We start from the raw sequence: 144,179 nt of genomic DNA, 5'->3' as shown, positions 1-144,179 counted from the left end.
CACCCGAATCTTTTATTATGCAAGCTGGTCCTGTGCTTGGCCTGCGCCATGTTGCCTATTCCTTTACTGTGCACATGGTAACGACAACAAAAAAAAGGAAGATGGAGCCTCCATAACGGATATGCCTAACCCCCAGGTAGCCCTTTTTTACTGACACAGCTGCCAGCATTCACCCGTGCAAGCTTCCAGTTTGCTTCTCCATGTTAGCAGCTTGAGTTTTCAGGCTGCTCTTTGTTAGAAACAAAAATAATTTCTAGGTCTGCTTTTTGTTAAAAGGGAAGCTCTTTAGAGGACTCTTTTACACTCACTGTCTGCCTGGTTTCTTTCTACCTCCTGTATCAGTATCATATTAACAAAAGCCAACATTATGGCTTCAAAGGACATGTCTTTTTGAAGAACATAACAAGAACACTATTTTCCATGAAACACAGATGACATCTAGACCTCAGATTGAGGGACTAAGTGGCTAAGTTGGCTGCACTTCCTGGGTCAACAGGGACTTCCCTAAGGGGACTCTCCCCTAAGCCAAAATGAGTCACAGCTGCAAACTAAGGGATTGAAACTTCAACCAATAATATAGGGAGTTTAAGCTCTAGCTGCAGGCTGAAGTTTTTAACCAATCAGGCACGCCAACCCACAAGGGGATAGAAAATAAGCTAATTCTACAGGACAGAAAAAGGAAGAGGGAAGGGGTCATGAAGTGATAGAAGCCTAAAACACTCAAGCCAGAAACGGCAACCCTTCCAGGTCCCCTTCCACCGCGTGGAAGCTTTACTTTCGCTTTTGCTTTAATAAATCTTGCCCCCGCACACTCAGGTTCCGCGTGTTTCTCTAATGGAACTGTAACACTGGCCACTGCGGTCACAACTTCATTCCTTGAAGCCCGTGAGACCACGAACCCTTGGATCAAGAAAAACCTTTGATCACGAGAAGACTTCTTGTCTCAAGATGACGATTGGATTTTACCTCTTTATCTAATACCAGTTGATTCGGAATGATGCCTGGAAAAATGTATTCAAGAATGTGTGACCTCCTTTGAGTTCAGTGGAAAAGAATGAGAACATTGATTACTGGTGTCCTTTATGGGTTGAAGGTGAAGGAGGGAGGAGGAGTTTTGGAATCAAGTCTTTGCCAACCTTACTGCAGACCATTAAACATTTACATTCTACATACCTTTCCCTCTCCACTTCCACCACCTTGTCTAGCTATAATAGCTTTCCTCATTCACATTTAATTTTTCACAATTCCTCCAAAATACCCTCTTCCAGCAAAGTAATGGTTATATTTGGTGAGTAAAATCACTTTCTTTTAGATTTGCAACAGACAGAGTGGCATTCCAGAGCTTCATAGCCATCATCCATCATTGGTATACTATTAATGAAGAGGAACTGAGAGGCCAATCCAAAGAACATCAATTTGGAAAAGAGAAACCAGGATGTAGATAACAACAGGGAGAAAAAAAACTGCGAATTCAGTGTCCCTCCTTGTGTCTGGGTCCTGTGCTGTCCCTTGACTCCTGCTGAGTCATGATTAAAATTCCCCTTGCTGCAGCCATCACCACAGCTGTGAACTCTGACGGCTGGCATCTGCCCCAAGGCTTTCCCTCAAGTCCTCCCAGAGCCATCCCCTCCTGGCAAAGATGATTCTGTTCATCCCAGTCATAGATGTCTCTTGTGGTGGATCTGTCAGTCAAAAGAGAACATGAGAAGCGTGATTCAGGAGCAAAAGGAACTTCACAGAAAGATTTAGCATGGTGCTTCTTAGATTCCTCTATTGCACTAAACATCTTTTTATTTACCAAATTCAAAATATACACAATTCCCAGGTAGTTTGCTTGACTGTAGTAATGTTTATATATATATATATGTATAAAAGCATCATGTTGCACATCTTAAGTATATACAATAAATAAATAAAAATAATAAATAAAATTATCTAACGTTGAATTCTCTACTCATCAGTATCTATTTACATATTTACATATAAGTTCCTTTTTCACATTAGAAATTTTATTTGTACTCCTTCAATACGTGCTTTTATTCCAAGTGCCTCATATAATATTATCCCAATGTGATACATTTTGTGCTTTTTTTAAATTATTATACTTTAAGTTCTAGGGTACATGTGCACAACATTCAGGTTTGTTACATAGGTATACATGTGCCATGTTGGTTTGCTGCACCCATCAACTCATCATTTACGTTAGTTATTTCTCCTAATGCTATCCCTCCCGCAGCCCTCCACCCACCCCCCAAAAGGCCCCAGTGTGTGATGCTCTCCTCCCTGTGTCCATGTGTTCTCATTGTTCAACTCCCACCTATGAGTGAGAACATGTGGTGTTTGGTTTTCTGTCCTTGTGATAGTTTGCTGAGAATGATGGTTTCCAGCTTCATCCATGTCCCTGCAAAGGACATGAACTCATCCTTTTTTATGGCTGCATAGTATTCCATGGTGTATATGTGCCACATTTTCTTAATCCAGTTTATCATTGATGGACATTTGGGTTGGTTCCAAGTCTTTGCTATTGTGAATAGTGCCACAATAAACATACATGTGCATGTGTCTTTATAGCAGCAAGATTCATAATCCTTCGGGTGTATACCCAGCAATGGGATTGCTGGGTCAAATGGTATTTCTAGTTCTAGATCCTTGAAGAATCGCCACACTGTCTTCCACAATGGTTGAACTAGTTTACAGTCCCACCAACAGTGTAAAAGCATTCCTATTTCTCCACATTCTCTCCAGCACCTGTTGTTTCCTGACTTTTTAATGATCGCCATTCTAACTGGTGTGAGATGGTATCTCATTGTGGTTTTGATTTGTGTTTCGCTGATGACCAGTGATGATGAGCATTTTTTCATCTGTCTGAGGCCAGTATAAATGTCTTTTTTTGAGAAGTGTCTGTTCATATCCATTGCCCACTTTTTGATGGTGTTGTTTGTTTTTTTCTTGTACATTTCTTTAAGTTCTTTTTAGATTTTGGATATTAGCCCTTTGTCAGGTGGGTAGATGGCAAAAATTTTCTCCCATTCTGTAGGTTGCCTGTTCACTCTGACGGTAGTTTCTTTTGCTGTGCAAAAGCTTTTTAGTTTAATTAGATCCCATTTGTCAATTTTGGCTTTTGTTGCCATTGCTTTTGGTGTTTTAATCATGAAGTCTTTGCCCATGCCTATGTCCTGAATGTTATTGCCTAGGTTTTCTTCTAGGGTTTTTATGGTTTTAGGTCTTACATTTAAGTCTTTAATCCATCTTGAGTTAATTTTTGTATAAGGTGTAAGGAAGAGATCCAGTTTCAGCTTTCTACATACAGCTAGCCAGTTTTCCCAGCACCATTTATTAAATAGGGAATCCTTTCCCCATTGCTTGTTTTTGTCAGGTTTGTCAAAGATCAGATGGTTGTAGATGTGTGGTGTTATTTCTGAGGCCTCTGTTCTGTTCCATTGGTCTATATCTCTGTTTTGGTACCATTATCATGCTGTTTTTGTTACTGTAGCCTTGTAGTATAGTTTAAAGTCAGGTAGTGTGATGCCTCCAGCTTTGTTCTTTTTGCTTAGGATTGTCTTGGCAATGCAGGCTCTTTTTTAGTTCCATATGAACTTTAAAGTAGTTTTTTCCAATTCTGTGAAGAAAGTCATTGGTAGCTTGATGGGGATGGCATTGAATGTATAAATTATCTTGGGCAGTATGGCCATTTTCATGATATTGATTCTTCCTATCCATGAGCATGGAATATTCTTCCATTTGTTTGTGTCCTCTCTTATTTCGTTGAGCAGTGGTTTGTAGTTCTCCTTGAAGAGGTCCTTCACATCCCTTGTAAGTTGGATTCCTAGGTATTTTATTCTCTTTGAAGCAATTGTGAATGGGAGTTCACTCATGATTTGGCTCTCTGTTTGTCTGTTATTGGCGTATAGGAATGCTTATGATTTTTGCACATTTATTTTGTATCCTGAGACTTTGTTGAATTTGCTTATCAGGTTAAGGATTTTTGGGCTGAGACGATGGGGTTTTCTAAATATACAATCATGTCATCTTCAAATAGGAACAATTTGACTTCCTCTTTTCCTAATTGAATACCCTTTATTTCTTTCTCTTCCCTGACTGCCCTGGCCAGAACTTCCAACACTATGTTGAATAGGTGTGGTGAGAGACGGCATCCTTGTCTTGTGCCAGTTTCAAAGGGAATGCTTCCAGTTTTTGCCCATTCAGTATGATATTGGCTATGGGTTTGTCATAAATAGCTCTTATTATTTTGAGATAAGTTCCATCAATACCCAGTTTATTGAGAGTTTTTAGCATGAAGGGCTGTTGAATTTTTTCAAAGGCCTTTTCTGCATCTATTGAGATAACCATGTGGTTTTTGTTGTTGGTTCTGTTTATGTGATGGATTACGTTTATTGATTTGCATATGTTGAGCCAGACTTGCATCCCAGGGATGAAACTGACTTGATTGTGGTGGACAACCTTTTTGATGTGCTGCTGGATTTGTTTTGCCAGTATTTTATTGAGGATTTTTGCATCCATGTTCATCAGGGATATTGGTCTAAAATTCTTGTTTTTTGTTGTGTCTCTTCCAGGCTTTGGTATCAGGATGATGGTGGCCTCATAAAATGAGTTAGGGAGGATTCCCTGTTTTTCTATAGATTGGAATAGTTTCAGAAGGAATGGTACCAGCTCCATTTTGTATTTCTGGTAGAATTCAGCTGTGAATCCATCTGGTCCTGGACTTTTTTTAGTTGGTAAGCTATTAATTATTGCCTCAATTTTAGAACCTTTTATCGGTCTATTCAGAGATTCAACTTCTTCCTGGTTTAGTCTTTGGAGGGTATATGTGTCCAGGAATTTATCCGTTTCTTCTAGATTTTCTAGTTTATTTGTGTAGAGGTGTTTATAGTATTCTCTGATGGTAGTTTATATTTCTGTGGGATCAGTGGTGATATCCCCTTTATCACTTTTTATTGTGTCTATTTGATTCTTCTCTCTTTTCTTCATTAGTCTTGCTAGTAGTCTTCTATTTTGTTGGTCTTTTCAAAAAGCCAGCTCCTAGATTCATTGATTTTTTTGAAGGGTTTTTTGTGTCTCTATCTTCTTCAGTTGTGCTCTGATTTTAGTTATTTCTTGCGTTCTGCTAGCTTTTGAATTTGTTTGCTCTTGCTTCTCTAGTTCTTTTAATTGTGATGTTAAGGTGTCGATTTTAGATCTTTCCTGCTTTCTTTTGTGGGCATTTAGTGCTATAAATTTCCCTCTACACACTGCTTTAAATGTGTCCCAGAGATTCTGGTACATTGTGTCTTTGTTCTCATTGGTTTCAAAGAACATCTTTATTTCTGCCTTCATTTCATTATTTACCTGGTAGTCGCTCAGGAGCAGGTTGTTCAGTTTCCATGTAGTTGAGCAGTTTTGTGTGAGTTTCTTAATCCTAAATTCTAATTTGATTGCACTGTGGTCTGAGAGACAGTTTGTTGTGATTTCTGTTCTTTTACATTTGCTGAGGAGTGTTTACTTCCAATTATGTGGTCAATTTTAGAATAAGTGTGATGTGGTGCTGAGAAGAATGTATATTCTGTTGATTTGGGGTGGAGAGTTCTGTAGATGTCTAATTAGGTCTGCTTGGTACAGAGCTGAGTTCAAGTCCTGAATATCCTTGTTAACCTTCTGTCTCATTGATCTGTCTGACAGTGGGGTGTTAAAGTCTCCCATTATTACTGTGTGGGAGTCTAAGTCTTTTTGTAGGTCTCTAAGCACTTGCTTTATGAATCTGGGTGCTCCTGTATTGGGTACATATATATTTAGGATAGTTAGCTCTTCTTGTTGAATTGATCCCTTTACCATTACGTAATGGCCTTCTTTGTCCCTTTTGATCTTTGTTGGCTTAAAGTCTGTTTTATCAGAGACTAGGATTGCAATCCCTGCTTTTTTTTTTTTCTTTCCATTTGCTTGGTAGATCTTCCTCCATCCCTTTATTTTGCGCCTATGTGTGTCTCTGCATGTGAGAGGGGTCTCCTGAACACAGCACACTGATGGGTCTTGACTCTTTATCCAATTTGCCAGTCTGTCTTTTAATTGGGGTATTTAGTCCATTTACTTTAAGATTCATATTGTTATGTGTGAATTTGATCCTGTCATTATGATGTTAGCTGGTTATTTTCCTCATTAGTTGATGCAGTTTTTTCCTAGCATCGATGGTCTTTACAATCCGGCATGTTTTTGCAGTGGCTGGTACCGGTTGTTTCTTTCCGTGTTTAGCACTTCCTTCAGGAGCTCTTGTAAGGCAGGCCTGGTGGTGACAAAAATCTCTTGGCATTTGCTTGTCTGTAAAGTATTTTATTTCTCCTTCACTTATGAAGCTTAGTTTGGCTGGATATGAAATTCTGGGTTAAAAAGTCTTTTCTTTAAGAATGTTGAATATTGGCCCCCACTCTCTTCTGGCTTGAAGGGTTTCTGCTGAGAGATCTGCTATTAGTCTGACAGGCTTCCCTTTGTGGGTAACCTGACCTTTCTCTCTGGCTGCCCTTAACATTTTTTCCTTCATTTCAACCTTGGTGCATCTGACAACTATGTGTCTTGGGGTTGCTATTCTCAAGGAGTATCTTTGTAGTGTTCTCTGTATTCCCTGAATTTGAATGTTGGCCTGCTTTGCTAGGTTGGGGAAGTTCTCCTGGATAATATCCTGAAGAGTGTTTTCTAACTTGGTTCCATTCTCCCCGTCACTTTCAGATACACCAATCAAACGTAGATTTGGTCTTTTCATTTAGTCCCATATTTCTTGCAGGCTTCATTTGTTTCTTTTCACTCTTTTTCCTCTAATCTCGTCTTCTTGCTTTATTTCATTAATTTGATCTTCAAACACTGATATCCTTTCTTCCACTTGATCAAATTGGCTATTGAAGGTTGGGCATGCGTCATGAAGTTCTTGTGCTGTGGTTTTCAGCTCTGTCAGGTCATTTAAGGTCTTCTCTACACTGGTTATTCTAGTTAGCCATTTGTCTAACCTTTTTTTCAAGGTTTTTAGCTTCCTTGTGATGGGTTAGAACATGCTCCTTTAGCTCAGAGAAGTTTGTTATTACCAACCTTCTGAAGCCTACTTCTGTCAAATTGTGAAACTCATTCTCCATCCAGTTTTGTTCCATTGCTGGCAAGGAGCTGTGATCCTTTGGAAGAGAAGAGGTGCTCTGGTCTTTGGAATTTTCAGTTTTTCTGCTCTGGTTTCCCCCCATCTTTGCGGTTTTATCTACCTTTGATCTTTGATGTTGGTGACATACATATGGGGTTTTGGTGTGGTTGTCCTTTTTGTTGATGTTGATGCTATTCCTTTCTGTTTTTTAGTTTTCCTTCTAACAGGCTCCTCTGCTGCAGTTCTGCTGAAATTTGCTGGAGGTCCACTCCAGATGCTGTTTGCCTGGGTATCACCAGCAGAGGCTGCACAACAGCAAATATTGCAGAACAGGAAATATTGCTGCCTGATCCTTCCTCTGGAAGCTTCATTCCAGAAGGGCACCTGGCTGTATGAGGTATCTGTTGGCCCCTACTGGGAGGTGTCTCCCAGTCCGGCTACACTGGGGTCAGGGACCCACTTGAGGAGGCAGTCTGTCCATTCTCAGAACTCGAACACCATGCTGGGAGAACCACTGCTCTCTTCAGAGCTATCAGACAGGGACGTTTAAGTCTGCAGAAGTTGTCTGCTGCCTTTTATTCAGCTATGCCCTGCCCACAGAGGTGGAGTCTAGAGAGGCAGTAGGCCTTGCTGAGCTGTGGTGGGCTCCACCCAGTTTGAGCTTCCCGGACACTTTGTTTACCTACTCAAGCCTCAGCAATGGCAGATGCCCCTCCCCACTCCAGCCTGCAGCCCTGCAGGCTGATCTCAGACTGCTGTGCTATCAGTAAGCAAGGCTCTATGGGCGTGGGACCCGCCGAGCCAGGCACGGGAGGAAAACTCCTGGTCTGCCAGTTGCTAAGACCATAGGAAAAGTGCAGTATTTGGGCAAGAGCGTACCTTTCCTCCAGGTACAGTCTGTCATGGCTTCCCTTGGCTAGGAAAGGAAAATTCCCTGACCCTCTGCGCTTCCCAGGTGAGGCGATGCCCCGCTCTGCTTCAGCTCACCTTCCATGGGCTGCACCCACTGTCCAACCAGTCCCAATGAGATGAACCAGGTACCTCAGTTGGAAATGCAGAAATCACCCATCTTCTGTGTTGATCTCGCCGGGAGCTACAGACCAGAGCTGTTCCTATTCGGCCATCTTGGAAGTGACCTCACCATTTTGTGCTTTTAAAAGACTTACTGATCATTGTACAATATTTCTATGCAACAACAATGTGATCATAATTTTTAGAAACTTCCCCACAATATTTTGTGGTAAAAAATGTCTTCCAAATTGAATTATTACAATTGTTATTGTCATATAATTGATCAAAACAACCTAACTAGTTCACATATTTTACTGGAAATCCATAATTTACCGAGATGAATTAATATTCTTATTGCTTGACTCAGTCAGGGTTTGTTATCAATTCCATTCCAATTTTTCGTTGTTGTTGGTTTTGGGTATAAGCATGATTTATACCCAAACCATGGTTATAAGTAGAGACAAAATTACAATATCATCCAAATTTAAATGCATTCCTAATTTACTTGTCCATTTTAATGTATGCAAATTTTACATCAAAAGGAAAATAATCAGATAGTAATGTATTGTCAAGATTTACTTTTAGTAAACAGAGCATCAGAGGAAAACTTATTTCAATTTGTTTGTTTGTTTGTTTTGAGACACAGCTTCTGTTGCTCAGGCTGGAGTAGAGTGGTACAATCACAGCTCATTGCAGCCTTGGCCTCTAGGCTCAAGTCATCCTCTCACCTCAGCTCCGCAGGTACCTGGGACTACAGGCATGTGCTACCAGGCCTTGCTAATTTTTTTCTTTTTTCTTTTCTTTTTTTTTTAAGAGATGGGATCTTGCTATGTTACCTAGGCTCGTCCTGAACTCCTGGGCTCAAGATATCCTCCCACCTTGGCCTCCCAAAGCATGGTTTTTCTTTAATTTTGTTAGAATCAAATAATTTCAAAGATAGTTTAGCAACCACTTGACTTAACAAAACTTTTGTTGAACAATCATTATAGTGATTTCCTTTCTCTTTACAAACACTAATAATTGAAAATGCTCTTTGACTAGCATCCAGAGGTTTTTAATACCACAGGGCAATGCACTACAGTGAGACTCAGAAGGGATGAGAAGTAGGTGTTTATTTTGTAAAATGGAAGAACAGCAATTGTGAAAAAAAAAAGAAAGAAAGAAAAGAAAGAAAGAAAAGAAAGAAAGAAAGAAAAAAAAGAGAAGAGAAAAGAAAAGAAATAAGGCTGGAAACATGGTATAGCACGTAAACCAAGTTCACTGGGGAAAGTGCAAAGGACATTGAGGATCAGAAAACTGATTGCCTTAACACTCTTTAGATCAGCCAGATTTTCCAGAAAGTCTCCATGTACCCTCAGAAGCGTAAGTTTACCAGTTGGAACTGCATTGCTACAAAGCCAATTCTAAGACATCGACATGAAACACTCCGAGAAAAGCCTTGGCCACAAGATGTCACCAAATTTCCACTTTCTACTTTAAGGTGCTATTATAAGCTTCCTTCCTTCAAAATGATCCGCAGCAGCATTTGGGTTTTGAATAAGAGGAGGACAGATAAAGTACTTTGATTCTTTCTTAATTTTAAAAGAAAAAAAAATCAATGGGTAAGAAGGGAGGATGAAGAAACATAAATTAGTTTTGCAGTATTATCACATGTTATCTGGGCCTTAACAAATTAGTTTCTAGTAAAATGTGATCCAATGAACACATTTAAATAAAATTAAAATTAAACAATTTAAAGTAGGTACTCTAAAGTGGAAAAAATTCTTGTGTTAATTTGCTTAGGAATCTATTTTGTTTTAAATAAAAAGTAAGCAAAATGAAAAAATATTGTAAAAATGAACATTTTATTAAAATCCTGAGAAAATTGATAACTTGTCAATAAAAATAAGCCTATCCCTCAGAGCAAATTTGCTTTAGAATAAAAGGCATCTGTTTATCCATATACATAGCTCTATGCAGCCCCTAAAACATTTTATTATTCAAGTTTACTTAGTGTTGAAAATGTTACCTATTGCTTAGTTATTCAAGACTGTTATATATTTATAGTATTTATTGTACTGTAGGTATGTTGAGAAGTTAATTATTGATATGCTAAACTTGTTATAGTTGAGAGTTAAGCTCATACAGATTAATATGGATTAAAAATCCAAATTTCTCAAAATTCTAGATTTTTAAAACATATAGACTTATTCAAATTACATGTCAAGTTGTGAGTATTAGCATATTCCTCAGTTTTCAGTGTGAATATTAGCATATTCCTCAGTTTTGAGATTATTGTTTCATAAATGTTTCAAACCACATTATTATGTATGTTAAGGGTATTTTAATTAACCATTCCAACTCTGGCATAAGTAGACAAACTACTTAGTAATGTCAAACTAAAATAATATTCTGGCAGTCTCTGTCTCATTTTACCTGAAACATGAACAAACTAATTTCTGTTGTTGTTTTTGATATTTTTCTTTCAACATTATAAAAATTTTCAAACATAAAGCAAAATTGAAAGAATTTTAAATGAGTACCTGTATATCTTCCACAAGATCCTACTATTAACAGTTTAGTATACTTGCTTTATCATATCCATCCATCAATCCATCCCCCATCCATTAAATCCCTTTTATTTATGTAAGCACTTAAGAGTTCAGTATTTGTGTGTGTTTATGTGAAATGTACATATACTACAATGTACAACTCTTAAGTGTATATTCAGAGTTCTGACAAATACGTACATCTGTACACAGCCAAACCCATATCACGATATAGAACCTGACCTTCCTGTAAGAAAGTTCTCATAACCTTCACAGTAAATTCCTACCCTAACAACCCTCCAGAGGCAACCAATGTTATTTTTTTCCAACTGCAGATTGGTTTTGTTTGTTCTAGGCTTTCTTATAAGTGGAGTCACAAAGTATGTACCCTTTTGTTTAAATCTTCTTTCACTAAGCCTTCATGTTGAATGCAATGTATAATTCATTTATTTGTATTATCGAGGAGTATTTCACTATATATGCCATAGTTTGTTTATCCAATCTCTAACTGAACATGTGAGCTATTTCCTTTTTGAGGCTATTCTGAACAAAGCTGCTATGAATATTCTTGGATATGTCTTTTTGTGAATATATGCTTTTATTTATCTTTAGTAGATGCTTCTTAGTGAAAATGCTGGGTCATAGTGTAGGGATATCTTTAGTTTTAGCATTTAGCATTTAGTTGTGGCATTATACAATCCTTAAAAAAATGTATGAAAGATCCAGTTTTTCTATAACATCACTAGCATTTCATAATGTTTATCTTTCTAAATTATAGTCATTCTGGTGGTAGTGTCTTGTCTCCTGGTTTTAATATGTATTTCCATAGTGACAGATGACGTTGTATACTCTTTAATGATTTTATTGGCAATTTGTACTTCTTTTTTTATAAATTGTCTATTCAAATACTTTGCCCAGTTTTAATTAGGTTATTTGACTTTCTATTGCTGAGTTGTAGGAGTACTCTATGTATTCTGCATACCCGTCCTTTGTCAGGTGTGAATATTTCTTCCAGTCTTAGCATTATTTGTGAATATTTCTTTCTGAATATTTCTTCTAGTCTTAGCTTACCTATTTATTTCTTAATGTGCATTTTAATTAGCAGAAACTTTTAATTTTGATGAAATATAATTTATCAATTTTTTCTTAAATGATTTTACTTTCTGTACCTGATGGTACCTTTGCTTATCCCCAAGTCATAAAAATATTCTATTTCCCTTTAAAGGTTTTATGGTTTTAGCTTTTATGTTTAGGTCTATGATCCAAAATTGATTTTTCTGTATAGTATGAGGTGTGAGTCAAGGGATTTTGTTAAAATATGGATATTTGGTATTCCAAGGGACTTTTCTTTCCTCATTGGCTTTGTTAAAAAGCAAATGTCTATGTAAGTGCAAGTGTATATCTAGGTTCTTTATTCTATTCCATTCATCTGTGGATCCTAATTTGTACCACACTGTCTGGATTACTACAGCTTGAGAGAAACTTTTGCCTCTAACTTTGTCTTTATTTATATACTTTTTGGAAAATAGCTACTGAAGATAGGTGCATATTTTAATATTATGTAAGTCTTATGAAAAATGACAACAAATTGCTTTTGGGGGCTTATGAGTTTCAGAGTCTTAATTTGGGACATACAGAAAAGGAAGCTTTTTGTTCTTATCAACAACATAAAAGCACTTGAAATTAGCCAGAGGATTGTCTAAATAATCCCCAAAATTTTCCTTTTAGATATTTAATTTAGATATTTAAGAATTTGTACCAAATTCATTTTACAAAATATAAGCAATATGCTTAGGGTGTCTAGCTAGAATATTTTAGGCTAAACACTGCAACATTGGCTCAGGCTTCCCACTTTATAGCCATACCTATTTGCCTTTTTACCTCATTTAAATGAAATGAGGCTTGCACACAGATTAAGTGAAGACCAAAATCCTTTACTCAGATTTCTACTTTATGCTCTCAACCAAATTCCTTTATCTTTACTCTTCCACTTGCTTTAAACCATCCTGCATGGTGTTCTTGGTTTTATTTTCAAGGTCGTACATTGTGTCAGCTGGCTATAAAGCCCACATTTGCATCTGGATCCTAATTTGTAGCAGTTTCATTCAACTTGACTCAGGATATTACCACAGAAGTCTATCTAAACAAAGAGGGAAGTTTTCCAAAATGTCAAAAATCAAGTCTTTGTTTTTGTTTACAGACGGATGTTTTGCATTGAATCCTTGGGAGTTATTGATGATTGTTATGGCACAGACTATTTTGACTTGAATAAATTTAGGCAGAACAAAATCTAATTTAACACCCTATGGCACAATAGCTAGATCCAACCAAGTGCCATGAAGAGATTCTATTTTATATATATATATATAATATATAAAATAATGTATGCCAGGGAGAAAATGTTTCCACTTTTTAAGCAATTTTCAACTATCTTCAACACAAATGTGTGGTGTGTGTGCACACATGTATAATTACAAACATAATAGGTAAAATATTCACTATTTTAATGGTTAGGGACTTTTTTTTTTTTTTTTTTTGAGACAGAGTCTTGCTCTGTTGCCCAGGCTGGAGTGAGGTGGTGTGATCGCAGTTCACTGCAACCTATGCCTCCTGGGTTCATGCGATTCTCCTGCCTCTCAGCCTCCTGACTACCTGGGATTACAGGCATGAGCCACCATGCCTGGCTAATTTTTGCATTTTTAGTAGAGATGGAGTTTTACCATGTTGGCCAGGATGGTGGCTCATGCCTGTAATCCCAGCACTTTGGGAGGCTGAGGCGGGCAAATCACTTGAGGTTAGATTAGGGACTTTTATGACCTGAATTATGCCTCTCCAAACTTCATGTATTATACCACTCAGAATGCGATGGTATTTAAAGTAAGGTCTTTAAGTGATAACTAAGGTGACATTAGGTCATTGGGGTGAGCTCCAATCCAATGTGACTAGTGTCCTTATAGGAAGAGGAGCTTAGGACACATGTGTGTGCACAGAGGAAAAACCATGTTAGGACAAAATGAAGACACAGCCTTCTGCAAGCTGAGGAGACAGGTATTTGAATGAAACCAACCCTGTCAACACTTTGATCTTGTTTTTGTTTGTTAGTTTGTTTTTAGAGATGGTCTCACTCTATAGGCCAGGCCACATCAAAGCTCACAACAACCTCAAATTCCTGGGCTTGGCCAGGCACAGTGGCTCACGCCTGTAATCCCAGCAGCTTGGGAGGCCAACGTGGGCGGATCACTTGAGGTCAGGAGTTCGAGACCAGCCTGGCCATTAGGTTGAAACCCCATCTCTACTAAATATACAGAAATTAGCCAGGTGTGCTGGCACGTGCCTGTAATCCCGGTTACTTGGGAGGCTAAGGCAGGAGAATTGCTTGATCCCAGGAAGTAGAGGTTGCAGTGAGCTGAGATCACGCCATTGCACTCCAGCCTGGACAAAGAAGTGAGACTCCGTCTCAAAAAAAGAAACAAAACAAAACAAAAAACAAAAAAAAACACAACAACAAAAACACAAAACCTCCTCGGCTCTAGCAACACTCCCACCTCAACCTTCTGAGTAGCTGGGACTACAGGCGTTACCACACCTGGCTAACACATTGATCTTGAACATCTACCCTTCAGAACTGTGAGAAATAAATGTCTGCTATTTAAGCCACCCAGTTTGTGGTACTTTATTATGGGAGCCCTAGCAAACTAATACAGGGGTACAGATCCCAGAGCTAAGCCACCTGGGTACAAACCAAAGCTATGCCACTTGCCTGCTGTGTGACTTTGAGTATGTCACTTGACATATCTATGCCTAAGTTTCTTTATCTATAAAATAAGTAAAATAAGAGTACCTACCTCATAGTTGTTATACAGAGTAAATGAGTTAGTACCGAAAAAGTACTTAAGCCAAAGTCTTGCACATATTATTTTACATCAATCTTAGCTATTATCATTTATATAGTAGTATGTCAAAGTATACTAGATTTTAAATAATTGAGATACATTTCAAAAACTGTATGTCTCAACATCTGATTTTTATGTTCTTCAATGAGTTTTATTAAGAGGCATAGTGGAATGCACTTTTATTTATTTATTTTTAAATTTTTTTAATTATAGTTTAAGTTCTGGGATACATGTGCAGAATGTGCAGGTTTGTTACATAGGTATACACATGCCATGGTGGTTTGCTGCACCCAGGAACCCATCATATTCATTAGGTATTTCTCGTAATGCTATCCCTCCTCTAGCCCCGCACCCCCTAACCGGCCATGGTGTGGGATGTTCCCCTCCCTGTGTCCATGTGTTCTCATTGTTCAACTCCCACTTATGAGTGAGAAATGCAGTGTTTGGTTTTCTGTTCTTGCGTTAGTTTGCTGAGAATGATGGTTTCCAGCTTCATCCATGTCCCTGCAAAGGACGTGAAGTCATCCTTTTTTATGGCTGCATAGTATTCCATGGTGTATATGTGCCACATTTTCTTTATCCAGTCTATCATTGATGGGCATTTGGGTTGGTTCCAAGTCTTTGCTATTGTGAGCAGCGCTGGAAGGAATGCACTTTTAGATTTAGATTTCGATTGACAGGGCTCAGTCTTATGCATTCATGTAAGATGTATGCTGCAGTGGTTTGGCATGAAGTGTATCATTGATAGTTTTTGCTCCACACTATGCCATAGGCTTGAAATAATTTTGACACATTCTTAAATATTTGTCTGGAGCCCTAAAATTGCTCATGATGAAAAGCTGCCTCCCAGTTACCAGAAGCTATGTTAATTTGCTTAAGCAATGAAACCACATCTAGTATAGCAGCTGCAATTGGAGTCACCACTTGGTTAAGCTTCCAATAATCCACTGTCATTCTCCATCTGTCTTCTGCACAGAATAAGAGAATTGAATGTTGATGTAATGAAAATCACCAACCCTGCCTCCTTCAAGTTCTTGATGATAACACCAATCTCTGCAGTCCCTCTGGGAATGCAGTATTGCTTTCGATTTTCTATTTTCCTAGGTAGAGACAGCTCTAATGGCTTCCATTTGGCCTCTCCCATCATAGTAGCCCTCCCTCCACAGGATAGAAAACCAATGTGAAGATTCTGCCAATTGCTAAGTACGTCTATTCCAATTATGCATTCCACAACAGGGAAATAACATAGGATGGATTTGGGGACTCAGTGGATTCACTGTGAGTTGGACCTGAGCTAAAACTCCACTGATCACCTGACCTCCATAAGACCCTACTCTGACTGGAGAGCCACAGTGATGCTTTTGGTCTCATGGAAAAAAGAAATAATCAGACCTTTCAGGAACTACTGGAACACTGGCCAGTAGTTCCTGAAAGGTCTGATTATTTCCTTTTTACCAATGCACAGTTACCTTGATAAAAGACCACAGGTCTCTTTGGGGAAGGGTGAAAGAAAGATTAAAATTATAAATTTTTGGTATTGTACTAGGGTCCTTCCTTAATGGGACCTGGCTTTCCCTCATTCAAGGAGTTCTGGGTCTGTAAATCTGCTCAAGACTGGGAACTGATTGAGGGGTTATGATGATATTTTTATGATTCAGGTTAAATGTTTGTTCATTTGACCTATAATTTTTCTCCTCATACAGATGAAGTAAGAATTTAGTAGGCTTATCTATTTCACTTCTAGGAACATCATGATCAAACAACCACTTTCATAGGTTGCATAAATCAGGTTATTCTGATTGCTGCTTTGATGCTACTGTATGTAACAGTACCACACCCATCTTGCTTTTCACAGTTGAGTGTCAGCATTTGGCCCTTGCCATCTGGGATCCAATGACTTCCATTGCATTTAGGTTTTCTAATTGAGTGGCTGCGACTCCCATTGTAAAGACTGGCCTGCAGAGAAGAACAATCACAGAGCTCTTCAAGGATGCTGGCACTCCCCTCACAAATCTATTTCTCAAAGTATTGGTGTGTTTTCCGGACCCTCCCAGTGTGGGTAAGTAGGTCTTAGGTGACCAATCCACTCTAGCATTCCAGTCTCCTAAGACTTTGAATTCCCTCCTCCGCATTAAGCCAAGGGAGATCAGGCATCTTCAATTTGCTCATGGTGAGCCACCTTTTGGATTAATGTTTCAGCCAACCAACCAACCAGTTTGTATGCTTTCTAACTCTCTTAAGCTGCAACATTAAATTCAGAATTACTATTTAGTGGGCCCATATTAATAAATTTGGCCTTATCAAACTTTATGTTCCTTCCACCATTATCCCATACACTTAATATTCATTCCCACACATGTTCCCTGGATTTCTGCTTATGCGAACTAGAAAATTCAAATAGTCAGACTTTGTACCTCACCTTTAGGAGCCTGCTGGGATTTGAGTCTAGTTATAAGCCTAAAAGCAAAAAAAGGTGATAGAAGTGGGTATGGGAAGAATCAGCATTGTCTTTCTTGGCAAATGCCTCAGGAGGGGCCATTATTATTTCCTCAGACAATTCAGGGTTAAGGGTAGAAAGGCCACTATCACTGTGGGTAAGAATGCCACTGCTTCTGGGGGTGGGAAGGCAACTTCTGCTTGCAAAAAAGCCTCATCAAAATTTAAGTGCTCAATGTCCCCAGCTTCATCATGTCTCCCCACATGTCTCCAAGTCAACTTACAGGATCCCATTCTTTCCCAATCAATGCCCTCACTTTAACAGTAGATGCCCTACGAGGCTGGGGATTCAACTTTCATTTAATTCAGCCAATCGCATGATGAGGACTTGTGTTTGATTTTTAGCAATTTTAGCCCTATGGCTCCAGTAGAGAAAATTTTTCCACAGGGTACATCTAGAAGCTCTGAGGTCATGTATGCATTGCTTCAGCTGGGAATTTGAATCCCTTAACTCATTTTTTTCTTTCATTACTTTGTGCAGTAACATTAGGAACAACCAAGAAATATCATTATATTCCTTAGCACTATGGTAAATATTTGTCTCCTCCAAACCTCATGTTGAAGTTTGATCCCCAATGTTGGAAGTAGATCCCAATGGGAGGTGTTTGGGTCCTGGGGGTGGATTCCCCCATGAGTAGATTAATGTCCTCAATGTGGGTGGAAAAGGGTAAGTGAGTTCTCACTCTATTAGTTCCCAAGAAATAGCTGTGGTTAAAAAAAAGCCCAGCACTGCCCCCCTTTCTCTTTTGTCATGTGAGGTATAGATGCTGGCTCCTCTTCACCTTCTGCCTTGAGTGGAAGCAACCTGAAGCCCTTAGATGCAGATGCTCAAAGCTGAACTTTCTAGCTCTCCAGAACTGTGAGCCAAATAAATCTTTTTTCTTTATAAATTACCCAGCCTCCGGTATTTCTTTATAGTAACACAACACAGACTAAGACATTCAGTTTTTCATAAACATTCAAAAGTATTATATACAGAGTCATTGATTTCCTGCCTCTTATAAGTGGTTGATTAGGAGTATCTAATGCAGATATCTTGATATCTGTATAACAGTTCATGCCACGGACAACCAGTGCTCTCTAGTACTATTGGAAACAGAGTCCTTAGCATTTTTAAATATAATCACACTAGAAAGCCAATTCCAGAAGTCCCAAAACCAATTTAGGAAGCTCATCCTTACAATTCTGTTCCTCTAGAATCACTCCTGGTATTAGGATTCTTCAGAGAAACAGGACCAATAGGATAGATAAATGATAGATAAATATGAGAGAGGATTTGTTAGAGGAATTAGCTTACATGATTATGGAGGCTGAGAAGTCCCAAGCTGGAGAATGAGGGAAGTTGGTAGCATGGCTTGGTTCAAATCCAAAAGGCCTGAGAACCAAGGGGCACTAGTGCACATCCTGATGCCAAAAGGCTGGAGACCTTGGAGTTCTGATGTCCAAGAGCAAGAGAAGCTGCGTATGTCAACTCCAGATGAGACAAAGTGAGCAAATTGCCTTTCTTCTGCCTTTTTGATCTATCCAGGCCCTCAGCCAGTTGGATGGTGCCTGCCCACATTAGATCAGGGTAGATCTTCCATACTCAGTCCACTGATTCAAATGCCAGTCTCTTCTGGAAACACCCTTACAAACATACCCAGAAATAATGCTTCACCAGCTATCTGGGTATCCCTGAATCCAGTCAAGTTGACTCCTAAAATTAAGCATCACAGGAATATAGGGCAGAGTCTAGCAGAGGTCCAATGTGGAGCTTCCAGTCCCTCTCCCATGGAGTCATAGATGGCTTTATCTCTTTCCAGTCACAATGTGGGACAACACTCATCCCAGCCTTTGGTGTTCAGAGTTTTTATCAGGGCTTGATAACCTATTTATTGTTTGTGTGGATGACCTTTAGTCCACAGTTCCTCCTAGAAGTTGGGCTAATAGCTTTGAACTCAAGTTCCTCTGGAGGTAGGTAAAAACGGATATGGCACAGCCCAAAACCTATCATAAATCACATTCTTAGATTGTCCCACAGCCAAAGCCCCGAGGAGTGACACTCTTATGTTGCAGAACATTACAAGAGCCTAGAGCTAGGGGCAAAGGTCAGACCTCTCATTGAGTAAGGTTGATTATACACTAACAACTGCCTTTATTATTTGTTTATACCTGTATCTGTTTTGACCAGATAATATATGCACATAGCACAAAATTCAAAATATATGTGTATGTGTGTGTACATGTGTAAATATATATGTACATTCTCACATCTGCAAATAGTAATTTTTTTTTTTTTTTTTTGAGATTGAGTCTCGCCCAGTCACCCAGGCTGGAGTTCACTGGCGCAATCTCAGCTCATTGCAACCTCCTCTTCCTGGGTTCAAGCAATTCTCCTGCCTCAGCCTCCCGAGTAGCTGGGATTACAGGCACCTGCCACCACGCCAGATACTTTTTTGTATCTTTAGTAGAGACGGGGTTTCACCATGTTGGCCAGGCTGGTCTCGAACTCCTGACCTCGTGATCCAGCCCCCTCAGCCTCCCAAAGTGCTGGGATTACAGGTGTGAGCCACCATGCCCGGCTACAGATAGTAATTTTTTAAACAGTCATAGTTATTATTAAAATTTGCACTATACAGAATTTTCTGAAAACACTCTGAATGCTCTTAAATATGAACTTATAAAAAGAAAAATACATTTAATGGAAAAACATGTTAATCTCTTTAACTTCACCATTACTCTGCGAAATCTAACAATGGAGTCCAGAAGGCTATTTTAAAGGGATTTGTGTACATCTCTTGGGACTTTCCTTAACTTGCAAGTCCAAGAGCTTCAAAAGTGTCAGCCTTAGAAAGACTAACCTATAAAATGAAGAAAGACATTGCAGCAAGCCATCTCAACTTAGGTACAGAAGAAATATAACATATTTATACATTTACTAATTATGATAGTGAATACAAAAAATACAAAAGTTATTTGATGAAAATCTCCCCTTCTCCCAAAATATATTGTGCAAAAACATGTCTTTACACACTTCTAGAAGACTGACCACTGACAGATGACATGGCATTTTAAAAATGTTAGCAATTATAATTCATAGAAAGTAAACAAAAGAAAATATTAAAAAAAATTTTTTTTATTCCAGTACTGAAAATGTTTCAAACTGATTTTTGGGTGGAAAGTAAAAGGAGACAGTAATCACTGACTAAATTGCCATAGCACAGTAGTGATGAAAAGACATAAAATATGGGGCACTGAATGGTTTCTTTTTTTTTTTTTTTTTTTGAGATGGAGTCTTATTCTGTCACCCAGGCTGGAATGCACTGGCGCGATCTTGGCTCACTGCAAGCTCCGCCTCCCAGATTCACACCATTCTCCTGCCTCAGCCTCCCAAGTAGCTGGGACTACAGGTGCCCGCCACCACACTCGGCTAATTTTTTTTGTATTTTTAGTACAAACATGGTTTCACCGTGTTAGCCAGGATGGTCTAGATCTCCTGACCTTGTGATCCACCCGCCTCAGCCTCCCAAAGTATTGGGATTACAGGCGTGAGCCACCGTGCCCGGCCGAATGGTTTCTAAAAAGCAGAAGTACACAATTCCAGTTCAATTGCTTGTGTAAAAAGGTGATTATTGTTTTTTTTTTTAAAGAAGTCGTATAAAATATAAAGTCAGGTCAGCATTAAGCTTTTAGTGTACAACTTGCTTGAACCTTTATAAAAATGGTAAACGAGCAGCTTTACTTTTCCTACAATGTCGTTCTATACTACAGTAATATATTCATAAAGAAAGGAAGTTTGCACCAGGCGCAGTGGCTCATGCCTGTAATCCTAGCACTTTGGGAGGCTGAGGCGAGTGGATCACCTGAGGTCAGGAGTTTGAGACCAGCCTGGTCAACATGGTGAAACCCCATTTCTACTAAAAATACAAAAAAAATATTAGCTGGGCATGGTGGCAGGTGCCTGTAATCCCAGCTATTTGGGAGGCTGAAGCAGGAATCACTTGAACCCACGGGGTGGAGGTTGCAGTGAGACGAGATTGCGCCCCTTCACTCCAGCCTGGGCAGAAGAGTGAGGCTCCGTCTCAAAACAACAACAACAAACAAACAAACAAACAAAAAAAGGAAGCTTGCCACTCTTCTGCTATTCTAAGAATATATGTGCTTTACATTCTTGTTTTCATTGATCCACCTGTACTTTTTTTGTTTTGTTTTGGTTACATACTTTCTCTCAAAATAATCTTTTTACTCAGGTCACCAAAAATCTACCTGTAGACGATGTTAAATGGGTTCCCAATCTGTCCTTTGCATTCAACTCAGGGAAGCATTCTTTCATGTTATTATATGTCTTTATGCTGTATTTAGATATGGTTTTAAATAAGCCCCCAAATACATTATGTTTCTGTGGTAAGCAAAAATAATGAGACAGTGGGGGAAAAAATGAAGCTCTATAAGACTGAGCCTTTGCACGAGAGTTGTGTAATCTTAAAATAATCTGATCTCTCTGCCACTAAAATTCACATAAGACTTGGAGTGATGGCTCTTCAAGACACTGGACTGGCTGATAGGCCACTTGAGCAAGGTATCTACAATCCAGGAAAAGCCCTTTACTAACACTAACACCGTCTCAAGGAAATGTTTTAAATTTATGTCCTTATCTCAAAAATTTCACGTGAATACTTTTCCTCTATATAGGCAGTATTGTAGGAAGTTTTGTAACTTCCTGCCCAGTTTTTCATATAGCATTATAAAACTGGACTCAAGATCAAAATTTGTGTTTTCTAGCCCCTTCAACACTAAATCACCATTAGAATGGTTTATGGTTGATAATTAACTGCTCTGTTTTAAGAAGGGGATGTGTTGATTGGCTTTCTTGTATAGTCCTTTTATTTACAATCACCTTCGCTACTGCTCAAATAGCTGGTGCTCCACCATTAAAAGTCACGATTCACCCTTTCTAGTCCACATCAAAACTTACTTCCCAGCATAGCCTCATTGTCTATATTCAAAGGTTTCCAGGGATAAACAGAATAAGTTGTTACGGACTTCTCACTGATATATGTAACATGCATCATATGATTCATACACTATACAGCAGTGGTTTTGTCTGAATAATACCATCTAGAAGGCAAATCATAGGAATTGCTCTTCCACACTGTCACTGAATTATGTAATTTTCTTTATCAACAATACTTTTCCAATAGCATTTGTTCCCCCCGATTATATTTGCTATTACTGTTAACACTTTTTACAAGCTTCTCAGCAACAATGTCTTATTTTGTACTTGGTTTAAAGGAATACAACTCTGGGTGATGTTTCTGTAATTTTGGATTCATCCATAATACTGCATAACAAATTTTAAACTGAGATGTGAAGTAATTACCTAACTAAATTCATTACCAGAGAAATTTTTAAATTACTTTAAAAATGATGTGATAACTTTGATGGTGACATGTAGATATTTGACAGGCAATGTACTGATCAATGGTGAATGGAATGCAGGCCAAAAAAAAAATAAGTTCAGATAGTCATTATCCTTCCTTATCCGTATCAGCTAATGTCTGAAAACATCATACACACAGAATCTCTTCTAAAGCACATACTTTTTTTTTTTCTTTGCGAGACGGAGTTTCACTCTGTCGCTCATGCTGGAGTGCAGTGGCACAATCCCTGTTCACTGCAATCTCCGCCCTCTGGGTTCAAGAGATTCTCCTGCCTCAGCATCCCCAATAGCTGGGACTACAGGAGACTGCCACCATGCCTGACTAATTTTCGTATATTTAGTAGAGATGGGTTTTCACCATATTGGCTAGGCTGATCTTGAACTCCTGACCTTAGGTGATCCACTCGCTTAGGCCTCCCCAAGTGCTGGGATTACAGGTGTGAGCCACTGTGCCCGGCCAAAAGCGCATACATTTTCTAATTCTGTATTCACACTGAAGTTATTTCCATTGGAGCATTTTTAAAAATGATATTTGTTACTATTTTCATCATTTTTCAATAAGCCAATTTTGTGAATTGGCAAAATGAGTATCAAATATAAAATGTAAATTTAACAAGCATTAAAATTAATACGAAAGAACATTAGTAAGGTGAACATCCAGTTAACCTCATGTTGGCTGAGGTTAAAACTGACCTACACAGTCTTCACTGTGTACATATGCACCTACAATAAACTAACACTTAAAAACTTAAGGGGATTATCATGCAAATCATCTTACATTTAAAATGTGCAAAATATGTGAATTATGTGCATAAGATTTGTAAAATATATGTTAAGTATGTGGAAAAAAGTTGCATTTTTTTTCTTTTTGAAATTGCAAATCTGTTGAACAGACTACCAACGATTATTATTTTGTAAGCAGCATTGCTCTCTAGTCCAAAGGTTAAGGTCTTACCCACAATTCAGACAGATGTCCAAAGATGACAATGGTTAAAATAGTAAGAAGGGCATCAATGAGAGATCAGAGAAGTATTTTCTAATAAAATATTTATTAAACAGTAAAAAGTACTTATACAAGTTAAGCAAAGTGCAAATGATATACGAACTAGAACAAGCTACTTTTCGTACCAGTGCCTCCTGTTGAAACGCCCAACACAAGTGCTCAATAAATGTCCACCATATTGAAACACATTTAAGAGAGAACACTGGCCTGGGCATGGAGGCTCATGCCTGTAATCACAGCACTCTGGGAGGCCAAGGCGGGTAGATCACAAGGTCAGGAGTTTGAGACCAGCCTGGCCAACATGGTGAAACCCTGTCTCTACTAAAAATACAAAAATTAGCCGGGCATGGTGGAGCATGCCTGTAATCCCAGCTACTCAGGAGGCTGAGGCAGGAGAATCGCTTGATCCTGGGAGGCGGAGGTTGCAGTGAGCCGAGCTTGTGCCACTGCACTCCAGCCTGGGTGACAGAACAAGAATCCATCTCAAAAAAACAAAGAGAGAGAGAGAGAGAGAGAGAGAACACCAATGCAATCTTAAAAATCAACTCTTTTTGCCCAATCCTAAACTTGTGCTCTAGCATAATGTTCCTAAAATGACAATTATGGCTTACATTCTGCAATTTCTCTTAATTCTTAGGAGTCTATTGATGCCCAGTAATTTTGTGGTTGCTCTGACAATTCCAGCATTAAAGTTCTTGACATGGTTAAATTTTCTATTGTTATCTTATTTCTGTATTCCGGGCTCTTTCTTTCATAAATCTGAACTAATACAATCACTGCAGTAAAAATAGCAAAATCCGTTGTCTTTGCTAAACAAACATTTCTATTAAACTTCCTGGAATAACTTTCAATGACTTTATGAGCAGCACTCATCCAGAACCACGCTTCCTACAGAAACAGCCTATCCTGAATTTGCCATTTGTCTCCAATGCCACTCTTAAATATTTGCCAACTCCTATTACTAAGTCTCTTCAAGGGATTACTAGCAGTCTTTAATTTCACTTTCTGTCAAGCCACTTTGTACTTTTCTTCACTAAAACATGGAAATATATTTTGAACATAAGCAACAAGACAAATTTTACTGAACAGTTTGAAACAACTACAGGACTTCCAGTGATTAGGACACAGAAAAATATTTTAAAGAATTCACACTTTTTTCCCTTTTATATTCTAGGTATGACAGAATAGTTTCATCATTTTATAATTTTATAGGCAGAAATACACATACTACTCATACATATACTTAAAAATGTATATGTATTTCTTTGAAAAAATGAGCATCACTTATGAGGAAGCAAAATAATAGAAAATTTTCCCAAAAAAGAACTACAGATTCCTTTAAAAGCAATATTCTTGAACTGCTGCGAAGACATACAACCACAATACTACATAACTTTAAAATCACAGCAGACCTTAGAAACCATCTAATCTAGATGGCCCATTTTTTCATGTGAAGAAATTGAGGATTCAAGTTTAAATTCTTTGAAATTAAGGAAATGGCAATAGTCAGACTGTAAACAAAGTGCAAGAAAAACACATGGGTTTTGCTGTTAAAAACAAAACAGGCCAGGTCACCACAACAAAACTATGTGACCTTCAGCATGTTACTTTTTTGGGGGTTGGGGGGTCAGGGGAGCACTTCAGCTTCTTTCTCTGCCATAAAAGTATAAGAACTAAGGGCCAGGCGTGGTGGCTCACGCCTGTGATCCCAGCACTTTGGGAAGCTGAGGCAGGCAGATCACGAGGTCAGGAGATCGAGACCATCCTGGCTAACATGGCGAAACCCCGTCTCTACTAAAAAATAGAAAAAATTAGCCAGGCATGGTGGCGGGCACCTGTAGTCCCAGCTGAGGCAAGAGAATGGCGTGAACCTGGGAGGCGGAGCTTGCAGTGAGCCAAGATCACACCACTGCACTCCAGCCTGAGTGACAGAGCAAGACTTGGTCTCAAAAAAAAAAAAAGTATAAGAACTAGGATGGGTGTGGTGGCTCACGCCTGTGATCCCAACACTTAGGGAGGCCGAGGCAGGTGGAACACCTGAGATCAGGAGTTCAAGACCAGCCTGGCCAATATGTTGAAACCCCATCTCTACTAAAAGACAAAAAATTAGCCAGGCGTTGTGGCAGGCGCCTGTAATCCCAGCTACTTGGGAGGCTGAGGCAGGAGAATCACTTGAACCCAGGAGGCGGGCATTGCAGTGAGCCGAGGTCGTGTCACTGCACTCCAGCCTGGGCAACAAGAGTGAAACTCCATCTCAACAACAAAATAAAGTATAAGAACTAAATAATTCTATCTACCAGGGTGTATTAGAGCTCATGTATTATGATTCCAGAAGATTAACTTTGGTTTTATTCATTAAACATATCTACTGAGCATCTAATATATGTTATATGCTAGGTCTTGTTTTTAACAGATAAGCAAAGGTCTAGGAATATATAAAGCTTTGAATACAAAGTAGCATCACTTCCTTATTTCTATCTTTAATAAATATTTAATATCTAGTCTCTGTGCAAAGCAATACAAATATAATGTGAGTAAAACAGTTACAGTTCCTGTTCTCAGCTTAAAATTTACTGGGGGAGATACATAATAAATTAGTAAATTACCAAATAATATCTAAAGTGCTAGACTCAAACAAACAAGGTGCTCTGATAAATACTGAGAATTTAGATAAGAGAATACATTTAATCCAAGATAAAAGGCAGGCAGCCTCAAAGGTGAAAATGAAGCAGCCATCCAAAAAGCTTGGGAAAGATTATTCTAGACAATGTACACAAAACTCCTGCAGAGGAAAAATGCTTGATTTATTGAAGAAATTTCATTATTAAACTGTTTGAATCATAGTTATTTTCTTTCTACAATATATTATCCAATTGCCTGTAATAAAAAATAGTCGTTTGTTTGTTTTGTTTTGTTTTGGGACTGAGCCTCACTCTGTAGCCCCGGCTGGAGTGCAATGGCACGATCTCAACCTCTGCCTCCTGGGTGCCGGTTCAAGCAATTCTCCTGCCTCAGCCTACCAAGTAGCTGGGACTTCAGGAACGTGCCACCACGCCCAGTTAATTTTTGTATTTTTTGTAGAGACGGGGTTTCACCATGTTGGCCAGGCTGGTCTTGAACTCCTGACCTTGTGATCCGCCCGCCTCGGCCTCCCAAAGTCCTGGGATTATAGGAGTTAGCCACCGCGCCTGGCCAAAAATTAAGTTCTATGATTTTGGATGCGTGGGCATAAAACAGAGGGATAAGTAAGTACAGGATAAAGAGAAAGCCTACTTAGTAGATGTTGATTGTACCAAACAATGTGTGAAAGTGAGTGGATCAAACTAGGTGGTGATGAAGGCAGATTATGAAATCTGGATTTTATTTTGGAGGTAATGCAACACCACTGAAAGTTCTGCACATGAAAGTTGTACTTTAAGAAAATTTTAATGTCACAAATAGGCAACAAATATTAAAGCAGAGAAATAAGATTAAAATTAGTGAAAGGTTAGGTAAAGAGGACCTAACAGCAGCAGCAGCTGAAACAGAAAACACCACAGATACGCTACATCCGGATGTGGCAAGAAACTGAACATATGAAACAAAGACTGTCTCTGACACTAAAAGCACAATGGTGTCATAAACAGGAGGGGAAAAAGACTAGAGATTGTGGTGAGTTCAAGATATTTGATATAAATTGTTACATATGTTATCCAATTATCTTTATGAAATATTGTTTTACATGAATATTCTGTATTTTTCTCCAAGATGTTATAAATCACTAAATAAGCAACTCGAGATATAATTACAAGTAGAATACAATATGAATTAATACTCCTACTCTGCATTTAGACAAGCAATATAGATTGAAGGAATCTTTGTTTTAGAAATAAATGCCAGCAAATGAAAACCTTCACATTGAAGATAATCGGTCAAAAAGTATTCCTCAAAACCCTACTACATATGAGGAAATATAGTGTACTCACAGTATTTATCACATACTTTGATAGCCTAGGAAGTTACTCAATCCTGTTTTCAGGTAAAAGAGGGATAATCGCATCTATCTCATGTAGCTGTTCACAAGACTGAATGAGTAAATACATGCAATGTATATGGAATAGTAACTGGCATGTAATAAGCACCCCAAATTTGACTTATCCTGTGCAAGGCACTGGGAAAAAGAAGACTGCAAAATAAGTAAGAATCACCGGTTCTAATAATTTACAATTTAGGGAGGCAAAGGTAACTTACATGTAACAAGTTGAGAATTAAGTGTAATACTAATGATTAGTATAGTAAAAGATGAGACATGGAAAAGATGAAAACTTATAAACTAAATGTTTTAAGGAAAAGGCTTTCCTGTTTTTTTTTTTTGTTCAGAAAACACTGAATCAGACAAGTAACAGCTGGCAGTGGGTGATTTTTCCTTTAATCCTTAAATAATTTATTAATTCAAGTATAATTGCATACCTGAGACTTAGGATATCTACAAACTGAAGATGAAAATTACTAATCAAGAGCCTCACCAAATGACTCACAAAAAAAAAAAAAAAAAAGAAGAATAAGATTTAGCAGTACTGGCAATAAAAGTTAGAAGCTACCAAACTCTAGGCCAGTGATTTCATGACTAACACGAGTAGTTCTGGAGTTTCTGGTTTTATATACCACAGTAAATATTACATTTAATTTCAATATTTACATCTTACTGAAAGGCTACTGGAAAGGTTCAGACTTAAAAGCATTTAGCACATTCAAACGATTTGGAAACTTTTGTTTCCAATTCCAAATAAAGTGTCCTGTCAAAATATCCTGTATTTTGTATTGATAAAATCTATATGGCGCCAGGCATGGTGGCTCACATCTGTAATCCCAGAAATCTGGGAGGCCAAGGCGGGCAGAACACGAGGTCAGGAAATCGAGACCACCCTGGCTAACACGGTGAAACCCCGTCTCTATTAAAAATACAAAAAAATTTAGCCGGGCGTGGTGGCACGCACCTCTAGACCCAGCTACTCGGGAGCCTGAGGCAGAAGAATCACTTGAACCCGGGAGACAGAGGTTGCAGTGAGCCGAGATCGTGCCACTGCACTCCAGCCTGGGTGACAGAGCGAGACTCCGTCTCAAAAAAAAAAAAAAATTACAGCGTGGTGGCTCACGACTGTAATCCCAGCACTTGTGGCTCACGACTGTAATCCCAGCACTTTGGGAGGCCGAGGCAGGCGGATCAGGAGGTCAGGAGGTTGAGACCATCCTGGCTAGCACGGTGAAACCCCGTCTCTACTAAAAAAAATACAAAAAATTAGCCGGGTGTGGTGGCGGGCGCCTGTAGTCCCAGCTACTCAGCAGGCTGAGGCAGGTGAATGGCGTGAATCCGGGAGGTGCAGCTTGCAGTGAGCAGAGATCGCGCCACTGCACTCCAGCCTGGGTGACAGCACGAGACTCCGTCTCAAAAAAAAAAAAAAAAATCTATACGGCTTAGGTAGAGTCATATGGTTATTTAAAATTTCAATTAAAAATTTTTCCAGACCATATAAAAGGATCTGAATCCTTTGACAAAGGGCCTAAAGAAGTTTCCACCTTAAGAAAACTTAAACCCAGAGACTGAGATCTGCATCCAATGTAAGTTTATGTAAATAACCTACTGATGTATTTTTGTCTTGCACTTGATTCAGTGACTTACCAATAGATGCTCAATAAATATATGTCAAATAAACTTGAAGAGAATCCCAATCCAGAAAGTGTTGTTTCCTAGCATGGACGCTGTGCTATCTGCATCAAAACTGGGTAAATAATGAAGGTTATGAATAAGATTTTGGGGGTGAGGGGAAAGGCAGGAAGAAGAGGTATAAGGTGAGATCACATACATAGATAGGCCCGGAAGAAGAAATGTTCCTGTTTTCAAAATCCTTCCTCAGAATTAGCAATATACAATTATTTCCAAATAATTTCTTAGGAAAAGTTTTTGTAAAGGTCTTTTCTTAGGAAAAGTTTTGTAAAGAAGAAATGTTCCTGTTTTCAAAATCCTTCATTAGAATTAGCAATATACAATTATTTCTAAATAATTTCTTAGGAAAAGTTTTTGTAAAGGTCTGGAGAATCATTTCTAAATTTTTTTTTCACGTTTTTATGACTTTCTCCAAAGCATGTTAATTATTCTTCGTTAAATGTATCTTGCCAAAATAAAATGAATTCTGAATTAATATTTTTACGTTCCACTTGACAGTATTTTGGTTGGTTTTGTCTCCATATTTTAAAACCAAAATTCACAAGTTACAACTATCATAAACTAACATTTCCTAGAGATTATCCTTTCATTCATAAAAAAGGTTTAGTCCTCTAACTTAAGGACTTAAAAATACCACAAAATCTTTTATACATATTTTCACTTTTTAACACAGTAGAGTAGTCATCTGGGGTAAATGTAATTATTATGGCAGGATTTTCCAAACATGGAGAATAAGACACACAGATGTTTTAGTGAAACCCACTGACTCAATGAAATATGTAAAAACTCTAAAAATTCATGCAAACATTTTTCCTGAGCAAGAACACAACACTCAACTTGTATGACCAACTTCTACAACCCAAATGAAGCAGTGAAGAAAAGGTCATCTAAGTTTGTAAAAACAGAGATATCCTAAGGATAACATTACAGTGGGATTTGCACTCATTTTTATGATCTACTTAGCCGTACAACCTATTTTGTTAAAACTCAGTTTTTACTTTTTTTTAAGCCACTGTTTTTTAATCTTTTTTCAGACACTATTACCATTTCTCTTTTTTTTTTTTTTTTTTTTTTTTTGAGACGGAGTCTTGCTCTGTCACCCAGGCTGCAGTACAGTGGTGCAATCTCAGCTCACTGCAATCTCTGCCTCCCGGGTTAACGCCATTCTCCTGCCTCAGCCTCCGAGTAGCTGGGACTACAGGCGCCCGCCACAGCTACAGGTGCCCGCCACCACACCTGGCTAATTTTTTGTATTTTTAGTAGAGACGGGGTTTCACCGTGTTAGCCAGGATGGTCTTGATCTCCTGACCTAGTGATCCGCCCGCCTCGGCCTCCCAAAGTGCTGGGATTACAGGTGTGAGCCACCGCGCCCAGCCCACTATTACAATTTCTTATTGGTACTAGGTAACTAACCTTCTTTTAGTATGTTACCTTTCTGAAAACCCAGGAATATTTCCTGATCTGCTAACTTGTTTGCCATTTTCAAGTTGATTTAATAAATTAAAGATGGCTTTTCCCCTTATCGTTGGTATTTTTGGTAAGAAGACACATGAAGTACGTTATTTCACATTCTAGATTCTAACAAAGTATCCTAACATAACTATTACAATTTTTTTAAAAATTTTAACAAAAAAGGATATTTACTATGTATGCCCTGTTATTAGGCTATGGCAAATTAGCCTACAGAAAGTAAAGGTCCAGATGGTCTCCCCAGTTTGACCACCCAATTATGATGAATTATGTGTATTGTATTCTTCTTTACGACTGACTCCAGACTTTCCAAATACCAGTTGGGTATATCAAAACAGAGAACTACAGCTGGTTTCTTTCTCTGCCATTCCCTGGCATAAAAAGACTAATGGGGTTCAATCCTGCACAAGTAGAGTTCAACCCTGGCACTGTGCTTTTGGCTGTTCTCACAAAAGGCTGATCAAGCTTCAAGCTTCACTAATAGACTTCAATTCCTCTAGGTCTTTCTACTCCAAATACTGTTTCTTCACACACTTCCCCTGTAATGCTTTCCAGGTAGCCTCAGGAATCTCAGGGTCTCTTACCGACCCTGGGCTTTTAAAGTCAGTATCCTTCTCCTCACAAATCTGAGTTATTTTGGGGGCCTAAAAGTTTCTGCATATTCAAGTATGAAATTCAAAGAAACTATGTGACTGAAAAAGTAACACTGATGAGAAGAACCAAAGATAAACTCTAGAAGCGGAAAAGCCTTTTGTATACAGTATATAAGTTGCTTTTTGCTCATTCGTTAATGCATTCACTCCAATATTAGGCTGTAGTGTGCCCACATCTAGGGATTCATGAAATAAACATGAAATAAAACAGCATTAGTCCTCAAGAATCTTAAGACTATCAAAAAGATTTTACATTTTTAAGGTTGATTCAAAACTATGTGCAGAAATTGCAGCCTTATTTGTGCTTCACACGAACTCAAAAGTTCAATACTAAAGGTACCTAGAGGAAATCCCTGCCCTTTTTGAGTATCTGTAGTAACAAGAATGCTTTTAATTTTATCCTTTACTTAGGATGTTTACCTATTACACTTCATAATGATATTTCAAACTTCAAACTAAGAAATAAAACGTAACCCAGTTTTCAAAACTCAAGCAGAGGTATAGGATGGATAAAGATGGACTTGTGACCTGATTGTGTACCTTTATAAAAATATGATAGGAAATTATTTTGCACACTATTTTCTTTATACTTAATTATATTACAATAATAGTGTAACTAGCAGTTATAAAATTTTCTTTGTTCTCGTTAAATGCCTAAAACTTCAAGAGCAACACAACTATAAATTAAATCTGAACGATATACTATTCTTACAGCAGACAAAAGGGATTTCCCTCCTTTATTAAGTTCTTATTTTAGGACATACCAATTCGTATTCCTCATAAGAGGCATAGCATTAAAAAAATAAAAAAAGATGAGTTTCCAGCCTCCCATTTCCAAAATTCTTATCAGTCTCCCTAGATGATTATAGCAAAGGAAAAAGTAACATATACAATATGTCATCACATTCTCCAATTGAGTTTTTTCCAAATGGTACTTTTATAAATTAAAAATCCATGATCAGCAAACAGTTGCTAGGTGATGACGAATTTAAACTTCAAAGCATGTAAATAATTTGGCAACTCAACCATGTAACTCAAACCTAGTAACAGGTAAAAAACTAAACATTCTAAGTTATAATGTGGGAGTATATGTATACTTATGTATATGTGTATACACACATTATAAATGCATGGGGTTGTTTTGGGGTTTTTTTGCACCTCTGCCAAGATCAGCCAAGAGGAAGAACAGCAATTCGTTTAAAAGTTAGGAACTGGGCATACCTTTAAAATTTCAACAGCATATTTCCTTTATATTGTATTATAGTAACTGCTCTATAAAACTGTTGGCTGAAGCCTAGGTAAGAATAAAGTCTTGTTTCGAGAACAGCATTTATCACTGCCCAAAAACAGTAAGGAAAATGTTGCAGATTACAAAAGATATTTAGCTTGGACTACAGCTGATAACTTTGAAAAATGTTTCTCAAATATTTAAAGAGGTAGTAAGTTTTTCTTCAACTGTTAAATTTTTGGACTTTTTGCAAAAAGAATGTTATTTAAATTTTCTAAAATGAGAACTTTGAGTTTACATTAAACATCTCTAAAATATTTAATAGTTTCAAAAAATATACTACAGTGAGATGTGCATTTGTAAAATACAATTATCCAGAGTTAGACAAAAGTAAACATGAAACTTAAAGAGGGGAAGCCTGGACCATTATTAATCCTTTCCCACATGAAAAGTGCAGATATTAGCAGAATATTCACTAAGTAAAAGGAAAATATTACCTGGTTTCTAAGGCACACAGTTAGCTGTAAGATCTAAAGTGGGATTTATTTGCATTAAGCTTTCAGAATACTTGCTGCAACTCGGGTAGAAATAGGTAAGTATTCACGATATGTAAGTCTGTAGTCCAGAAAGGTATTTCACCTAAAATATGTCAATTTTCACAACTGAAATCATTCAGACATTACTGATACAGTATTTGGAAGAGTTTCCGTATAGAAGATTTTTTTCAGGCTGACAGTACTTAGCGCTTTAGAGGGTCAGGTAAACCCCGTTCTCTTTTGTTCAGCTCATTTCCACTACATCAAACTTGGTCCCCAGTTCCACTATCCAAAGCCTGCTTTACATTATGTCGTACTTCGTTGGTACCACATAAAGTGATTACATTATAAAAGGCCTCTAGATCACTTTGTTCAAATTTAACAGCTGGTTTCGGTAATGTTCCAGGAGCAAGGGAACTCTCTCCCACAATTTTCAGGTTGATAAATTTGATTTTCCAAGTATTCTCCACAAAAGGGCAGCGGATGAGTCCAAAAATTTGTTCAAAAATGCCCAAACAAGTGTTTCCTCGATGGACAGTCCCAGCAACTCCAACCATAACCAGCCCATGAGGAGAAGATGCACATTTCAGTCCATGCGAATCTAGGTTGGGGCTGAGAAAAAGAAATTCTTCTTTCACTAGTGACAGCAAACGAAGGCTCACGATTTCTGCTCCATGGTAGTCCATAACATTCTGTTCTGATGTGTTGTAATAAAACCTAAGCTTCACATCATGCCAGAAGTGCTGTGGTCCCCATTCATCTTGAGGTGGTCCTAGAAAAGGATTCTGAGAATTAAGAAGTCCAAAGAACCAATGACAGAATTCTTCTCCTAGGCGACGAAAATCAACTTTTTCAGCTTTTTTATCTTCTTTCACCTGCTGATTGAAACAAATAAAATAAATACAAAATAACACTAAGGTTTAACTTTCTTATCTATTTTTCTATCTAGCCTATTAAGTTTGAATGAACCCATTACACCAGAGAGAAATGAACTATATGTGAACTTGCTGAACCCATTATGCATAGTAAAAATCTTTTTTCAAAAGGAGAAAAATCATTTTAGAAATTTCCAGCTTAAATTGCTGAAAATTCAGCTAAGAGAGTAAGGTTTAGTAAGGCCAATTTAAAAATCAGTATGAACTTGGCGGGCGTGGTGGCTCACGCCTGTAATCCCAGCACTTTGGGAGGAGGCCGAGGCAGGCGGATGGCGAGGTCAATACAGTGAAACTCCGTCTCTACTAAAAATACAAAAATTAGCCGGGCATGGTGGCGTGTGCCTGTGTTCCCAGCTACCTGGGAGGCTGAGGCAGGAGAATCACTTGAACTCGGGAGGTGGAGGTTGCCGTGAGCCAAGATAGCACCACTGCACTCCAGCCCGTGCAACAGAGCGAGACTCCATGTGAAAAAAAAAAAAAAATCAGTATGAATAGTCATATATATAAATATATAATATATAAAAATATATAAATTATATGATGATTTATGTAAGTGTTTCTTCAGATTGTGGCAGTGTTTTCACAGGTATATATGTATATCACAGGTATATATGTGAAAACCTTCAAAACGTTCTCTTTAAATGGATGCATTTTGCATATAAATGACATAAAGTTAATATAAGTAAACATTTTCATTGTCTTTAAATAGATACTCTTAACGGTGATTGAAACAGGTTATTTTCTATAACTGGGATTAATTTTATTCTATTATTTCTCTTTTTTCACAGAAAACGTTACTGTAAGCTGGGCGTGGTGGTTCATGCCTGTAATCCCGGCACTTTGGGAGGCTGAGGCAGGCAGATCACTTGAGGTTAGGAGTTCAAGACCAGCCTTGCCAACATGGTGAAACCCCGTCTCTACTAAAAATACAAAAATTAGCTGAGTGCAGTGGTGCATGCCTGTAATTCCAGCTACTTGGGAGGCTGAGGCAGGAGAAGTGCTTGAACCCAGAGGGCAGAGGCTGCAGTGAGCTGAGATCATGCCAACTGTACTCCAGCCTGGGTGACAGGGCAGACTTTTTCTCAAAAAAAAAAAAAAAAAAGTTACTGTAAAAATCTACCTGATAGACTAGATCTCATTCATCCATGTGTTCCACAACACAGTACTTTACTGAGATGTATGAGATCTTAGGTTTACTGAGCACCTGCTATTTAATATACTGGGCACTGTGTGTGGCACTTGTTATTTGCCTAAGTTAACACACCTAGCATATTGCAGACCCTAATTTGAAGTCGTATTTGTACGATTTCAAAGTCAATGCTCTCATCAGTACATAAAGTAAGAAAGCTCTTAAAAGATTCTTTCCTAATGTGAAGGCCAAGCTTTCTCACTGTGAAACCTCATTAATTCAAAAAATGTGGTTATGTAGTTTAAAAATCTGCAAATTACATAGAGGTTAATTCAAGCAACACTTAAATATTTGTGCAATATCTCAAATGTACAGTGGAGATAATATAAACAGAAACAGCCAATGTCCGCTGGAGAAAATTTCTACAATAGGACTTTTTCTAGTTAAAAAAAAAAAAAAGTATAAAAAATATTTAGGTTCCAATGTGGGGCGGAGGGGGGGGGAGCATCAAGAAAAATAGCTAACGCATGCTGGGCTTAATACCTAGGTGATAGGTTGATAGGTGCAGCAAATCACCATGGCACATGTTTACCTATCTAACAAACCTGCACACATACCACATACCCTGGAACTTAAAAGAAAAATTTTTTTTAAAGTAAAATTTTAGGTTCCTTTCATGACATTTTTGCAATACCAAAAACGTCTTACAAGTAAGAAAGAATTTGCAATAAAATTCTTCTAAAGTGAAAAAAATTACACAGAGCTAAAGTTAAAATTAACCTTGCAGTTTACTCTCTAAAAATCCAACAGTCCTCATTTGATGATGCTGATATTGAAAAATACTTTCTCACATATCAATAGATGATTATATATGCATCACTATATGTCAGAAATATTTTTGCTCTTAGTTGCTTTACTGGTCTCTTCCTTCCTTCAGGATTGATAGGATATGAAATAAAGTTAAAATTATAAAATCTAAAAACAATAGGCTGGGCATGGTGGCTCATGCCTGTAATACCAGCTGAGGCGGGAAGACCACTTGAGGCCAGGAGTTCAAGACCAGCCTGGGCAACATAGTTGGGACCCTATCCCTACCAAAAAATTTTAAAAATTAGCCAGGCATGGTGGTGCACGCCTGTAGCCCTAGCTACTCAGGAGGCAGAGGTAGGCGGAACACTTGAGCCCAGAAGTTCAAGGCTGCAGCGAGCTATGATTACACCACTGCACTCCAGCCTGGGCAACAGAGCGAGAATCTCTTAAAAAATAAAAATAAAAAAACCCCACAAACGTTATTAACCATGTTCCCCACGATCTAGGATTATCAACAAAGTTTCAGACAGAACAAAGTTTCAGAATATAACCATAAGATTTATTTTACCTGTTTAAATAGGTGGATGTCCTCTGTCTTTGTAACTGGCTCTGGCGTTTCCTTCAATTTCAGTTGTGGTTGCTTTTGCCAGTAATCTTTTGCATGCTGAATAAGATTGTGTTTTTCAGTAGCTGGAGGTATAATAATCCCCTGTGTTGCCAAGTACTTAAATATAACTTCTCGGTGGACTTTTCTACGCCTCAGAAGTTCTTCTGCACTTTGACTGTATACTAATATTGCATGAACAGCATCTAGAAAGAAATTGCAAAGATAAATAAAAAATCATGAGGCACTCGCAAATTTGTGCCAGGTCAGTAGAAACTCTATCAAATAATGTTTATAAACTCTTGTCGCAGCATTATTGCTGTTGCATGACAGTCTCATTTTTAAAAAACAGGAAGTCCGTTGTCAGTTTTCTTTTAATATCTTTATGCCTTAAACTTCCCTTAGGTAAAATCTCTTCTTTTCACTTCCCATAAGTGATAGTGAAAGTTCAGCATTTTCTCTTAAAGAATTGCATTTTAAGAAAACATTTAAGCCAGAAAAAATATTTTTTCTAATAAGGCCAACAGTCCTAAATTCATGTACAACCTCTAAAAATAGGGACAATTACAACAATATTTTAGATGTTAAGGAATTTTAGTCCTATCTCCTCGCTCTACAGATAATGAAAGTTGAGGCCATATTAGGTATCAATGATTGTATTTCTTTGTTTGTTTTTTTTTTGAGAAGGAGTCTCGCTCTTGTCGCCCAGGCTGGAGCGCAGTGGCGCTATCTCGGCTCACTGCAAGCTCCGCCTCCCGGGTTCACACTGTTCTCCTGCCTCAGCCTCCCAAGTAGCTGGGACTACAGGCGCCTGCCAAAACATCCAGCTAATTTTTTTAGTAGAGACGGGGTTTCACCATGTTAGCCAGGATGGTCTCGATCTCCTGACCTCATGATCCGCCCACCTAGGCCTCCCAAAGTGCTGGGATTACAAGTGTGAGCCACCGCGCCCAGCCCAATTATTGTATTTCTAGAAAGTGGCAGCACCAGGGCTTGTATCTTTATATTTTTTATTTTAATTTTTATTCTTTTGAGACAGAGTCTCACTCTGTCACCCAGGCTGGATTGCAGTGGCACGATCTCGGCTGACTGCAACCTCCATCTCCTGGGTTCAAGGGATTCTCCTGCCTCAGTCTCCCAAGGGGTTACAGGTGGGTGCCACCACACCCAGCTGATTTTTCTATTTTTAGTAGAGACAGGGTTTTACCATGTTGGCCAGGCTGGTCTCGAACTCCTGACCTCAGATGATCCGCTTGCCTCGGCCTCCCAAAGTGCTGGGATTACAGGTGTGAGCCACCACACCTGGCCTACTTGTATTTTAAAATACAAGACCAAAGAATATTTCTGACATGTGTGAGTCATACAGAATGGCAATAAAACGAACTCCCATTTGCATACCTCCTAGCTTAGGACATAAGAAATTATTATCTTTGAGGCCCCCATTTCATCTCTTCCCTAATGCTATTCCTCTTTCTTCTCATCCACTTCAGAGTAGCTACTATCCTAAATGTTGCTTTAAAATTCTCCCTTTTTTTTATAGTTGTACAGCATAAGTACGTATCCCTGAACTAAGTTTGGTATGTTTTAAATTGTGCTATAAATTCAATCCATCCATATACAGTATATAGTTTTCTGTAATCAGCTTTTCATTCAATATTTTCCGGATTAATCTGATATACATAGCTAACTCATTTTCACTGCTATATCATAATTAGTTATATGACTGTACACAAGGTTTCTAACTATTCTTCTGTTTACAGACTTCTATTCTGTGTCCAATTACAAACGCTGTTACTTTGAACATTCTCATACATATCTCCCAGTGCTCAAAGGGGCAACCAGTATGAGCATCAACCTGGAGCTTGTTAGAAGCAGAATTTCTGGGCCTCCCCTAAAACTAATGAGTCAGAACCTGCATTTTAACAAGATCCCTGAGAGATTCAAAAGTATATTCAAGTTTGAGAAGACTAGGTCTCGAGTATGTGTCTAATCTGCCATTTTAGGAGATGTCAAATTTGTTTTTTCAAAGTGGTAGTTTTAACTTAAACTCCTTCACTAGTTGTCAACGAGTTGCTTCACCTGATCATGAACACTTGACGTTTATAGTTTGTATTTTAATTTTTTTTTCCAATCTGGTACATAGAAAAGACAACTTCTGTTTCTGGTTTTCATTTCATTAGTTGCTAAAGATGCTGAGTATACTTTCATATGCTTAAGTGTTATTCCCCACCCCCCACCCCAAGAATGTTTCTTCAAGTCATTTAAACGTTTTTGAACTGGGAATTTTTTTATTTGCTTTTAGATACCCTATCAATTAAATGCAGCATTTTATCCATTATAATTTTAAATTCACACTCACCATGATTGTAAGAAGGTGAAAGCCATGTAAAATAAACGCTGAAGAACCATATAAGTCTAAAGCTATTTTCGGTCTTAATTCTTTGGAATTTCTTCTTTTAGTGTCCATGGTTCGAAGTGACAAATGACTTTCTTCGATGCCAAAAATGAAATCCGACTTAAGCAGAAAAACCCAGTTTTATAAGGGCAGAATCTTTTAAAGATAGTCATATACTAATATGGGAATCTGGAATTTTTCACGTTTTGAAGTGAAGTAAAATTTAGCAAATTTAAAATAAAACTAGGCACCCGACACACAAAATAAACAAACGCTTTACATTTTTATATGGACTAGTCACAATCAGACTTAGCACTTTAACCCCTTAAAAATCCACCGGAATATGTATTTAGCTCGCTTGTATGTATTCCTAGTACGAAAATCATCTCAGAAAAATTTTGCCTCCAAAAGGAGACATGGATTCAAGGTGTCCGCCATTTAATTACAGTAGTTGCTTTTTACCAGAGACACACAAAATGTTTGCCATCCTCCTGCCACTCAAACTTGAAGAAAAAAGCCCGAGCAGCAGCTGACTCTTCAGCTGATCGAAACTGAAAATGCAAAACATTCTGGCTCCCCAGAAAATTTTTAAAAATTTTTAAAAATTTAAATTACTTATTCCGAATCCTTGAATCAACCAGCGCTGTCCATAATATTCAATGGATAAAACCTGGAAGCCGTGCCATTATCACCGCCACCACCTCCCCCTCTTGACCCGGCAGCCCAAGTCGGCGTAGTGGTTCCAGAGCTGTGGATCTGCGGCTGCGGCCAACATTCCCGAGGATTCTGCCTAAGTGGGGTAGGCGCGAGGCCGGGGAAGGGTCGGCCCTTACCTTGGCGGTCCTGAGGCTGCACCAGGCGGTTGGTGACGGTGTCGCATAGGGCCATGATCTCGTCGTTGTCCAGTAGGCCAAGTAGGTTACGGCAGCCCTCCCTCTCTGAAAAGCTGAGTCCCGACATCTCCATCCCCGGGACTGGGGGGAAAGACGACGGCAACACTGTCGCCCCTACGGCCCACTGGGCCCGCGCCTGGCAACAGACACCGGAAGTGCCTTTCTTGTTGTTCTCCGTCGAAGGGCCTCCAGTATTCCAGGCCCCTGGGCGGAAGTAATCGCCAAAGAGGTCAATCAGGAAACGCAATGCTCCCACTTGTGGTTCCGGGCTGGGGACGGAGTGAAGTTCCACGTATCTCAATTAAGGGAAGTGCTGGGTTTATATGGAGAACATAGACTTTCCGCAAGGGAGCTGGTTACCGAAAGAGAAGTCCCTCCTCCAAAAGAGCGCCTTGGAGGGCTGCGCAGGTGCAGGTGCGTGGAAAGCAGCCCGCCACCCGGGCGCACCGCAAGCTCCCGTGATGCCGCGGGGCCGGCCAATGGAGGCGGCTCCTCCCCGCCCGCGGGCCGGGCCCCCGGGAGCGCTTGAATGTCTTCTGCGGCCACTTCTGAGTTGGGTGAGCCGATAGTTTGATTCCTTAAATTAAGTAAATTAAAATAATTTAGTTTTGTTTAACATTATAGTATGAAAAGTTAAAAATAGATAATCCACTGTGTCTGGCCGCCTTCCAGCGGACTTTCCTCTCAAACACGCCGGGACCGTCTCTTGCCTCCATTTCCCTTGTTGCCGGCTCGGCCTTAGAAGAGGCGATGTCGCGCGCAATTTAAGGTTGGAGGTTCTGGACGCCAGATTGCCAGGGTTTTACTCCGCCATTTACCCTGACTGTAAGCAAGCGCCTTAGCCTTTTCCCCTTCAGTTTCCAATGGAAGTGGATCTAGTGGAGATGCCTACCTCTTGGGGCTGTGGGGGCGGGGTGAACAGTGCATGGGGCTCTTACTAAAGAGCTCTTACTAAACTTTAGCTGTTATTACTATTGACATGGTAGCAACACACATTTACGAGAGAAATAGTCATGCTCTGCTAAATAGGAATCAGACCAAATGCACTGTCACTTGCCTTTTTCTGTTTCCATTTTTAAGTCCTATTTTTGATCAGTTGACATTTAAATGGGGTATTGCCATTTAGTAGCTGAAATGTACACGTCTGCAGATCCTGGTGAGCAAATTTAACTTTGTTTAAAATATAGCTTGGCCGGTCGCGGTGGCCCATGCCTGTAATCTCAGCACTTTGGGATGCTGAGGCGGGCAGATCACAAGAGGCCAGGAGTTCGAGACCAGCCCGGCCAACATAAAGAAGCCCCGTCTCCACTAAAAATACAAAAAATTAGCCTGGCATGGTGGTGGACGCCCGTAATCCCAGCTACTCGGAGGCTGAGGCAGGAGAATCGCTTGAACTCTGGAGGCAGAGGTTGCAGTTAGCCGAGATCGCGCCACACTCACTGCACCCCAACCTGGGAGACAGAGCGAGACCCTGTCTCAAAAATAAATAATAGCTAAATATCAGTCATATATTGTACATGTAGTCCTTAAAACAAGGCATTCAAAATATGGTGAAATTGTCAGTGGATGTTATTTGGGGTACCATTTACTCAACACAGCAATTCTTCATATTTTAAATTAAGTATTAATGAATGCCTGCTATGTTAGCTATTGAAGGTTCAGAGACATGACCCTGACCTTTCTTCAAGGAGCTTTTGGGAGTGTTGTTAGTAAAGAGATGACAAGATAAGTGCTAAAATATGTTGGTATGGGACCACGTGGAGGGCATGTCCAACTTATTTCATTCGTTCATTAAAAATGTATTATAATTGAGCACCTACTTGCCAGTTATTGTTCTTTGTACTGGGGAGAAAAAACAATGCTTGCATTTTGTTGGAAGGAAATAGACAGTAAACATGTAAGAAACTATATAGTCGGCCAGGAGATGCTATGGAAAAAAATAAATCCAGAAGACAGGGATGGGCGAGGATGTTAGTACTTTATACAGGTTGAAAGGAAAGCTTCTTCAAGTGACTGAAGATCAGAAGAAAGTGAGTGAACCGCAGGAGAAGCATGGTAGGAAGAAGCAACAGTACAGATTTTGAGGAAGGAGTCCAGGAGACTGGAGCCCGTTTGAGCAAGGAGGAGGCAATGAGCAATGTGGTTAGAGTTACAGTCGAGACTGATCTAATGCAGGGTTTCTTAATCATAGAACTGTTGACATTTTGGGCAGGATAATCTTTTGTCGAGGGGATTGTCCTGTGCATTGTAGGATGCTTAACGCATCCCCATCCTTTACCCACTAGGTGCCAGTAGCACCTCCTTCCCTCACTGTGCCAACCAAAATTACCTCCAGACATTGTTACATGTCCCCTGCATGGCAAAATCACCCACAATTAAGAGCCATGGATATAAAACCTGTCAAGATGCTTTTCGAGATGGTGAAAATGTTTTTTGCTGTCCAATACAGTAACTGTCAGACACATGTGGTTCTTGAGCTTGTACTGTTTAGTGCAACTAAGGAACTGAATTTTAAGTTTTATTTGAATTTAAATTTTAATAGCCACACATGGCTAGTTACTGCTGTCTTGGATAGTGTAGATATAGAACCTTGTAGACCATTATATGGACTTCAGCTTTCATTTTTTATCTCTGACTTCCTTATTATTCTGTCAATCTCTCCAGACTAGTCAGTGGTTCCCTTATCATCTGTTCCTTCAACTTGCCATAGGTTCTTGCCTCAAAGCCTTTGCTCTTGCCCCTGGCATATTCTTCCCTTGGATATCTGAATGGCTCTTTCCCATACTTTAGTCAGGTTCCTGCTCAAGTCACCTTATCAGAGAGGCCTTACCTCATCATCTTGCTTAAAATCACCACCAACACCATGCTTACTTATGCATTTCCTACCCACTTTATTTTTCTGCATAGCACTCACTGTATGTTGTCCCCCAATAGAATATGAGCTCTGTGAGGCCAGGATTTTTGTCTTTCATTGCCTGTTACAGAGGCCCACACATGGTAGGTATCCAATGAATATTTGTTGAATAAATGAGCTTTGAAGGCACTGGCAGGTTTTAAAACAGGTTTTAAACAGGAATGGCATTATCTGACTTGTCTCAGAACAGGATTACTTTCGTTGCTGGTGTGAAGATTGAAGGGAGGGTAACGGTAGAAGCAGGGAACCCAGTTAGGAGACTATTAAAATAGTCCAGGTTAGAGAAAATGTGGCTTGAATTAGAGTGAAGGGCATGATAGAGTCAGGGATGATTACAAGGTTTTGGTTTGGGCAACTAGTTGCCATTTATTGAGAGGAGGAATGCTGGGGGAGTAATCAAGAGATCTGGCTTTCTGACAAAGTGGTTATGCTTAGGAAGGATTAAATCAAAGAATGAGATGGGACAGACAAAAAGGTGAACAACCAGTAAAAAGGGAATAGTAGTGAAAAATGCATGGACTAAAATAACATGATGAGGGTAGGTGGGGGTTTTAAATGTGACTGGAGCCAAAGACAGGGTACGGGAGCCATACCTAACATGAAGAGAAATTTAGCAAAATTCTGTATCAATGGGATGTATAACTCTCCATAACGATAAAACTAGCATGCTAGAATTTGAGTGTAACTGATCCCCACACCTCTCTGCACTGTTTCCATCAAATTCTGTTCTGGTAGTTTCATTTACTGAATACAACTTGAGCAAAAAACAACAACAAAAAAACCCTCCCCATTAGAGCAGTTTAGGATATTAGATCTTACTACTAAAGTATCGATTCACCCAACAATTTAAGTACCTATTAATAGGGGACTTCTTTAAATGTCTTGGAAACTAATTTTTGAGAGGGTTCTATAAATTTAAGGGGAAACAGTTTATCTTCTAGGGAAATACAAAGAACCTTATTGCTTTAGATCTGTGATTTTCAAACCTTAGCTTGTATCAGAATCACCTGGAGGATTTGTTAAGCCAGATGGCCTCCAACCTGACCACAATTTAGCATTTCTAACAAATTTCCAGGTGATGCTGATTCTGCTGCTCTAGAGCCACACTTTAACAATCACTGCTAGAAGATAATACTACATCAACCAGATATATCTCTACCAGGCTTCATCCTTTGACTTTGAAATCACTGATCCTCAGGCAAATCTGACCCTATTTGGATTATTAGATCCACTCATGGTCTACATTTGTAGGGAAAAGTATGTGGCACAATGGAAACATGGTTTTAGGACACATCTGATTTTTCAGTCACCCTCTGCATTTATTAGCTGTGTGATTTTAATCAGGTTAACCTTTCTGAGCTTTGGTGTCTAAAGAGCAGTGTTCATATTTACCCTTGAGTTGTGACAATTAGAGGCAGCATATATAAACAAGCCATTTCTTCCCCCCAATGTGCAGTACCCATCAATAAGGCATGAAACTTTCTTTTACAATTTTTATTCCAAGTATTAGTGGATTGGACTCTATTTCAAATCTTGATGTACAGTTAAAACATCTGTCCCTATTTTATCAGTTGATTCTTGATATCAGTACAGATATTATGCTATGAAAATCAGCTTAATTTGGTTATCTTGGAAAACTATTTAGTAGTAGTTGCTTCCCAGAATTCTTCAAATTTCAGAAAAGGAAAATGAAAAGTTATCTAAACCGCAATAACTTTGTCCAAATACCTCAATACATTCATTATTTTGAATATGGAATATATTGAGTCTAAGAGCATATGACCATAAATCAGACTGATAATTTTAGATCTCAGCTCTAGAATGTTTCAATAACACTCTCATAGTGTTTCAAGGCATAATGTTTGTAACATGCACAAATCATTTTATCCCATTTATCTGTTTGCAGTGTGGTCTCATCACATCAAAGAAGTTTTTTTTCCTACTTAAGGCCCCATTTTTTCCAATTGCAAGTTATAGCAAATAGTTTGGAGGGTTTTCGTTTGTTAGTGAACCAAAAAAGTAAGAGCTCTCATGCTCAAAGACATCATTTTTGGTTACAGCTTACTGACTTCCACATTTCCCCAGTGAAATTCTTTCCTAGGAAGTAATTTTCATCATCATTTATATTGTAATATTTCAAAATGATTTCAGTCTTTGTTTTTTTAAGTTCCACCAGAAGCTCTTCATTTTTGAAGAATTACCAATGTAGACAAATTTATCTACTGTCTTGCCTTTGGAGAGTTCCGACACCTACTAAGTTTGCAGAAAGTACTATATCACACTGAACCCACTTACCTGAAGTGACTTTAGTAAAACAGAATTCTATCAACTTTTATTCCTCCATATAGGCATTCATTAAAATGTCCAAAAATGCCTATTTTGTGTAAAATTTTAGATATTTCTATTTTCTACATTATGTTTAAAAAAATCACTCAATCCAAATACGGTAATATACTAAAATATGCCATTCCTTTATGGGACATAATAGACATTTTCATTTAATATATACCTTATATAAGTCTAATTCCTTTTGAAAGCAATGTACTACATAAAATTGAACACTTGATTACCAACAAGGACGTTTTATTGAACAAATCTATGTACAGTACAAAAAATTTCTTGAAATGAGACACTATTGTTGATTTATTGCAGTTCAATGGCTCAGTTTTAATTTGTACTCTTATAAAATGCAAAGTAAAATAATTTAACATTCAACAAGGAAGCACAAATTTCCTTTCTTGCTGAATCTGTAATATCTTTCACATATTAACAACTCCAAAATGCATATGCAGCATTTACTCATTCTGAAAAGGTGTTTTACAGTACCAAATAAATTAAAAAATAAACACTATCATCCCTTTTAGGTTTTTCATCCATACAACAGTATTAAACCAAACATGAAAGGAGTACGGCTGAACCTTCAGTGTGATTTGAAAAGAATCACAAGTTCAATGATATAAATTATTTAAGTATTATATAATTGGTGGTTTTTAAAAAATGAATATGGCTAAAGCCCAAAGTACCAGTGTCCTTGTCCACGGGGATTCCCCTTTTTACCTCCTCCATAATATCTGAGCAGCAAAAATTCAGATTTGCTATTTTCTTGACCTTACTGACACACAGCAGAAATTTAACATTTAATTTTTTGAAGGAAATTTTTATTTAAAAACAAAGATTTGAAACTTGGTCCATGTAGGATGAATACATCCTCAAAACAGAAAAAAAGAAGAAGAATCTGAGGAATAAGAAGCAAGCTTCCTTTTCTTCTGAAGCTCAAATTAGAACTGTTGGAAGTTTATGCACCCTATAAAAGCAAAATGTGTAGGGTTTATGTTTTACAAGACAGACATAATAAAATGAACACATTCTTTCAATAGCTATTTGAGAAGTATATAAACCGAGGTTAAGACAGTGTGGTCAAACAGAATTTTATAAAACATTCCTTGATTTAGTTATATATAAACCAGTTTGATCTCAGTCTTTCAGAAATAATTTTAGCAACACAAAAGTAGAAATAAACCTCAAGTTGAAGACAGATTACAAATGGAATATATTTGAAACATCTTGGCATGAACAGTAAAAGCAATGAAAATGGAATACTTTGTGGGCATGGATTTATATCAATTGTTACAACTTATGGAAAATGTGATAAAATATTAAACTTCTGGAAAATGTACAAAGCAGAAATATTTCAAGACTTCACTGTCCAAATGAACCAGTTTCCAAACAGACTTTTTATTACAAGACATACTTATAGAATGAACTAAAATAAAAATCATTACATTTTTAGTATCAAGAAATACAGAAAACATTTTTTTTAGCTGACCTTAAAGATTTTAATTATGAGCTGTGTTTAGTTACCTAAATGTAAATTCCACAGCCTAATGTAGGCTACATAACAGAAACAAATTTAAATTTGGAATGGACTTATGACCATCATTGCATAGTAGTGAATGCTGATGATAAACCAATAAAACCGGGAAATTAAAAAAAAAATCATCTGATCTATCATGATCTGGAAATCCTAATTTAATAAAATATGGATGCTACCTGGAAGAAATTCTCCACTTCCATAATAGCCTCATTTAAGAAGCTCCAATAGGGTCTGATGAGATTATCTGCCTTGAACAAAGATTTTATTATTTAGAATAACTGGAATATTTGACATTGGGACATTATGAGATCCGTTTTGAAACACTTTGCCTTTTTGTTATTTTTGTCCCTGTTTTAGATTTACACACTATTAGGTAAAAGGAAGTCTTTAAGCATCCTCCCTTCAATAATGGACAAATGGAAAACATCTGAGAGGGTATTTTTAAAAATATTTATTGTTTTAACACTTTATTAAGTTAAAATCTTCTTAGGAAAATAACATCACTAAGGAAAACAATGCTTGAATGTATCTCTTACTGTGCTCTTGTGCAAATGTTTTGTGTAAATACTTCCTTTTACATATAAAAATTACTATTCAGACCAGAGTCATCACTAATGAATTAAAAAAACAGGAACAGTATGGCTTATTTTGGAATTACCTCTCCTAATAGAATAAAATGAATGAATTCTCAACCTGATTCTTAGCTGATTTTTTGAGCCAGTTATTTTAATAGGACTGTACTTAGATAACCCAAATTAATGTCTAAAGGACCTTACTATGAATCATCAAGCAATGTCCCAACATATATACAAACAGAAATATCCCAGTGTGCTTTTACCACTATTCACATTGAATAATTTGCAATTCAGTGTTTTCCTTCAACTACAAAGCCTGTAAAGTCTTAGATTCCTTTCATCTCTCCCCAGAGTTACTGATCGGTTTTTTTTCTATTTTATTGACACTGCTGCCCTTTAAATGTAACTAATTTGTACCACAAAAGTGGTTAGTGGGAGGTTCTATCAAGAGCTTATTAGCAAAGCACTGTGGTTTTTTTTGTTTTGTTTTTTAATTTTCAATGCTGGCGTGCCATTCATTGAACTTTGACCTAATTAATCATCTGGAAACCAGTTACAATCTTTAATTGATAGCACTGTGGTAAGTTAATGTATAAGTTTCTAAATCATATCACAAACCAAACAGCAGCGGTTCCTTAAACCATGTTTAACCAGAAGGGAGGGGACATAATCTGATTATGCATGACAAGAAAACAAACCCCATTTTTAGAATAAAACACTTTAAATGGTTTATTATTGTAAACCAGCCCCCCTCCCCACACACACTTTTTAATAATGGGTTAACTTTTCCCTTTCTGTAAGGCCATAGCTGGTTTTCTGACTAGTTGCCTAAACATGTTTCTCATATAAGCGAAACTGAACATGCTGCTGCTATTAATCATCATAAACTTTAAAATGTGGTTTTCTGAAAACTGGTACTTTGGGAGTTTTATAATAACCCTTTTGGAGTCAAAGCCAGCACATCTCTGTGAGTTCATTCTAGAAAATGTGCTTTGTCTTTACTTTAGTAATCCGAGACCACTCTAAAATTAAGGCCATCAGGGAAATAGCAAACTGATGATGCATTTTCTTATAGTGCTTTTTTCACACTACTGCTTGATTGACAGATCTTTCTGAAACATTTTCATCAGGCACCTGTAAAACAGAACACATCTGTTAATTCAAGTTTTATTGACGTTCGACCGGAATTCCAAGTCAGATTCCTGTTTAATTTATACCCTGTCATTTTAAAGGATATTGATCTAAGTAGAAAGACAAGCTCTTTTTCTGATTTTGTTTCTCAATTATTTTCTGTTCTTTTTCTACTTCTATTTTTGTAACAGAGACACACAGATTCACTTGATTTATATTCTGGAATGCATATGAAAAATAATTCCCATCAAAATTACAACTTTTATTATATGAAACTTGGAATGAAGAATAACCTTTGATACAGTGGAAGAAGTAAAATAAAAGAATATGAAAAACCTGTGTTCAGGTTCTGCCTTGCACAAGTTCATAGGCAAAGCCCTATGCAAATTACTTGTGAATTTCAGTTGCTTGATCTATAAAACAGGAATATTAGTATCATCTCATACTGGTTGTATGTATTAAAAGGAAATAACATATGGAGTAATGCTTCACTATCTGTGCTACACAAATATCAATTTTTTAAATCTCAAAGATCTACAGTAGTTTTATTTATGCCATTTTCTCTTTCTACAGATATCTCTACTAAGAAGATAGAAGACTTACTTTCATCATCTGAATCAAATCCAAAGAGTGTCTGACATTTCTTTTGTGCAAGATGAGCCTCAAGTGCTTCTGCATTACAGTAGGTGGTCAGGCATTTGCCACATCTTAATCTTTTCACTGATTTTTTATACACGTTATCTTGATCAGAACAGGCATCTACTCTATCAGTCAGAAATTTTCTGCGTTTTGGCATACTAAGATACCGTTCATCAAGGTAACTGGGAGGCAATGGTCTGACGTATGGTTTTGTTAAAATTAAGCCATATGAAGTATGTTCACTTGTCAGATTTGGTTTGGAAGGTGCCTGAGATACTGGCAAGGTATTGTGTTCTTGTGGTACAACACTGGGTAAAATGGAACCATTTTCTGTCCTGATTCTGTTTGTATCAATTTTCAAAGCAGGATCTGATGAAACTAAAGGTGTTTGCTCTATTTCACTGTGTCCATTGACTAAATCACTACTACTACAATTATTTTCAGAATTTGGCTCTATGTCAGGCATCTTTTGGTCTATCAAGCTTATGTTTGAAACAGTGTCATCAGAACATTCATTTCCATTCTGAACTAAACTGTCTGTTTTCTTTTCCATACTTTCTATACATGTCTTTGGTTCTGTAGACTCTTTCCTTGATTTGCTAGTAGAAACTGGCAGACTAATAGTTTGTTTCTCATTACTAGATGAGTCTTTTTCCTGATTAGGATTTGAGTCTGTCTGAACATCCCAAAGAATTGTTTCACTTGGTTGTGCAGATGATTCTGGTGTTTTACTTAAATAGTGTTGAGCTTCATGTTCATATAGCAGAGGAAGATCTTCAAAAAGCTCATGGCATTCTGGAAAACTACACTGAGCTTGAAATATCCTGTGACTTTTTGTGTGCTGGGCAAGCTGGAACGGCAGCTTAAACGACTCATTGCAATTAAAATGCAAACAAAAATACACATTTGGATAGCTATGTCTATTAAGGTGGTCTATAAAATGCTGAGAATCTTCAAATTGCCTTTGGCAAAATTTGCATTTTCCTTTGCTCCACTTCATTACTGTTTGTCGCACGTTTAAATCAGTTGGATGTACGGTCATTGCATGTTTATTTAGAAACCCAATTCTTTTAAATATCCGGACACAGCCAAGAGCAGGACACTTAAAGTTTCCTTCTTGATCTGTGGCATATATGTCTTTTGGTTGGCACACAGTTCCATTGATTTTATGAATTACTGAAGTTTCTTGATTCAGGTCATAATCATCTTCTTCATAATCACCTTCTTCATCTTCTTCCTCTTCATAATCATCCCCACATTCAGGTAAAGGCTTGAAGACATTTAAAGAAGTATTAGGACTGCCATTTTCAATAACGTTTTCAATAACATCTTCTGGTACACTTATGGGAATTTCAATGAATTCAGCCACATGCTCAGGGATGACTTCTTTGTTTCCTTCACTAGAAGCAGTAAGAGTCTCTACTTCCAAATCCTTACTATCAGAATTCCCATTTTCAAATGAAATGGAAGAACTAGAACAATTTATTTCTTCCAAAGCAGTGACTTCCTGATCATCCTGTTGAGCTGCAGCAATTTGCTGTCTCTGTATCTTCTTAACATGATTCTTCAAATGCTTCTGCATAAGTCCTCTGTTTCTAAATTTCCTACCACATATTACACATGCAAAACTGCCTTTTTTCTGATGAGCCTGGGCATGCCTTACAATGTGACCACCTAGAAATTCCTTGTTACATAACATACAACGATGCCTTGGGACATTGTGATCTACTTTGGAAGTATTAAGAGCTGTAAGGTTTTTCTTCGTATTAATATGACCTTTAGGCTGCACTCCAGATACATCATCAGGATCAGTCTCTCCAGTGCTCTGATCTGTAAGAGAGTCAAACCCTTCATCCAAACCTTGCTGTTCCTCCGTCCTTTTTAGATTACCTGCATTATTTTCCAGTGTGCTGTCATTTAGAAATCTAACTGCTGATTTATCACTCAATAATGCTACACAGTTTTTCTTAATCATTACAAAGTTCCAAAATTCAGGGTCAAAAAACAATCCCTTTTTCAAAATTGGAAGCAATTCAAAACGAACACGATTTTGAACACTACTTGTGCCTTCATTATATTCTTCATCTGGACGTTTGTAAAGCTCTTCAACAGTACGATACGCTTCTAAGGAGCGCTCCAGAAAAAATATTGAGAGTGCACAAATCCTGAGGATCTCCAAATCATTTGGCAAAAAATGTGCAATTGTTTTATAAATCAGACATTTAGTTTTGGGATCATCATGAAGGTCGAGTTGTAGAGCACAACCACATATTTCAACACAAATTTGCAAGCCTTCTTCTTCAACCTGTAAAAAGAAAAATATTAGTGCTAAATACTTTTTTTTTTCCAAAAAATGGTTATACTAGTCTATCTTTAAAAAACACAGCTCTTAAAATGAAAGCTGAATAAACATAGTATTCCAATGTGCAATTTTCCATATTTAGTAGCCTTGTTTAACTCTTTTAAATATATACCTTTCTCTTTTTTTTAAACTTGAGAATAATCTGGAATAGATAGCATTTTAGTTTCTAATTTATTTAATTTTCACATTTGACAAGCCCCACTATCCATAATACAAAATGGACTCGTGGTGATTCATAAACTTATGGTGATTAAGATTTCTTACAATTCTAGACCCCCATTTATTATTTTAGGTACAAATCTCATATTCTTTGAGAGAAGGGTCAAAATTATGTGTATTTTAACAGATTTATCAATTTTCCACATCAAGAAATAAAACTAGGCTTAAAAAAAACTGCTTATGGGAACTTTTATTATAGTGCTATATGAAAAAAAATTACTTATTTTGCTTATTATGTAATGTTATTTATCCAAATAAGGGGGGAAATGTGGCACACATAAAGAAGGCAGTTATAATCTTTCCAAATCTAATAAGGTATATAAGGCTCAGAATAATGAGCCCCCTGGAAGTTATCTGAATAGTACTCAAGCTTTGAAACGTTCACTGATGACTCAAGGATAATTGCATCAGCTTTTACTTGGGAATCTATTGTCGACCCATCTTAGTTATAATAGTGTCTCCAGTGGTTTGGAATAATCTAAAGGCTTATTTTGATTGGAGGAGATACCATAATAATGTCTTTAACATTATATATATGTATATATATATCATACTGCCTACATATGGTATAGTATAGATTACAGGGAGGAATACTACCTTGCCAGCCTCACGTTTTCTTAGTCCTTTACATGCTGTGTAACCCTGAAGAACTACTTACAGTTCCCACAGGCAGACTTTAACTTAGCACATTCCATTTACACTTTATCCAGCTAGTAAATTCCTACTGATCCTCCTATTCATTCTTTGAGAATCAGTTCTAATCTGAAGGTTTTTCTCCCCACTTATCCTGGTTTCTGCCCTGAGGTGCAGTTAAAATTCCCCATTCTTTCCACCAAGAATAACTTATCTTTAAAAAACATTTCAATTTTGTTTTATAAATATCTGTGTATGTGTATGTCCTCACCCCCCAACTTTGAATTCCTAAATTACAGGGGACAGTGTCTCATTTTTTATGTCTCCCTAAATTACAGGGGACAGTGTCTCATTTTTATGTTTTATAAATATCTGTGTATGTGTATGTCCTCACCCCCCAACTTTGAATTCCTAAATTACAGGGGACAGTGTCTCATTTTTTATGCCTCCCAACTTTTAGCATAAAAGTTGGTACATAGTAACCTCTGAATAAGTGTTTGCAGAATGAGTGAAAATCAGACCTATTCCATTTACTTAGTTTGCTCCTATAAATCCATCATTTACAACTTGGAATCCTTTCTGAATTCCAACTACTAATTTCTAAATTAGTAGTTAAATTATAATTAGACTTTACTACCTAGATTTTTCAGATACAGCAATTCAAAATCCATTCATTTGAAACAGAATTACTTTTCTTTCTCCATACGTCTATCTACATCCTTTTTTTTTTTTGAGACAGAGTCTCGCACTGTCACCCAGGCTGGAGTGCAATGGCACGATCTCAGCTCACTGCAACCTCTGCCTCCCGGGTTCAAGCAATTCTCCTGCCTCAGCCTCCCCAGTAGCTGGGACTACAGGCATGAGCCACCATACCTGGCTAATTTTTGTATTTTTAGTAGAGATGGGGTTTCACCATGTTGGCCAGACTGGTCTCGAACTTCTGGCATCAAGTGATCTGCCCACCTTGGCATCCCAAAGTACTGGGATTACTGGTGTAAGCCATCGCGCCTGGCCTACATCCTCTATCTTGGCTCATAAAATTATAACGTATACAGATGCTCAAGTTTAAAAATGTTAAGATCATCAAAAAAGAGAACAGGCTACTTCCTTACCTGAAATCTTTTGATGGTTCCAGGATATTTATGAATTTTCAATTTGTGCAATGAAATGAATGAACTGTTACATTCAAATTCCTTTAAGTATCTCCAACAACCACTCCTCCTACCACACACAGTCTCTGCCATTAGTCTCATCCCCCACCCACTTCCCCATATTTCTCTGCTACCCTTTAATGTCACCAGATGGTTGTGAAAAACAAATAAAGAAATGAGGAAAACATGCTCTGTAAACTATAAAATTCTCTACAAATGTTAGTACTACCCTCATGTCATTGAACACTCAGCTGGAAGTATTTCCTCTGTGAACCCTTTTTAGATACGCCATCTATGTCTCCTAAACTCACAGTGTTTATGACTCCTCACAGTACTGAGGTAACTGAATGATTTATTCCAACAAATAAAAGTCTTTTTAGTAGAGTATAAACTATTAAGCATCATATTTTTAATACTTATTTCATCTTTGAATTTTCCTTTTATAATATATTAGTAGGTTTACCCCACATATGAAAATAAGAAAGCTCTGTGATGACTGGCAAAACCTCACTTACACCATAAACTTTCTATAATAATATATCTCAATTTTTGGTACCAATAAGAATCATATGTACAAAAATATGGATACATCTTTATTGTTTAAAATTAAGTTTTACAGGTGATTCTGATGCACATCAAATGTTAAGATGTGTTCTGTAACATAGTTTTCGTCTTTTGCTGGAAGGAGAAGTTTACTTTGAGAATGCATTTGAATGATATTTCACTATTTAATAAGCATACCATGAATGCAGTTAGCAAAATTATCATGGGAATATGATCACTACATGATGATACATCTAATGAGTGATGTGATAATGAATGTAATAAATGCATAAATACATAAAAAAATTAAAATGTATTATTTAATAGATGCCTCCTTATATATTTAAAAGTAATCAACATAGAGATTCAGTTTAATGGTGCTACCTAAAATGTAAAGTGGCTTTATCTTTATACTCAAAGTCCTATTGATATTTTGGGGGAAAAACTAAAAGGTCTGCAGGATCCACTTTCATGTCTACGTAAGACTCATGTAGGATTGTACTCACTTGCAAGTGGCCCAAGAAAAACTTGACTCAGGACTATTTTTAGAAAGAGGTAACACATTTTTACAATTACTTCAAATAAACAATTTAAAAACTTTGTCCTTAAGTTTCAAAAACATCTCAGGATTCATTGTTCCTTTACACGTAAACAGCAGACCTAAAACTGGAACTAAGTTTCTCTGTGACAGTGAACTGGTATTATCGATAGATACACCAAGTTTATTTGCAAATTAGTTAAGATTCTATAAATGGGATTTAGGCTAATATGAAAGTAACAAATATTTAATTATAAGAAAAAAGGTTGTAATGGAAGCGATTGCTTCCATGTTAAATTTTAAGTAACAATAAATCAGCCTCCCATGTTGAGAGTTTGGAGTTAGGGCAGAGGAGAATGTAATGTACGGAGAATGTGGCCTTAAAATCCTCCTTTCCTTCAATTTTAAAATCAAATAAATTTTATCAAAAAAGATTGAAGTTTCAGTGAACTGTCACTGAATTTTAAATTTAAGGGACAAATATATCCTATTTACCTCATCTTTGATGATTTTCATGAAAGGAAATATGACTCTCACATTAGTTGCTGTTCTTAAAAGCTGGTAGCATTGATCTACAAAAACTTGTTTTGAAGGATTAGATTTAAGCTGTAGTTTACTCCATATGAAAATCAACTCCCTGTAAATGAGAAAAAAGAGAATTATCAAAAATACAGTTTATTCAAATACAGACATTAGCTATCTTTCCCTGATTCTATAGTGCCCTGGCTGGGATGTATATGAGTGTAAATATGTATTACGTTCACCCCCAAGCTGCTACTTCTACCTGTATGAGACTAAAAGAAGTTGGGAGAGGAAGAAATATCAGAAATCACAAATGTACAGTGGTAAGGAATGAATTCCAACAATATGTTGGCATACCTAAGATGTCTCTAGTATTGGATCAAAACAGAAATTCTAATCCTAATGTGCCAATACTGATATTACTTAAAAATAATAAACTTTGGCCTTTAATTAATATTTTACTTGTAAATTTAGAAACCAATGTTGTAGACTCTGTATAAAGAAATGGTTCATACTTTTCATTTTCAATTTATTAAGATATCAAAAGTACTAACGATTAAAACTGTAAGTATGTTATAGTATTGATTCTGAAATAGTATGTTTCAGATATCGTACTTTTAAAACAGACAGGCTATGGACCATTTGAACTACTTCATAGGTAGATTCTTTTCTCAAATACGGCCACTGTTATTTGATGCACAAGGCTAGGAGCAGTGGGTTTTTAGGCAAAGGCAAATCATATGATAGAGCTGATATATTTGGATGTCACATTTTAGCAAATTAGAATTCTTTAAAACATGTCATAAAAGTGTACAAAGCATCAATCTAAAAGCATTAAAATAATTAATGAAAATATTTTTTAAAAGTGATGAGCATATACTTTGAGCTCAGCACATACAGGTATTAAATCTAAGGACAGCTTGATTACCATCATGAGGGTACGCATAGTCTACTCAGACAATACAGAAAACACAAAACAGAAAATGACATCAAGCAACATATGAGAAGTAAAACCAAAATTCCAATTCCATTTCCATTTTATTAAGTTTCAGTCCACTACTTCCCCCCCCCCCTTTTTTTTTTTTAACTCATACCCTTTTAGAACTCTCACAAGGTTTCATACCTTCCTACCACATCTCTAGCTTTTACTGCTTTCCAGTTTTCATGCCTGGGTGTTTCAATTTATATTGCTTTCCATCACCTTAACCCACTCAGAACTAATCGTATTCCTGCAAAATTGATAATCTTTTCCTAGATTAGGCAGTGACACTAAACATTCCTCTATTCTGGTCTGGTTCTAACCTGTTTATCTTGCAGTGTCTTTACATTTCAAGTACACTTTTGCTCTCAGCTCTATCATTCTTTCTCAATGTTACCCTTTTAGGCCCTTTAATTTTACACATGTATTTCTACAGTGGTTTCTAACCTGATGTGTTTTCAGCCTCCCTGATCACATTTCATTTAGTGCTTATGCTATAAAGTTAACAGCAATAGAAATGTGGGTTGTAGAGTTAGGAGTTTCAGGATTTGAATCTTAGAAACTCCTAATTTTCAGCTAAACTGCTTCATTTATTCTTACTTTTGTTTATGCTGACTGCTGTATTTGGAAAGTACTTCATTCCTAAGATGAGCTTATCTTTCAAAGGCCCTATCAAGTATCTCTTCAGGAAAGCCTTCATGAATACCCCAAACTAAAGTGATACCTACACTTCAGAAGAGATCCCTCTTACTGATTTCATGCCTATCATATGCTTCCTTGTTATATTTTATCGATCCTACCTATTTACCCAACCATTAATATATTGTAAATATACACAATGACACATTGTTTAGTGGATGCAGTGGCAAGAACATGGAATTGGAAGTAAGAGAGACCTAAATCTCAATACAGCATTATACACTGATTGGAGTGGCACACCCAGTTCAATGAGCCATGCTTTTCTAGGAAAAGCCCTAAAACACAAAGGTAGAAAACCAGTGGCCATGTCTCCTATGTGACCCTCCTCTGCATTCCCCTTCAGATATTAATTCAGGGGTGGGAAAGTGATCCCAGTCAGGCTAGTCAGAATTTCTGGAATGTTCTCAACTCTAAACTATTAAGCTTGGGGTTTGTTGATGTTCATGTTGGTCTACAGAAAGAGAGACTGCAGCCAAATGACAGAAAAGAAAGAGATTTTGAAAAACATTAGCAATATCAGTGTCCCTGGTAGCAGTTATCTTTGAGAACTACCTGTGGCCTTCCATGTAGCTTTCATGTAGCTCATACTGCACCCTAAATATTTTCCTATTTAGGCACAGATGCTATCACTTGCAAACTAACTAGTACAAATTCCAACTCCATTTCTTACTACCTGTATGACTGGTATCTCTTTTACATACAGTTTTCTTATACATAAAGGTTGGGATTATTCCTATTCAGCATCTTTATTAAAAGAATTAAGAGAGACAACTGAAACACCTAGGGGAAATGTCTGGCATATACTTCCCCTAAATGTTGAAAGCCTGTAATAGGTACACTGCAATATCCTAATAAGTTTGCCAAGAGAAGGCTACCACTATGGATTTTTGCTTTAAAGCAGGCAAAGCAGAAATCTTAGGATAGTGTTATGAATCTCCATTTTGATTGGATTTAAAACATGGGATCTGAGGTTTTAGTTGTACAGTGGATTCTGAAGGAAAACAAAAACCAACAACAAAAAAATCCTGAAAACCATTGACAGTCTTCTTTTAGAAGACCAAAAGGGCAGGTTTAATGAAGCTTATACACGTTTTCCTTTATTCAATATGTGCATTAGAAAACACAGCACTCATTCAGTGTACAAACACATTTCCCAGGTAACTAGCTAATAAAAGACCCTATTAACTACTAATATTACCATTAAGTCATCTACTTTCTGAAAAAAGCCTATATAATGACGTCGGTCATGCTTACAATAGAGATTTTTTTTTTTTTTCCAAACTTGACCCATTTATTTTAAGTAATTTTAATATAGCAGAGGCTGGAAGACTGCCTAAGTTTGAATCCTGGCTTCACTACTTACTAGCTGAATGGCTTGAACACAGTACTGAATGGCTTGAACACAGTATTATTTCCATAAGCTTGTTGGGTTAAATGACATATGCATATATACAGCAAAGAATATAGGAAGCACTCAGCAAATATTTGCAGCTACTATTATTATTAATGATTGTGAAGGAGAAATGGGCTTAGCAACTTGCCCCATTGGCTTGGGATACAGCAAAACCGTGGATCTGGTTCTATTCACACAGAGGGGAGATAAATGACAAGCTGACTCATAGGCTAGGCCAGGATGAAACGGACAGCACAGACTTTGGAGGCTGAGAAAAAATCCTGCTCATCAAATTACAGTAAAAATTAACTTTTAGAAGGAAGAAAAGGGATCTTAACATTCAGAAATATAGAAAACAGGTAGAAGAAATAAGAGGGTAGGCCATCAGAACCCACGCTATTTAGAAGGAAGGGACAAAAAGAAGGCTAAAGATTCGTTTTTGGTTAGGCAGCTGGAGACACTGAGCCTCTATTCTTAGAAGGTTTCTGTGGCCAGGAGCCGGAAGACAGGCATTATAATATTTAGGTCCTTCCCTAAAGAGTAGAAATGGGTTACCAAGAGAATAAGAAAATAAAATGTGTTTTTCTGTTGTTTTGTGTGTGTGTGTGTGTGTGTGTGTGTATACTTGTTTCTAGTTTATTTATGAGTATATTACAATGAAAGAACTAAAGACACCCTGTTTAAATAGTGTGATATAGCTCAGGGCAGAGAACATTCCTATTCCCATAGGAAAAGATCTATTATAACTGTCATGACTATTTTCAGTTTCCAAATAACCACATATCAAAAAATGATAATACTTCAAAAACTACAGTTATATGCAGTGTAACCACATTTCAGTGAACAGCAGACTGCGTATACAACAGTGGTCACATAAGATTATAACATCATTTTTACTGTATTTTTTCTATATTTAGATATGTCTGCATAGACAAATACTTACCATTGTGTTATAATTGCCTACAGCATTCAGTACAGTAACACTGCCGTACAGGTTTGTAGCCTAGGAGCAATAGGCTACGTCGTATAGCCTAGATGTGCAGTAGGATATACCATCTAGGTTTGTACCTCTACAATATTCACGCAAGGAAACTGCCTATTGACATATTACTTAGAATATATCCCCATCATTAAGTGCTGCATAACTGTATATGAAGGTGTGTGTATGTCTTACCACTACCTCCTAATCCCTTTCTCTATTTGAAATTCCAGTTTACATGGTATAATTTTAAATAAAAATTAGCATAATCTAACTAAAGGTATACTGTAATCCCTAGAAAACAAATTTACCTGTTTCCAGATCCAGGTCTCCTGCTAACTAGCTATTTGACTCTTATCTCTGAGTTTGAAGATTTTAATCTATAAAACAAGAATAGGGCCAGGCACAGTGGCTCATGCCTGTAATCCCAGCACTTTGGGAGGCTGAGGAGGGCAGATTTACTTGAGCCCAAGGAGTTCCAAACCAGCCTGGGCAAAATGGTGAATCCCCATTTCTACCAAAAAAAAAAAAAAAAAAAAAAAATTAGCTGGGCGTGGTTGCACACATTTGTAGTCCCAGCTACTGAGGAAGCTGAGGTGGGAAAATCACTTGAGCCCAGGAAGTTGAGGCTGCAGTGAGCCGTGATCGCACCACTGTATTCTAGCCTGAGAGACAGAGTGAAACCCTGTCTCCAAAAAACAAAAACAAAAACAAAAAATAACCAAGAATATTGAAGTATTATGATTTGCAGCTATATGCCTTCAAGCTATTGTTTTAATTGAGAATTTTAAAAAATGTTTATAGCCCATGATCATTTCAGATTATGTTTAGCAAATAAAACCTAGTTTTCTGTTAAGAATTAATGAAATAGCAAAGTGGTAAGAGTTTTGTGTGTGTATGTGTGTATATGGGTGTACTGGAGCTGAGGAAACAGAAATTCTTAATAGCCCCTGAAGAGTGTTTTTATTTTAGGTACCTAGAAACACTCATATTACATTTTAAATTACATGATTGCTAGGTAAACCTGCTGCTTCATATATTCTACTAGCAACTTTTAAATGTTTTAAAAACTCAGATTCCAAATTAAAATTTAATTTCAAACCACTGTTTCATTATAGTACATCCCTTAAACATTTACACTATCAGTTTAGTGGCACATTATCATTTCTTTTTAAAGTCTCTAGTTCTTAGAATCTACTATTGTTCCTTGCACAATCAATTTTTTTTTTAAAAGCAGCTTGACATTTTCACACAATGTAAAAAAGTTCAAACTGCAATTTCCTTTCTGTTGCCCATCTTACCATTTCAATGTCTTTATTTACGAACACTCACCAGATACAGTACATATCCCCATTCTGGAGCTGTGGAATAAGAAAGGATTCACAGAGTTGCAAGGCTAACATAGTTTTGCCTTCTTTTTCAGCATTACAGATGATATCAATTCCACTCTTACAATCAGTTTTCAATAAATGCTGTAAGAGGAAAAGAGAAATCAGTTCATATAATTAAAAATATCTAAGAAGCTAGTTGCAATAAATGTTTAAACATTCAAAAGAAATTGCTTAGATTTCTAGTTTTCTTCTACAAAGACAATGATGACTTGTACAGAAATATTTTCATGGTTTCATAGTTTCACTGTACAGCACCTACATTTTACAATGACTACTTTTAATCTCATTAATGTCCACAACCTATAGGTACATACGATCCATATTAGGAAGAGATTAATTTCTTCACCTTAACACAAAATAAACATGAGCATTTTACCTCTAGTACTTTATTTTAAAGGCAAGATCATAATGCTGCTTGGGTTTTTTTTTTTTTTTTTTTTTTTTTTTTTTACTCCTGGCAAGCTGTGAGCTTGTTGACTTTTATTTGACCTCTTCTCCATCACATCAAAAGTGCAATGTGAATAATACTTATTAATGAGTATATTTTATTGATTTCATCATTTGTTAATATCAGATTTTGACTAATTCAACATGACCTTAAGTTATGGTGCCAAAAGAAAACACATCCAGATAATGTAATCCTTAAATCTTTGGCATTACTGTAAAAGGAATTTAACAACAACAGTGGGCTACTTTTTTTTTTGGTTTTTTTTTTTTTGGTAGGGTTAAAATGGTAATAGGCAAAAATAGTCTCAAACAATACCTCCCGGAATAGCTGATCTTCTACAGGTGACATAAACAGACATGTGAAGAGTGCTTGATGGAAGTATAAGTCTTTACTGATTTCTGGGTGATTTATACAAGATTTAATAAGAGCCATTGCTTCGGGTATGCGTTCACAAGCAATTAGGTATCTGGCACGTAGTTCAAAGAACAGTGGATTTTCAGAACTTAAATATTTGTTCACTATATTAAAAAGAAAACAGACTCTATTACTCTCAAGAAAAGATTCTCTCAAACTTTGTTCTTTGAAACTTTACCACTAAAATATGGTTTCTAATTAGATTTAACTACTTAAATAGCATTTTCCTTAGTAGGAGTTTATTTGTGAAAATATTCAGTTATATGGTTGGAAAAAGGAAAATAAGAGTGACACCAAAACAGTGCTCAAGAAATATTTGTTGATTTCTTCTCAGTCTAAAAAGTAAATAACAGAAACAAAATTTTAAAAGAAAAAAAATTTTCTTCTTTCAGTTCATTAATATGTTAAAATATGTTCCAAGTAGGTCTATGTCTTTTTAGTCTAAGATTACATACTTTATCTTCTTACTGCTCAATATTTTCTTTAAGATTAAAAGGCTGAATCCTAATCTGTCACATTAAAACCATGTTAGTTCACATTAATTATAGAGATGTAATCTGAATTAATGAAAAAGTTAAATCACAAGAAAAATATATTTTATTTAAAGATAAAATTAATCCAAAAGTAGTGCCAAATAGGACTGCTTATTAATATACATTTATGTATCACTAAGGATAATTACTAATTAATACTTTACACAATTTTAAAATATATAAACACCATTAGCTACATAAATTTATTTAGACCTAACAACAACCTTATGATGGGTATTATGATACTAGCTTTATAGACTGCAAAACTGAGTCTCAGAGAGGTCAAATGACTTGCCCAAGGACAAATAATTAAGTGGCAGAGCAGGAACTGGAACCCGTATTTTTATGATTTTGAATCCAGAAGTATTTTAATTACTTATATTTAATCAGTAGCTTCTAAAGTGCTTACAAATGTTTTATTTTGGCTTAAAAATTTGTCTTGCAATTCTGTTTACAATATATGATATGCAAACACTGATTTGTATAGTTAATGCAAAGATAACTTCACTCTGATCTTTCCCCTAATGATCACCAACTAGAGAAAACTCATCCATATCAGTGAGGCTCTAGAGCAGCTTTTCCCAAAGTGTGAGGTATGCTAGTATAGGTATCAAAGGAGTATTTATTATTTTAATGTAATTCCCAGCCTAAAAGGCCATCAGCCCTCAGACGAACCAACAACAGGTTTATTCTAGATCCTACGAGTGAAGCCTACGAGTGAAGCCTAAATCTATCCCTTAAAAGCTCAAACTTTCTTCTCCTCTGCCCTCACTTCTCTTGAAACTCTGTCTTTGTCTAGCTTCTTCCCCTCTGGGCACATGCAGTCTCCTCATAATTTCCTCCAGTCTGTCACCCTTGCCTTCCCTATATTTGACGCTTCATACTTCTTCAGTAATCCAACTCTTCCTCCTCAGCTCCAACTCTCTCCCTTTTCAGTTTTTTTTTTTTAACTCCCTTTCCAAGATCCACACATCAAACACCAGTGTCCTTTTTACCCCTTGGGTTCTTCATAACACTGTCACATATACCTTAGCCCTATCCTCCTAGTCTTGTCCCACCTCCCATCCCTTCACAGCTCCTCCTCCACTTAACTGCATTCACAACCCACCCTAACCCCTTAGCCTGTGACTAACAGAAATAACCTGCTCAACAAAATTTGTGGTATGAAATGTCTTTTTCACAAAACCAAGGTCTAACTGGTTCCAGGGTTGGGAGGTCTTGTTTTTTTCCCGTTGGCTGTCTCATAACTAAACTCCATTGGCTTTCGCCACACTTTTAAATGTTTTCTACACTTTTGTGCTTATTCACTGTTACTGAGCTTACATTCTACAGTTTTGGTGATCCAAAATGTTCTGGGGTTCAGGAATAATATGGGGAACATTTTAAAAAAGAATTAACAGCAGCTGACAAAGCCTCCTGCCTTGAAAGGAAATTTTGGCCTACAAAGTACCACTGTTAAATCAGATTGGACAGGAGGTGATATCAAAGAAATATGCAGGTAGTAAGGGTATAAGACAAAACTTCTAATGAATGAAGTTTGGGAAATACTGCTCTAGAATTCAAATTTATTCATTCAGTTAGTCACTTATTCACTCACACATTCATCATGTGGTCATTCATTCAATCAACAAATACTTATATTAAGCATCTACTCTGTACCAAGCACTGGGTTAGCTATAGGATATGCAGTAGTAGTGACAAAAATTCAGAGTTCCAGCCCTCATTAAGTTTCCTGTGTAAGGGAAGTGAGATTCCATGTGCTTTCATGAAAAGGAGACTTTTTGTTTCTTTAAAAAAAAAAAAAAAAATTGTTCCTACTTAAGCAAATTTTAATATAACTGAAGTGACAAAAATACACTCTCTGTAAATAATAAATAAATAGCATCTTGTAGATGTGTTACCACTGAGAATTTCCATTACGAGAAATAAATGTACCGATCCGGGTGTCAGAAGTCACTTTGGGCCAGGTTAGAAAAACAAACACTTTTCATGTGAAAATACATCACTCCCATTATTCAGTATTATAAAATGAAGAAAAATTACTATTACTGCTCTAGTTAGTAAATGAAAGTGTATTTGCTTCTCACAAATGTTGGTTTGATTTTGAATCTCCTGAAGTACCTATCTCCTGAGATGCTGGCTGAGCTTTAAGGACAGCTTGCAACACTGGATCTTCCCATGGGCCACCATCTCTAATGATTCGAGTCACCAGTTCCAGATTCACATTTCCATATCTGCGGAGGTGATTCTGGCATTCCTAGGAGAGAAAAATCATTTTGGCTCTGTGAATTTAAAGGGGTTAAAAACTAAACTTGATCATCATTGTCAATAAAATGACTGATGGCCAGTGAGGCAGCTATTAAATTATAAAAGAGAAAGGGTTACTACTGTAACCTAAGGAGGGTGTCGAAACCCCATGAACACAAATAGGCCTTAATGCCAAAGGTTATACAGCAGTATCTGTATAACTGGACTTGGAAAATCCCAAATAGGGATGACGTGTAACCTAAAGGACACATCATTTCTAGGAAAAGAACCAGGTTGCAAAAAACTGAAACTTAAATGTTCAGTTAAATTTATATAAAGGTTCATAAAATTCCTCTAACAATGGCAGGCAAGAGCCTGACAAGAAAAAGAAAGTGTGGTAGCGCAGGGGGCGTGGGGTGCCTGCTAAATGTAAAGTCTCTCTCTGGCTGGCAGGTAGACAAAAGTCTCCTGTCCTGATCCCAAATATATAATCTAAGTCATGGTAGAAGGCTGGAAGATGGAGATTCTGTTTCCCTTTGTTGGATAATTAGATTTGCAGTTCTGGGATTAAAAAAAAGACAGGTTAAAGAAATAAATCTATAAATAAGTAAATCCAACCTCTACTTTGCTTTAGATTTAAGATAAAGATGTATTGTTAAGTTGGGCAATAGTTGTGAATTTGTCCATACATTTTCTGGGTTTTTAAAAAAAGATATTTGAAATGTTTTTCAGAGAATCTGCTTGGACTTGTCATTATAACATGAAATTTGTAACAAGTTTGTAAGCAATGAATTTTAGTTTACTGAATATATAAATCTCATTTATTAGATCTAGATTTATAAGATCTGTTTAGTTTGATTATGCTTTTTGATTCATTACATACTTTGTTAAGATATTGGGTTTTTTTTTGTTTTTTTTTTTGTTTTTTTTTTTTTGAGATGGAGTCTCACTTTGATGCCCAGGCTGGAGTGCAGTGGCGTGATCTTGGCTTACTGCAACCTCTGCCTCCCGGGTTCAAGCGATTCTCCTGCCTCGGCCTCCCGAGTAGCTGGGACTACAGGCGCGTGTCACCATGCCCAGCTAATTTTTTGTATTTTTAGTAGAGACAGGGTTTCACCGTGTTAGCCAGGATAGTCTCAATCTCTTGACCTCATGATCCACCTGCCTCGGCCTCCCAAAGTGCTGGGATTACAGGTGTAAGCCACCGTGTCCGGCCAAGGTATTGTTTTTTAAAATGGTTCAGAGAATCAAATTTGACAATTTAAAAAGATTAACTGAATATCTAGTAAAAGTATTATTTTCAAAAATGCATAAATAGAGCTTAAAGCGTTAAGAAAAAAACTAGATGTAGAAACTGGCAATGTTTAAAAAAAAAGAAACTGAGTATTGTACATCAATCAAAACACAAGCAATTGCCAGAATTTAATTCTGTGCTCACAAAATCTCTCAGATATTAAAAACTTAGTAGCAGTTATAAAGCAAAGCTTCAGAATTTAAAAAACATATCTTCAGAAATGTTACTTATTAGATGAATCAAGGCTACATATTCAAAGTGGCTACAAACACTTTGCTTTTATTAAACTGTCATATTCTTTCATAATTTGCTGAGATTATAAAGTGATTTATATATGCCACATTACATTCCTGGTTAAAATATACAAAAGAGGTTTTACTTGTTTTATGAGAGAAGAAAGTAGTAGAAGAAACCAAGTTTTAAAATAAAGAATCATTCAGTCCAGTCAAAACATCACTTATAAGTAGTCAAACATTATGAAAATAAATATCTTCTAAGTTATTTAAGGTTGGTCCTAAATTAAGCAATCAAGCAAACAAAAATCCTACCAACAATGGGCAAGTTACTTAACCTCTCTGCTCTATCAGTCAATTCCTCTGTAAAATGGATACTAAAACACCTACTTCATAGGATTGTTGTGAGGATGAAGTAATAATACACAGTACTAGAAAGTGCTTGGAACAGTGCCTAGCACCTAGTAAGCGCTCAAAAGACATTAGCTATTATTTCTTCTAGTATTTTAGCAGTTTGAATAAATATTTTATTTTAGGGCATCTAATTTCCTTGGCATGAAATTTCTGCATTTCCTCATGTCAGCATGTTAAAGCATTTATTAAATATGAGGTAAATATAAGGGTATTGATCAGCCATGAATTTAACATACATGGAACACTGTAATGATTCTTGGCAACAGCTTCATGGGTAAAAACTATGATCAACTGAAACCTCCCAAGGTAAGCAAGGTAGCAAGCTCCCAAATTACTCTAGACATACAGATTACTGCCCCGAAAATTCAACTACTCTAAGCTAGCTTTTGGTCCAATCAAAGCACGAGAAATAAGGTTAAGTTGGACACTAGTCCCTGAGTCACTGATGAGCTTAGTTCTGCTGCTCAGTCCTGAGACAATCCATCTTTCTAGTTGTCTAAGGATAGGTGAGGCATCAGTCAGTACTATGGGACTTAGAACTGGACTTAGGACTAAGTCAAGATGTATTTCCAACTTCCTGAAGTTGGCTGAAAATAAGAAACACTTGGAGCTCTTTTTAAAAAACAGATTCCTAGGACCTAATTTAGACCTACTGAATCAGAATTTCTAGGGGAAAGCCCTGGTAATTTGAATATTTAACAACTCCCACCCATAGGCAACTTTGGGACACTTTTAAAATTACACCTCCCACATTTAGTGTCTACTCCCATAAATGATTACATTATGAACTATATACTTGACTCTTGCTGATCTTTGTTAAAAATTAGTAAACTAGCTTCCATTCATTTTTCTAAGATAAAAATTAATTATAAATGGTGTTTTTGTGTATGTACACTTCGTGGGTCAAAAATACCATATTTTGGAGACCCTCTTATGGAAAACAGCTCAGGATAGGAAACAGATGAAATAAAGATTTCATTTTGGTCTATTTAAAAAGACAAAGGAAGAAAGAACAATAAGCTTACAAGTATTTTTTGGCTGCTCGTTCCTTAAATAGAATAGTGGCTTTTTTGGATGATATTCAATTTAACACCTCCAAAGTGAATAAGGAAGCACTTAAATTACTGTAGAATTCACAGCTTATTCTCTCCTAGGGTATATATACACATTGTATTTTTCTTTCTTTCTTTTCTTTTCTTTTCTTTTTTTTTTTTTTTTTTTTTTGAGACTCAGAGCCTTACTCTGTCACCCAGGCTGGGGTGCAATGGTGCGGCCTTGGCTCACTGCAACCTCGGCCTCCAAGGTTCAAGTGTTTCTCCAGCCTCACCCTCCCGAGTAGCTGAGATTACAGGCACCTACCACCACGCCTAGCTAATTTTTGTATTATTAGTAGAGACAAGGTTTCACCATGCTGGCCAGGCTGGCATCGAACTCCTCACCTCAGGTGATCTGCCCACCTCGGTTTCCCAAAGTGCTGGGATTACAGGTGTGAGCCACCATACCCAGCTATACATATTGTATTTTTCTAGAATATTTACTTAAATAATAAATTGCGCCTCTATATTAACTTAATCCTTTATTAAGTCATCAGTCTACTATTATTTATACCCACATTACACTGTGCTAAATATAATCCCCTTAATTACTTCCATTCAACTTTGTGTCTTGGCCAAAGGTAGAGAGAAAATACAACTCCCTCACTTCTTTCAGAATACATTTCTTAATATTTTACTCCAAAAGGAAGATTCTTTTCCCTGAACTGGTTGCCATTTTAGAGAAGGCACCTACAACGTGTCTGTGAAGCTATGGATCAGTGTTCTGGCCATTCTACATAATTGGTCTGGATCCGTCAGCAGTTTATCAAAGGATGAAAGTCTTACCACTTTAATCTCAAATTTAAGGACTTCTGGACTTACCTGCCTACTCATTCACCTATTGCACATCATGAATCCTTTTCTTCAGTCTGGTCTCTTCCACATCTCCCAAAATTCACCTGGTCTTTTCTTACCTATGCCATTTCTCATGTCATTCTCCTACAACTTCCATAAACGTATCTAAATCCTATCTTTACACAATCCCACTTTCCCCAAGAAGCTTCTACTAGCTACCTTAATCCATAATAAACTTAATTTCTTCTCCTGCCATATTGAACATTTGTGCTACATTATTAATGTAAGAGGAAGGCCTTGCATTACTATCTTAAGTGTTGACATCTTCTTAGGTGGTTAAAAGTTTTTTCAAACAGAGACAGGAAAGGAAAGGTGTGCCAGAGAAGATACATTCTCAATAATAAGTAACTTTTTAATCAAAATAGGGTTTTATGGAAATCTGTGTAAATGGAAGCACTATGGAGTCTGAACGAAATGAAGATTCCAGAATAAAGCTACAGAACACCACCTATCCAGTTCACTCATAAGTAAGTTACTGCAGCAAATTAAGACAAAAATGTAAAAGGTCTTCAATATGGTTAATATTATAAAAACGTAATCTTTGAAATACAGTAGTCTTTATAATACTTTGAAATGAGATGAGAATAATCATAAATCTTATTACACGTTCACTGGTTATCTCATAGCAAAGCACTTCATAAAGTTATAAAATTTAAGGATGTTATGCATTTTTCCTTTACAGAAAGGAAATCATGTTTAATTTGCCATTCTTTTTTTATGATAGGTTCCTGAGGAATATTTACCTGGTATTTTCAAAAATTAATCATTCTGAGCTTGCCCATATAAAATAAAGGGGACAGTTATAACAATGAAAGAAGTTACTGTTTTTCAATAGAAAGTTTTTACAAAGAAAATGATTTAAAATGAACGCTTGGAAGTATTTGCATTTATTACATGATTGCTGTTGCCAAAAATCAGTATGTCACCTATAATGCTTCTGTTATGCCATTAAAAAACTTAAGAATTTTCTGTTGAAAAAATTTTCAACTGGAACATTTTAATGAGTTTTTAATTCATTGTTAACAGTGGTTAGTATTAAAGAAAACATGGATTGACTTTAGGAATACAAATTTGGTAGTCAAATTTTGCATAATTCACAGAAGGCATTTTAAACCGAGCATCATGATTCAGAAAAGAAAATTTTCTTTTTTTTTATTTTGCTCATCTTTGTTTGGATTTATTATTTATTTTACTTTAAGTTCTGGGATACATGTGCTGAATATACAGGTTTGTTACATAGGTATACATGTACCATGGTGGTTTTCTGCACCTATCATCCCATCACCTACGTTTTAAGCACCACATGCATTAGGTACTTGTCCTAATGCTCAGACAAGAAAATTTTCTATCAAAAGTATCCTTTTAACTTATGACCAAACATCAAAGTAAACTGAATCTAAAATCAGACTTTGAATTACTATATCACTGTGATACAGTAATTTTGAAAATTTTTCAAAAATACGCCATAATCACACTAATGTCACTGACTTTATACTGTTGAATTTAAAACATTATTTTAGTTTTATCCTTTTTAAATGTACTTTTGTTTTATAATGTATATAGTATGAGTACATGTGCGTAAGTAATATACGCATAAAGGGGATATGTGCTCAAACTGTATTTTAAAAACTGTATAGTATATGTGAAGTCTGGAGACCCTTGTCTTAGGTATTATTTGTTTTTATATTTGTGTTTGGGGCTGAATATAAAACTCATGTTTGTCTTCTATTGATTGTCATGTCAATTTTCTTCACCGTCTCCTGATTTGCTTCTTCCTTGCCCTTTCTACAATTACCATTCTAGTCTAGGCCTCTATCGACTACCACTCAGATCACCAAACTAAAGTTTCTTCACCCCTCCCCATTCCTAATAAGGCAGTCTTTAGAAGGTTTTAAAAGCTTAGACAATAAAGCTCTCAAGAGAGCAGTATAAATAAAACATTTAAACCTGTTCTTTTGCCATATACATTACTGTAAACATATAAGCATATCTTTATAATAGATTAAGGAATATGGCATAGAAAGAATTAGAATGCTGGGTTACGAGTAGGACTTAGGCCCTCATTCTGCTTCCATAAACCTCAACTCTGTTGCGACTTAATTTTCAGATATGTAAAATAAGGGAATTGGATTAATCATTTTTAAGATGACTCTCAGTCTCAAAATTATAAAAATGTATGAATGCCTGTAAGTTACATTATTTGATTTTTTTTTAACAAGTAGAATTATGTATTTATTGAGCTATTTAAAGATATCCTTTTTGGGACTTGAAAAAAGAATATTTAAAATATGAATAATTATTCCTTGTTTAATAAGTAAAAAGTAATAAATGTACATGCTACTTTTAATTAGCAGAGTTTTATCTGAAGAGGAAGCCGATCATAACTACAGTAAAACCATCAACTAACAGCATAGTCATATTTCAAAATTAGTTGGTAGTTGCCATGCTAATAGAAGTACAACCCTATCATCAGCATTTTAAAATAAGTAATGAATTAATATGGCTACCATATTAATTGTCACTGTTCTAACTACTGTCATCATCCTAACACAGGCCTTGAAGCAGAATTAAGGTGCATGCAGGATTTTTTGAGCACAGGTTTGCATACAAAGAAATAAATATAAAATTTGATTTAGCGGAAACACTGGAGTCAGTCAAGGGAACAGGTCACAGTGCTGCCTAAGCTACAAAGTGGGCTAGTTAGTCTCCAATAATTATTGTTTAAAGGATGAATGAATGAATCTCTCTGGTCCTTAGTTTCATCACTTATTTAAAAATGAGATTGAACTTAATGCCCTGTGCAGTTCCTTACAGCTTAAATTTTCTATAATATATTTTATCTGGGAAAATATAAATTGCTTCAAGCACTAATATGCTGAGAATTCTAGTTATTATGTATTAGGACACTCTACATGATCTTTCAGTGAACAATGAATGCTTTAATGATGTGTTCTCAGAGCTAGTTTCAAAGTGTTAATCCTATCACTGATTTTAAAAGCACTTACATGCCTACTCTTGACAACACTAGACTGCAAGATGCTCACAATCTGCTTATGGTTGGATGCTATGTGTGAATAACTACCAATACACAATGCTTAGTACCCTCTCCTGAAATGACTGTTCTATGTCATTATTCCCATGTCAAGGAATACTGACTGGCCTTTCCTGAAATATATTCAATTTATTGACACTGACAGTCCTATCTTTTGGAAGCTTGATCTTGATCCCTTTGGCTTAACCTGTCTGAAGTTTATGTATTGCAAATTTTGTTTTAAATAACTCTGGCTCTTGTTCCTCTTCAAAATAATTATACAAGTTCAACAGTTGAATTGAAGTAAGGTGTTTCTTTCTTAAACAGAAGATTATTTTGAAAAACCACAAAGTGAAAATCTTTTTGACATAGTGATACATGAATTATTAAACAGGATTAACTATTTCAAATAGATAAAAACCAATGGAAAAATATCAAGGCTTATCTAAGAAAAATTATGTAAGAAATACAATCTTCACAAAATGATTTCAGAATCTGAAACTTTAACATCAGTCCTCTCCCCTCCCAATGATAAATGTATGGTACATTTGTCAAATATGTTTCTTTCATAGATAGTGAAATCTTTTCCCTTATACTTTTTCTCACAGTTGAGCATATTTCAACTTTCATATTTTCTGCATGTTGTCAAAGTAGACTCCACAAATAAATATTTGATGTTTTCGTCCCACCAATACATTTACTGATTCATCCTCCACCTGACTTTGCAAGGTGGTAACCAATGGACTATGAAATAAACGGTTTTAGACAATACACCTATTTTTTTGTGCGTGTGGGGGGTACTGTTTTTTAAAAGGTGGTTAGGGAAGGATGTTACAACAAAAAGGATCATTTTTTCTTTAAAAAAATTAACCTAATTAATTTTCTTTAAAAAATCCATTACTGTGGATTATATACACTCATTCCTAATTCTGGTTTTTAGGAATTTTCCTGTCCCTTACCCTAAATTGAAACTTGCCAGCCAACAATTCCATTGATGTACACAGTGGCCCCTATTGCTTCAATCTTTTTTATTTCTAATTGACAAATAAGAATTGTATGTATTTACAGTGTACATACAATGTGATGTTTTGATATAAGTATACACTGTAAAATAATTACCTCAACCAAGCTAATTAACATATTCATCACCTCACATAACTTATTTTTTTTTTGTAGTGAGAACACTTAAGATTTATTACCAGAGTAGTTTTCCAGTGTACAATACATTACTATTAACCATAATAACCTTGCTGTACAATAGATCCCCAGAATTTATTCATGCTGTCTAACTAAAACTTTGTCCTCTTTGACCAATATCTCTCCATCCACTGCCTCCTTCAGTCCCTGGTAACCACCATTCTACTCTTGCTTCTGTGAGTTCAACATTTTTACACTCTACATATAAGTGAGATCATACAGTACTTGTCTTTCTGTGCCCGGATTATTTCACTTAGCATAATATCCTCCAGCTTATCCACGTTGTTGTAAATGACAAGATTGCCTTAAGATGAAACAGTATTTCACTCTGTGTCTGTGTATGTGTGTACACACACACACACTCATCTCATACCAGATTTTTAAATATCTATTCATTTATTGATGGACACAGATTGATTCCAATGCTGCAACAGACACAGGAATGCAGGTTATCTCTTTGACACACTGATTTCCTCTTTTTTGAATATATACCCACTAGTAGGATTGCTGGATTATATGGTAGCTCTATTTTTAATTTTTTTGAAGAAACCCCATACTATTTTCCATAGTAGCTCTACTAACTTACATTCCCATCAACAGTGTAGAAGAGTTCCCTTTTCTCCACACCTCACCAATACTTGTTATATCTTCTGTTTTTTATAATAGCCATTCTGTTTTTTTTTTTTTCAGACAGAGTCTCGCTCTGTCACCCAAGCTGGAGTGCTGTGATGCCATCTTGGCTCGTTGCAACCTCTGCCTCCTGGGTTCAAGCGATTCTCCTGCCTCAGCCTCCTGAGTGGCTGGGATTACAGGTGTGCGCCACCACGCCTGGCTAATTTTTGTTATTTTTAGTAAAGACAGGGTTTCACCATGTTGGTCTGGCTGGTCTCGAACTCCTGACCTTGTGATCTGCCCGCCTCGCCCTCCCAAAGTGCTGGAATTACAGGCATGAGCTACCGCACCCAGCCTTTTATAATAGCCATTCTAACAGATGTGAGATGACATCTCACTGTAGTTTTTATTTGAATTTTTCTGATGATTAGTAATCATGAGCATTTTTTCATATACCTGTAGCCATTTATATGTCTTTTTTTTTTTTTTTTTTTTTTACTTTAAGTTCTGGGACATTTATGCGGCCAACAAACATATGAAAAAAATCTCAACATCACTGATCATTAGAGAAATGCAAATCAAAACCACAGTAAGATACCATTTCACGCCAGTCAGAATGGTGATTATTAGAAAGTCAAGAAACAACAGGTGCTGGCAAGGCTGTGGAGAAATAGGAAAGCTTTTACACTGTTGGTGGGAATGTAAACTAGTTCAACCATTGTGGAAGACAGTGTGGCGATTCCTCAAGGATCTAGAACCAGAAATATCAATTGACCCAACAATCCCATTACTGGGTATATACCCCAATGAATATAAATCATTCTACTATAAAGACACATGCACATGTATGTTTACTGCAGCACTATTTACACTAGCAAAGACATGGAACCAACCCAAATGCCCATCAATGATAGACTGGATAAAGAAAATGTGGTACATCTATACCAAGGAATACTATGCAGCCATAAAAAGGAATGAGATCATGTCCTTTGCAGGGACATGGATGAAGCTGGAAGCCATCATCCTCAGCAAACTAACACAGGGACAAAAAACCAAACACCACATGTTCTCATTCATAAGTGGGAGCTGAATAATGTGAACACATGGACACACAGAGAGGGGAACAACACACACCACGGCCAGTCGGGGGTTATGGGGGTGAGGGGAGAGATAGCATTAGGAAAAATAGCTAATGTATGCAAGGCTTAAAACCTAGATGACAGGTTGATAGGTGCAGAAAACCACCATGGCACATGTATACCTATGTAACATGTACATGTTTTGCACTTGTATCCCGGAACTTAAAGTATTTTTGTTTTTTTAAGTTCAGAAAGGATGATATATCACTAAAAGAAATTTTTAAAAAACAGAGGAATGCCTAAACTTGAGAAATGACTGTGGATTTATTTATCTTTCATTTGTTTGGCAAACATTTATATCGTACTAAGGGATTAAGACTACCAGTATTGGAGACACAAGGATGAAATTCAGTTTTCGACCACTGGATCTAATGTTGTAGTGAAAGAGACATCTAACCACAAATAGAATACATGAGGATTAGTGCTTTGTAAGTAATGGTGGAAAAACTTAGGGGGGGAAAGTCACACACAGTCAAAGTGCAGTTGAGTAGACCCAGGAGACAACTATTTGAGCAGAAAATATGGTAGCACAGTTTTGAAAATTCGCCTCAAAAAATGCTTTGCTATTAAGCTGATATGGTTGTTTTCTTTTAAAGCCTTTTAGCTAGCACTACAAAGGTTGTTGTGACTACCAAGATTAGGACCTACCCACATTAAGTCTTTGGGAAACTTATTCCAAGTACTCTAGAGAAGGGCCATGGTCCAGGTTTTGAGGTTTTAGTGCAAAGTCAGTAGTTCTAAACGTCTTCATCTTAGCTAAAAATAATAAAATCTGGGAGGTTTGCTGGTTTATGATGACTATACACTCTTATTTCTTAGGGGAGATCAACACTTGCCCCACAAAGCAGGGTGGGCTTTTCAACTCCTTTCATGTGGCTGGCTCTTTTACCTTTGATGATTTTTTCCACTTCTCCTATGGTATATTACGCAGTGAGATAGCCTTGAGCCTCCTGCTTGGGACATGATATCCCATACCACCTCCTAACTCCCTTTCCTGACTGACCCAAAGGACAAGCGAATAAAAAACAGGTTGTGTCTCAGGGAAAGAAGGCTTAATTAAGGCCTACTTCTAGCCTGAACAAAAAAGATCTTTGCGACTTATATACTGGCTCCACGGGATAAGGATAGAGTTTTCTCTAAGGTCAGGGCAGGCTCATTAAAACACTTGTAGAGCTTTGGTAGTAAGACTTATAGATTACTGGTTTAGTTGGCATTTCAGTTACTACCCCACAGTTGCTTTTTTCACTTATTATTAAAACAACAACAACAACAACTAAAACATCTATGTTTCTCTTAATTCATAAAAGTAGTAAATGTTCTTGGTTTTTTTTTTTTAAACCAACCATCTATTGGGCAACAGTACTTATAAGTTCCAGACATTTAAAACTCAGTGTGTCTAGAATGAAACTTAACATCTTTCTATATGCTGCTCTTCCCCTTATATAATCACTGCTCCCTTAACAAATGTCACCACCCTGTAGTTATTTCCGCATAGATGCCCAAAAATACATTTGATTCTTCTCTATCTTCCTTATCTCCATCCAATCAATACCATAATCTGAGATTTTAGTTCCAGATTATTGTGTGTGCTTTTTACAATTTATATTTTCCTTTTCTGGAATCATTAGACATTAATGGATTCTTCATGATAACCATAATAAAAATGCCTTATTTTTTCCTCAGGTCAGTCCTATTTCTTTTATTCTGTAATGACCCCATTTGTAAATTCTTTATTTTGATCACCTGGCATGCTACTTTGTTGTCCTGATAAAAGACCTGTCATTGGTTTCCAAGTATTTAGACTATTTATTTCTGTTGCTCTATCTTATAAACTATAGGGCTTGACAACTATATTATTAAATCATATTTTTCCCCTTAAAAAAATCCAGACATTATTTATGCTAGCATTTGTTACTATGGAGAATTTTATTGCCAGCCTGATTTGATTTTTTCCTTTGTGGGAATCCTGTTTGTTCTACATGAGTCCTACATTTTCAGGAACTTTCCTTTATCCCCAAAATTAAAAAGTAGAATCAAGTTATGTCTGCAAGTAATTATGAGTTGAAAATTAAATTACATTTTAGATATTATTTCCTTCATTAATTTGGTTTTTGCTGGAGTTAATCTCCTAATTGCCTTCATTGTACTTTCAATTTAATAGTTCCATCTCTATATCATATTTTACCTCTGTATGTTCTTTCGGGTTGTCCCTTCTTTGCAATTTCACTTATATTCATGGAAGATATTATAAAGTCAACCTCGGCAAAAATGTAACAGATCCTTTAAAAAAAAATTTTTTTAAACTGTCTTATCTTTCCAGTTAACTGATGATAACTGAGGTATTTACCCTCTTTAGTCATCTTTATATATATATATACACACACACAACATATATACATACGTATATATAATATATGTATATATTATATATACGTACGTATATATGTATATATTATATATACGTACGTATATATGTATATATTATATATACGTACGTATATATATGTATATATTATATATACGTACGTATATATAAAATATATACGTATGTATTTTTTTTTCTTTTGAGACAGTTTTGCTCTTGTTGCGCCGGCTGGAGTGCGATGGTGTGATCTTGGCTCACTGCAACCTCTGCCTCCCAGGTTCAAGCGGTTCTCCTGCCTCAGCCTCCCAAGTAGCTGGGATTACAGGCATGAGCCACCACAACCTGCTAATTTTGTATTTTTAGTAGGGATGAGATTTTTCCATGTTGGTCAGGATGGTCTCGAGTTCCCATCCTCAGGTGATCTGCCCGCCTCGGCCTCCCAAAGTGCTGGGATTACAGGGGTGAACCACCGCGCCTGGCCCATATATCTTATTTTTAATGTGGGTATAAAAGTCACTCAGGATTTCTGTCCTTTAGGCTCTGCTGCATGCCTGATGCACTTCTGAGAAGCAGCAACAAGAATAAGATTGACCACACCCCAAATCCCTACCACCTGCTATTTCCTCCAGCCCTTGTTGTTACAAGCAGGGGATAGAGGGAGACATGACTGGATACCACTGGAAGTTCTCTCTTTCTCTCTATATTATCTTTTCCTCTCTCACACATTTCCCTGTTTCATCGTATTCAGTCAATCAAGTATCGTTTGGCCCATCTGTCAATCTGGCTTCATCCCTGAGCAACTGACATAAAGCTCCCATCCTAATTTCCAGCATTTATCATTATTATTTTCCCTCATTTTACATTATTTTTGTCACTTCACTGGGAATCTCGAAAACTGCTAGATATAATGATGATGATGATGCAGATGCATCGTATGAGAAACATAAACAAAAACTACTGGAAGTAAAAGGCTAAGAAGACTTTCGGAAGCCAGTAAATGGAACATTTGGCTCTAAGAATTCTAGAAATAACAGAGAGGAAAAATTATAGGTAAGAAGAGTTAAAAATTTCTACTTGAACAACTCAGATTTTAGGAGATCAGAAATTCATGGAAGAAAATAATAAATCTAATAGTTTGGTTTTGGTATTATTGTAAAAATAAAAATTCAGGTAGTAAGACTTGAGAACCCATACCCTTCACCAGACAGGCTCTACTGCCTACCTTAAAAACAGTGACATGATCATTTTGCCAGGAATTATGCCAAGCACTTTACTCATTTAACCCATAAAGTGACTATGCAGCAAGTATAGTTATTGCCTCCATTTTACAAATAAAGAAACTGATACAGAAATTATGAAACTTGCCCAGGATGACACAGTGTAAGCAGCAAACCTGGTAAACTCACAGTTGAAATACAGCAGGGGAAAGAGAAGTTAACTGAAATCCAACAAAGAATACCTTGGTATTCAAAGTGTGGTTCAGGGACTAGCAGCATTAATATCACCTTGCAGCTTATCAGAAATGCAGACTATCAGGCCCCCTCCCACAACTACTGATTCATAATCTAAATTTTAACAAGATCCCCAGGTGATCTTTATGTACATTAAAACATGAGTAGGACTGTGTTTGTCCTACTTATGGAAGACAAGAAAGAACATCCTCTTATGGTGGTATGAATCTGTATGAAAGATGTATGGAGATGAACCACTTGGGGAGCTAGGGTTTGCACTTACTTGCACAGTACAATTTATTAAAAATATTTCAAAAAGTGACATTTGGGGTTGTCACTGAATTAGTCACTTATCACTATTGGTCACTATTATCAGTGTCAGTCAGAAGCCTGGAGAATTCATAAGCTTGGAAAATACAAGGTTTTAGGGAGGTATACATGATGGACTACATGTTGGCCCTTCCTGAGTTCCTAAGGGCACAGGCCTGGGAAGCACCTACAGCATAAGCTTAGGTCAGCAAATGAAGGATGTTTCTCTAGGTAAAGATAACATGAGAGCAAAAGGTGAAACCTATCCTAGAAGATAGGAGTTAGAGGCTCAAGGAAATTCAGAGTAGGAAGAAGCCACAGTAACAAAAGTGGCAGAAATGGCAGAGATTTTTAAAAGGTTGGGGGAGGGGGGTAGTATATGGGCTTTAGAATCAGCCAGGATTAGAGAGTGTCAAAGGATCAGAGCAGGAGATAGAAAAGTATGCAAAACTGTTAACTTTTCCTTGAGAAATTTATTATTTTGATAACTGAATGGGCACCCTGCTTACAAGGGAAAAAATAAAGGATATATCCCTTCACAAATGTTAATGTTTTTCATACATTTAAAGTGGAAGTTAAATATTGTCCCTCATCTACTCCAAACGTTTCAGTGGTTCCCATTATCAGTGGTCAGCCAACATCTCTATGAGGTATTTCTTTACCTCCCCATTTAATACTGAAATATCCTTCCCCAATATCACCATGCCAGCACTATCCTCGTCCTCCTTTATTTTTCTCTAAGGAATCTGTCAATTTTTCATTTATAAAGGTTTGATTGTCTTTCTGTCCCTATACCAGAATCATTAATAACTCCACAATAGGAAGATTTTTTCTGTTTTGCTTACTACTGTTTTTCTTAGACCTTAGTGCATTAGCACACTGTGCAGACTCACTAAACATTTGCCGAGTAAAAGTTTAAGAATGGATTATGGAGAATACAAGTGTCAAAAGAAAAATGGAATGGAAAATTAATAAGTTTTAAATACTTGAATATATACTCTAATTGGAACATAAGTTCCATGAGAACAGGTATTTTTACCTCTTTTGCTGAAGGTAAGAATGGTTAAGGTAGAATGTTCAATATAATGTACCTAATACAGCAGTACTGGTTGTCTATAAGCCTTTAACACCATGGTAACAAATATAAGATACATTATCTGTATATTTCAGTTCTAAATGGGTGATCAGGGACGCTTCACCCCTAGGGGGAGCTCAAAGTACATCTTCCTTTACTTCACCGAGTGGGTCAGGGTTGCCTCCCAGTAAGTAGTAAAAAGATCAAATGTCTTTCATCTATAGGAGAGGTCTTGACTCTTTTGTCATTCCCATCTGAATTTACTCTCTTCTCTCCTATACCAGGTGCCCGAAAATAAAAAAAAATCTTCTGTCTCCTAGCTTGGGAAAGCTATTATTAGAGAGAAAATCAAGGTACAGCCAAGGAAAAAAGTGGCATGGGATAGACAGCTTGCTTCATTCAAGTCTGGCAAAGAAGAATCGTTTTTCACCAGGGCTAAGTTCTAGGAATCCACAAGGGTGGTAGCAGGCTCTTTTCTAACAAATGTAGAATAGGAATTCCAGCTATGAACTGCTTGGGAATACAGTTAAAAATTAATTGTATGAGTTTTCTTTATCAGCCAGTAATAACAGGATCTTAAACACTGTCACCTTAGCAACCATTAAAAACTTATAAGCAATAAATAACCAATAAGCTATATTTAGGGGGAGCATAATGGTCTATTTTAAGTGTAGACAAAGTGTGAAATAGTAAACCGTTTTTTACCTGGAATGATCCAAGAATATCCTTTAAGGGCTCTTCATAAAACTCATCTCTTCCAAAGAACAGCAGCAACTCAAAGAAACTCCTAGAAAGAATAAGTGAATAACTTTCATTGCTTCTTTGAGTTTTGCTCCAATTAAAAGATTATCAAACAGTATCAGCTATCTAATATCAAATATTTGACTTAAAATATTTTGGTTTAAAAAAATTGTACTGATCACTAGAATTCATATTATGTTTTCTGTAAGATTTTAAAAGAAGTGCCTTCAAGGAAAATACAAAGAAATATACTTAAGTTTTAGAACTATAGAATGAAACAATTATACTACTCATGCCTACTAATGACCACAATGCAATACAATTTAATGGCACACAAGGTCACAACAATGATAGCTATACACAGAAGGATCATCTAAAATGAACCCAAAGTCCGGCTTCACCCTAATATAGTGGGACTCCAGAGAAAATCCAAAATCTCTTTTTTTTCAGGGTGATACAAGAGTTGAATAAAATAAACACAAAAACGTAAGTTAGAAAATCACCATAAAACTCTCGGCCAACATTTATATTATAGCATATACTAACAACCATATCTAATAAATGACACATGGTTCCTCACACTAAGCTTACCTTGATTATCCCACTCATAACAGGACTGCTCAAATTCTGTAGTTCCTCCTTTTTCAATAAATTATTTGTAAATACTGTTACTAAATACTTTATGTGCTCTTAATAATTTATGATTCATAAAGAAAGGAACATGAATGATTTCCTAATCATGAGCATGGAAAATTATAAAATTATTTATTATTTAGCAATCTTAAAGTAGTACAAGTGACAAATCCCTCTAAATCTTAGATCTTAATTCATCTAGCAGATTCTCCAGTGTAACTACCTAAAGTTGTTTGTATAATAGTTTTTGCTTTTAATCAAAACAAATCACTAATAGACAAATTATAAAATGTAAATATGAGAATATATACGCTTTTAAAATTACATAAAAGACATAAATATTACATAATTACACATTTATAGCACAATCCCCATACTCCATAACCTGACACTTTTATAAATTTGACTACTACAAATTTTAAAATATCAACAGACCAAAAAACGTAAAGCCAATCAAAAGCAAACTGATACACTGAAAAATATTCTTTGATGATTTCCTTAATTTAAATGCTTCTACAAGTTAGGTTTAAAAAAAAAAAGTCAGTAACCTAGTAGAAAACTGCAAGAGAATATTTCGCAGAAAATAAATGCAAGTGGATTTGTTTTCCAATAGAAAAACATGCTCTTATTCATTATTAGGCCAAAATCATAAAGATTAAATACCATTTCTCCTCTCATATTTATGAAAATAAAAGAGATGATGTATTCTACGATGGCTTTGGTGTATAGAAACAGGACCTGATAATCTTGTTGGAGGGAATGTAAATGTTCCTATACTCATCACAATTTAAAATGTACACATACCATTTGACCTAGCAGTTCTACTTATAGAAATTTCATCCTCAAAATATACATATATAAGCTCAAAGACAGAAACAACAATATACATTACAAATGGTTTATAGAAGCAAAAAACTGGAAATATTCCGAATGTCTACCATAGGGTACTAGGCAAATTAAATATATCCATACAATGAAATATAATACAAATATTAATAGAACATTAGTGAGAATATAGCTACATCTATATGAATTAAAAAATTCCAAGATATATTGTTAAGCAAAGACCCAGAGATATATATTCATTACATTATCTTTGTGTAAATGGGAATGGAGGTGAGGGGTCAGGGGGTGGAGGGAACATATACACCAATACATAAAGTTTGTACATTGTCAGACTATCTAGCAGGATATCCAACACAGCAACTGACTCTGCAAAGGGTAAATAAGAACTAGGGGTAAGAAATGAAAGGGTGAATTATTTTTCGTTATTAATCGTTTTATAATTTTTCATTTTACTATTAATAAGTATAAAACAAGCCCAACAAAAAGCATCTCTGGAATCTTCTCTATTCCTAGTAACAAAGCACTAATTCACATCTATCTCATCTTTAAACATCTAATGGACCTCCACTCTTAACATTCCATACTTACTCAAAATCCATGTTCAACACAGCAGTTATTATCTTCCTAAAACACAGAAATGAACCCACTACTTATCAACTTTACAAACTGCTGTTTGGACTGTACCATCTTAAGCACAGATGGTAGTGTGCATGCCCCACTACCAGTTACCTAAATAACATGGTCCAACTCCATGATAATGATATTAAAAAGAGAAAAAACACATGCAAAATAAGAGTAAATAAAGGCAAAACACATCAAACCTTTTCCTTAGAGGAAGTTTTAAGGAAGTCAGCAAGTATTTACTGCTCACAGGCCAAATCTGGCCCGAGGAAGGCCAGTTTTTGTATAGTACATGAGAAATGAATGGTTTGCCATATTTAAATTTTTTTTAAGTCAGAAGAACAGTATTTCATGGTGGGTGAAAATTACATGAAATTCAATGATCAGTGCCAATATATAAGGTATTACTGGAACACAGTCATATGCATTTATTTACATATTGACTACAGCTGCTTTCATACCACAGTGGTAGAGTTGACCAGTGACAACACAGACCTATTATAGGCAGACAGCCTATAATATTTAGTATCTGGTCCTTTACAGGCCCATGGTCTAGCTGTTTGGGTTTGAATCTCAGCTCCACTACTTAATTGATGAGTAACCCTGGGCAAGTTACTTAATACCTCAATGCTTCAGTTTCTTTATTTATAAAACACAAGTAATAATAGTAACTACCTCTTGAAAAGCACTTGGCACAATTCCTGGCACTTAGTGCATAGGTATTTGCTGATTAATAACATAGTACAACCATTATTTATTAACGTGTCACCATCCAGATTTTCTTCAACAATCTATAAGGAAACAAAAGATCTTCAGAGGTTTGTTCTGCTCAGCTATGCATATGTCAATTTTGTTGAAGTGTAACAGGCTAATTATTCTTAAATTATGAAGATTTTTTTAAAATCTGATTAAACTCATCAAAAGATTTCTTTCCAAAAATTTATTATTGTATCATAATATTTAGCAGTTTTTCATGTTGAACATGTTTAATATGTTTCTACAACAAATGTGTTTAATATATTATTTTTTACCATGTTTAATATGTTGTTTATACACTTATAAAAAATTTTAGTCCAAATTATAAGTTATGTACAGTTCACTTACCTAAATTGAAATAATTACCCAGGATATTCCCAAACAAAATGATTTACAGTTCCCCCTTGAATAATGCAGATTTAAACTGTGCAGGTCTACTTATAAACAAACTCTTAAACTTCTGCTAACCCTTATTCTTTTTTGGATTTCTGTAGCGTATTAGTAATTTTTACACTAAAATACAAGAAAGATTTGTGCATTTATCTACCATAGGAAAATTCCACTAAATATGATACTTAATTTTCCAAATAAAAGAAATCCACTTACCAATTTAAGTAAAGGAAAATTAGGTCTACTCTACATGAGTCAAACAATAATATAATAAACTTTTACCCACATTTTATTTAAAACACTCAACTTTTAAGAACTTTTTCTATATATACTAACTGAAGGTTTGATATCTTATAGAAATTTCTATTCAGTCCTACTTAGGAACAAAGAGCATTTGATTGTGGGTAACGTTGACATACTTAACTATTCTAATGCACTTAATCTTCAAAATATTTTCTTCAGTAACATCTTTACTGAGGGAGGAAAAAGTTAACAGTTTTGTTCATACACACACACACACAGACACACACACACAATTAGTGCCCACTTATCCACAGGGGATACATTACCAGACCCCTTCCCTCCCACTGGATGCTTGAAACCACGGATAGCACCTAACCCAATTTTCATCAGTTTGAACATGTTTCTGTTCATGTCTCCCACTCACAAATGTAACGCCTTTTCCATCTTAACTAAGCATCTTAACATGCACCATGTGGCTTTGAATTTTGTGGTTTGAGGTGTGACAGTAAAACTAGCATGAATTTCTTTGTCCCTCACAATTTCAGAGACAGGAAATTTGTTCTCACTGTGAGATTTTAGCAACCTCAGCATGCAAATTTTTTTTTTTTCTGAAGTTGAGAACTTTCACCTTTTCAATTGAAGCACTTTACAGCTTCTCTTTGGCATATATGAATTACCGGCATCACTACTCTTGGCTTTGGGGCCATTATTAAGTAAAATAAGGGCTACCTGAACACAAGCACTGTGATACTCATGATAGTTGATCTGATAACCTAGAGGGCTACAAAATGACTAATGGGCAGGTAGCGTATACAGTGTAGATACATTGAACAAAGGGATAATGCACATCCTATTTGGGATGGTGTGAGATTTCATCATGCTACTCAGAATAGCCTGCAATTTTAAAATGTATTATTTCCGGAATATTCTATTTAATATTTTTGGACCATGGTTGACTATGGGTAACAAACCGCAGAAAGTGAATCCACAAATGAAGGGAGACTATTGTATGGACAAAACTAAAGAAACTATACATTGTATTTTCCATAGTATGAGTCACTAGGTACCTTTAATGATTCTCCCTCTGAAAACAATTAAAATGCTAGATAAAATAGCTTGCCTTGACTAAAAATTCAAATAGCTACACCAGTATATTCTTCCCCACATTTCTAGACTGGAAGGAAAACTGCCAGTGTGACCTTGGAGCTAAGTAGAAAAAGGGAAAAAAAAAAAAACTACTTTGAAAATCTTCTCATGTAGGTCGTGACCTGAATTCATATACCTACATGGTCAAAAAATTCTCAAGCCAAGAATTTAGCTAATATTGGTCCCAAGCTAGTAATATCTCCAGGTACCTGACAAAAACAAATGCAAATTCTTTCAATCCAGGCTTCAATTACCACAAATAAATTCATTCTAGAAAATACAAACTCACAATATAAACAAAAATAATAATGATAAGGACAATAAAAACCACAAAATACAAGGAAACACAGCACTATGAACAAGGCCAAAAGAACGTTAGTCACAGAGACTTTATGAAAATCACACAGAATATAAAATATGGGTATTATATAGTTTAAGAAATGACATTGAAAATATAAAGAACAAGATAAAATTATCAGTAGTCAAAATGCTTCCAGAAATAATAAAATCACTGAAATTAAAAGTCAACAGGCAGAGCTTATGGACGATTAGATACACCTGAAGAAAAAATTGGTACACTGAAAAAATCTGAAAAAATTATCCAGAGTAGCTACAGGAAGACAAAGAAATGGAAAACACAAGAAGCAAGAGTTAAGGAACACAGAGGTGGAGTATACATGTTTAATCATAGTTCTAAAAGGGAAATAAGAAATGTGGCAAAGACATTAACTGGACAAGAATTTTTCACAACCGATGAAAAATCCAAATCCATAGATTCAGGAGAGCCCAGAAAATGCCAATAGAGATAAATAATTATACATCTAGCTAATCATAATAAACTATAAAATACCAATAAAGAGCAGTGGATAAACAGAGAAAGAAATAGATTATTTACAAAAACATGAGAAATTAAATTGGAAAGAAAGGTCTAAGATGCAAATCAGTAAATATATAGGCTAACGAATTTTGACAATTTGAAGTACTAATAAAAATAATCTCATCTAGGCTTTAAAAACAGAGCAAAAACACATGACATCAATAACATATAAGCATTCATTCAGCGTTAGTGTTCCAATGTCATTTTACTGGAGGAAGATAAAGTATATAAAGTGTATACCTCAATAAGTTAAAAGCTAAATTCCCCTTAACTAATTTACACATTTACATACAGTAAAAGTATCTTCAAGTTTTTCTGGGGGTAGACAATTTCATTACAAAATTGCATATCTGGGAAACATGAAACAAGAGAAATGAAAAGGGACTAGCCAATTTTGTAAAGCCTCTATAATTAAATCAACATTGTGTTGGCACACGAACAGACAAATAGGCTAATGAAACAATAGAAAATCCAAAAAGAGACCACAATAGTATGTGAAAATTTAGTATATGATAAAAACAGTGCACCACTGGCTTCAAATTCTTGCACTATTATATTGGGTTTACAGTAGAGACTGAATTGCCAGATACTATTTTAGGATTTGGCCTATGGGCCATATTTTGTGAATCCCAGTGATAGAGAAAAGATTAACCATGTTAAGTAAAGAAATGGAAGACACAAAAGACCTTCGTCAAGCTTTTGCACATAAAAAATATAATGTCTGAAATGAAAAATACATTGTGTGGGATTAACAGCAAATTTGACATTATAGAAGATAATAGTATAATGGGAAAACAAAGGTATAGCAATAGAAAACTACTTAAAAGAGAAAGACAAAAAACGACTAGAGCTATTAATGAGCTGCAGGACAGCTGTTGTTCCCCTTCAGGTAGCATCCCTGAAGAAAACACAATAGTGGTTTCTAAAAAAAGTTTTTTGAGGACATTTCCAAAAGTCGACAAAAATTGTAAGCCCACAGATCCAAGAAGCTTAAGAACATGAAGAAAACTACACAAAACACATTATAACCAAATCTCTTAAAACCAGCAATAAACTTCAAAAGACACCAATGAGAAAATGAAAAGACAAGATATAACATGGGATAAATCACAAATCACATATCTGATAAAGAGTGTATATCCAGAATACATAAAGAATTCTTAGAACTCAGTAAGATGACAAATAATACAATTTTAAAATGGGCAAAAAATTTTGATAGATTTTGCCAAAGAAAATATAAAATAGCAAAGCACACAAAAAGATGCTTACCAACGACAGGACTGAGGAAATGCAAATTAAAACCAAAATGAGATACTACTGTATAACCATTAAAATGGTTATTATGAAAAAGATAAAAAATATTAGTGAAGATGTAAAGAAACTGCTACCCCCATAGGAAACGTTAGAATTTTAATCGTACAGTCACTTTGGTTACAGAGTAGCAGTTTTACAAAACGCTAAACATAAACTAATCATACATCTAACAATTCTATGCCTAGGTATCTACCTAGGAGAAATGAAAAGATATGGCCACATAAGACACATACAGAAATGTTCATAGCCCAAAACTGGAAGTAATCTGAATAGCCAGCAATTGCTGAATGCATAAATAAAATGTAATATATCCATATACTGAAATCTATGAAGCACAAAAAGAAATGAGCTACTGATAAATGCTGTAACATGGGTAAACCTCAAGAACATTATTCTAAGTGAAAAATAGTCATTTAAAAGACTATTTTACATGACTTTTTTGCAAGACTATTTTTAAATATTTTCACTTGGTCTAAGTGAAAGTATCCAAAATACTACATATTCTATGATATCATTTATATGAAATGCCTAGAAATAGCAACTCTATAGAGATAGAAAGCAGAGCAGTAGTTGCCTTGAGCTGGGTAGGCACTGGGGACTGAATGCAAATGAACATGAGGGAGCTTTCAGGGGTAATGAAAATGAAAAACTGGATTGTGGTAACGGTTGCACAACTCTATAAAACTTACCAAAACATCACTGAATTATAAACTGACAATGGGTGAATTATATGTAATTTATAATTTTTAATAAAGCTTTACATAAAAAAGATAACTAGCAATGGGTAAGGAGTGGGGAAATATAGCTGAAACAAGATTGACAATATACTGATAACTGTTGAAGCTAGGTGATAGTTGCTTCTACTACTTTTACTTTCAAGTATACTCGAAAATTGTCATAATAAAGTTTTCTTTTATTATACTTTAAGTTCTAGGGTACATGTGCACAACATGCAGGTTTGTTACATATGTATACATGTGCCATGTTCGTGTGCTGCACACATTAACTTGTCATTTACATCAGGTATATCTCCTAATGCTATCCCTCCCCCTTTCCCCCACCCCATGACAGGCCCCGGTGTGTGATGTTCCCCTTCCTGTGTCCAAGTGTTCTCACTGTTCAATTCCCACCTATGAGTGAGAACATGCAGTGTTGGGTTTTCTTTCCTTGTGATAGTTTGCTCAGAATGATGGTTTCCAGCTTCATCCATGTCCCTACAAAGGACATGAACTCATCCTTTTTATGGCTGCATAGTATTCCATGGTGTATATGTGCCACATTTTCTTAATCCAGTCTATCATTGATGGACATTTGGGTTGGTTTGAAGTCTCTGCTATTGTGAATAGTGCTGCAATAAACATACGTGTGCACAGCATGATTTATAATCCTCTGGGTATATACCCAGTAATGGGATGGCTGGGTCAAATGGTATTTCTAGTTCTAGATCCTTGAGGAATCGCCACACTGTCTTCCACAATGGTTGAACTAGTTTACAGTCCCACCAACAATGTAAAAGTGTTCCTATTGCTCCACATCCTCTCCAGCACCTGTTGTTTCCTGACTTTTTAATGATTGTCATTCTAACTCGTGTGAGATGGTATCTCACTGTGGATTTGATTTGCATTTCTCTGATACCCAGTGATGATGAGCATTTTTTCATGTCTATTGGCTGCATAAATGTCTTCTTTTGAGAAGTGTCTGTTCATATCCGGCACCCACTTTCTGATGGGGTTGTTTGATTTTTTCTTGTAAATTTGTTTAAGTTCTTTGTAGATTCTGGATATTAGCCCTTTGTCAGATGAGCAGATTGTAAAAATTTTCTCCCATTTTGTAGGTTGCCTGTTCACTCTGATGGTAGTTTCTTTTGCTGTGCAGAAGCTCTTTAGTTTAATTAGATCCTATTTGTCAATTTTGCCTTTTGTTGCCATTGCCTTTGGTGTTTTAGTCATGAAGTCCTTGCCCATGCCTATGTCCTCAATGGTATTGCCTACGTTTTCTTCTAGGGTTTCTATGGTTTTAGGTCTTACATTTAAGTCTTTAATCCATCTTGAGTTAATTTTTTGTATAAGGTGTAAGGAAGGGACCCATTTTCAGCTTTCTACATATGGCTAGCCAGTTTTCCTGGCACCATTTATTAAACAGGGAATCCTTTCCACATTTCTTGTTTGTGTCAGGATTGTCAAAATCAGATGGTGGTAGATGTGTGGCATTATTTCTGAGGGCTCTGTCCCGTTCCACTGGTCTGTATCTCTGTTTTGGTAAAAAGTACCATGCTGTTTTGGTTACTGTAGCCTTGTAGTATAGTTTGAAGTCAGGTAGTGTGATGCCTCCAGCTTTGTTCTTTGGCTTAGGATTGTCTTGGCAATGTGGGCTCTTTTTTGGTTCCATATGAACTTTAAAGTAGTTTTTTCCAATTCTGTGAAGAAAGTCATTGGTAGCTTGATGGGGATGGCATTGAATCTATAAATTATCTTGGGCAGTATGGCCATTTTCACGATATTGATTCTTCCTATCCATGAGCATGGAATATTCTTCCATTTGTTTGTATCCTCTTTTATTTCATTGAGGAATGGTTTGTAGTTCTCCTTGAAGGGGTCCTTCACATCCCTTGTAAGTTGGATTCCTAGGTATTTTATTCTCTTTGTAGCAATTGTGAATGGGAGTTCACTCATGATTTGGCTCTCTGTTTGTCTTTTATTGGTGTAGAGGAATGCTTGTGATTTTTGCACATTGATTTTGTATCCTGAGACTTTGCTGAAGTTGCTTATCAGCTTAAGGAGATTTTGGGCTGAGACAATGGGGTTTTCTAAATATACAATCATGTCATCTGCAAACAGGGACATTTTGACTTCTTTTCCTAATTGAATACCCTTTCTTTCTTTCTCTCACCTGATTGCCCCGGCCAGAACTTCCAACATTATGATGAATAGAAGTAGTGACAGAGGGCATCCCTGCTTGTGCCAGTTTTCAAAGGGAATACTTCCAGTTTTTGCCCATTCAGTATGATACTGGCTGTGGGTCTGTCATAGATAGCTCTTATTATTTTGAGATACGTCCCATCAATACCTAATTTATTGAGAGTTTTTAGCATGAAGGGTTGTTGAATTTTGTCAAAGGCTTTTTCTGCATCTATTGAGATAATCATGTGGTTTTTGTCTTTGGTTCTGTTTATATGCTGGATTACGTTTATTTATTTTCATATGTTGAACCAGCCTTGCATCCCAGGGATGAAGCCCACTTGATCATGGTGGATAAGCTTTTTGATGTGCTGCTGGATTCGGTTTGCCAGTATTTTATTGAGGATTTTTGCATCAATGTTCATCAGGGATATGGGTCTAAAATTCTCATTTTTTGCTGTGTCTCTGCCAGGCTTTGGTATCAGGATGATGCTGGCCTTATAAAGAGTTAGGGAGAATTCCCTCTTTTTCTATTGATTGGAATAGTTTCAGAACGAATGATAGCAGCTCCTCTTTGTACCTCTGGTAGAATTTGGCTGTGAATCCGTCTGGTCCTGGACCCTTTTTGGTTGGTAAGCTATTAATTATTGCCTCAATTTCAGAGCCTGCTATTGGTCTATTCAGGGATTCAACTTCTTCCTGGTTTAGTCTTGGGAGGGTGTATATGTCCAGGAATTTATCCATTTAGTCTAGATTTTCTAGTTTGTGTAGAGGTGTTTATAGTATTCTCTGATGGTAGTTTGTATTTTTGTGGGATCAGTGGTGATATCCCCTTTATCATTTTTTATTGCGTCTATTTGATTCTTCTCTCTTTTCTTCTTTATTAGTCTTGCTAGCAGTCTGTCAATTTTGTTGATCGTTTCAAAAATCCAGCTCCTGGATTCATTGATTTTTTTTGAAGGGTTTTTTATGTCCCTATCTCCTTCAGTTCTGCTCTGATCTTAGTTATTTCTTGCCTTCTGCTAGCTTTTGAACATGTTTGCTCTTGCTTCTCTAGTTCTTTTAATTGTGATGTTAGGGTGTCAATTTTAGATCTTTCCTGCTTTCTCTTGTGGGCATTTAGTGCTATAAATTTCCCTCTATACACTGCTTTAAATGTGTCCCAGATATTCTGGTATGCTGTGTCTTTGTTCTCATTGGTTTCAAAGAACATCTTTATTTCTGCGTTCATTTCATTATGTACCCAGTAGTCATTCAGGAGCAGGTTGTTCAGTTCCCATGTAGTTGAGCGGTTTTGAGTGAGTTTCTTAATCCTGAGTTCTAATTTGATTGCACTGTTGTCTGAGAGACAGTATGTTGTGATTTCTGTTCTTTTACATTTGCTGAGGAGTGTTTTACTTCCAATTATGTGGTCTATTTTGGAGTAAGTGTGATGTGGTGTTGAGAAGAATGTATATTCTGTCGATTTGGGGTGGAGAGTTCTGTAGATGTCTGTTAGGTCTGCTTGGTGCAGAGCTGAGTTCAAGTCCCGGATATCCTTGTTAACCTTCTGTCTCATTGATCTGTCTAATATTGACAGTGGGGTGTTAAAGTCTCCCATTATTTTAAAAAAAAAAAACACTGTTGACAAAGGTGTGAGAAAACTGGTTCTCTCTTACCTTGCTGGCAAGAATATAAATTGGTTCAACCTTTACAGAGGAAATTTGGCAGTATCTACCAAAATGAAAAATTACATTCTTTGTATAAATGTATGATAAGTGAAAAATTACACTCTTTGATCTAGCAATTAACTCTACTCCTAGGATACATCTAAGATATACAAATACCCTTGTACATATTCCGGTCATACATGGTAATTCATTAAAGGGTTGTTGATAACAGCAAAGGACTGAAACAAAAACTGTCCATTAATAAGGGACTGGTTAATTACATTTTGATATACACATAAGAGTGAAATACTCTACAGCCAATGTGATGACCAGTGTTCTTTCTATGCTGATGGGGAAAGATATGTAAGTGAAAAACAGAGATACAAAACAGTGTGTACAGTATACTAGCATTTGTCTAAAATGAGAATATGAGTTTTTTTCTTATATATGCATTATATATCTGAAAGGAAAACTCATGAAAATAAGTACACTGGATGGCTACAGATACGGAAACTAGGAAACTAGGGGACAGGTAAATGTAAATGGCAAGGGTATCTCATTGTATACTCCATACTTTTTGAATTTTGAACCATGAACATGTATTACCTACTCAAAAATTAAAAGTGATAAAGATGAAATCTTAAAAGCAAGCCCCTAAACGGGTACATTATATACATGGAACCAGATAAAAAACAGATTTTTCATCAGAAGAAAATGTGGCCAGAAGACACTGGATGGACTTCTTTAAAGTATAAGAAGAAAAAAATTGCCAATCTAAAATTCAATAATCAGTGGAAATGTCTTTCAAAACAAAGGTCTTTGGGTTCTCGTTAGTTTTGGCTAAAGGGAGTCAATGGCAGAAGTCAGAAGTCAGGAGGAAGGAGAAACGAGGGTCTTTCTCCCCTTACCCCTCTGCTTCAAGATCCTCTATAGCAGTAGTTATATCTCTTCAGAGGTACCCTCTCACACAAATCAGTGCTGCTTCCTCTCATCAACCATCCCCTGTCTGTGGGCTCTAGTAATACTTTCTTTTTCCTTTGTCCCTCCATTTCTAGAGCTAATAGCAACTTACCACAATTGCCAATGTTCAGGTTCACCATCTCCTGTCTGTTCTCTCAGATCTTCTAACACCTTTAAAAGTGATTCTATGAATAAGTTCCTTCTACTGAATTATCTAGGATGGTTTACATTTACCTAATTGAATCCTGACTGAAATAGATCTTAATCAAAAAGAAAATGAAGGTCAGTCTGCCAAGCCCTAGACCCGGGAGGGGAGGCCACTACTGACAGCCCAGAGGGAAAGAACAAACTGGGAGTATCTGGGATGCAGTGGCCTTAGTCCTTCAGGTAGAACACTGCAACATGGGAAAGAAAACCAAGCACACAGCTGACAGTTCATCAGAGAATGAAGAGGAGTACACTGTGGAGAAGGTGCTAGACAGGCATGTAGTTAAGGGGCAAGTGGATTATCTACTGAAGTAGAAAGGCTTTTCTGAGGAGCACAATACTTGGGAATCTGAGAAAAACTTGGATTGCCTTTAGCTCATTTCTTAGTTTACAAAAAAGTTTAAGATGATGAAGGAGGGTTAAAATAACAAGCCTGGGGAGAAGTCACAAAGTAGCAAGGAAATCCAGTTTCTCAAACTGTGCTGACAGTATCAAGTCCAAAAAAGAGAACAGAGTGATGATATTGCTTGGGGCTTCGAGATAAGGCTAGAACCAGAAAAGATCATTGGGGCAACAGATTCCTGTGGCGATTTATGTTTTTAATGAAATGGAAAGACAGATGAAGCAGACCTGGTTCTTGCAAAAGAAGCTAATGTGAAATGTCTACAAACTATGACAGCATTTTATGAAGAGAGACTGATGTTGCATGCATACCTTGAGGATGCAGAAACCAAAGAGGAAAAAACAGCAAAGGGCTAAAAGGGGGTGATCCCTGTCACTTCTCTTAGTACATAATACATTCACATTCCTGTCTCTTCCTTTCTCCCCACCCCTTTCTATCCTAAACATATCCTTGAAAAAATATGCTTATCACTGTGCTCTACAGGAGAAAAGATGGTATTGGTTCTCTTTAACATAACTGATAGTCCTATTCATAGAGGGAAAAAATAAAAAAGGAAACAAAAGTGAATTCATTGAAAATTATTCCCTACAAAACAAGGAGCAAATTGTTTCTTATAAAGGGAAAACCTTTTCAAGATACCAAAGCTTAAGAAAACTATAGCTAATAAGCTTCAACCAATAAATTACTAAAAATATATGATTTGCTTAAATATTTTGAATTCTGTAATTCTGTTCATTGCTTCTTATACAGCAGACTTGGAAGAAATTCTTCCAGTGCCTTAATCCTGGGATAATTTCTCATAAGTTTTCTTTGTAAGAAGCAGTGAGCAAAATTTTGTCAATTTTATAATTACAGAAGCATTTCATGTAATTTTTTTTCTTTTTTCTTCATTCCACAGTAAAAGCTGCCAGTATAATATTGTAGTCTAGTTCTATAAACCAAAAATATTAGTGGGAAGGAAGTTAAAAAAAAAAAAAAGTCAGATCTGTAGTTTTTTAATGATCTGACTTAGCACGAGATTAAGCCATTCAAAATAAAAAATTTCAAATGTACTTAAACCATTCATAATGACTATATACATCTTTTAAAGAATAACTTTTAAAGAATAAAGATCTTCCTAATAGTAGCTTGTAGTCAACTGCTTTTTTGCTCTAATTTTTGTATATCCACACTGACCAAGAGAACTATCAAGCTTTCCTTCCTTTAGAATAGAAAAACAATAAATGCCATTTTCCAAAACTACACATCTACAGCCCTCTAGATTCTGATATAAATACTAATGTGGGTGGGAACAGGGTATTTCTTTTCCCTTGATCACTTTCCATCCCTACCAACACAAATACACCAATTAGTAATCTATCTCTTTGCTCATAAAACAACTATAGTCCCAACGACTTTACTCCAAAATCAATAAAAGGAGCAATAAAGACCAAAATTACTGGGGAAAAGATGCTAGTCACAACTAAGACCAAATGCAATACTAAGTTTCTAACGATGGCCAATACAAACAAATGCACTAAGAGTTTTTTAATATTGACTTTAGCTACAACAAATCCTATAAACAAAATATTCTAGTGTAATAGGGAAGAACAAAACCATCTCATGAAGTTTAGTAAGAGAAAGAGAAAGAATTAAGACCACCAACTGCCTCAAAAAAAAAAAAAATATTATCTCTTCCTCAGAGAGAGAAGACAAAGAAATACAAGGCTAGACGACCTAGATTTTTCTCTAAAATGACTAAGTTCACATGTCACAAATGATTAGTAAAGACAATAGATACAAAATTGGTGAAGGTGTTGAATAAGTGTTCGTCAATATAAAGAGTCAGGAAGTAGTAAGAGTACTAGATGCTGTGGAGACGGGCAATACTCATTGGGACCTACAAGACATACACCTTTTGTGGGGCCCAGCCCCCGCAAAAAACAAACGTACCTTTATAATTAGCCTTCTTTCCTTTATTTCCAAGTCATTTCCTAAATTAGTTGAAAGCCTAGACTTAAATTATAAATGCAATCAAGTAAAACTTGATTATAGAGTAGAGACTGAAGTTAGGCTAGGCATAAATGCTGTTTGAAATACAGTACAGTTTAGCAACATAATCAGAAAGGATCAGTGATCTAACATTACATGTGTAGTCTAGTCCAAGAAGATCTAGCCACTCAAAATAAGAGACTGATTATACCCACTTAGCTCCATGAAGACAAGACCCTTTGGTCTTTTCTCTTAGACAGCTTGCCAAAATACCTTTTAGTCTTTGCCAGTGCACACACCAAATACTACTAGCTGAACTAGTTCCTCCTCCAGTGATTCTTGTGGACCTAGTGGCTGTCAGGCAAATACCTGCTGTCCCATAACTCACCTCTACCTGGAATGCTGAAATCTATGAATATTTACTTTCTGTTGCGTAAAAGGAGGCTGTGAAGGCAGCATTACAGTTTGCTTTTCTTTTATGTAAAACTTATAAAGTCTATGTTTTCTGCCTGAAAGTCCACTTAGTTTCAGGGTGTTTGGCTTTGTTCCACCTGTGAAACTTAACTTAGGAATCAGTATTTAACCAGTCTAAAACAAGGCAAGAGGAAAAAACAATAAGCACTTAATTAACTCAATTTGCAAAAGTCCCCCAACCTCTCAGGCTTCGGTTTTCTTATCTACAAAGAATGAATTTGAGGTCCATATGCACAAAGCAAAATCTCTGTTTCTTCAGAAAATACATCTTACAAGGACAGTCAACCCAGGTAGTTAGACAGAATTATAATTAGCTGATTTAAGACAATTCACTACATGACTTTTTGTTTCTGTAACATCTGAAATAACACTCAGGTATAAATAAAAGCAGAATCCATTTTCCTTCCCTGTAGACAACACTAGCAAAACTCTAATTTTTCGAGTCTCCCAGCTGATAGAAGGCAGATCAATACATATGTATAATTACAAAGTAGATAAAGGCTTTTATTAAGGTGGACATATATACCAGACAATACTGCCAGAGAATATAGTAACTTACAATTTTTCCATATAACATATTTTATTTGCAAACGTTACACATATATAAAAGACATAATCTCCTTAAATTATTTTATAACATTATTTAATAAACTTCATATGTCAAGCAAATAAAAAATTTAAAGTCATGATGTAAATCAAAAGAACTGTAAAAACAGATAATAAATATATTGAAATCTGTTAATATCCAGGTGCCTTAAACATTCTGTTTGCCATCCCTAAGAGGCTCTTCTGCTCCTTCATCTAAGTTATTCCTGTCATTCCTTCAGAGTACAGCAAGTTAGCTCACCCAGCACATTTTTACTGACCTCCAAGACAGGTCAAGTCCCTGTTATGCCCTCTCATTGCACTCTGTAATTCTCTCCTAACTACAATTACATAAAAGTATAACTGCTTGTTTAATATAATATCTCTTAGCTCTGTAACATCTTTGAGAACGAGAATTTATCTATCTTATATTCTATTTTATCCCTAGAAGCAAGCAGAGCTTTACAGAATGACCAAATAATTATGCAGTAATTGTTAGAAAAATTTTTTGATTAAATATTTAAATAAAATAACATACTATTGTAGATTTACTACTCTTTTAGTAGAACCAACATGTTGCTATTTCCCCATTTTTCTTCTGGTATGGAAAATATAATTAACTTCTCTGTAAAGTAAATACAAATAATGCAAAAAGTTTTCCTTCTAAGAAATCTTACTATTTAGTAAGTCATCAAGATAACATATTTCTTTTGCCTTACATTGAACATCTTAGATAAGATTTGCTTCTGCTTGACACATTATTTTTTACATGGGCAGTAGCAGAAAAGCTAGCGTATTAGTCCATTTTCATATTGCTATGAAGAAATACCCGAGACTGGGTCATTTATGAAGAAAAAGAGGTTTAATGGACTCACAGTTCTACATGGCTGAGGAGGCCTCACAATCACAGCAGAAGGCGAAGGAGGAACAAAGGCATGTCTTACATGGCAGCAGGCAAGAGAGTGTGTGCAGGGGAACTGCCCTTTATAAAACCATCAGATCTCATGAGACTTATTCACTGTCACGAGAACAGCACAGGAAAAACCCGACCCCATGATTCAATTACCTCCCATTGGGTCCCTTCCATGACACATGGAGATTATGGAAGCTACAATTCAAGATGAGATCTGGGTGGGGACACAGTGAAACCGTATCAGCTAGCAGGCAATGCAAGAGAAGTCAATAAATGACATTTTAAACCAAAGAACTTTTGAAAACTGTATAAGAATTTTCACATAACACTAAAGTTAACAAAGATTATATAGATGAAAGAGGGAAAAAATTCCAATAGGCACTGAAACAGTAATACTTCTTGCTTACAAATAATTTATTTTAATACTTATTTTCCTCAAAAATCAGTAGAGAATAACTGAAACAGTGTTGGTAATCTGCAAAATAATGTAAACATTTTCCTTGCAGTGTTATTATTTATTTTTTGTTTATTATTTTTGTCTACGTAGCCAATTCTTTAAGGAAACTGCTCCTCTCTCCAACATTTCTGTGGTTCTGATGGGGCAGCCAACATAGTACAGTCATATGTTGCTTAACGATGGGGATATGTTCTGAGAATTGCATCATTAGGTGATTTTGTCCTTGTGTGAACATCACTGAATGTATATACACAAAGCTAAATGGTATAGTCTACTACACACCTGGGCTACAAACCTGTATAGCATGTTACTGTACTGAATACCATAGGCAACTGTAACAACAGTATTTGTGTATCTAAGCAGAGAAAAGTAAGTAAAAATACAGTATAAAACAAGCTTGTCCAACCCACAGCCTGCATGCAGCCCAGGATGGCTTTGAATGAGGCCCAACACAAATTCGTAAACTTTCTTAAAACATTACGTAATCTTTTTGCAATTTTTTTTTCTCAGCTTATCAGATGTTGTCATTGTCACTGTATTTTACGTATGGGCCAAGACAATCCTTATTCTTCCAATGTGGCCAGGGAGGCCAAAAGATTGGACACCCCTGGTATAAAAGATAAAAGCTGTTTATGTGCACAGGGCACTTACCATGAATGGAGCTTGCAAGAATGATGTCGTTATAGGTGTGTCAGTGACTGAATGGTGAATGAATGTAAATACCTATGACATGACTACACACTAATGTAGAAATATAAACACCGTATATGTAGGCTATACCACACTTACAAACAAATTTTTCTTTCTTTAATAATAAATTAACTTTATTATAACCTTTATGAACTTTTTATTTTTAACTTTTTGACTATTTTGTAACATTTAGCTCAAAACACAAACACATTTGTACAGCTGTATAAAAATATTTTCTCTTTATATCCTTATTCTTTAAATTTTTTCCATTTTTAAAAATTTTTTCATTTTTGTATTTTACATTTTTGTTGTTGTTAAAAACTAAGTCACATACTGATCAGCCTAGCTCTACATAGGATCAGGGTCATCAATATAATTTTCTTTCACCTCCAAATCTTGTCACGATGGAAGTTCTTCAGGGGTGATATGCATGAAGCTGTTATCTTATATGATAACAATGTCTTTTTCTGGAATGCCTTCAGCAGAACCTGCCTGTGGCTGTTTTACGGTTAACCTTTTTTTAATAGGTAGAAGGGGTACACTCTAAAATAACAATAAAAAGTAGAGCATATACATAATTCAATAACATAATTATCATTGTCAAGTATTATGTACTATATGTATAATTCTATGTGCTATACTTTTATATAACTGGCAGAGCCGTAGGTTTGTTTACAGCAGCATCACCACAAGCATGAATAATGTGTTGCACTACATTACGGCAGCTATGACTTCACTAGGCAATAGGAATTTTTCAGCTCCATTATAATCTCATGGTACCACCATCTCATATGAAACATCTTTATGCAGCGCATGACTTATTCTCCTTTTCCCTAGCCATGGACTAGCCCAAAATCTTATGACATTCTCAACACACTGATTAATCTAAGCAGTAGGAACATAACTCAGGTCTGACCAGAGTTCTTCTCAAGATATTTTTGGGATCTGAAGTAGGCAGAAGGGGTTTCTTCCTCCTTGGTTAATAAACTGAGCTTAATCCTAGAACTGTCAACAGCCCTGAAAGAATAAAGCCCAAAGAGGAAAGATGGAAAGAAACAGTTTCTAGATGATATTAGCTCATCTAGCAACTGTTTATTTTATTCTCTAGATTCAGAAAATCCTGAAACTAGTCCCTCTATGGCTTAGTTATCTAATAAAACACTCTTTTTTTTTTTTTTTTTTTAAACAGAGTTTTGCTCTTTTTGCCCAGGCTGGAGTGCAATGGCGTGATCTTGGCTCATTGCAACCTCCGCCTCCTGGGTTCAAGTGATTCTCCTGCCTCAGCCTCCCAAGTAGCTGGGATTACAGGCGCTTGCCACCACGCCCAGCTAATTTTTTGTATTTTTTGTAGAGACAGGGTTTCACCATGTTGGCCAGGATGGTCTCAATCTCTTGACCTTGTGATCCACCTGCCTTGGCCTCCCAAAGTGCTGGGATTACAAGCGTGAGCCACCACACCCGGCCTTTTTTTTTTTTTTTTTTAAATACTTAAGCTTGAGTAAGACTTGTCAGGTATAATCAAAAAGTTCAAATACAAATACATTCACATATTCCTTCGGGCATTACAAAATAAATATAATTTTTTTTAATACAGTTATTTTTAGGTCAGGCGTGGTAGCTCATGCCTGTAATCCCAGCACTTTGGGAGCATGAGGTGGGCAGATCATCTGAGATCAGGAGTTCGAGACCAGCCTGGCCAACATGGTGAAATCCCATCTCTACTAAAAATACAAAAATTAGCCAGGCATGGTGGCGGGTGCCTGTAATCCCAGTTACTTGGGAGGCTGAGGCAGAAGAATTGCTTGAACCCAGGAGATGGAGGTTGCAGTGAGCCAAGATCATGCCACTGTACTCCAACCTAGGCGACAGAGCCAGACTCCGTCCATAAATAAATAAATAAATAAATAAAGGTTTTTTTTTTTTTAAACTGCCTCACTCTTCCAAATCTAAATAATATATTCTAAACTCTCCTTCCCTCCTACAATTTTAAATATATACAAATCAATTTTTAAAGAGGCACAGCGTACACACACACATTTTAATTTCTCTTTGGTTTTGTTTTACATTCTGGATTTCTTCTTCAGCTTTACATCTTCCAACCTTCCTACAGAACTTTAAATTTTAACCATCATACTTTCTTAATTTCAAATTCATTTTTCATATCTCATTATTCCTTTCACACAGCATGATACTGATGTTTTTAATGTTGTACATAACTTCTCAATTCTCTCTAAAAATGCTAATTATACATTTTATATTTCATTTTTATTTAACATTAACTGTTTCTTTCAAAATTATTTTTCACTTTTTCACTGCATTTTTTCATATTGAAGGCATTTTTAAATATCTGATGATTCTTAGATATTCATTAATATGTAAAAACCAAGCCATATGTAAATAATTGGGAGCCCTATGAGCATGAGTCTGGAGTTTCTTGACTAATGAATTTTTCTTTAGCATAATTAAGTAATTAGCTAGTAGTCTCATTGAGGAATCTGTAAATGCCAGAATGCAAAGGTCATTGCTCCAATGTTATTTAATTTATATAGAGGAAATAAAAAAGTAGTATAGAGGTTGAGTGTCCCTTATCTTTATGCTCAGAATTAGAAGTGTTTCAGGTTTTGCATTTTGTAGTATTTGTATTTATACTTACTGATTGAGCATCCCTGATCCCGAAATCTGAAATCTGTAATGTTCCAATGAGCATTTCCTTTGAGTATCATGTTAGCACTCAAAGAGTTTTGAATTTTGGAGCATTTCAGATGTCAGATTTTGGATTATCAGATTAGGGATACTCAACCTCTAATGCTGTTTCCCCACCCCAACCTGACCATAAGGCCTGGTGATTGAACTAAATTAAAAAATTGTAATTAATTTCTTTATCTGCATTCTCCCCAAAATAAATGTTTCACATAATAATACTTATCCTACGAGACATACTCTGATACTTTCTATTGCAATTTGTAATGATAAGTGTTTTTATAAGCCACTGTTGTGGTGTGAGTACAATTTGAGGTATAAATAAATAACAGATGAAGCTGTGACTTGCTCTGCGTGTTGCCATGACCATTCCTCTATCTGCTTTCTGTCCCCCAGAAAACTGTAGAAATCGTTCATTCACTGATAATCTTTCTCTATTTATTTTCATTCTCTTCTCTCTTTTACTTCTTTACTATAATTTTAGTGGGTTCTTAGGAGGGCAGAAGGGATAATCACAAACGTTCAGTTTTTAATCTTTAATTTGAAGTTCTCTATAAGCATTTTTAAAAACCAGGATTTTCAGCCAGGCATGGTGGCTCACGCCTGTAATCCCAGCACTTTGGAAGGCCAAGGTGGGCAGATCACCTGTCAGGAGTTCAAGACCAGCCTGGCCAACATAGTGAAACCCCGTCTCTACTAAAAACACAAAAATTATCCGAGCATGGTGGTGCACACCTGTGGTCCCAAGTACTCTGGGGCTGAGGCATAAGAATCACTTGAACCTGGGAGGCAGAGGTTGTGGTGAACCAAGATCACACCACTGCACTCCGGCCTGGATGACAGAGAGACTCTGTCTCAAAAAAACAAAACAATGGGCCGGGCGCGGTGGCTCAAGCCTGTAATCCCAGCACTTTGGGAGGCCGAGGTAGGCGGATCACAAGGTCAGTAGGTCGAGACCATCCTGGCTAACATGATGAAACCTCATCTCTACTAAAACTATAAAAAATTAGCCAGGCGTGGTGGCGGGTGCCTGTAGTCCCAGCTACTCAGGAGGCTGAGGCAGGAGAATGGCGTGAACCCAGGAGGCGGAGCTTGCAGTGAGACGAGACAACGCCACTGCACTCCAGCCTGGGCGACAGAGCGAGACTCCTTCTCAAAAAGAACAAAACAAACAAACAGGATTTTCCTAACCTCTTTCTGACCTGATTTAAGGTCTCTCTGGTAACTATCATAGCCTAAACTGCTGTATTCTGGGACTTACCATTAGAGCTTCCCAAGGCAATCTGGAGAATTAAAAAGGAAAGTAAAGTGCTTGTAGTAACTAGAAGAATCTGTATATCAAAATTCCATTTAACTATTAAAACTTAAAGTAAAATTATGGTTACATGTTCAAAATTAAGCCTGAATACTTAAGTGAAAAAATAAACATTTCTTTTTGAGGGAATACTTTAGGAAAGGTTTCTTCTTCAGAACAAATTATCAAAAACAAATTCTCAAACACATCAAGAAAAATAATGCATTTATAAGAAGTAAAAAGTACTTACACAGCAAGGCTACTCAAAACATACTGTACGTGCTCACATTCATCTGGGAATGATGCACTGGCTGTTGTAAAACAACAAAGGGCAGTCTGAAGAACCTGAAGCTGTGGCAAAGGGACCTGCCATCTTCCAGCATAATCTTCAACCACCTGACAGGGAAGCAATCCAGACATTACTATAGAAAATGTTCTCAACATCTCGAGTTTAAAAATTTGCATGAAAGTTACTGGATAAATTAAAATATTAGTTTGGCATGAACACAGGTGACTGGAGGGAGGGATCTTTTATACTGTTTATTTTGATGATATATATCTGAAAATAAAATCAATTATTATCTTTGAAAAGATGGAAAACATAGTGTATGAATGTCTGTACTATTCAACTGCCAATGTTTTACCAAATTTTGTTAACTAATGCCCTTTACCTCCCATATCCAGCTTTTGTGAAAATAACAATTATTCAATATTAAAATAGCTAGAGAGTGGAATATAGTAATAAAGAAAATTAGAAACGATCATGCATTATTATCATCATTATTATTTATAAGGCTCTAAGCATTCTGGCAATAAATGAATATTCTGACAACAAAAGATATATGACATCATACTGATTATGAATATTTAACCTGTACATATTATGGGGAAAATAGTCCAGAATACAGTCAGTCTTGGCTCTGTCACTTAACTAGTTTTATGAATCTGGGTAGGTCAACAGGTCATCTTCCTTCTCAATGCATTAGTTTCCTTACCATAAAATGGAGATGAAAATGCTCTCTGAAGCCAAATTGGGGTAATTTATGAGAAAACATTTAGAAACATCAATTGCTATGTTGCAAGAATGCTGTATTAAAACAATATATTATATTAACAAAATCCATCATCTAAAACTACTGCCTGCAGGCCTGATTTGGCCTGCCACTTGTTTTTGTACATCCACGAGGTAAAAGTGATTTTACATTTTTAAGTGGTTGGAAAAAAAATCACTTTGTGATATGTGAAAATTACATGAAATTCAAATTTCAATATCTATAAATAAGGTTTTATTGGAACACAACCAGGTTCATCCATTTATGTATTGTTTGTGGCTGCTTTCCTGCTACAACAACTGAGTTCAGTAGTTGTGACAGAAAGAATATGGCTTACAAAGCCTTAAATATTTAATGTCTGTCCTTTTACAGAAAAAAGTTTGCTGACTCCTGATACATAAGCTAAGAAAACTAGAATACAAAAGCCAAGAACACTCAGAGCCCAAGAGACTTCACACTAATCACTTACTACTGGGAGACAATTTTCCATGGGTCTCTCACATTTCTACAATTTTTCAAAAAGTCCTAGCTGACTTTATCTTTTCAAAGATATTTATAGGAAGCAGCCTCGAAAAACAGAGATGATGTCTCCCTCCAGAGCAGAGAACCTGTTTATAGCCAGTATAATAAAGATATTGTCTCCCTCTAGGGCAAAGGTCAGGCAGATGTGCTTGTAGACCATTATAAAAGATTAGCGTTCCTTAAACTTGAGGTTCCTCAACTGTGATGAAAAACTACTAAGTGTAGCATCCACTTGGGCTACCATGTCAACTGCATGAGACTTGAGGTAGCAAGGGGCATCATCATAAACACGAAACTCATGCTGCTTGCTGTGCCATGATTAATAAAGTCCATTATGTCTGACTCAAGAGTTTCGTGTCTTTGCCAGCACCTGTAAAACTGCGGCAGGCAAACTTGGATAAAATCTCACTCTTCACAGTTCTTGACAATTCCAAATGGCAGTACCAGGTACTCACACGTCTTTCCAATGTTTCTGGGAACACATACAGACAAAAAAGAAAGCTAAAAGAGATTGTCTCTGAACTTGTATCTCGTCTGGCTCTTGCAGTTCTCACTAGCTGGAAAGGAAAACTACTAACTATGCAGTCATCACTACAGACTGAGAAAGAGGAATGTTAGAAAAAACACTGGTTCCCTGGCTCTAAATTTTCTCATCCCTGAAGTCTTTGACCAGCTTTATTGCCTTTCTCTGTTTACCAAACCCCTACTCCGGTGCCACATAAAAAATAGGTACCCGACAGCCTCACATTTTTCTTGTTCCCAGTCCATATTTACTTGCAACCTTATCTGCTCCCTATTTATGGGTTGGGTTTATCTCCTTAGAAGACAAGCTTTCTACTTTCTCAGGTTCTGTTCTCATTATAGCTTCCTTCATTCATCCAGATTCGGCTACCAATGCATTGCCTGGTCTAGCTGAGGCCAAACCTAACACAATAAAAGTCCTTGTGGGCAACACCTCCATTAGGTTTGCTACAATACCCTGAAAGGGACATAAACAAAATCAACTGAAATTTAGATACTGTCTTACATTGTTTAATGTCGTGTCAGGCACTGTAATTCATTATAACACTATTTCAACACTATTTCTCTTTGAAATATTCTCTCTCTCTCTCTCTCTCTATATATATATATATGAAATAAGTACATTACATTGCCCTATGAAAATGAAATTTTTCTCCTGTGCTGTGAGTGCTATCGTGCGCACTCAGCTAATCTGTGTGCTCTACAAGGCCACAAGGCAGTAAGCACCACATCTTTCACTTTCTTTCTTTTTTGGTATTCTAGTAGGTTGCCATTAACATAATGGCGGCCAGGATAACGCTGAAGCTGCTGCAAACAAGTAAGAATAGTGTTTTCCTGGATCTTAAAAACCCACTCTTACTACAGTTCTAAACTTTTAAAGAAAATGGCCTAAGAAGCAAAAGATTAAAGCCAGCAATCTTTTATGGATCGTGGAAACCCTTTTCTCATTTTGAAGAGCATAACAAACATTACTGTAGTGAATATTTACAGAAATTATAGGAACACTGCTGACAGAAGCAATAGCCAAGGCCAGAAGCATGCTATGATATAAAGGGAGTTGAAGAGGACAAAGCTGATGCCAAAGAAAGATGTTAGACTATTCTAATAATCCAGCAGCACTTTCAAGAGCATATACTCTGCTCTAAATGGGATATAGTATATACTATAAAATGTCATATCTTAATTAACCAAGGTAAATTTATGTGAGAATGAGAAAAGACTCATCAGTCAAAACTGTCAAAATGTAAACAATATAAAACTATTAAGTTAAAATTACATTAAATCATTTAGGAACACTAAAATATATCATCTAAATTGTTAAGGACTGAATTTTGTCCTCCTAAAGTTCATTTGTTGAAGCCCTAACCCCCAATGGGACTGTATTTGAAGACAGGGCTTTGAGGAAGTAATTAAGTTTAAATGAGGTCATAAAGGTGAAATCCTATTCCAGTAGGATTGGTGGTAAGGAGGAAGAGTGAGGAAGAACAGGGAGGAAGAAGGAGGAGGACTGAGGAAGAGTGAGAGGAGTGACGAGGAGTGAAGAGGGGGAGGGAGGAAAAGGAGAAGGAGGCGGAAAGACCTCTCTCTTTCTCTATGCACATGCACCAAAGAATGGCCATGTGAGCACACAGGTCATCTGCAAGCCATGAAAAGAGCCCTCACCAGAACATGACCACGCTGGCATCCTGATCTGGGACTTCCAGCCTCCAGAACTGTGAGAAAATAAATTTCTGTTGTTTAAGCCACCAAGCATTTTCTTATGGCAGCCTAAGTAATACACAACTATTTAAACATATAAAGTGATCACCTAACATATGAGTATCTGTTTCTTAACTGAGCTCTCCTTTTATGTAATATAACAAAGAAAACTACCAAACATTAGTTTGTCACTGAGCAAACAATGATCTTCATATCTAAACCCCTATTAACAGACTAGATCATTAACACAGCATCAAGAATGTCTTTATTTCTATTAGTTGGCTATTCACATCCGTATTATTCTTTCCTCCCTGAAGACTCCCATTGTCATCAACTTTCATTACCTCAAACACCTCACAGTTCATAGGTGTCATTCAAGCTGTTCACTAATATTAAGTTCATCATTCGTTTACAGTGAATCCAGCCACTTTTAAAAACTGATTCACAGGCCAGGTGTGGTGGCTCACACCTGTAATCCCAGCACTTTGGGAGGCCGAGGCGGGTGGATCACGAGGTCAAGAGATTGAGACCATCCTAGCCAACATGGTGAAACTCCGTCACTACTAAAAATACAAAAATTAACTGGGCGTGGTGGCACACGCCTGTAGTCCTAGCTACTTGGGAGGCTGAGGCGGGAGAATCACTTGAACCCGGGAGGTGGAGGTTGCAGTGAGCCGAGATTGCACCACTGCACTCCAGCCTGGCAACAAAGCGAGATTCCATCTCAAAAAAAAAAAAAAAATTGATTAACAAACCAGAAGACGTGTCACAATCACCCTCCATTTTAGGGGTGTCAAAGAATGGCTGTGATACACGCCTGTATGAATTTGTTGAACACAGACTAATACAATCTGTGCATTGATAAGTTTGCTAATTTTCTAAATACCTAAAATGTTTTAAAACACATTAGCTTAGTCTTACCCCCTTCAGTATGCTTATGTTATTCATTTGTAATGTAGTTGTATATATAAAAATATTTCCTAGCTATCCATTGAGAGATCCTAGAAGCAATGACTCTACAGTAACAGTAAACACACTTAGTGCCCAAATCTTGGCCTCTAAACACCATTCTCCAATAAAAGGAACAAAGCAGTTGATTCCAGAGGTGGAATAGGGAAAACACAAGATGAGCCTGGAACATGTTGTGGTGCCAGAAAGTAGAGAAATGCTGTGAAAAACAACAGGATATGAGAATATGGAAGCCAACCTGAAGGAGCTCCTAAAGGCTAAAGCTGGCACAACTTGAACAACAAAATAATGATAGCATTGGACTTTAATCCATACAATAAATTAAATATATGTAAGTCCATACTGATACAAATAATTAAATAAATGTTAGCAATGAGACAGCTGTTTCTTACAGTGAAAGAAGGAGTAAGACAGAGAAGCACCATTAGGCAGACACCACAATGACAAATGTTGCAGACAACATCCATGCATCGATGCTAATAGTGAGTGAAAGTTTGAGGAGAAGCAGGATTTGCAGTCTCAAGGTATCTCCCCCAAGACATTTATCAACAGATATAAAGACAGTACAGATATAAAGACAGTAACATTACAGTTGAAAACCCCCACATACATAAACTTAAAGCCACCAAGGTAAATATCACCTGTGAACTACATAATAAAATACATTATTATCATGAATCTCTTCATAACAATACATTGAGAAAGACACAATGCCATTTTTGTGGCACTTCTGCCAAAAATGCACAGATTGATTCCAATCACGACAAAGCAAACATCAGACAAACCCAAACTGAGGGATATTCTACAAAATATTAATAACTGATCAGTGCTCTTCAAAAATGGCAAGCAAAGACAAGGAAAGACTGAGGAGCTGTTACAGACTGGAAGAGACTAAGGAGAAACAACTAAATACAACGTGAGATCACGGATAACATCCTGGAATGGGAAAAGAACATTAGTGGAAAAGTTTGAAAAGGTCTACAATTTTGTGACTATTGTACCAATGTTACTTTCCTGTTCTTAATAGCTGTACTGTATTCTGTAAGTCTAAAATTAGTTCAGTTTTAAAAAATTTAAAAACAAATCTGTCTGTTCCAACCTTTTCCCTCAAATTTCAATGTTGTTATAGATTTTCTGGATGTTATTTGATAACATAAGCGGATTTCTACACTTACTTTTTCTACTTTATTGCCTATTTGCACCTCAAGATTTGCCCTTGCCTGTAGGTATTATGTTAAGAGTCAGATGGAAAAATAAAGCAGGTAAATTGGCAGCAGAATGGAAAGAGTATAGGCTTTGGAAGCAGACAGACCTAGGTTTGAATTCCAGCTCTGTCACTTATTAGCTGGTAACCTTAGCAAAATCATTAAACTTCCATTCTAAATTACCTATAAAATGAATTTAATATCACTTTAATCACAGGCCTATTGAAAATTTAAATAAGACATATATTAAAATATAGGATAATTCCTGGCATGTAACAAACAAGAGCTATCAGATATAAAGACAGTACAGATATAAAGTGCACCATTACTAGTGCACCTTGTTTTAAGAAAAGAAAACAACAAAATTAAGCTTGCTTTAGTGACAATTTCATTACATCAGTATGAACTGGTTCATTATTTGTTTCCAAGTATGATTAATTACAACAAATTTTACTCACTTTTAGCAAGCAGACAGTTCACTCCTAAATAAAATCTGAAAACGACTGCTGAGTTTCAGATATTTAGTTCGATGCTCATCTGACAAACGATGCATATCCTACATACGGCAATATAAATAAAATGCTACATGCCTGAACAGATACCTGACGATTCACTGTTTTTACAATTCTCCCTGGAGAATGAAAAAGATAAATTGTTTGGAAAAAAAGAGAGTCACTTGTCAATTTGACCTTTTCTATCAGTATAATCATGTAATGGAAATCTAAAAGTCATGTTTTAAAAAAAAACACCAAAATGGTTTAGAAATACATTCTAAGTTAAAAGTTGTTTGAAATCTGCAAAGAACATAATCTACAGTAGCAAGCAACCTAAAACCTGGTATTTTGGGGGGCTTAGTAAAGCAGACTGTTCAACTCACTACTCCTTAAAAGTTGACATTTATACAACATTAATGTATTTGATAGGTTCTGTAAATGTAATAAGACAAAATCTTTTCAAAATGGAAAATGGAGTAAGCATCTCTAAATATTAATATTCCATACAATCATACTGTTAAAAGGAATCTTGAAGATTATCTAGTCCAACCTACCAACCAGAGCAAAAATACCCATTACAGTATCACTCCCAGAGAGTTAACCAACATGAATACTGTTACTGATGGGTAATTCACAATCTCAAATGACAATTTACTTAACTTTACAGATATCATTATTAGAAAATTCTTCATTATGAAACAAAAATAGATAGATGTGACATCCATCTATCAGTTCCAGTTTGAAGTTTTAAAATTATATAAACAAAACATGCAATGTCCCATCAAATATTATAAGGCAGCTATCACATACATCTTCATTATAGTCTCTTCCTAGATTAAATATCTGCTATCCTTTCATCCATTTTAACTATTTCTCCACAGTCTACAAAATTTTCAGTTCTCATTAGCATATCTGTTTGTGCTTCAAAATGTGGATGTTCCTCTTAAACACAGCTCCCAATATGGAACATAAGACTTCAGTCAACTCTAGTCAGAATTAGTTGGACTATCATCTCCCTGTTTTTGACTCTATAATATTAATGTAGCCTGAAGTTACTTTAGGTTGAGTCAGCAAAAATGCTCTTTTTCATATAGATCCCATAACTTTTTATAGTTGATTTTTTACAGTATAACTGTACGTTAATCCTCTCACTTTTCCCATTCTTAGTTTCAGCCCAAACCTTCAACACTGACTTTTTAGCCAATACATTAGGTTTTCCTCCCGGTTTGTCACCTATACATCTGAAAAGTTAGTTTTTTATCATCAAAGTTGTATACAAAAAAAAATTCACACAGAGATATTTATAATAGAACCAAGTTCAGTTCCTTAGCTATCCTTAGAACCATTAGTCAGTATTCTTTAGTCAACGGTGTTAAGTCAGTTAGTAATACTAATCCATCCCCCATCTCCCTATCTATCTATAAGAATACCATGAGAAATTCTGTATACAAAACCATGCTGAAATCCATATATGATGAGTCTGTCATATCTCTCATATCCATTACCAGTAATCCATTTTTTTAAAGTAGAAACAAAAATTTGGAATGACCTGATTTAATGAACCTATAGTGATGGGCTAGAGATGAACAGCTCCTTTTCTAACCATTCAATAATTTTGCTCAACATTATACTACTTTTAGTGGCCATCTGTTCCCATAATCTACCTTTTTGGAAAACAGAATATTTGCCCCTATCTAAACTAACAGCATCTCTTCAGTTATTTGTATCTTCAAATCTTAAATAAAGTGCTTCCTGTCCCACCCCCTGCCCCAGTATCCTGGGATGAGATTTAAACTTATTTAAAAATACCCTACCAGCTTTCCCTGTCTGTTTTGGGCTTTAATACTTTTAACCACATTTAGTTACTAATTTGAAAATCATTCACCTTGTTAGAAATTTCAAAAATAAAATGAAGTAGTTTTATTTTTCTATGCAAAGCAGAGGGTCTACCCCCTTCATTCATACCAGTTGATTTAATAGAAGATAATGAACATCCACAAGAAGGAATGAAATTAATGTTGTAGGAATTAATTCCATCCAAGAGGAAAGAATATATATCAAAACCCTACTAACTAGTTTAACAAAGAAATCAGTCCAATACTGACAAAAATTTGAAATGTAAAGAGTATTATACTTGCTAATATAGGGATTCCAGAATTAGCATATTAAGCATGTTTTATATTAAATACAAAAAAATTTCACAACATTTCACAAAGGAATTCAGCCTATGAAGTAGTTTTATTTACATTCATAATAGTCACCTAAAATTCAACATATATACAAAACAAGGGGCTTTGGTGACTCATGAAATACAGTGAAGCTACAACACAGAGGATACAGAATTACTTCTACACTAAAAAACAACCTTGGTTTTGAGAAATGATTTCCATTAAACACACAGTAAATAACTCTTTGAACCAAGATATTTGACATTAATATTTAAAATCAGTTGTGACTTCTTCAGTTTTTTAAAATATTGTTAAATTGCATTCTGTTAGTTTACATAAAAATAGTAAGTATTACAGCATGTTTCATTTATCTTTCCTATGTGTTATTTTGAAAAGGTTTCCCCATCTCAGAAGCAGTATAATTTTTCTGACATTCCCACAAATGCAAGTTTTTCATAGGTATATTTCATAAATTAAATGAAGAACAATGACTCCCCATACACAGTGAAACCCCGTCTCTACTAAAAAAATCACAAAAAATTAGCCGGGCGTGGTGGCAGGCGTCTGTAGTCCCGCCTCCTCGGGAGGCTGAGGCAGGAGAGTGGAGTGAACCCGGAGGCGCAGTTTGCAGTGAGCCAAGATCGCGCCACTGCACTCCAGCCTGGGCGACAGAGCGAGACTCCGTCTCAAAAAAAAAAAAAAAAAAAAAAACAAACAAATTTAAGTCTGCAACTTTTTCTCTTTTTTGTAACTACCAACATAAGCCAGGGCAAAGAAATGGAAAGCACACTGCCTACATTGGTGAGTGAAACAGAGATGAGTAGAGAAGGCTAAACAACAAAAATTCATTCAGAATCCTCCTCCTCTATTCTGATTCTTATATTTTTATCTTCTTCCCAAATTCTGGACATGGTAAGTTTGGGGCAAACATTTTCTCTTTTCCTCTACATTCCTGTTTATAAAATAAGAACTTACTCTGTCTCAAAAAATACCAGTGAGAGGATGATTTTCCTCCTTCCCTAAAATTCTTTTACTCCAGGGAAGTAAAATCAACAATACTAATAAGAGTCTATCAGCTCCTGGCCAAGGTTAATGTATTGGTCTGGTTCTCATATCCCTCTTGAGTTATCTACTTCCACCACTTTTGAGGCAGGTCAGAGTCCTCCATGTGGCAGCTTAGGTATCTACCTAAAGATCCAACTTTCCTCTTATGAACAGTAGGTCATTTTAAAGGCTTTAGATGAATTTTGATCCCTGCCAATTTTTCATTTGATTCCAAAATCAGAGCTGAGAGTAATATATTAAATGCTTCCTTCATAAATATTAAAATTGGTACATGGACAAGGGAACCCCAAAATATACGCACAAGAAGTATATGAAGATCAAATTAAAATAAGGGATGAACAAACACCAACTCTAGGATGAGGTTTGCTCAGTTTCAAGAACTAAATTTGTTTAAAACAAAACAAAACAAAACAAAACAGATGATGCACTCACAATTAACAGTGGAAGAATTAAAGAAAAATAAAAGGAGGGCATACTGATTAAGATAGAAGAAAAGAGGGACTTCCTTAGGAATAAGAGTTCACTCTTACAGGCTAGACTAGACAGATATCAAAAAAGAAAAAGGAGATATATATCAGAAGTAACTGTATTTAAAGATGAAATTGGGGAAAAAGAGATTATAGATGTTACTCATAATAAAGGAAGGGTGACTGGTTACAAAAGTACCTAACTGAGGGACAGAAGGTAACTATGGGATGGAAATGTCAAGAGTGAACCAGACTGGAGAGCCAACTATGGCAATATGGCAGAAGCTTGCTTTTTAAAAGGCAGAAAGTCTATAATAAGAGCAATTGAAAAACCACACCTTGAAGACTGAGAATACTATACAAGTAATATAAAATCTGTACAGATTTGATAAATTAAAAAGCAGGGAGATTACCTTAAAATATCTGAAGCATTTCAGGTGAATAGTTACCACAAAGGACAACATACAGTATGGCATTGTGCCATAAAGAAAAGTGCTCCAGAAAGTCAAAATTAGATCTCAGGGGAGTGAATGGGAAAAGCTATGCTGAAGAGAAACAAAGTTAAGAGGTCAGTCTTGGGTTTGATGTTGTGCTGGTAAGATTTTTTTCTTAAGTCAGATACGAGAGTGAGCAAAATTTGCTTGATATTGAATGCTTTTTGATGCACTTGGAACTCCTTGACTTTCCTTCTCTAACATTATGGAAGACACTACAAGAGATAACTGAAGGAACAAAAAACCCAAGAGAAAAGAAAAGGAAGATAGGCGAGGCAAATTTAATAACAGGCTCAAATGTAAACAAACACAAAAACCAGCTGCTTATCTAAAATGACATATCCTACTATTGCTGAAAGAAATGTGACAAAAAGGAATGTTTATTCTGCCAATAAAGTAGAACAAATTATGCAAGGCCTAGAATAATTAAAAGCAGAGCAAAGAAAAGGTCTAAAAGAGCAAGCAGCAGAAGAGATATTGTCTTTACTGGGCTCCTAAAGCACAGACTTCAGAAACAACGAAAGTGGTTCCACTTTAGATACCTGTTCAATGATTATTATCCAAATAATACAACATGGGGGCACAAAAAAAGTGTTTTTATGATAGGTCTAAAACTTTCAGGGGGTGTGGCAACAGCCCAGGTAGCACAAGACTAAAAATGCCTTGGCACATGTTTGGGGCTACAGAAATACAGATGCAAGAGCAGAACACAGGTTGTGGAGACTGCAAGGAAATTACTATGCTTGAAGCTTTACAAACTACAAGTAAGTGATATGCTCTTTGTAACAGGTAGTAGAAGCGGTGCCATTAAACAGATTCCACATTTATTTCAGCACAAGGAGTACTGGGAAAACACAGAAGAAATAGAAATTAAAAGCTTTTAATATGATGGAAATATAAAGTAGGAAACATCAATTAAGATGAGGTACCTGGGGCTACCGTCCATGGAAATTTGTAAACTTTGCAAAAAGACAGAAATTAGGATACTACTTTCAGGAACGAGGAAATGGTCAGGTAAGAGCACCCTCCACAAAATATGGTAAAGAGACAGTAGCACAATTAACCACTTGATGAGTTTTCCTAGTAAAATATAAGCACAAGTTATGGACACTGGCAGTTGGCACAACTAACTGGCACACTGGTGAGCCTGGTGAGGTTTAAACCAAAAGTCACTTGGTATCCTGTTTTCTGTACATCCATCGTCCTTCTGATATCACTAATTTTTACTGGCAAAAGTAATTCCCTGAATGTAGTACACAGTATAGTTGACAGAAATATTAGTATATTTCTAAATTTAATGTGTATTGGGTTGGGTGCAGTAATAAATGTTTGCCCTACTGATCTTCAAGACTCTTAAGAAAGTAAGACACAGGCCGGGCGTGGTGGCTCACGCTTATAATCCGGCACTTTGGAAAGCCGAGGTGGGCGGATCACTTGAGGTCAAGAGTTCAAGGCCAGCCTGGCCAACATGGTGAAATCCTGTCTCTCCTAAAAATATAAAAATTAGCCGGGCATGGAGGCAGATGCCTGTAATCCCAGCTACTTGGGAGGCTGAGGCAGGAGAATCGCTTCAACCCAGGAGGCAGAGGTTGCAGTGAGCCGAGATCAAGCCACTGCACTCCAGCCTAGGCGATAAAGCAAGACTAAGTCTCAAAAAAAAAAAAAAAAAGTAAGATACAAAAGAGCCTGGAAGTTAAAGAATTCTCCTTTAGAGGGCTAAAAGAAGCCACTCCCAATCAGAGGAAGAAAACCCAAGCTGCAGCTCCTGAAAAATACCCATCTCTAAATCATAGGGGCACATGAGAGACCCCCTGGCTCTGATTAAGTAATACTCTAGAAAGGGAAGAATTTGGGATCTTAACGTCTTTAGACTCTAGACTTTAATTTTTCTTTGTGAACTCAAAAATGGGAGACAAATGATCAAATCTGGTAGATTCTTATTTTTGTGGACATTTGGTCTCCTGTACCAAAGCTCAAATTAAAACCTCAAATTAAAACTGGAAAGGAAATTTTAAACTAAAAAACTATCATAGGTTAACTAGCTTTCTCAAACACAAAAAAGGCTGCCTCTCTTAAAAAGCCTTATACTCTTAAGTACTGAGACATTACTAAAAGGAGAAAATAAATTATGAGTTTTATATTTACCATAAGTTACTAGAAAATCCACTGCTCTCTTCTTAAATAGGGGTAAATATACTCAAGATTAATAAAAATGTACATTGTAGCTACTGATTAACAATTTTTATTCTTCCTTTTTTTAAGAAGAATGCGCTAACTCTTCAAACCCAATAGAACCAAAACTATACTGTTCATTTAGATACCTTAATTGTTCCTCCCACCATTTATTGTTAATACCATCACTATACTCTCAGATATTTAGATTAGAAACCCAGTATAATTTCATAGAATTCTTTGGTGCTTTGTCTCCACTTTTAGCAAAATGCTAAGTACTTTATTATACATAACATTCCTTGAAACTGTTCCAGCCACTTCATTTTCATTGCCATTATTCAGCCAGGCCCTCAATTCCTTTTCTGGGATACTTCGATAGCTTACTTTTTTTATGTAGACTTTCATTCTTTACCTCCTATGGTATCTTAAAACAACATTTTAAGATTAATACTGGCATGACTTTGCCTTTAATGCTATGTTATCCCACAGAATTGAAACCCCTAAGCCAAGCCTCAATCCAGTTTTCCAATCTTATTATCTACCAATACTTTTTTGAGTTTATGTTCTAGTCCAGTGGCTCTCAAACTTTAGCATGCATTAGACTCATTGGGAAAATGTGACAATCAGATCGCTGGACCCTAGTCCCACAGTTCCAGATTCTGTAGGTCTGGGTGGAGCCAATAATTTGTATTGCTAATAGTTTGCAGGTGATGCTCATACTGCTGGTCTGGAGATCCACACATTAGGAATCATACTTCTAATCAATTAACTACTGCCATTCATAAATGTGCCATGCCATCCATCTTTTCACAAGTTATCTCCTCTACTTAAAATGTCCACCTACCCCATACTATTTCCTTTCTTCATGCCTTCATTTTAATACTAACAATTTTTTTAAGAGTCAAGTCAAATCCTATTTCATCCATTAAAATTTTCCAAATTATCTCTATCAGAAATGGTCTCTCCATGTGAACTTGCATAGGAATTAAAATAGTGGCACTAATCACACTTTCCCTATTTTAGGGTTTATTTATATTTATTCATTAATTTTTTTCAAACCTTAGAGTGCCTACTGTGTACCAAGTTCACTGATGCTTTCATTTTTTTGTGGAGGGATAAGAGGTAAATGAATATATATTAGATGGTGTTAAGTACCTTTAAATATAATATTAATAAAACACAGGTAAGGGGTAAAAGAATACTAGAGATGGGATGCTACTTTACATGGGGTGTTCAGGGAAGGCCTCTATCTCTCTAATAAGAGGCTATCTGAGCAGGATCCCACAGCAAACTATATAATATCCAAATGAAACATGTTTCTGGCAGACAAAACAAAAGCCAAGAAGCAGATACGTACAAGGAGTGGCAAAGACACTAGTGTTGGTGAGTGTATAGTAATAAAAGAAAAAGTCACAAAGCTGGACGGGGCAGGATTACAGAGCCCTGCGGTACACTATTAAGGATTTTGGCTTTGACTCTGAGACACAGAAGTATGGAAGGTTTGGAAGAGACCTCACTCATACCTTTAAAAGGATCACATTGACTGCTGTGTAAAGAATAAACTGAAAGTGAGGAAAGGTGGAAACAGGGAAATAAAATAATCCAGGAGAAAGGTAACTACGGTTTGGATCAGGGTCATAATAGATAGAAATAATAGTTAGATATGCCTTTTCCCCCCTACTAGATAATTCAGTTCCTTTAGGGCAAGGATGGTTTTTCCTTTAAATTCCCTATAATCACTAAAATGAAGCTTTTCACATAGTACCTATTATTTTCTTAAAGGAATATCCTCTACAATACTCAATTATTGTACTTTATATATGTAGATTTATGCCTAAGATATCTAAGGATATTCAACTGATTGATATTAAGAAAAAGTATGTACTGTCTGACAAGAAAAATACAGCACTTTATGAGCACTTATAAGTTATGAGCATTTAATAGTTGTTGAAGTTAACTTTAAAATATGAGAGAGAAGATAAAAAGTCTTAAAAGTTAAGTACAAAATGGCTTCACAAGTGAAGTTTGATACGGAAGTTTTTTTGATTTTTTTTTTTTTGAAACAGAGTCTCACGCCTGTTGCCCAGGCTGGAGTGCAATGGCGCGATCGCAGCTCACTGCAACCTCTGCCTCCCGGGTTCAAGTGATTCTCTTGCCTCATCCTCCTGAGTAGCTGAGATTAAAGGCACCCACCACCACGCCCGGCTAACTTTTGTGGGTTTGTTTTTTTTGTTTTGTTTTTTTTTTTGAGACGGAGTCTCGCGCTGCCACCCAGGCTGGAGTGCAGTGGCGCGATCTCAGCTCACTGCAAGCTCCGCCTCCCGGGTTCACGCCGTTCTCCTGCCTCAGCCTCCCAAGTAGCTGGGACTACAGGCGCCCGCCACCGCGCCCAGCTAAATTTTTTTGTATTTTTAGCAGAGATGGGGTTTCACCGTGTTAGCCAGGATGGTCTTGATCTCCTAACTTTGTGATCCGCCCGCCTAGGCCTCCCAAAGTGCTGGGATTACAGGCGTGAGTGACCGCACCCGGCCAATTTTTGTGTTTTTAGTAGAGACAGGGTAACACCATGTTGGCCAGGCTGGTCTCAAACTCCTGACCTCAGGTGATCCGCCCACTTCGGCCTCCCAAAGTGCTGGGATTACAGCCGCGAGCCACCACAACTGGCCCAATACGGAAGTTTTTAAGAAACAAGATAATAATTTCTTACTTTTTAAATAAAATCAAGAATTGGGGAACTGCATAATACAGTTTTAGGTGCCAGGAAGGAAAGCAAAAATTGTATATCTATTCTAAGTTTATAAGCACAGGATGACAGGATGATATGCAGGAAATCAAAGTAATAAATTGAGAACAGATGAATGAGTTTTAACATTCTCACAACTCTCTTCTACCTACGTTTTATATCTTTCCCTCATCTTGATTATGTTTTATGTTATGTACACTCACTATGTTAAATTTGGATAATATATGAGAAAAAAAGTATCCATCATTGCACTGCCCACATATAACCACTATTAACATCTTGATCCCTTTTCTAGCTATGTGTCTTAAGGTAGTAGCTTAATCTCTCTGAGTCTCAGTTACATCATTCATAAAATGACGATAAAAACAGTACTTATTTCACAGACTTTTTGCAAAGGATAAACGAGAATCTAGGACAGGAACTGACATACTTTTTCTTAAGGGGCCAAAAAGTAGCTTATGGGCCATACTTTCTCCAACCCAATTATTCAGCCCTGCTGTTGTATCATGAAAGCAATCACAGAGTATATAAAATTAAATGGGCAAACACCCATATGATTTATTTGCAAAAAAAAAAAAAAAACAGGCAGTGTTGCCTTTGCCACAGTGGCATATAGCAAAGGTTCATAACTTTTTTTGGTGTGTCTGAATTATTGTTGGGTTGTATTTGTTTGGCAAGTTTTGAAATTCTTAAAAGAATCTGATTAAAAAAAAAAAGGAATTTGGATCTGCTCACCAAGAAAATGCAAATAAAACTTTACCGAAATCATTACATGTACACTGAAAAGATCATTTTTTATGGCTGCATAAAATTTTAATTTATGGGAGATGAAAAGATATTCACCTATTTTAGATGTTCTGGTTGGTTTCCTATTTTAATTCATTCATTACATTAATTATAGTTAATGCTATGAAGAATAGTATTGTGTCCAAATTTATAATTCCTCAGAAATGAATGCTATAAGAAAAATGACTAAGTCAAAAGGTACAAATTCTTTTAAGGTTTCTAATATCTTGGTAAACTGTAGTCCAGAAAAGTCGTGGTGATCTGTACCCCCATCAGCTGAAAAAGAGGTCTTCATGCTCTCATGAGCATGGAATATATGTAAATTTTAGACTTTAAAAATAAATTCTGTAATTTGAGAGATTTGTCAAATGACAGTACGACAGATAAAGGCCAAAAAAGCACATCCATTGTACTTGGGACTGGTAGGATTTCCAGATATTCAAGGTTAAATCTAAATATGGAGAGACTGACAAACTTTAATCATTTAGGATAAACATTTAAAACACATCCCATACTCTCCTGCTTTCAAAACACAAGATAATAAACATAAAATAACTTCTACTGGTTTGTAGTCACCATAACTTTGGTATTTTGAAAACTGCTATAATTTGTGTAACATATTATACGAGATACTAAAGTCCAGTACATTAACACTCTATAATGTCAACTTTCCAAAGCAGTGGTGAATACAAAAATAACTGAAAGACTCTCCATCTAAGTAGCAGAAAGGTCACTGATGTGAATGTTGAAGCTTGTCAATTATATAAGGCACTGAGGATATAGTGGTAAGCAAACATTGTCCTGTTTTGTGTAGTTATAACTTTGATAAGTGCTATGAAGAAAAGTTATAACTGAGCCATTGTCACTATCTCATCTAAGCATATCCCATGCAAGTAAGCGGGTTGGGGGGTGGACTAAGAGTTGAGAATCACTTTCACTTTCTTTTTTTTTTTTTTTTTTTGAAACAGAGTCTCACTTTGTCACCCAGGCTGAAGTGCAGCGACGCAATCTAGACTCACTGCAACCTCCGCCTCTAGAGTTCAAGTGATTCTCCTGCCTCAGCCTCCCAAGTAACTGGGAATACAGGCATGCACCACCATGCCCGACTAATTTTTGTATTTTTAGTAGAGATGGGGTTTCACCATGTTGGCCAGGCTGGTCTTGAGCTCCTGAACTCAGGTAATCTACCTGCCTCGGCCTCCCAAAGTACTGGGATTACAGGTGTAAGCCACCGCGCCTGGCCTGAGAATCGCTTCTGATGTGGAACTTCTGCTAGATTGAATTTGATTTTTTTCTTCTGTTTCACATTGATGAACATCTTTAGTTTCTGCTGCCTTGAGTCTTTTTAACAGTGTCCATTCCACTGCTTCCACTCAATCAAAACTGCTTTAGTAAGCTACAGTATATATCAAATATATATGCACAGATGGTACAATAGATACCAAATGCTTATTCCTAATACAATACAATGTATTGTATTGCACTGCAGAGGCTAAGTGCACGGGCTGGCTTTTGACTGTCAAACTGGCTAGGTTACAGTCTGATTATCACATACTAGATACAGGACTTGGTCAAGCCATCTCTTCTGGTCTTAGTTTCCTGACCTATAAAAATGAGAATAATGGCACATAACTTGTAGGGTAGTGGATTAAATGAGCTAAAACAGGTAAATGACTTATCACAATCCGATTCATGAAAAACATTCAAAATGAGTTATATATATATATACAGCATATACACATACAAAGTATTCCAATAATAGCTTTCAGATATTAAAAACATTAACATACACACATCAAATCACTGGGAAAAGTATTTATAATATTTCAACTTTAGAGTAACCAAAACATACTGGTTAATGTCAATAACCTCTAGTTGTAGAAATACATATTAACAAACTGTACATGTTTTATTATGGCATTATATATGCATACTTATTTTCACAGTACACAGAGCAATTCTGTGCACCTATCTATTAATATGTACTGATACAACCACTTTTCTTCTCCTCTTACTTCCCTGTGCTATGTTTTGCCACAGGTGGAGCCCGAAAATGAACCTGTCCCTTTCTTTCTCAAAGTTAGTTAACTGATTTATCATAGTCTACACCTAATCCTGAGTGAATGTAACTCATTTTTCACGCCTTCACCTAGACAAATAAGCACTGATGAACAAAGGTACATACTAATGGTCACTCTGCATTCACAATGATCAAATTCAAATGGTTCTGTGGGTCAATTCAACATACCTCTCTAATCAGCTACCAACCGCCTCCATGTACTCTTAACAGATGAACTTTACTCCTACCACAAAACTCCTATATAAAGCAACACCCCTCCACTTGTGCTTTGACTGTTGTCCTTCCTCCCCTTCAGGGGTCTTATAATATAGATAATCCCTTCTTTCGTAGATTTGTATCTTCCTTTCAAATGGCTCATTCTCACCAGACTTTAAGTGTACACAGTTCACACCAATTTACTAAAAAAAAAAAAAAAAAGAAAAGTATTACCTTCAATCCACAATGCCTCCAGCTACCACCATATCTTTCCTTCTCCTTTATAGGTTATTTATACTTACTGTCTATTCCTTCACCTCCCACTCTTGGAACTACTCCAGCCTGACTCCTGATCCCATCACTACACCAAAACAGCTGTTTAGAGTCACCCAAGACTCCATGTTAATTCAACGATTGGATCTCAACAGTTTGCAATGCCAGTTACCATTCACCCCATCCTAAAACATTCTCTTTCCTTGCCTTTTATGACACCACAGTTCTCTGGGTTTCTGAAACCTCTTTAATCCTTCTCAAACTTTATTTGAAGACACATCCTTTCCTACTGAGACATTTAATTTTGAGGTTCCTCAAGCTTTAGTTTTAAGGTCCTCCTTTTCCTAGTCTACTTTCTCTCCCTATATGAGCTCATTCACACATATGACTTTGAATACCATCCACACAGCTATGACAACCGGACCTCCCTTTTGAGCTCTGGCTTCTGTTAAGTCCAGCTATCTCTAAGATCTCTCCTTGGATGAGGCAAAAGCACCTTAAATTCAACATATCAAACCAAACCAAAGGATCTCAGTAGAGCAGAACTTGCCCAGGTATCCAAATATACATAGTCAAGCCTATTAGTTCCCATTTATAGTATTGTGTATCTTTTCTTCATAGCACTTACCAAAGTTATAACTGCACACAAAACTGGGCAATGTCTGTTTGCTTACCACTGTATCCCCAGTGCCTTATATAATTGACAAGCTTCAACCTTCACATTAGTGACTTTTTTACTGTTTAGATGGAGTCTTTCAGTTATTTTTGTATTCACCACTGCTTTGAAAAGTTGACAGTATAGAGTGTTAATGTACTAGACTTTAGGATTTCATAAATTATACAATTCAACCTCCTCTCAAATTTAGTTTGCCACAATGTCCCACCATCTCCTAATATCTTTAACATTACATATTAATATACAATTAACGTGTCATTCAATGGGCCAGATTTAATTGATCATATTTTATTTCTTCACATATCTTACCAGACACATATTTTACTACAGGTTTCGTAAAGTTCTTGTTTTTGTTTTTGTTTGTAATTTTTAAGGTGTAGTTTAACATATTTTGGCAGGAAAGCAAGAAAATTCAGTGCCAATAATAACAGTACAAATGGTGCCTTACTTGTGTTTGGCAAAACTGTGAAAAGATGATATAACTAAAAAACTTAAAAGCAATGACTCCATTTAAATATATTTCCTCCTGCCATTTTATCTACAAAATTAAAATTGAGGTTTTTTTGTTTTTTTGTTTGTTTGTTTATACAGTCTCGCTCTGTCAGCCAGGCTGGAGATCTCCGCTCACTGCAAACTCCGCCTCCTGGGCTTAAGCCATCCTCCCACCTCAGCCTCTCAAGTAGCTGGGACTACAGGTGTGTGCCACCACACCCAGCTAAATTTTTGTTTTTTTGTAGAGATAGGGTTTCACCATGTTGCCCAGGCTGGTCTCGAACTCCTGAGCTCAAGCAATTTGCCTGCCTTGGACTCCCAAAGTTCTGGGATTACAGGTGTGAGCCACCACACCCTGGCAGGGATAGATTTTTTGAAGCAATGTAATGAGTGGTTATTTGGAAAGCAGTAATAGTCACGTATCTAATAAAAGACTGTATAAAAAAGTCACAGAAGTTTAGAACCTCATTGGTCATTCTAAAATGATGTTCATAAGTTTATTTAACAAATTCATTTTTTTAAAAAAGCATCTCACATGCTTTGGGGAAACAAAGAATTAAAATTTCATCATACTCAAAATAACCTTGTATCTATTTGTACAAAATAACCAATCTAGGGCTAGGCGGGGTGGCTCATGCCTGTAATCCTAGCATCATGGGAGGCCACGGTGGGTGAATCGCTTGACCTCAGGAGTTAAGACCAGCCTGCAGATCATGGTAAAACCTCGTCTCTACTAAAACTACAAAAATTTAGCCGGGCATGGTGGTGCACACCTGAAGTCCCAGCTACTGGGAGTGGGGGCTGATGGGTGCTGAGAACCGCTTTAGCCCCGGACAGGGAGGTTGCAGTGAGCCTAGGTGGCAGACACTGCATTCTAGCCTGAGCAACACAGCCAGCCAGACCCTGTCTCAAAAAAATAATAATAATAAACAATCTGTGAGGTAGGAAAAGAAAATGAAATTTATTTTATATGCTTAATTTTTTCTTTGGTTATAAAGTAGGTTTAATTTTTAAAAATCTAAAAAAATAAACAAACGTAAAAAATAAAATTCAGCCATGGGCATACCACCACAAAGTTAACAACAATTTGGTATATTTCAGTCTTTTTATTTACAAAGGTGAAATCACCTGTGTCCTGTGTCTTTTCAGTAGTTATACTATAAACAGTTTCTCGTATTAATATTCTTTAAATACATGATTGTTTAGGGAAAAGGGACATAGGATTACATTATAGGTACTACCTCCCCTAACAATAGTCATTTAGGTGGTTTTCAATGATTTGCTATTACAAACAATGTCATTATGAACAATCAGTTCAACTCAACTCTGAAAGTCAACCTGTAAAGGCATTAAGGAGCAACAATAACAAAAAAAAGGATTTAGCTCCCCAAATACAGCCATCAACATCTAAGGTTCATTTGTTTTGTTTTTTCCTAATTATAATAAACAAGTTAATGTCTTTCCAGGGAATTCACCTTTTATGAAGACTTGAAATATCCCAAATGTGCCAAAATTTGAAAACTTTTTAAAAAGCTAAAATTTTCATTTGCAATTGAGAAATAAAAATAATTTTGCCAAAAAGAACACATAACATAAATCAATGCAATTAAATCATTTCTAGCTCTGGATATTCACTACAGAATAGATCAGAAAATAGGATACTCTTTTTCAAAAGTAAATAAGTGACTGCAAATTATTCTCAATACTTTCCTTTTCATCTTTCATACTATTATTTACTGAGCTAGAAAACTAATTTGAGACTTCTAGTTAAACGTGACAGATTGAACCACATTTACGTCTGATCCTACTTGAAAACTCCACTAAAATAACAGTAAAAATATTTGTGTTTTAAAAGAGCTAAACCCACAGGACAAAGCAATAAAAAAGGAGACATCTCTACAGATGGGTAGTTGGAAATTAGATGGATGGGTGGTAACTGGCTTAACATACCCAAGAAACTGAAAGCCGAGCCATCAATCAGTAGAGGGAGTTTGGGAACAAGCTAGTGTGTGCTTGAATCAACCCCAGAACCCCAGAACATCTCAGGAATTTGCGGCACCACATACCTCCAAAAGATGTGAAAACAGAGTCAGAAACAAAAAGATCTGTTCAAAATCTCCCCTAGATCCCTCCCCTAACAAAACAATGGCAACTAACTCCTAATTCTCTGAAGACACTGAACATTTGGACACAAAGAGGGTAGGAGAAAGGAAAGGGATAAACAAAAACGGGGTATAATCAAAGTGTACATAGTGAACATGCTCAATAGTGAGATCAATACTGAGACAGTAAGGTAGTCCCTATCTCCTTCCTGTACTGGGCCAACTGATTCCATCTAAAACAACTAGGGAAAAAATTACTTATAAATATAGAGGTAAACATCAAAACTGAAAGAGTTGCCAGTGATAGCCTCTGGAGAATAAGAAGTAGGAAAGGAAGAGGACAGGGCATGACTGCTATTTTTTGTTATAAGCTGTGGCAAAAAAAAAAAAAAAAAAAAGAAGCTGGTTGTTCAATAATATCCATTCTTGTTTTCTTCCATACTAACAGAATCATAGGCACGTGTTGCTCAAGAAACAAAAATCTAGAAAAATTTCCTAACATTCTTTTCAGATGGGGATAACTCACAAGATGAAAGTGGGTCATTAAGTAGGATTTAGGACAAGTTGTTTTGGTTTACACCACAGAGACAACCAGCTCCTGCCACTGGGAAGTCAGATGTGATAGTTGGGACTCAAGCAACTACCTTGGATCATGACACAAACTCGGGATGCTAAGACAAGGATGACTAGTAAGAAAGAGCAAATGATGGTATGGCCACTGTACCATCCCTACACTGTCTATTCAAGATTTTTTTACATAAGAAATAAATGCCCACCTTGTTTAAACTACTTAAGTCAGGTCTCCATTAGCACCAAAATGCAATTCCTGGTACTTAGGCCTTATATGACTTCTTAAAACTAAGTACATTAATAAAAATTAAAGATAAATTTAAAATCCCAATTAATAGCATGAATTAGTAAAAATGTATTATACCCTAGAAAACTACTCATAGAGCTATAATAAGTATTATGTAAATCCTATATCAAGACCAAGAAATAAGGATTGTTTCTTCCTGACACAAATTTTAATTTCTCTAAATTAAGAGACATTAGAATGTATTTTATAATACAATGAGACAAACTCTCTTTTCTGCTGAATACCATCTCTTAAGGCATCTATTACAGTGCCTGGCCCACCGTCGTTACTTAAAAACTATTTGAGGATCATTAAAAACTTTACTGCCATTTATATCAGCATTATGCATATAAGGTACCCACTAAGAGTCCCAAAGTAAGGGTACAGCCAAGTTTCTCAACCTCGGCATTACTGATATTCCGGACCAGTTAATTCTTTGTTGTTAGAGCTATCCTGTGCATTGTAGGATGTTCAGTAGCATCTCTAGCCTCCATGCACTAGATGTCAGCAGCAAACCTCAATCATGACAATCAAAAGTATCTCCTGACATTGCCAAATGTCTCCTAAGGGAAACAAAATCTCTGAGAACCCCTGCCATAGTTTTTTTATAAATCACTGTGTTTCACCAGGAGCATTCGGCTTTTCTAGTTAAATAACAGAATTTAAGAATTGTAACATTTCTAAATTTTCTTTCAAGTTTACTGCGAAACACAAATTATAAGCTACCTACAGATTATCTCTAATGTCCCTCATAAATCCTCAGAGGATTTTACAAGAGAGAAATATTCTCTCTTTTTATATTCATGACATCCTCGTGGCATGACTATTAACCCCACTGTAATATGAAATAATTTTAAATTATATTTCAATCAACATATCAAAGTAGTTCCAGAAATCCTTTTTTATTACTCATTATATTCATTCTGGCACTGAACTAAGAAGAAAGTATCTTAACTTCCTTAGTTTACAATCAATTTATGACAAAAAATTCAGTGTATCTGGTGACAAAATAAATTGAATCATTAAAACTTTCAGGAATTAGAAAAGTGTTTACAGCACTTAACAAGTCAGACAATAAGTCTGCTTCTTGAAATATTTCTTACTACTGTGCCATAATGAAAGAGTACTTTCTAAACTTTTCATCCATAATACCAAGTTATTTCCAGTAACTTTTTTCCTTTCACATCACTTGCAAAAAAAAAAAAAAAAAAAAAAAAAAAAAATTCCCCTCTATAATTGAGGATTTACTTACTGCTTTTCAGCAGAAACTGAAGACTGAGTTCAAATCCCAGCATGTCTACATAATGGAAACTAAGACACATTAACTTGTTCATGCTTCAATTTCAACTATGTTACTTGCTGACTGAAGCTTAAGAGTTAGTAGGCCTTCCATAAAAGTTACTTTCCCCTACCTTTCATCCTCAAAGCAAATTAAGTATCACTTAAGGGCCAGTTTTATTTAAGCATTTATTGAGTCAGCTAACAAGAGCCAAGGGAGGATGTGATAGGGCCAGTCCAACATTACACTGTATCTTGTTTTACTTTTCCTTATGGTAAAAGACACAAAAACCCCTCTGGAAAAGAAGTGTTCCTTCCTCTCTCCCTTTGCCCACACAACTAACTGCCAAGAAATTTTGATTCATATTTCCCTCTAAAAAGAGGAAGATAAACCAGAGCCTTTCTTTGAAACACCACTAGCCTGTCTGTATAATTCATGTATTTAGTTAACTGTCACATACCCCAACTGCACAATATCCATTTCATTACTCACGATTAAGTCATTCACTAATAAAAACAAATTATTATACTTAATATTAGCCTCAGTGTCAGAAAACCAAATTTTTAAAAAGAAATCTTCGACTAGGAATTAGATTAAATAATCCCCTGCTTCCCTTACTGACGAATGAAGCAATTACTACGGTAGAATTTTATTTCTCAGTAGATAAAATTCAACTTAATAAAGGAATATTTTATTCCATCTAAAATCTTTAATATAAAAAAGGACTTCACAAAGCTCACCTGCAAAGTAAAATCAGGACAAAACCTCAGAGCAGATCTATCAGTAACCTAGAGTATTATAAAATATGTAAAGTTTCAGGTAATAAACTATGTTTCAGGTAAAAGTTGGTAACATGAAAGTATGTCAGTCTAACATAATTTAGCAATAGAAAATAAACGTTCATTAAGTTTTTCCTGTTTTATTTCCTTGGATATACAGGAGGTAGGGAAGTCATAAAGTAGTCAACTTCATTTGTTCTTAAACTATTGTACTGTCACTATTAAGACACTGTTTTGCAGGCTAAATGTGTCATTTGTTCTAAAATTTTAGTAGCTGGTTATTGATACAAAAAGCAAAACAAAAAAATTAAATAGATTTTCAGCCCCTGAATATATTAAAAATATAAATTGTATCCTAATTTTCAGAAGTTTACAATTCCTATAGATACAAAATCTACCAACAGCGTGGTTTCTAGATGTAAAAGGTATAGTTAGAAAACAAGTGCTCTGAAAACAAGATACTGAACCTCTAAATTCAGTGAATGCCAATTATCAAAATAAAAGTGAATGCCAATTATCAAAATAAAAATACATTTTCAAGAAAGTCATTAAATAGCAATGCCAAACAAACTGACACTCTCTTCAAACCAACTTCTTTATGACACTGGGGAAAAACATGAAATCAAAAGGCAATTTAAATTAAAGCATTAAAAACTTACCTGAAAAATGTCAACTCCATCCTTTTTCTTTCAATGCTTGTAAGGGAATTCTTTACAAGCTTTCCCTTACAAGCTCTGAAAGAAATCCCTTATAAGCATTTAAAGAAATTCCTTACAAGCATTGAAAGAAATGTCAGCAAACATGATGCCCATTTCTCATTAACTTTATTTCCTACTTGTTATTAGAATGAAATTAATAGCTACCTGATTCAGACCCTTCACATATTTATTTAACTATTACTCCTCTTTGACAGAAGGGGAAACTGAGACACAGAGTAACTTGTCCAAGGTAATAATTTCTGCCAGGAGATGGTAGAGCCAGAATCTGAACCCTATACATCCAAAATAATGGACGCATTTTAAAAGGGATAGGATGGAAAAGGAGCAGTTAATTTTTTTTTCCCAAAATAGCTTGCAAAAAAAGACTGTTGTGAATGGGAACAAACCGTTTAAATTACAAATGCCAAGTAGACGAGAATGCAGAGTACACAAACTTTACCCCTAAAAAAGTAGGGTATATTTGTTATATTTGATTACAAACACTTTGAACAGCATCAAACCCCTGTGACGGTCGACTGAGTAAATAATTTAATGTCACCGTTCAGACACTGTATTTTACAGGCTAAATAAAATACATCATAAATTGAAGGATGAGGGGGGTTGGTGATGTTAACCGGAGCAAGAGTTTAAGGAAAATTACTTTCATTATAAGCAGTTAATTAGAAAAGAGTGCGTGTGTCAACGGAAGGAGGTTAAAAAAAATATGACAATCACATTGCCTTAACGCACTCTCTGTCCGAAAAAAGTAACTAAATCACCGTGGGTCAGCGTCTACGCCAACTGGAGAACCGGCCCAGCGGGATCTTGTGAGGGGATGACAGGAGACCCTAGAAGAGGGGGAACAGTGGCAGTGACAGGAAAGATGGCATGTCTTTCATCCCGGAAAAAAAGGGGAGAACACGGGGGGCAATCGGCGGAGAGGGGAAGGCAGAAAATGTTACCAGAGGTGCCAAATGAGGTGAGAAAGACCAGTGTAGGAAACATAAGAAAGGCGGGACTCTCGGGCAGGAAGGTCTGTTTGGGGTAGGGAAGGCATGTCAGGACAGAGCTTTCCGGACAGCCGACCTTCCTTCTTTCCAGCCCCTCCATCCCCGACAAACTCACTTTCTCAGCAGCCCTAAGCCCGTGGGTCACCCTCGCCTTGCTCCCCGCCCCCCACTCCAAGCCGGATAAGTGGAGGAGGGAGCTTCAGCCTCACCCTCCTTGTTGGGGAGGAGCGGGCACTGGACATACACCAGATTCATGGACGAGAAGGCCAGGAGACGCAGAGAGGCCCAGGACCCGGGTGACAAGTCGGGGCGGCCAACGGACGCCTCACCTGACAGAAGCGTCGGCAGTAATCCCGACTGCTGATTCCGACGCCGCCGCCGCAGTTGCCGCTGCCAGCGCCGCCTCTGCCGTCGCCCGCAGCTCTAAGCCCCACAGGGCCCAGCGGGGACTCCACAATGGCCACAAGCTCTTCTCCGAGGCGTTCGGCCTCTTGGTCGCTCTCTTCCTCCGCCATGAGGCTCTCGCCGCCCAGCGCGTACCAGCCCCTGCGCCGCCGCCGCCGTAGATGCCTAGGCTAACCTCCTCCTCCTCTCTAGTTCCCTCCCCCTTCCCTCCTCCCTAGCCGGACAGGGGCCTCTCGGCTGGGCTCTACTTCCGGCTCCGCCCACCCACGCCCCCAGTTTTTACTGGAAGACGCAAGCTGCCAATCATGCTCATGCCCGCCCTTCCACTACTATTGGTGAAATCGGCAGTCTGTTTGATAAACCGGCCGTCTGTTGGTCAATGCTGCTCGGCGGTTGCTGGGGTCCGCCTACGGGCTCTGCCATAGGCGGTGCAGGCGGACGGGGCGCGGCGGGGGACACGGCGGCCGCCGCGGGGCTCGATCGGGCAACGGCGGCGACGGTGGCAGCGACGAATTCTCCTCTTCCCTTATTCCCTTGCTCCTCTTTCTTCCTTCTCTTTTCTTTTCTGGCCGGGCCTCGTCCACTTTCCCTAACGGCGGCCTCGATCCTACGGTACCAAGGAGCTAGGGAGGCCGAGGGTGGGCCCGACCGTTGGTGTGGGCTCTGGGCCCGGGGCCTTCCGTCCTGAAGCTGGAACCGGGGGCGGGGCCGGGGCACAGTTGTCGGCGGGAGGAAGAGGGAGGAGACGGGAAGCCTGACAGCGGCCGCCTCCGCCAGGCGCCTGCCGCCGCCTCCCTTGAGACTGCCGCCAAGTCGGCTGTCGAGTTCCCGGGCCCACAGCTGGCACCTGGGACTCGGCCCTGCCCGGCTAGCGGGGTCGGGACGGCCGGGCGCCGGCGTGCTGGGCTTGGCGCCCGAGGAGAGAGCCCAGACGCCGGGAACGTCCCGGGCCCCGCCTCTCCCCCGCCCCCGCCCGAACCCCGGGGCCTGGGGAGCTGGAGGAGGTGCCAAGCGGGCGGACCACCGAGGAGGGGACCTAGGAGGGGAAGTGTTAGGGTAAACGTTGGGATCGGGTTTGTAGTTACCTATAAAGTGATTTTAGAAACACCTGCGTGGTGGCAGTTGTTGACGTTCTTGTTCATCTTTTCAGTCACCCTCCTTCCGTCCCCCATTTTTTCCTTCCATTTGTTTTTCGTGTTTTACAGTAAAGGCATGACTTCCTGGCACCGCAGGGAAAATCGGGTGCAAGCCCAGAAACTATTTCCCCACCACCACTTGTTGAAAAACTGATTTGAAGGCATCTCCGGGGTTGAACGAACGGAAAGTGCCAGGATTTGATGTGTCTCTGGTTTCGCTCTGGAGACCATTCCCTGCTAAGTATCAAGACGAAAAAAACTGGAAACTAATCCGGTAAACATTTAAACTTGAAAACTTATGATGAGTTTTATTTTGATCTATCAAACGATTTGCTTTTTCTCTTTTGTTGGCTAATTCCTGCACTTTTTAATTTCTTCATTTGTTGAAAATGTTTTATCTTCTATTGAAAACACTTTTGTTCTTCGGGTATGTAAACTCGAGCATCCTCTACTGGGTGGAAATTTGCCTCTGCAGTAACATAAACAGACTTTTTGAAATTACGAAAACATTGGAAAGTATAGGCCTTTCACATTAGCACAAATGATTGAGCATTTTGTGCTATAAAGAATTACATACTTATTGTTTTTGAAATCCAAATATTTAAAGATACAAGACTTTTTACATAGAAAGTAAGACTTACGCATTACGGGGCACAAATATTTAATATTTACCACAACTAGGTTAGAACCATTAACCATATTTGGTATATTTACCTCATATTTACCACAACTAGGTTATATTTGATATATTTACCACAACTAGGTTAGAACCATTAATTATAATTGGTACTGATTTGTCGTGGGAGTGTAAAACACATACCATTTGCTTAAAGTATAAACGTGTAATGGTAAGTACTAGGTAGGAATCATAACTGTCTTCTCTGCCGTTGCAAACCTGTAGCCTAACACAATATTTGGCAAATGAGAGCTGTGCACTAGAAAAAAAAAAAAGTGGAAAAAATAAAATTAAATCTATTAAAACCTAGACTTTATCGTACTTTTCAGAATTTCTGTGGAATGTTTAATCTTCTGGATCCATGAGTATCTGATAACGTTGGCAATTTAAAGTCCTTTTGAAAGAGAGTTCATGTTACCCAGCTATTCTCTAGTGTGTATTCATGGAATACTCCATCATTTCTGATTACACTTATGAAGCATAATTCTTCAGAGCGCACTTAGAATTATTTCTCTAACATATTTATGCAGACAGACTTCCATCTTGAATTTTATCAAATTCACTTTAACTTCTTAAGTCTTGGTTATTGTTAAGAGCCCAAAGGTATGGCCCCAGGGAACAATTAAGACTTGATGATTTGTCACCTACCAAAATATGTTTATAATCTAAAGGTTTCAATGCCCATAAGGCTGTGATTTTGGTATTTAGTGCAGTGCTCATAAAAGTGTGTTATTAGGATAAATTGAGGAATTAATTAAGCTGCTTCTAGATTAAATAAATATAAATATTTGGACAAATAGTGAAGATATGTACTTTTTCCATCAAATTTTAATTGTGGTTCTGCTGTATACTAGACACTATGTTCTTACTAGTTAATAAGTGAAATAAGTATTAACAAATGTAATTATTAATTTTAATGGGAAAAGGAAACAAGTATTAGAGAAGTAAGACTTTGCATATCTTAACACCTTTTGGAAAACAGAGGTATACATGCATTACAAAATAACTTTGAACTGTGTATTTTGGCTTTACAATTTAATGTCATTGTTGCTTATAGTTATATTTGGTATGGTTTTTTTTTTGTGGTTTTTCCTCAGAACAATTTTGGAAACTATATTCATCTTCATATAGAATTATGGCAGTTTATAGGCCTACCTGTTTGAAAAAACTTTATCCACAGTTGTGTTCCTAAAATCAGTTGTCCCAGAATTGTGACAGGAAAGAAGCTCTTTTGAACTTGAATGCATATCTAAATTGGATAAGATTAATACAATTTATATCCTGAATGTAATTTATATCCTAAATGTTGAACTGTGATTAGGTTTCCCTAACTAATAGTGACATCTAGGATAGTTTCAGTTCTTTCTTTATGGTCTAATTTATTTGAATTTCATAAAAATCAAGGAATGGACCTGATTGCTACTGGTTAGTAACTTGTTCTAGTTTTGCCTTCCCTTATATATTTCAGGTAAGTTAAGATTAATAGACACACAGTCTACTAATTTGAATTAAGTTTTTTGAAGTATTTAAAGTGTTTATATACTGCCTTTTATTGTTAATTACTTCCAGAATGAACTGTTGTTATAATACTCATCTTTGTTTCTTTTGTCTTGAAAGAACCATATTTATTTAGAGTCAGAATGGAGCGATTTGTAGTAACAGCACCACCTGCTCGAAACCGTTCTAAGACTGCTTTGTATGTGACTCCCCTGGATCGAGTCACTGAGTTTGGAGGTGAGCTGCACGAAGATGGAGGAAAACTCTTCTGCACTTCTTGCAATGTGGTTCTGAATCATGTTCGCAAGTCTGCCATTAGTGACCACCTCAAGTCAAAGACTCATACCAAGAGGAAGGCAGAATTTGAAGAGCAGAATGTGAGAAAGAAGCAGAGGCCCCTAACTGCATCTCTTCAGTGCAACAGTACTGCGCAAACAGAGAAAGTCAGTGTTATCCAGGACTTTGTGAAAATGTGCCTGGAAGCCAACATCCCACTTGAGAAGGCTGATCACCCAGCAGTCCGTGCTTTCCTATCTCGCCATGTGAAGAATGGAGGTTCCATACCTAAGTCAGACCAGCTACGGAGGGCATATCTTCCTGATGGATATGAGAATGAGAATCAACTCCTCAACTCACAAGATTGTTGACTAGGAGGTTACCACCATTGTGATCAAGATAAATGTGGAGTATTAAAGTTATGTGTTGATTGTGTGGTTCATTTTTGTATTTATTTCATTTAAAATCATGTGACACAGAATAGTTTTGCAATGTGTATATAGTTGCAGGCAAAAAAAAAAAAAAACACCTCACTGCAAAACTTATTGTTAATTTTAGTCACCAATGGTATAAAGCAAAACCTAGGTTTAGAGTGTGCTAGGATACCTGAAACCTGATGGTTATCTTTAAAATTAATGGTTTTTCTCCTGAAATGTTTGTGCATGGAAGAACTGCCCTGCTTTTTTACCCTGTTGCCATGTATGATTATTCCTTGTGAGATTGCTTAATTACTTGGATTGAAGACTAGCCTATTGAAGCTGCTGCCAGGCAACACCACTTAACAGTAACTTAAAGGAATTATTTTCTTTAGAGGATCCTCTTCAAAAAGGAAGGGATAGTGGAAAACTGTTCTTATATCTTCAGATCCCTAGCAGAAATGACTGTTTATTTCAAACTATGTTTTACTTGTATATGATGTAGTTACCTTAACTATCTTTCAATTCCATACTTTTCCCGCCCCCATTTTAAAGGCTTATTGTTGTATTTTGTAGCAGCTTCAAGTGACCAAAAGACTAAAATCTTTCAATGTCAATGCCAAAAGCCAAAGGGAATTTTGCAGTGACAAGATTTTAGTCTCTTACTATGAATACTAATTTCGAACCATAGCTTTCATTTTAAGCATCATCTTGAATTTGCAAACTTTTTTCTATGTCTTGGTGTTAAAAGACTTCAAGATTGGCATTTTTACTTAGACATTTTATGGTTGAGTTTTCTCTTTTTTATAGAGAATTAGTAATGTTTTTTTGGCTGACAGATCAGATAAAATTACTTTATTCATTAATTTTTCTCTGCGACTTTATGAGTTTATTTAGGTGAATAGTCTAGACTAGAAACAAGTTTACTTTATCTGCTTTGCCTCTGGTGGTACAAGGTTTTTAACATGGATGGTAAACAATTGTCTAGAAATTCTGGCAGGTTTTTTGTAGTGGAGATCTGGCAGTATCCTGCATAACTGTTTGGATGAGGAAATTGTTCTCTTAAAGATGAACCATGTTCAGGAAATGATCTCTGTTTGAACCTCACTGTCCTGTAAGATTATCCAAGTAGCTTAGCCCAGTTAAGTTCTATCAGAGACCCAAATTATATTTTTTAAAAATTTAACAGCTGGAAACTTGGACTAAAGCTTTAATAAAAAATCTTAAATTCTTTGAAATTCAGGTTAAAAATACTTACAAGATATATTTCTGTTACAAAGCAGTGACAAATGATGCCCTGTGTGACTTGGAGTTATCTTTGACTTTTACCACAAATCTTCATTTATAAAAGAAAAAGCCAAAGTGAAAAAAAGTTAGATTGTGTATTTTTCAGTAACAGCTTTCCATGTCTTAAGATTTTTTTACTGACAAGTTTCTAATTCAGGTTGTCAAACTGGCCATTTGACTTCAGAGATTTGTTTTGTTTTCATTAAAAAATAAGCCTGCCACCAAAATAAATCACTTATCAAAATGTGAACTGTTGTCCTCATGTTCAGTTACGTTAAAGTAGTATGATAAATGCATGCCTAGAGTAGTGCTCTCGTTGATGAAGCACATATATGAGGAGACCAGCAGCAAAACATAACCATATGTGTTTTGTGTTTACCTCCTCTAGAAAAGAATTTGCAGGCAACCATGTTTAATTTGAACTATCTAAGATGGTAGATTTTAGAAGCTAGGAATAATTGAGTTTTATAGCACTATTTTCAGAATACAAAAAGATACACAATCATTCTGTTTTTGAAATTCTGCGTGATTCAAACTGCTCCCTATTATTTGGGTATTAATTTGCACTAATGGCAAAATGTAATGGCAGATCAGCTTTGAGAGTGGTCCTAAGCAGTAAACTGGATGATGTTGCATTAGAAAAACATCAATAATTCATATTTAAGTTTCTAGTAGTTACTACTGATTTGATAATCACTTAAATTTTATATATCTTAATGTATTTTTTCAGACTCCTAATTAATTCCCACATTCACTGTACCTAGGGGCATAGTCCATTCTGTTAGGATTATATCCTCTCCTTAGAAATGTTTTCCATCCTGTTGTGGGGATTTGGTATTAATGTTTCTTCATTGATTATGAAACTTTTGTTCCCTGAAGCTAGTTAACTGTGTCTAAAGTTAAGTAAGGCAGAATGATTGTTTTAGCCTGCTCAAACTGATACAAATCCCTGAGACCATGATTGGCATATGTTAGATAACAAATGAGGATGTCTAAGAGGCATATGCTGCTTTGGAGATGTAGTGAACGTGTGTACAGAAGTTTTCAATCTTAACTATATAGTGTTAGTGTGATGCTATACTATTGGAAAAATAGCAGCTTTTTTCTATTTTATAAGTTGTATGCATAAACATAAGATTTGTAATGTTTCATTTATAAACTGCCTTCTTCAACACATGTTAATAGTGTTTTCTCAAAGTATTGATAGTATGTCTTCCAGAATTTCACGATATGCTTACAGTAAATAGTTCCTAGCTTGTTGAAATGTTAAATTCTTTGTTGGCTTTCTTTTTGATTCTGTGGGGGTGTATAACAAGCCTGAAGGACATTGTAATCATTTCTTACAGGGTGAAAATTTAGAAAGATTGTGTATGAGAGCCTGAGAGCCTATATAGTTGTTTTATCCATTATCATCTTTGATTAAGACTTTAAAAAAATACTATTTCCAGTTAATGCATTTGGCCCTATTGAATTTTCAGGGACCAAATAAGCTTGAGATTGTTCTGAAAGTATCAATTGATTTAAAACTGTTGTAAGTACAGTTGGCAAGATCTCCAAGCTGAAACGTCCATGTTAAAACTTTTGCCTGTAAGAATTTGGAAAACACAAAATAAAACTTAAGATGGCCCAAAACAAAAGCCACAAACAGTTCATCATTTGGTGCTTAGTCTTTGTAAGGGCTCTCTGTGGTTTGACTTACCCCAGCTACCGCTAAATGAGGACAAATCACCTTAAAACATGTTCATTTGATTCATAACAAGGGAAATTGGGTCTATGATTTTATTGCCAATCTTAGCCTAAAAGAAATTGCTTTAGCTTCTGGTCAGCACTGATTAAAATGTGAATAGTGAAGTGGCTATCCTAAACTGGTTTATCTCCACCCATACTATCATAGATTTCTTAGGTAAATACAATTCTTATCTAGTGGTATTCTACTTGTATTCAGAATACTGTATTAAAATTTCACTATTTCATTTTTGTATTCCGTGCTTATTTTTTTGCTCACGCATGTATGCTTAGTATAAATGTGTCACTTCTAAAGTTTTGTCTCTGACTTTTAGAAATAAATTTCAGAAAAATTGTTTCAAAAGATTTTGAAAGCACATTTTGTTTTGTGAGTCAATGACAAATATATTCCCTGATTACAAAACAGCAGAATCTTACTGAGTTATTTTTCTACTAGTTATAGCTCCCTTTTATAATATTAGTCATTATACTCAATGTAAAAATATATAATCTGTCAAATCAGATTCACATCATAGCTACAGATATTCCTTTTGCTCCCAAGTTGTATAGATAGTATTTAAGCTTAATCATTGCTTTTATTTGGAAATATTTTAGTTTTTTTACTTTTGGAAGTATTAGTTATTAAAGGACCTAATTTATAAGTTTCACTGCTATATTCTCATTACCACTTGTAACAAAAAATGCATACAAATCAAAAATACTTCAATTTTACGTAATTTTGAGGGAAAATAATCCTGCTACTAATCACTTCTGTTTGGCAAAAAGTTAATCAGGCAGTTTTTATTTTTTCTGGAATCAAAATGGCAGAAAGGGCCTTAAATCAATACTTCTGCTTCCAGTTCTTTCTTTCTTTCTTTCTTTTTCTTTTCTTTTCTTTTCTTTTCTTTTCTTTTCTTTCTTTATTTCTTCCTTTCTTTCCTTTCTTTCTTTCCTTTCTTTCTCTCTTTTCTTTTCTTTCCTTTCCTTTCCTTTCCTTTTCTTTTCTTTTCTTTTCTTTCTTGAGACGAACTTTCGCTCTTGTCCCCCAGGCTGGAGTGCAATAGCACGATCTCAGCTCACTGCAACCTCCGCCTCCCGGGTTCAAGTGATTCTCCTGCCGCAGCCTCCCAAGTAGCTGGGATTACAGGTGTGTGCCACAATGCCCGGCTAATTTTTGTATTTTTAGTAGAGATGGGTTTCACCATGTTGGCCAGGCTGGTCTTGATCTCCTGACCTCTGATGATCCGCCCACCTCGGCCTCCCAAAGTGCTGGGATTACAAGTGTGAGCCACTGCACCCGGCCCTGCTTCCAGTTTAATATTGCCAAACCATGAGAGTTCTGTCTTCAGTTTTCCTAAAGTGTCTCACCACAACCTTTATTAAATGTAAACTTATTGAATGTGCCTCTGAGTCTCCTAAGTTTCTTTTTTTTTTTCCCATTTATGTGTGAGTTGAATTATGTACCTGTGATATGTCATGATGCAAGGATACTTCTGGGATCAGACTAGCTAACCTAGCACTGTGAAAGCTAAAAATAAAACTAGGAAGTAGAACAAGACTTTGATGTGATGTGTGATTTGCATCATATGTATAACATCACTTCTAACGAATTACCCTTCCCATATGTTACTTGCTTTCAATTGTTTTTGTGTATACTATTTAGAGTGAATGCTTCTTAGCTCTTCCTGGCTTAAATGTTGGAATCAGATAATTTGAAAGACCATGTCCTCAAGTTCTTGGCCAAATTTGAATAATATGCAATCAACTAGTATGTATTGAATCTCCATCTCTGACACTAGCCACTGGGGGATACAGCAGAAAAAATAAAAATCCCAGCCCTCAATGAGCATGCATTCTAGTTAAGAGTCATTGTTATCTTATAGTGACCCTGGGGGTTGGGTGTGATTAGGGGGAGGTCTTTGTTTTTTCTAGACAACTCCTTTAAGCATTCATCAGACTTGTTGCCAGTAAATAGTTATCACTGGTTCATCTGGATTCTCATTTTGTATAGGAAGAGCAATAAAAGTTCAAAATGTGCAGATTTTGAAAACGTCTGCCTATCCTTTGAAAGTCTGGTAGTCTATATAATCCATAAAATATCAATTTTCAGAATCTATTAGGTGATGGAGCTGACCAATTCAAATGCCTGTAAAGTAAGAACCTGCCACAGACATTTTACTGAAAAGACAAGAACTTCATTGAATATTTGATATCAAGACAGTCACTGGTGTATCTATTCACACATTAATGATTATCATAATTAAGTCTTCTGGGTTAGTATGTATATTAGATGATATATTCTCCAAACTTTTTTTGAGACGAAGTCTCGCTCTTTCGCCCAGGCTAGAGTGCAATGGCGCGATCTTGGCTCACGGCAAGCTCTGCCTCCCGGGTTCACGCCGTTCTCTTGCCTCAGCCTACCAAGTAGCTGGGACCACAGGCGCCCGCCACAACGCCCGGCTAATTTTTTGTATTTTTGGTAGAGACGAGGTTTCACCGTGTTAGCCAGGATGGTCTCGATCTCCTGACCTCGTGATCCACCCGCCTCGGCCTCCCAAAGTGCTGGGATTACAGACGTGAGCCACCGCGCCCGGCCTCTCCAAACTTTTTAAACATAACAGGAATCAGTGTGTAATAGACTTTGTTTTTATATCCCTTTTTTCCTTTCTGAATGTTTTTCTGTTTACCGTGCTTGTGTAGTACCTATTCAATAGTAATAATGATGATGATAATGACGATTTTTATGTATTTTTAACCTAGCAAATTTTTTTTTTTTTTTGAGACGAAGTCTCTGTCGCACAGGCTGGAGTGCAGTGGTGCGATCTCGGCTCACTGCAATTTCTGCCTGTGCCTCCTGAGTAGCTGGGACTACAGGCTGTGCCACCACGCCCTGCTAATTTTTTGTATTTTTAGTAGAGATGAGGTCTCACTGTGTTAGCCAGGATAGTCTCGATTTCCTGACCTCATGATCTGCCCACCTCGTCCTCCCAAAGTGCAAATTCTACTTTTATGAATATATCCTACAGAAATGAAATAGCAATATATAAAGATACATGTAAAAGGAGGTTCATTTTAATATAATACTAAACAACTACAAATATTCTGAATGTCCCTCAGTAGGGCAATGGTCAAAACATTATAACACATCTATGTTATGAGCTGTTTAAGTGACCTGAAAGTGTGGATCAGAAGAGATGTCTACAGTAATTGCTAGTTTAAAAAATTACAGTGCATTTTCTCACTTTTGAAAAAAATAGAATAATGCTGTATAAGTGCAATGTATTTGTACCAGATGAGCAGACACACGCCGAATGTTAAAATCACAGACAAGTTGTGACATTGAATGGGGCAAGGGGGTGAATATTTATCTGCCTTTTTATAAATTCTTGTATAGTTTACTTATTTAAACCAATTATATATTATTTTTGTCACACACAAAATATAAGGTAGACTTTTATTGAAACCTGTTCACACAATAATTATATCCAAACTGTAAAGAATAGCAATATGACATAATTCATCTACCTTATTAATGAAAATATTAAATCATTTTAATTCTTTAGTTTTCATTTAATAATTTTAATTGATGAGCAAATTTTTATTTTTTTAATTATTATTATTTTTTTGAGATGGAGTCTCACTGTTGCCAGGCTTGAGTGCAGTGGTGTGACCTCGGCTCACTGCAACCTCCTCCTCCCAGGTTCAAGCAATTCTCCTGCCTCAGCCTCCTGAGTAGCTGGGATTACAGGCATGTGCCACCATGTCCAGCTAATTTTTGTATTTTTAGTAGAGACGGGGTTTCACCATGTTGGACAGGATGGTCTCAATCTGACCTCATGATCTGCCCGCCTTGGCCTCCCAAAGTGCTGGGATTACAGGCGTGAGCCACTGCGCCCGGCCTAGCAAATATTTTTAATATCTCTTTTGAATTCTTTTATAAAATTAAGTTGCACATTTATAAAGTTAAGTCATCATTATTTTTTCCAAGTCATTCATTACCAAGCAGGTAATTGGAGAAGAGGGTCAGTTTCAAAGCTGTGACTTTATTATCCCTGCATTTTTACTCTAAAAATAGCTTATGCCTTCTAGATGTTTACAGTAATTATATAAATTACTCCACTGTGCTTTAATAATGCCTATAACAAACATAAATTTAATCACTACTAAAACCCTGTAGACAGGTTTCAAAATCTGCTAGTTAATGGGAATAAGATCAATGGCATACATATCATCAGGTAATTCTTTATAACTTATGACAATTTCTATATGCCACCTTAATTTCCTTTTTCAGAAAACCGGTATCAGATAAGGATTGGAACTTCGTGCCTGGTAATCATTTGTCATCTTCCTCTCCAGGAAGGTTGCTAATTCAGAATTTACAGTCCTTTGAGTGTTGTTTCCTGCTGAGGGATCACCTAGCATCTCCTTGCTGAATGAAAAAATACTAGTTCCTTTACTACTCAGTGTAGTAGTAGTAATATAACACAGTCAAGGTGCCTTCTTTCTTATACTAATGGCCATCTGTTAATCTTTCTTTCCTATATTACTTTCTTCTTTCTCTCCTAATGTCTCCTCCTCTCCCTTGCGGATTCTAAATGGTGCACCTTTGGCCTGAAGTTTTAGGTACATCCATGAAATGAAACAGATTTTTCTAATTCAGTCTTCAAATACTGCCAGAATGCTGCATCTAGTATCTTCATCAAGACATACATGCTCATGTCTCTGGATTCTACATGTCTATAGAAATAGATTTTATAATAAAATGTTTTGCCACTATTGTTGGTCAATTAACCTTAAACTAATGAGGTGAATATTAATGTCTGTCAAACTAATGAGGTGAATATTAATGTCTGTCACCTTGACTTTTGTGTCTGTTAACTGCTATTAACCATGAAGCTAATGCTATACATATATATATATATATATATGTGATCAATTTATTTGTTTCCTTAAGGCTATATAAAGTATCAATGTATTAGCACTAGTTTGTTTTAGTCTGTTTTTACACTGCTATAAAGAACTGCCCGAGACTGGGTAATTTATAAAGAAAAGAGGTTTAATCGACTCAGAGTTTGGCTTGGCTGGGGAGGCCTCAAGAAACGTACAATTATGGCAGAAGAGGAAGCAGGCACATCTTACATGGCAGCAGGCAAGAGAGAGCATATGAAGGAGGAACTGTCAAACCATCAGATCTTGTGAGAACTCACTCATTGTCGTGAGAACTCACTCATTGTCATGAGAACAGCATGGGGAAAACCACTCCCATGATCCAAGCACCTCCCTCCCTCAACATGTGGGGATTACAGGTCCCTCCTCTGACATGTGGGGATTATAATTTGACATGAGATTTGGGTGGGGACACAGAGCCAAATCATATCAATGCCACATTTAGGAAAGAACTAACATTTACAAATATGTTTTAAAATTATATTCATTATATTTTGGTATCATTTTATTTGCATCTGTTTTCTTTTTAGATTTGATTTTTTGCTAAAACAATACATGCACACAGTTTAAAAAATCAGATAATGCTAAATGACTTATAATCAGTAATCCCTGCCTCACCATTCACCTATTTTAAACTCATTTTGCTATTTCTTCTGATACTTACTTTCACTTTTTATTTCCTTCTTTTTAGAGATGGGTCCTTGTACCCTGTCACCCAAGCTGGAATACAGTGGCGCAATGATAGCTCACTGTAGCCTTGAGCTCCTGGGCTCAAGGGATCCTCCCATCTCAGCCTCCGAAGTAACTGGGGCTACAGTCGGATGCCACCATGCTCAGCTAATTTTTAAAACTTCGTGTAGATATAGGCAGGGTATTGTGGCGGGAGGTCTTGGTTTGTTTCCCAGGCTTGTCTCAAACTCCTGGCTTCAAGCTGTCCTTCTGCCTCTGTCTCCAAAAGTGCTGGGATTACAGGCATGGGCCACTGCACCTGGACTTACTTTCATAGTTTTAAATAATATGCTTATACTACCATTTTTGAATTATCAGTTTTACACATGATGCTTAAAATGAAGATTTTGTTCTTTTTCTATTATCATTCCACATTTTCCTCACTATGGGATTTTTTTGTAGTTAAAATCAATAGACAGTATTTCAGTTTTTATGACCATGTAAATGATTGTTCACCGTCGAACCAAATAGTACACTGTGATTCTTTCCCTTCTTACATAATTTTTCTTAAAGCTAATAATTTTATCTTTTTTCTTTGCTTTGCTTTCTATTTTTTTCCAAATACACCAACAGATATGTCAAATACCTATAAATAATATTTCCAAATGCTAATATATGTCAAATAAACTATAAATTCATTTTTGTTTTTTGTTTTTGTTTTTCCTGAGGCCCCCTGTGCCAGCCTTCTTTCCTCCTGCTTAAATCTGAACTTATTTTTCTCTAGGTCCAATACAGTGGTTATCCTGGGATGTCTTTCGCTTTACTGGTTTACTGGCTAGATCCTTCCTTTTCTGTATCCCAGATCCTATGCCTTGCTTAATCCGTTGCTTGGCATAAGCATATCCTCCAAAACCTTCCTGAGGCAGACGGTGTTGAAGGGATATTTCTTAATATCTTGTGTGACTGAAAATATCTTCATTATTCCCTCATGATTAATTAAAAGTTTGGCTAAGTAGATTGAAAATAATTTTCTTTAATAATATGAAGGCATTGCTCCATAAATATAAATCACAGTGCACTATTTGGTGTTTTGGTATCTGGAGTTTTATTAAGAAGTATAGTGCTTTTCTCAATATTGTTTTTAAATATATAATGTGATTTTATATTATTTTATATTTATAATATAAATATTAACCACCTCAGAAAGAGCAAAGCAAAGAGATATCCCAGGATGACTGCTGTATTAGACCTGAAGAAATATAAGTTCAGATTGGAGAAAGAGAAAAGAGGCCTGAGAAGAGAGACCTTCAGAAAAATAAATGTAATATAAATTATGTTATATTGTATTATCACTTTGATAATATACTCTCCTACACTAACTTTATCCTGCTTTGAATTTCTAAGATATCTTTATTCTTTTCAGAACATTTACTTTTAATAGGATCCCATTTTCGGTCTATGATTACAATATATTCCGTTATCTCTCTGTGACTACTATAATTTTTTTTTTTTTTTTTTTTTTGAGACAGAGTTTCACCCTTCCACCCAGTCTGGAGTGCAGTGGCATGATCTCGGCTCACTGCAAACTCCGCCTTCAGTTTTAAGCGATTCTCTTGCCTCAGCCTCCTGAGTAGCTGGGATTACAGGCGCCTACCACCACACCTGGCTAATTTTTGTATTTTTAGTAGAGATGGAGTTTCACCATGTTGGCCAGGCTGGTCTACAACTCCTGACCTCACGATCTGCCCACTTCAGCCTCCCAAAGTTCTGGGATTACAGGCATGAGCCACTATGCCCAGCCAACTATTATAATCTGTTAAAGCTTTCTTCTATTTCTGCATCATCTCTGTTTCCTCTATTTCTGACTGCTTGTTTAGTCTGTCTCTTTCCTATTAGAAACATATTTTCCCCACACATCCTCATTACAACTTTTCCTGTGTACCAAATACCTTAATAACTGAGAAGAAATTCATAGTAGCCTTAAAAGGAAAGAAAGGAACCTATGAGCAGATAAGATATCTTGAGGAATTTCTGGACAAGGGACAGGTTGATTTATGAATGATGAAAAGTAGATTGTATTAATTGATTGAGAAGCAAGAGAACAGAGAAAATCCAAAGCTCAAAATGCTTCAAAGAAAAACACTTTCTGAAAAAACCACTTCTGAATTCAGAACAGATTCAGAAAAATGGCTAGTGAAAGTGAACAAAAATGAAGAGCAGGAGATGTTGTCTCTGAATAATCATCAGGGTAAATGATTATACAGTGTCTTACTATAATTCGTACGTATGCTAAACACAAGGTAGCACTATTTAATGGTTTAAGAGTAGAATATAAAACCTCTAAACTACATTATAATAAAATGAACTGCTTATTATCACTAGTATGGCTTCTGTTATAACATAGAAAGGCCTAGAAAACATTATTCTGAAGAGGAATTTGTGATGTCTAGACTACTGTCAATGAAAGAAAAGAGGCAAGTATCTGTCCAGCTCCTAAGTGCAGCAAACTC

At 36.6% G+C, this 144,179-nt stretch overlaps 4 protein-coding genes and 1 pseudogene across 12 annotated transcripts; 3 read left to right on the top strand and 2 right to left on the bottom strand.

The window, feature by feature from the left end:
* Positions 1 to 32,809: 32,809 nt before the first annotated feature.
* C2H3orf38 (chromosome 2 C3orf38 homolog) lies at positions 32,810 to 40,230 on the bottom strand. 2 transcript variants are annotated; one of them, XM_003776186.5, is made up of 3 exons: positions 39,759 to 40,230; positions 36,495 to 36,736; positions 32,810 to 33,930 (listed from the first exon to the last, which is right to left on the bottom strand). In XM_003776186.5, exons 1-3 carry the CDS (start codon positions 39,889 to 39,891, stop codon positions 33,316 to 33,318), a joined length of 990 nt encoding a protein of 329 aa, XP_003776234.1. In that variant the 5' UTR covers positions 39,892 to 40,230; the 3' UTR covers positions 32,810 to 33,315. The 2 variants fall into 2 exon arrangements, with proteins under 2 accessions (XP_003776234.1, XP_009236964.1); XM_009238689.4 differs by having other exon boundaries at positions 32,810 to 33,927; positions 39,759 to 39,952.
* Positions 40,231 to 45,298: 5,068 nt separating this feature from the next.
* On the bottom strand, positions 45,299 to 129,297 carry ZNF654 (zinc finger protein 654). 8 transcript variants are annotated; one of them, XM_024244309.3, is made up of 9 exons: positions 128,965 to 129,297; positions 102,089 to 102,234; positions 79,777 to 79,858; positions 63,877 to 64,012; positions 61,124 to 61,326; positions 60,302 to 60,441; positions 54,893 to 55,034; positions 48,916 to 51,256; positions 45,299 to 48,315 (listed from the first exon to the last, which is right to left on the bottom strand). In XM_024244309.3, exons 1-9 carry the CDS (start codon positions 129,148 to 129,150, stop codon positions 48,308 to 48,310), a joined length of 3,384 nt encoding a protein of 1,127 aa, XP_024100077.2. In that variant the 5' UTR covers positions 129,151 to 129,297; the 3' UTR covers positions 45,299 to 48,307. The 8 variants fall into 8 exon arrangements, with proteins under 8 accessions (XP_024100077.2, XP_054407647.2, XP_054407650.2 ...); XM_054551672.2 differs by having other exon boundaries at positions 45,299 to 51,256; XM_054551675.2 differs by lacking the exon at positions 102,089 to 102,234 and having other exon boundaries at positions 128,965 to 129,254.
* LOC129058519 (chromobox protein homolog 5-like) lies at positions 80,619 to 93,756 on the top strand (annotated as a pseudogene).
* Positions 129,298 to 129,419: 122 nt separating the features above from the next.
* On the top strand, positions 129,420 to 136,417 carry LOC100437973 (uncharacterized). The gene is made up of 3 exons (XM_009238685.4): positions 129,420 to 129,652; positions 130,246 to 130,450; positions 132,470 to 136,417. Exons 1-2 carry the CDS (start codon positions 129,420 to 129,422, stop codon positions 130,328 to 130,330), a joined length of 318 nt encoding a protein of 105 aa, XP_009236960.2. The 3' UTR covers positions 130,331 to 130,450; positions 132,470 to 136,417.
* CGGBP1 (CGG triplet repeat binding protein 1) lies at positions 132,493 to 136,417 on the top strand. Its single transcript, XM_054551677.2, has one exon. It carries the CDS (start codon positions 132,493 to 132,495, stop codon positions 132,994 to 132,996), a length of 504 nt encoding a protein of 167 aa, XP_054407652.1. The 3' UTR covers positions 132,997 to 136,417.
* Positions 136,418 to 144,179: the final 7,762 nt, after the last annotated feature.

Source organism: Pongo abelii, chromosome 2, assembly GCF_028885655.2.
Source record: "Pongo abelii isolate AG06213 chromosome 2, NHGRI_mPonAbe1-v2.0_pri, whole genome shotgun sequence".
Taxonomy (NCBI): Eukaryota; Metazoa; Chordata; class Mammalia; order Primates; family Hominidae; genus Pongo; species Pongo abelii.
This window is presented reverse-complemented; position numbering and strand designations above follow the sequence as displayed.

Coding starts and splice junctions, on each gene's coding strand:
- LOC100437973 (XM_009238685.4), top strand. CDS start 129,420: ATGCTGCTCGGCGGTTGCTGGGGTCCGCCTACGGGCTCTGCCATAGGC. Junction 129,653..130,245: donor ACGGCGGCCTCGATCCTACG/GTACCAAGGAGC, acceptor CGTGTTTTACAG/TAAAGGCATGACTTCCTGGC.
- C2H3orf38 (XM_003776186.5), bottom strand. CDS start 39,891: ATGGAGATGTCGGGACTCAGCTTTTCAGAGAGGGAGGGCTGCCGTAAC. Junction 36,737..39,758: donor GCAGCCTCAGGACCGCCAAG/GTAAGGGCCGAC, acceptor ATTTCTTTCTAG/ATGCTGTTCATGCAATATTA. Junction 33,931..36,494: donor ACATCCACCTATTTAAACAG/GTAAAATAAATC, acceptor TGTTTCAATCAG/CAGGTGAAAGAAGATAAAAA.
- CGGBP1 (XM_054551677.2), top strand. CDS start 132,493: ATGGAGCGATTTGTAGTAACAGCACCACCTGCTCGAAACCGTTCTAAG.
- ZNF654 (XM_054551672.2), bottom strand. CDS start 129,150: ATGGCGGAGGAAGAGAGCGACCAAGAGGCCGAACGCCTCGGAGAAGAG. Junction 60,442..61,123: donor AAGATCAGCTATTCCGGGAG/GTATTGTTTGAG, acceptor TTCCTCTTACAG/CATTTATTGAAAACTGATTG. Junction 51,257..54,892: donor TGAAAATCATCAAAGATGAG/GTAAATAGGATA, acceptor TTCTTTTTACAG/GTTGAAGAAGAAGGCTTGCA.